The sequence below is a fragment of the Coregonus lavaretus genome (genome assembly GCF_964263955.1).
Source record: "Coregonus lavaretus genome assembly, chromosome: 31".
NCBI lineage: Eukaryota > Metazoa > Chordata > Actinopteri > Salmoniformes > Salmonidae > Coregonus > Coregonus lavaretus.
The window spans coordinates 6,441,911-6,577,078 of record NC_140018.1 but is presented as its reverse complement, the minus strand read 5'-3'; the positions used below and the strand labels follow the sequence as shown (position 1 = coordinate 6,577,078).

At 44.3% G+C, this 135,168-nt stretch overlaps 5 protein-coding genes across 5 annotated transcripts; 3 read left to right on the top strand and 2 right to left on the bottom strand.

Moving 5' to 3' along the window:
- The first annotated feature begins 5,704 nt into the window (after positions 1 to 5,704).
- LOC311107037 (ribosomal oxygenase 1-like) lies at positions 5,705 to 14,863 on the top strand. Its single transcript, XM_084149491.1, has 15 exons — positions 5,705 to 5,815; positions 6,093 to 6,236; positions 6,349 to 6,488; positions 6,589 to 6,688; positions 6,783 to 6,896; positions 7,225 to 7,331; positions 8,729 to 8,836; positions 9,004 to 9,038; positions 9,161 to 9,339; positions 11,382 to 11,486; positions 13,365 to 13,506; positions 13,806 to 13,926; positions 14,025 to 14,124; positions 14,239 to 14,325; positions 14,503 to 14,863. The coding sequence occupies exons 1-15, from the start codon at positions 5,729 to 5,731 to the stop codon at positions 14,569 to 14,571; spliced, it is 1,638 nt and encodes a 545-aa protein (XP_084005617.1). The 5' UTR covers positions 5,705 to 5,728; the 3' UTR covers positions 14,572 to 14,863.
- A 106-nt stretch (positions 14,864 to 14,969) lies between these two features.
- LOC311107038 (NADH dehydrogenase [ubiquinone] 1 beta subcomplex subunit 1-like) lies at positions 14,970 to 16,173 on the bottom strand. The gene is made up of 3 exons (XM_084149492.1): positions 16,123 to 16,173; positions 15,414 to 15,558; positions 14,970 to 15,158 (listed from the first exon to the last, which is right to left on the bottom strand). The coding sequence occupies exons 2-3, from the start codon at positions 15,551 to 15,553 to the stop codon at positions 15,122 to 15,124; spliced, it is 177 nt and encodes a 58-aa protein (XP_084005618.1). The 5' UTR covers positions 15,554 to 15,558; positions 16,123 to 16,173; the 3' UTR covers positions 14,970 to 15,121.
- A 206-nt stretch (positions 16,174 to 16,379) lies between these two features.
- Positions 16,380 to 34,905, top strand: LOC311106877 (cleavage and polyadenylation specificity factor subunit 2). Its single transcript, XM_084149265.1, has 15 exons — positions 16,380 to 16,530; positions 16,876 to 17,041; positions 17,315 to 17,474; positions 17,800 to 17,905; positions 18,148 to 18,277; positions 20,425 to 20,540; positions 20,759 to 20,946; positions 25,955 to 26,245; positions 26,441 to 26,541; positions 26,861 to 27,064; positions 27,419 to 27,574; positions 27,880 to 28,102; positions 28,584 to 28,907; positions 31,204 to 31,338; positions 33,654 to 34,905. The coding sequence occupies exons 2-15, from the start codon at positions 16,893 to 16,895 to the stop codon at positions 33,744 to 33,746; spliced, it is 2,376 nt and encodes a 791-aa protein (XP_084005391.1). The 5' UTR covers positions 16,380 to 16,530; positions 16,876 to 16,892; the 3' UTR covers positions 33,747 to 34,905.
- Positions 34,906 to 50,989: 16,084 nt separating this feature from the next.
- LOC311106512 (sodium/potassium/calcium exchanger 4-like) lies at positions 50,990 to 89,961 on the top strand (the record flags this gene model as incomplete). The annotated part of the gene is made up of 17 exons (XM_084148864.1): positions 50,990 to 51,146; positions 54,824 to 54,940; positions 70,190 to 70,266; positions 72,318 to 72,392; positions 72,713 to 72,797; positions 73,297 to 73,400; positions 74,898 to 74,972; positions 75,091 to 75,116; positions 75,320 to 75,373; positions 77,770 to 77,927; positions 84,498 to 84,667; positions 85,181 to 85,325; positions 85,876 to 86,042; positions 86,183 to 86,297; positions 86,525 to 86,637; positions 87,160 to 87,225; positions 89,812 to 89,961. 17 exons carry the CDS (start codon positions 50,990 to 50,992, stop codon positions 89,959 to 89,961), a joined length of 1,854 nt encoding a protein of 617 aa, XP_084004990.1.
- Positions 89,962 to 105,012: 15,051 nt separating this feature from the next.
- LOC311106515 (transmembrane protein 121-like) lies at positions 105,013 to 105,978 on the bottom strand (the record flags this gene model as incomplete). Its single annotated transcript, XM_084148867.1, has 1 exon — positions 105,013 to 105,978. One exon carries the CDS (start codon positions 105,976 to 105,978, stop codon positions 105,013 to 105,015), a length of 966 nt encoding a protein of 321 aa, XP_084004993.1.
- Positions 105,979 to 135,168: the final 29,190 nt, after the last annotated feature.

Genomic DNA, 135,168 nt, shown 5'->3' with positions numbered 1-135,168 from the left:
ATTTAATCTAATATTAAAATTCAATATTTATATATTCAGTTTCAATATGGTATATTCAACGTCTGTGTGTTAAATTTACAAACCATAATTTCAAGTTAATCAGAGTTTAAGATATTAAACTTCTCAGATGTATTCAGATTCATTTTTCAAATTCAGTTCTCAAAAAACAGATTCAAAACCAGAGACAAAATCATGGTACTTTGCCAGCAGTGGTGTAGTGGAGGGTATATGCAGGGACAGTATATGCCATATACCCATTTTTCAGTGTGCATTGCATAGACTCACTTCTCAATCCCTATGATGCCTATAAAAGTAGTGTAGTGGAGGTATACGCCATATCAATTAATAAGACTGATGGAACAGATCAGAATGTTTAGCTTAAAATGGTGATAAACTATTATTTATTCAAATTTTAGGGGCAGCAATGTGCACATCGTGGTAGGTCTACACTTGAATGTTCAAAAATGCAAATTGCTGGAAAACACCGTTCTAAAATGCGCACAGCACATGAGAGCAGTTTCATGGATATCTGTTAGAAATTTAGAAAGAGGGGAGATCTAAAGATACAACAACTATCATGGGTTGACTAGGATACTGCCTTTGGCTGCTAGACAATGAAAGACATTTGAAAGAAAACAAATAGAACAGGAGAATTCATATGTGGAAGTCTTTATAAACTAATTGCCTCCACGTTTCTATGGTGGGATTTTTGCTATACTTTGTAGCAAGGTAAGACATGCCTCATAATATGAAGTAAAATGTCCAGGTTTCAAACAATTAAGGAAGAGGAAAATATAGTGATGTTAATGATTGGCCTAACAAAGTATGCCTACCTGGCAGAATGATATCATGATTATTTGCATCAATATTGTGGCCATGCATCAATATTGTGGCCAAACTCCATCTCATGTTGCTACAGAAACACCACTACCCAAATAATAGTGTGCACTTGAATTAAAGGGCAACTACACTAAAAACTCTAAATTTCATAGATTTTTACCAGATGTCAAAAGTGGTCTCCTGATGTGGTTTAAGCATTGTTATGGACTTAGAACATGTCATTATGTTGTTTTTCTATTTTAAAAAGTGTGACTTTGAGAGTGAAAACCTGAAGAAAAAAAATCAGACTCAGTTGACAGCCTCCTGTATCTGTTTCAATAGTAGGCCTACTATTAGCCTACTGCACAGAACATCTTGGGTTGGCCTGATTGTGAAAGACCAATATGGGATTTATCATTTTACGTCATTCAGTGTGTATGTCACTGTTTCTCATAGAATTTTTCACACAGGGCACCTTTCCTTCGCTTGGCGGGCCATTTGGGAACTTTCTGGCAAAATTAGATTACACCCACTTCACAACTGTTTGCCAGCCACTGTTTCCCCCACCCTCCCTTCTGCAAATATGACCATAACTCTATCCTTCTGATTCCTGCTTACAAGCAAAAACTCAAACAGGAAATACCAGTGATGCGCTCATTACAGAAGGGCTCCGATGAAGCGGATGCTAAGCTACAGGACTGTTTCGCTAGCACCGACTGGAATATGTTCCAGGATTCATCCGATAACATTGAGGAGTTTACTACAATAGTCACAGGCTTCATTAATAAGTGCATCGACGGCACCATCCCCACAGTGACCGTACATACTGTACATATCCCAACCATAAGCCATGGATTACAGGCAACATCCGCACTGAACTATGGATTACAGGCTAGAGCTGCCACGTTCAAGGAGCGGGATACTAATCCAGCTGTTTATAAGAAATCCCGCTACGACCTCTGACGAGCCATCCAGCAGGCAAAGTCTCAATACAGAACTAAGATCGAATCCTACTACCTAACGCTTGTCGGATGTGGCAGGGCTTACAAACTATCATGGATTGCTCGCTTCGAGGCAAGCAACACTGAACCACGCATGAGAGCACCAGTTGTTCCGGACGACTGTGTGATCTTGCTCTCCATAGCCGATGTGACTAAGACCTTAAACAGGTTAACATTCACAAGGCCGCGGGGCCAGACGGATTACCAGGACGCGTACTCAGAGCATGTGCTGGCAAGATGGCAAGTGTCTTCACTGACATTTTCAACCTCTCCCTGACCCAGTCTGTAATACATAAATGTTTCAAGCAAACCACCATAGTCCCTGTGCCCAAGAACGCCAAGGTAACCTGTCTAAATGACTATCGCCCCGTAGCACTCACATCTGTAGACATGAAATGCTTTGAATGGCTGGTCATGGCTCACATCAACACCATCATCGCAGACACCCTGGACACACTCGAATTCGCATACCACCCCAACAGATCCACAGATGACGCTATCTCTATTGCACAACAACACCTCTACCCCCTCAGGAGGCTGAAAAAATTTGGTATGGGCCATCAGATACTCAAAAAGTTTTACAGCTGCACCATTGAGAGCATCTTGACTGGTTGCATCACAGCTTGGTATGGCAACTTCTTGGCATCTGACCGCAGGGTGCTACAGAGGGTGGTGCAGACAGCACAGTCATCCAGGACTTCTATACTTGGATGACTGGGCCTCTCCCTCTCTCCCTCCCCTCCCTCAGGACCTGAGCCCTAGGACCATGCCTCAGGACTACCTGGCCTGATGACTCCTTGCTGTCCCCAGTCCACCTGGTCGTGCTGCTGCTCCAGTATCAACTCTTCTGCCTGCGGCTATGGAACCCTGACCTGTTCACCGGACGTGATACCTTGTCCCAGACCTGCTGTTTTCAACTCTCTCTCTCTACCACACCTGCTATTTCAACCTCTTAATGCCCAGCTATGAAAAGACAAGTGACATTTACTCCTGATCAACTGACCTGTTGCAAACTCTACAACCACTGTGATTATTATTTGACCCTGCTGGTCATCTATGAATGTTTGGACATCTTGGAGTAAAATCTGGCCTTAATGGCCATGTACTGTTATAAATTCCACCTGGCACAGCCAGAAGGGGATTGGCCACCCCTCAGAGCCTGGTTCCTCTCTAGGTTTCTTCCTAGGTTTCAGCCTTTCTAGGGAGTTTTTCCTAGCCACCGTGCTTCTACATCTGCATTGCTTGCTGTTTGGGGTTTTAGGCTGGGTTTCTGTATAAGCACTTTGTGACATCTGCTGATGTAAAAAGGACTTTATAAATGCATTTGATTGATTGATATACCAGGCGTTGTCAGAGGAAGGGCCGGAAAATTGTCAAAGACCCCAGCCACCCAAGCCATAGACTGTTCACTATGCTACCGCATGGCAAGCATTACAGGAGCGCCAAATCTGGGACCAAAAGGATCCTGAACAGCTTCTACCCCAAAGCCATTAGACTGCTGAACAGTTAATGAAATGGCTATGCGGACTATTTGCATTGACACTTTTTTGCACTGACTCTATGCACACTCACGTCATTTAGCAGACGCTCTTATCCAGAGCGACTTACAGTTAGTGAGTGCATACATTTTTATATACTGGAATCGAACCCACAACCCTGGCGTTGCAAATGCCATGCTCTACCAACTGAACTACATCCCTGCCGGCCATTCCCTCCCCTACCCTGGACGACGCTGGGCCAATTGTGCGACGCCCCATCGGTCTCCCGGTCGCGGCCGGCTACGACAGAGCCTGGATTCGAACCAGGATCTCTAGTGGCACAGCTAGCACTGCGATGCAGTGCCTTAGACCACTGCGCCACTCGGGAGGACATACTTACAATGACACTCCAACACACACACACACACACACAAACAGTTTTGTATTGCCATCCTTGTGGGGACCAAACATTTTCCCTAACCCTAAATCTAACCCTAACCCTAACCCTTAACCTAAACATAACCCTATCCTTAACCCTAAACCTTAACCCCTAACCTGAAAACTATACCTAACCCAAGCTCCTAACCCTAACCCTAATCTTAATTCTAACCCTAACCCTAATTGTAACCCTAACCCTAAACCTAACCCCTAAGCCTAAAATAGCATCTTTCCTCGTGGGGACCGGCGAAATATCCCCACTTGTCCAAATTGGCCTTGTTTTACTATCTCTGTGAGGACATCTGGTACAAAAACACACACACAGACACACACACACTACATACGCTCACACACACACAAAACACACACACATGCTTATTGACACCACACACACTGTTACACTCTTCACAAACACTGCTGTTACTCTGTTTATTATCTATCCTGATTGAATAGTCACTTTTACCCCTACCTACATGTACATACTACCTCAACCACCTCGTACCCCTGCACATTGACTCGGTACCGGTACTCCTTGTGTATAGCCTCGTTATTGTGTTTCTACTTTCTACTTTTAAACTCTGCATTGTAGGGAAAGGGCTCGTAAGAAAGCATTTCACGGTAATGTCTACACCTGTTGTATTCAGCGCACGACCTTTGATCACATGGTTGTTGTAAAGGTCATGCAGTCAACATATAATAATCACTGGAGACTGCGTCCAAGATGTCTGACCGTTGTTTTCAAGGTAATCTACACACGTTCGCATGGACCGTTTATATCCTGGTTGCATCTTGTTTATACGGACCAACATCACATGCGCACTAGCACTCAGTGCACACAGAGACCAGTGAGAGCAGCGACAACTTCATTATGTTATCCAAAAACATTGCAGACATTATATAAATGTTAATATCTTCAGCTGTGAGTGATGGAAAAACAATTGGCCTCAGCTACAACTATTTGAATAATTAAATGGATGTTTTGTGCACAGTGATGACTAAAGAGTATTATTAGGAATTTTTAAATCAGACTTTTCTATGTGGCCATCTATGGAAATTATCTTTCTGGGCCGGGTGTCAGTTAAACTGCAGTACCGAAGCAAAACTGTAGGAGCACTTGAAACTGTCCTTCTAGACAAGAACCCTAGCCCATTGCAGTCGCGAGTTGTAAAATGTTTAAACCAATATTGCAACACACTTTGAATGGCTGTGACCAACTGTTGGTCAACGTCAAATATTTTGATAACTAACCCAAGATAGACCAGAGCCTGTCGTTTCAATGGGGGGAAAATTAATCATAGTGGGCAGAACAAGCAAGGAGGTGGGCAGAGCCAAGCACGAGCTAGTGAGATCATATTGATGCTTTTATTTAGCATATTTCCGTTTGGGAACGCCTGCTCTGTGATGTGCGGGTGTGCAATAACTCTATCCGCCCTTGCACTCCTTCTAAATATGTTTAAAAAACTTTGACAAAGGGTAAAGTCTACAAAACAGAAAACTGTATGGGGATCAAATGTTTCATCGATGAGAAAATTTGCAGAATGTCAGCCAAAATCCATCTTGCTCCATCTTCTCCCACTTCCTGCCACTTCCTGCCACTGGGCTTCCTCTCATCACCATATTTGGCAGTGAGTGGAAACGCTAACCGGAGGCTTCACATTTATCATCCGGTTAAATATCTGGCTCATTGTTTGATGTGTCAATGTCTTGACAAAAGTGATCCGCTAGAACCGCCCAATATTTCAGCCACGAGCAGATACCCATGGCTAAAGTTTGCCAGGAGGTCAGCACATTCTCACATCAAGTTACATTTTTATAAATGCCAACTTTTGCGTGAGGCCCCAGTATCTTTGGTAGAGATATGCGGCATCTCACTGCCTGCACAGTAGAGGGCGATAAAGTGTTTTCTGATTTACATACAGTAAAAAAAAAAAAAAAAAAGCAGTCCCCGTTGTCGCATGTTGATGACGTCAGGAATGAAAAATATTCGACAACATGGAGAAGAAACATGTGTCAGCTTTTGAATTGTACCAAAATGCGCTAATAGAATCGACTCCTGAAGTTAAACCATCATCTGTGCAGGTACTTGGGATTAAGTTATTACTGGTGTTTGCCCCTTGCAATTTCAGATAGTTTTTGTAAAAGTGACTTTACAGTGTCTTGTTTTGTTAGGCAGGCACACAAATCAACCTGGTTGACAAATCAACTGAAGAAAGCTAACTAACTGATGTATTGTTAAGTGGGCTTGTTGAATAATGTGCATTTAAAGACCATCTGTTGAATCTACTTTTGCAATGTGCATCTGATTGCCTGAAACTATTTCAAACTGACTGCCTCAGCCTACTGGATGATTTTCTAGGTTACAGCAAAGAAGAAGAAGAAGAAGCAGAAGGAAAATGGTATCCAGACCCCCAAATCCATCAAAAAGGTCAAAAGGAAACCGATGGTCAAGCAGGTCATCAAATCGGCACAGAGAGAGGAGAGGTTGGAGAGACTCGAAGAGGTTAGTTTGTACAATCAGGTCACTCCCTCTATATTGAAGCCACTTGTTCACATACTGTAACTGTTTGACTGTGGTTCTCTAGCCATACCTGTCATTGTCTTTCTGTATGCAGGAGGTGCAGTGTGAAGAGAAAAGTGGAGAGGCACTAGAGGCTCTGCTGAGTGACCTGGCTAAAGTCAGCAACAGCCGAGAGAGGGCCAGCAAACTGTTCCAGTGGCTCATCCACCCCATTCCTGCCAAGAGCTTCTTCAGGTACTGATGCCTGTGTAGTTTTTGTTTTCACAGTACAGTCATGTACTAGATTGCACAGGGAGATATCCTTTGTTACATTTATTGACTTCCTCCGTCTTAGGGATACATGGGAAAAGAAGCCAGTTTTGATCAAACGTCAGAATCCAGACTACTACAAGGGACTGTTCTCCACAGCAGAGTTTGATTGCATTTTAAAACAGGTAAGGTGTCATGTCTAGCTAGACATCTTCTGTTTTTGTGTTGGTGTCATTTTTGTTGATCAGATAAGGTTAATGTTGCTATGGACATTTCCAGGATGATGTTCAGTATGGAGTGAACCTGGATGTCACCAGCTACACAAACGGCAAAAGAGAGACACACAATCCTCCAGGGAGGGCTCTTCCTTTTACTGTATGGGCCTTCTATGAGGTAAAAGCCAAATGAAAGTCTCCTGATTCCCAGTTTTTATTTACTAAGTGTGAGCAAGTGTTGGTTAAAATCTAGATCATACTAATATCTGCGTAACATGTTGTAGTTGGAAGTTCTTAGTACCTCATAATATTGAAACCTAACCTGGTATGTTCCATGTCATCCATGTGTAGTGTGTCTAGCTCAGTTGGTAGAGCATGACGCCAGTATAGTGGGTTGGATTCCCGGGACTAAAATGTGTGCATGCGTGACTAAGTCGCTTTGGTAAAAGCGTCTGCTTAAAGGCTTATTATTATTATTATCATTATATATTCTATATTATCCACAGAGTGGTTGCTCCCTGCGTATGCTGAACCCCCAGGCCTTCTCCTCCACTGTGTGGACTGTGCTGTCTATCCTCCAGGAGCAGTTTGGTAGCATGGCAGGAGCCAACGTGTGAGCGACCCTCTCTGACAATCTCTGACCAGTGAGATGCTCTCACACAACATTGAGGGCTCTATTTTCGGCTTGCGTTAAGCCAGTGCAATTGTCAAACTCGCACTCGTTTGACATTTCGACCTGTTAAAGCTGTGTTCTTCTGTATTCAAACCCTAGCGCCAGGATTGGTAATGTATCTGTCTTATATGAGCTCGCTTATGGGAGGGGTGGCAATATCTGAGGTGTGTCCTTAAAAAATGTGCGCCAAGGTGCCAATTTCAGGCAATGCTGGGGATATTTAAGACCAACCAAAAGCTGGTCTTAGCGGTAAAACGTTAGGTTATGGTGTGGATTCTGACAGTGGAAGCGCAGCCTATCCAGCCGTGACGCACAGTGCCCATAAAAACCAATGAAGGCTGTTTTTTTGGTAATGCCCAATGCATTCACCAAGTAGTCAAGACTATCATGAAGGGTTTGGCTCATGAGACCGCTTTGAAGTGAACCTTTATCACCAAAGCTTTATTAAAAGATCAAGTTTGGGAGCATCCACTTTTTATCTATGTAGGCTATATTACATTATTTTAGCCAGCTCCTGTTATTATTTTGGAACGAGAGATGAGATGATCCGGTGACACTCGTATTTAGAAAAATGTAAGTTATTTTCCTGTAACAGTTGCTTGTTTTCTGTTTCGTTTGATTAAAAAAACAATCCCATATAGTCTACCCTTACCCTACTATAATGACCCCTTACCCTGCTATAATGAAAGCTGGTACAACAGCAATGTGTCTGGAGTCTTTGTTATCCTGGCCATGCATTAGCCAAGGAGCCTATCCATAAAACGTTTCTAAATGGTCTACTCGTGAGGCTTTTGCCGTCAAGCTTTTTCATTATTCACATAGGCCTACCGGCAGTGCATACTCCATTCGGCTTGTATCCATCCCCATTTCCACAGAGTGCCTCTTGTCCGCTTACCAAAGACTCTCCTCATTTTCCAGCCCTATAACGCCATATCAACGGTAGGCCTAGGCTGTATCTTGCTTATTGAGAACGTGCCTCACACATAAAATACAATTTACGGGAGCCTAGCAAAGGCCTATACTCATTGAAGCCAATTACAACAATGTTGGCTGTCAACACTCAACATACTGAGCAAACACTGGATGTATTTTACTGTTGCTATCACTTGTTACTGTAGCCTATGCTATTTAATAAACTGTATCAATCCACAATGGACTAGGAAGAGAATATTCAGTGCCCTCAGCCGGATTGGAGTTGATGACAATGCAAAGACCGTCAATAACAACCAGAACTTAAGACAACAGCATGCACTATTCTGTTGTATTCTTACCACATGCTGAATGCTGATGCACCTCCTCATATGACATATCAGTAAAAAGTAGTTTTTTATCCCCAGGTATCTGACACCTCCAGGAACACAGGGCTTTGCTCCACATTATGATGACATCGAGGCCTTTGTGGTTCAGCTGGAAGGGAAGAAGCACTGGAGAGTTTACAACCCCAGGTGACTGAGTTATTAACAGTCTAAATCTAGTTTATAAAATTCCCCAAAAGGTGATCAGCACCTAGTGCATGCATCAAACCATTTTGAACAACATTCATATCACTAAACTCTGCTGAGAAACTAATTCTGTATATTTTGTGGGACGTTTGTTTCCTGTCACCTTTTAGGTCACAAGATGAGGTCTTGCCTGTCGTTTCCAGTCGTAAGTATTCCTTTGTCCACCCTTTTGCCTATAAATAGACTATAAGCACGACAGATCACTTCCCAGTCCCCTGTGCCTCAGCCTCATCCCTTACAGATGGTTTGGTATTCCTCCTCCTCCAGCTAACTTCAGCCAGTCAGAGATTGGGAAGCCCATCCTGGAGGTGGTCCTGGAGGCTGGGGATCTCCTCTACTTCCCCCGAGGGTTTATCCACCAGGGGGACTGCCTGCCGGATGCTCACTCCCTCCACATCACTGTCTCATCTTACCAGAGGAACAGCTGGGGAAACCTACTGGCAAAGGTTTGTTATCAATCCTCTGCTTTCCTTGTATGTGACACTGTCTAGTTCTTTGTCTCATTTTGTATCAACTTTGTGATGTACACTACCGGTCAAAAGTTTTAGAACACCTACTCATTCAAGGGTTTTTCTTATTTAAAAAAAAAACTATTTTCTACATTGTAGAATAATAGTGAAGACATCAAAACTATGAAATAACACATATGGAATCATGTAGTAACAAAAAAGTGTTAAACAAATTCTTCAAATAGCACACTTTTGGCATTCTCTCAACCAGCTTCATGAGGTAGTCACCTGGAATGCATTTCAATTAACAGGTGTGCCTTCTTAAAGGTTAATTTGTGGAATTTATTTCCTTCTTAATGTGTTTGAGCCAATCAGTTGTGTTGTGACAAGGTAGGGGTGGTATACAGAAGATAGCCCTATTTGGTAAAAGACCATGTCCATATTATGGCAAGAACAGCTTAAATAAGCAAAGAGAAACAACAGTCCATCATTACTTTAAGAAATGAAGGTCAGTCAATACGGAACATTTCAAGAACTTTGAAAGTTAAGTGCAGTCGCAAAAAACATAAAGCGCTATGATGAAACTGGCTCTCATGAGGACCGCCACAGGAATGGAAGACCCAGAGTTACCTCTGCTGCAGAGGATAAGTTCATTAGAGTTACCAGCCTCAGAAATTGCAGCCCAAATAAATGCTTCACAGAGTTAAAGTAACAGACACATCTCAACATCAACTGTTCACTGTTCAGAGGAGACTGTGTGAATCAGGCCTTCATGGTCGAATTGCTGCAAAGAAACAACTACTAAAGGACACCAATAATAAGAAGAGACCTGCTTGGGCCAAGAAACACGAGCAATGGACATTAGACCGGTGGAAATGTGTCCTTTGGTCTGGAGTCCAAATTTGAGATTTTTGGTTCCAACCTCCGTGTCTTTGTGAGACGCGGTATGGGTGAACGGATGATCTCATGTGTATTTCCCACCGTAAAGCATGGAGGAGGAGGTGTTATGGTGTGGGGGTGCTTTGCTGGTGACACTGTCTGTGAATTATTTAGATTTCAAGGCACACTTAACCAGCCTGGCTACCACAGCATTGTGCAGGGATACGCCATCACATCTGGTTTGGGCTTAGTGGGACTATCATTTGTTTTTCAACAGGACAATGACCCAACACACCGCCAGGCTGTGTAAGGGCTATTTTACCAAGAAGGAGAGTGATGGAGTGCTGCATCAGATGATTTGGCCTCCACAATCCCCTGACCTCAACCAAATTGAGATGCTTTGGGAAGAGTCGGAACGCAGAGTGAAGGAAAAGCAGCCAACAAGTGCTCAGCACATGTGGGAACTCCTTCAAGACTGTTGGAAAAGCATTCCAGGTGAAGCTGGTTGAGAGAATGCCAAGAGTGTGCAAAGCTTTCATCAAGGCAAAGGTGGCTATTTGAAGAATAGCACCCCAATGGTGGAACAAGCTCCCTCACGACGCCAGGACAGCGGAGTCACTCACCACCTTCCGGAGACACTTGAAACCCCACCTCTTTTAAGGAATACCTGGGATAGGATAAAGTAATCCTTCTACCCCCCCGTACCCCACCCCAAAGAGGAAGAAACATTTTTTTAAATATATATTTGTAAAGTGGTTGTCCCACTGGCTATCATAAGGTGAATGCACCAATTTGTAAGTCGCTCTGGATAAGAGCGTCTGCTAAATGACGAAAATGTAAATGTAAAATGTAATCTCAAATATAAAATATATTTTGATTTGATTTTTGGTTACTACATGATTCCATATGTGTTATTTCATAGTTTTGACGTCTTCACTATTATTCTACAATGTAGAAAATAGTAAAAATAAAGAAAAACACTTAAATGAGTAGGTGTTCCAAAACTTTTGACCGGTAGTGTAGATTGGGCATGGATCAATTTACACTTGAGTAAAAGGTACAGTATTGAATGATATACAATGTCATGTCTATACAACATGCATGTACTTGGAAGTATAGGCTTGTGTTGTGTTTGATGCAGAACATGATCTCTTTGACAGGTGGTCCCAGCAGCCCTAGAGATGGCCATGGAGGAGGATGTGGACTTCAGACGAGGCCTGCCTGTGGATTACCTGACCTACATGGGGGTGCAGAACTCAGACAAGGTACTTCAGACACTACCGTTTACTTTCTCTGGTGTCCAATTGACCTCTGAGCACCCACTCTCAACAGGGGTGTGTCAGAAGGGTGAAACATTCAGAACGTTGAAGATGTAACGGATAGAGCTGACACCATTGCCTATTCCCCATGGCAAGGAAGAATGTCTGTTCTACACTATATACAGTGGGGAGAACAAGTATTTGATACACTGCCGATTTTGCAGGTTTTCCTACTTACAAAGCATGTAGAGGTCTGTAATTGTTATCATAGGTACACTTCAACTGTGAGAGACGGAATCTAAAATAAAAATCCAGAAAATCACATTGTATGATTTTTTAGTAATTACATTTTTTTTTTATTGCAAGACATAAGTATTTGATCACCTACCAACCATTAAGAAATCCGGCTCTCACAGACCTGTTAGTTTTTCGTTAAGAAGCCCTCCTGTTCTCCACTCATTACCTGTATTAACTGCACCTGTTTGAACTCGTTACCTGTATAAAAGACACCTGTCCACACACTCAATCAAACAGACTCCAACCTCTCCACAATGGCCAAGACCAGAGAGCTGTGTAAGGACATCAGGGATAAAATTGTAGACCTGCACAAGGCTGGGATGGGCTACAGGACAATAGGCAAGCAGCTTGGTGAGAAGGCAACAACTGTTGGCGCAATTATTAGAAAATGGAAGAAGTTCAAGATGACGTCAATCACCCTCGGTCTGGGGCTCCATGCAAGATCTCACCTCGTGAGGCATCAATGATCATGAGGAAGGTGAGGGATCAGCCCAGAACTACACGGCAGGACCTGGTCAATGACCTGAAGAGAGCTGGGACCACAGTCTCAAAGAAAACCATTAGTAACACACTACGCCGTCATGGATTAAAATCCTGCAGCGCACGCAAGGTCCCCCTGCTCAAGCCAGCGCATGTCCAGGCCCGTCTGAAGTTTGCCAATGACCATCTGGATGATCCAGAGGAGGAATGGGAGAAGGTCATGTGGTCTGATGAGACAAAAATATAGCTTTTTGGTCTAAACTCCACTCGCCGTGTTTGGAGGAAGAAGAAGGATGAGTACAACCCCAAGAACACCATCCCAACCGTGAAGCATGGAGGTGGAAACATCATTCTTTGGGGATGCTTTTCTGCAAAGGGGACAGGACGACTGCACCGTATTGAGGGGAGGATGGATGGGGCCATGTATCGCGAGATCTTGGCCAACAACCTCCTTCCCTCAGTAAGAGCATTGAAGATGGGTCGTGGCTGGGTCTTCCAGCATGACAACGACCCAAAACACACAGCCAGGGCAACTAAGGAGTGGCTCCGTAAGAAGTATCACAAGGTCCTGGAGTGGCCTAGCCAGTCTCCAGACCTGAACCCAATAGAACATCTTTGGAGGGAGCTGAAAGTCCGTATTGCCCAGCGACAGCCCCGAAACCTGAAGGATCTGGAGAAGGTCTGTATGGAGGAGTGGGCCAAAATCCCTGCTGCAGTGTGTGCAAACCTGGTCAAGACCTACAGGAAACGTATGATCTCTGTAATTGCAAACAAAGGTTTCTGTACCAAATATTAAATTCTGCTTTTCTGATGTATCAAATACTTATGTCATGCAAAAAAATGCAAATTAATTACTTAAAAATCATACAATGTGATTTTCTGGATTTTTGTTTTAGATTCTGTCTCTCACAGTTGAAGTGTACCTATGATAAAAATTACAGACCTCTACATGCTTTGTAAGTAGGAAAACCTGCAAAATCGGCAGTGTATCAAATACTTGTTCTCCCCACTGTGTGTGTGTGTATATATATATATATATATATGAATGAACATTCTCTGTAACGTTGCACCATCTTGAAAGCCCTTGGTCTACCTGTGTGTGTATAGGAGGATCCACGCAGGGCGCAGTTCCTATCCAGAATAGAAGGGCTGATGAAGAAGCTAGTAACCTTTGCCCCTGTGGATGCTGCTGTTGATCAGAAAGCTAGGGACTTCTTCCACGACTGTCTACCCCCAATGCTCACCGCAGGTACCACATATCTTCTCCGCCCCCCCCCCCAAACAAAAAGGAACTCAGTCCGGCTTTGAAGTTACTCTTGAAAGTTGTAATAGTAGAATGCACAAGGTGCAATTTTGAAATTGGGTAGTGCATCATCAGTTTCTCCTGTCATGATTCAAATAACCAACTCATCATAATGCTTTGATTTTTTTGAATCAGCTGTGTAGTGCTAGGGCAAAAACCAAAATGTGGCCCCAGGGCCAAGTAGGGGAAACCCTGCTCTAGACCGCCATGTGGTCAGTGTAACTGATTCTAGTGATCATCCACAGAGGAGCGGGCCAGCAGTGTCCAGGGAGCTCATTCCAGGTGGGAGGACGGAGAGGCTGTGGATGTTGGTGTGACCATCAGGGGCCAGACCAGAGTCAGACTCATCCGTTCTGGAATCGCCAGGTAGATCTCAGACATGCAATAGCCCATGACTTACAAAAGCATAGCTCTTACAAAAACGTTTCCAGAAATGACCTTGACTTTTCTTTGTGCTGCTGCAGGTTATGCAGTGATGGAGAAGCAGTTTGGCTTTACTACACTGCAGACAACTCCAGAGTCTACCACAAAGAGGAGCCCAAGAGCATTGAAATAAAAACAGAGGTATGAATGATTGGGATCTGTAATTGCCTTGCTACTATAGCAGTGACGTGTGCCTGCCTGAGATGCTGCACTGCAGTGATGGCCTTTGTGTTCAACATGATGTAACTCTTTCAGCAAACAGACGGCATGGAGTTTCTGATCCATGCGTATCCAAAGTTTGTGACAGTGGGCAGCTTGCCATGCGAGTCGGCTGAGGACAAGGTATGTTTATAAACATGTTATGCAACATTGCTAAAACACGTACGCTGTCTTCTGCATAAAGTCCAGCCACATCTGTATGCCAGTAGTGTAGATATTTGGATGGTCGAGTTTTTATGCTATTCAGTGCTTGGGTCTGCACTGCAGTTTTCTTAGATGTAATTCTGTGCTCTCTTCCAGGTGTCCTTGGCCGAGCTGCTGTTTGAGAAAGGGCTTATTCACACTGCAGAACCTCTGCAGCGATCCTGAATCATGAAGGGACTCTAATACAAGTTTCACAAGAAATATCTGCTGCACCAGCATCATTCACCTCGCACTACGTGTAGGAATAATTGTTATCTGATTTTAGGACAGCAGTCGAATTAACTTGAGTAGTGCATCAGCATTGCCCTCTACAACTAACTCATCTAGACTCTTCAGAAACAATGGTGCAATGCTGGAACGCAATGATCAATCAAAAGTAATAGGTCTGTAATGTTACCCTTTACTTGTTCAGTAAGTATTGAATTAAAACCGTCTTGCATATTGGTGTGTAAATCAATCCTAGTGTGTGTGTGTTGCTAATGGAAGTACATTGTAATAGAAATGTCCAACTTCACATTATCGCTACAATTGTGTATACTTCATCACACAAATGATTGACTGGATGACAAAGGGACATATTTATTGGTCGATACAACCCTTAAAGATACAGAAACTTCTTATCGGCATACTTGATTTGAAGACCATCCAGAAAACATCATTCACACAACAGAAGATGTGACTTGGGCACAATAAATATTCCAGGTGATGGGTGGGTCTACTCCCAGGTGACTTCCTCACCTGGCTTCAGCTCCCTATACAGAAGGAAGAATATTCAGAGGACCGTTAGTACCCACTTAGATTATTGCTAAGAATGTATCCTTTCATATGAAGGCTAGATGCTGATGCCTGATTCACACCACAAGACCAAGCTGTACTGGGCCGGCCTGGTCTTGCATCTGCCATAGTTTCTGAAAAGGACAATGTGAAAAGAGAATATCCATGCAGGTATGGCTCGCCTCTATATTGTGAATCTGGTATTGGTGTGTGGGTGCAGATTTATAACTCACCTGCTGTACAATGCGCTTTTGTTCCTGAAAGCGGTCAGCTTCTGGTCCTGTGCTCTGTCCATGTAGATCCCGATCACAAAGCCAAGGGGAACAAATATGTTCACCCAATGGTCACGCATCAGGGCAGCAAAGTTCACCATGTTTCCTGTTGGGTGCAAAACACACAATAGGAGTTTACAGTATACTGTATGCAGCCACAACTCGTATATAATAAATATTTGGTGCAGCTATAACTGTGAGAGCATAATAAACTAGTATGTATGCCAGTCTGTTTCTGCTGTTAATTAGAACAGGTAGTCTCCTCTGTCTTCCGTAAACAAGCACTGTAACATGGCCATGTGGGAACCCTAACCATATAGAAAGGTGTGTATCAATGTAACCTTTCGTTTTTTGAAAATTATTTGCCATTATGAAAGATAAGGTCCTTATGCTTCCAAAACCGTACCGCAAGCGATGAGTGTTCATGTTCAGACCGAACATTGCGGCTCTTAACAACTACCCCCTCCAGAAGACGCCTTTCTCTATTTAATGACTCTGGACTCCAGCTGTTTATCTAGCAAGCAATTAAGCCTCGGTTCTTCCCACAATAATTCTACAGTATGTTGCGATTGCAAGATATACATTTGAAGTATTGCACGCACGGCTATATAAATACATATAGCAAACTAAGAATTAACCTATAAAAAAGCATACAAAAGTGGCATTTTACCTAGCCTTCAGCTTCTCTCGCTCATTGGGCTTCAGAGGACATTGGACCCTACCAACTGCTCTAAAATGGTGGTGTTAACTTGTAACGGTAAGTAATGAAGAATGCTTTTTCATTCAATATGGCTTGAACTTCAGAATATAAGAATTAGTCTGGAAGATCCTTTTCATTTGAATGCTAAAACGAGTGCATTTCTTCTTTGACAGTAAAATTATTTATATTTACGCCGCCATAAATCTGATTATATGGTATCTCCCAGTGACCTTTGACATTTCAGCGGCAAACATGTCTGCTTCGATGAAAGAAGTGTGGACAATCGTTGCTAAAAATGTCATAATATTATAACGTTAGACTCTTCATGTTATTGAATTTTTTGCTCAGTTGAAGTTAAAACGTATATGGCACTTGATGGTATGTTACTCGTTAGTCTATTGCCCATTGTAATAGTAACATTTGCCTGCTAGCAAACTTAGCATGCTAGCTAACGTTAGCTAGCTGGGACTGCTAACAATGACTTTAGCTTGGGATCTCTTAACTAGTTAACGTTAGTCCTGTATGATAAATAGTGTTAATATGGCTAGTAAATCTTGAAACTGCTGTGAAGTTGTATCATGTCCGTACCATTTAGGGACCATGGCTGTTTAAAATTTTCTGTTTACAATACATGCATGCCTCAGTCATATTGCTGCATGTGAAAGTGGTTCAAAATATAATCTTGTTAATAGCTTGTTAACTAATGGTTCTATGTCTCTGCAGTATGATAACTGAGGAAAATGACGTCTATTATCAAACTGACTGCTGTGTCAGGGGTGCAGGAGGAGTCTGCCCTCTGCTACCTGCTGCAGGTGGATGAGTTCCGCTTCCTCCTGGACTGTGGCTGGGATGAGAGCTTTTCCATGGACATCATTGATGCCATGAAAAGGTAGAAAGTCCCATCATAATCTAAGCCAGTAGTTCTCAATGGTGTATTTGGCATATCAAAAGGGAGTACTTGGGAAGACTCAGAACATAGGCCTAATGATTGGGTACACATCGGGCAGGGCAAAATGTTATTGGAGTTACGAATTGAGAATCTCTGATGTAAGCTATCTAGAAATCCCCACCACAGTCTTAATTGAATGGACTCCTAAAGTCAACAACTAGAACTTTCCCCAGTCAATCAGATCTCTAACGGGCCATTCCTTCTCCTCTCCAGGTATGTCCACCAGGTCGACGCGGTGCTCCTCTCCCATCCCGACCCCCTGCACCTGGGGGCCCTGCCCTACGCTGTGGGCAAGCTGGGCCTCAACTGCCCCATATACGCCACCATCCCCGTCTACAAGATGGGTCAGATGTTCATGTATGACCTGTATCAGGTGAGACAGAGGTGTGTTAACCTGGTCCCAGATCAGTTTGTGCTGTCTTGCCAACGCTGCAAGACAGCACAAACAGAACTGGGACCAGGCTAGGGGATGTATGCAATGTCCTATGCCAGCTCTCCCAAACTCGGTCCTGGGGACCCCAAGGGGTGCACGTTGTGTTTTTTGTCCTAGCACTAGACAGCTGATTAAAATAATCTAAGCTTGATGATTATTTCAATCAGCTGTGTAGTGCTAGGGCAAAAACCAAAAGGGGGGAAGTACAAGAGGTAACAATGCACTGTAAAACTATTCTCACTATTGTGATATGTTGTTTTGGTAGTCACGCAACAACACTGAGGACTTCAACCTGTTCACCCTGGATGATGTGGACTGCGCTTTCGACAAAATCCAGCAGTTGAAGTACTCCCAGATTGTCAATCTGAAAGGTCAGTAATCCATGTATCAGTGTTACATAATGACTCAATTATAATATATAATTTCTATTGACTCCTGCTGAGTAATGTACTGTATCTGTTCAAACCATAACACTGGGCTACAGTAATCCATATTTCCTATTTGACAGGGAAAGGACATGGTCTGTCCAATTTCTATTGACTCCTGTTTTATTCATCTCTTTGTTCTAGCAAAAAACACTGGTTCAATTGACCTTTCTACTTTTTGTTGACAGGGAAAGGACATGGTCTGTCCATCACTCCACTTCCTGCTGGTCACATGATTGGAGGGACCATCTGGAAGATTGTGAAGGATGGGGAGGAGGAGATTGTTTACGCTGTGGACTTCAACCACAAAAGAGAGATGTGAGTAGAGAGAGGGAGAGAGATGTGAGTAGAGAGAGGGAGAGAGATGTGAGTAGAGGGGGAGAGAGATGTGAGTAGAGGGGAAGAGAGATGTGAGTAGAGGGGAAGAGAGATGTGAGTAGAGGGGGAAGAGAGATGTGAGTAGAGGGGGAAGAGAGATGTGAGTAGAGGGGGAAGAGAGGTGTGAGTAGAGGGGGAAGAGAGGTGTGAGTAGAGGGGGAAGAGAGGTGTGAGTAGAGGGGGAAGAGAGGTGTGAGTAGAGGGGGAAGAGAGGTGTGAGTAGAGGGGGAAGAGAGGTGTGAGTAGAGGGGAAGAGGTAGATGTGAGTAGAAGGGAAAGAGAGTAGGGCCGTCCCCGACCTAAAAAAACAAGATATTGGTCGACCGAGAGTCGTCTGTTCTTTCGACCAATCAATTGGTCTAAATGTGATTTTACATTTACTTATACATCATTTAGCAGACGCTCTTATCCAGAGCGACTTACAATCATGTGTATATATATTTTTCCATATATAGACACATCCTATGTGTTTTAATCAAATCAACTATATGCACTGAGCTTGTCTGATGCTTTAAGTGCACAGATGACTAGAGGGAGTCCGACTGCAATTTATTTGATTGTGCTGGGCTCAGACTTGCTGTGCTGTGTTAAAAAAAAAAGACAGCGAGTGACTGTGTGACTAGCACCCGTTGTCTCTCTCCTCCCTGCTGCAGTGACCACCACAGCATATCAACATGTTTATCATGCTGTCCGTGTTGCTGAACCTGCAAAATAATTACAGCCATTTCTGACTGAACAGTTCTGTTAACGAAATCCCTCATTTGTTTAGGAAAAACATTCCCTATTTCCTCAATCCTTGCTCTCTTTACGTGACACATGTATGCATCGCATGCACGTGACCAATAGGGCCTGAGCTAATAGCATATCATAATCACATTAATAAATTGGTTATAACAAACTCTGAACACCGGAACGTATGTGACAGCAAAATGGATGCAGATGACGTGACAAACTGGAAACGGGGGAATGTTTACTGGTTGCTCAGGAGGTAAAGGGGAAGTCAGATGTGTGGAATAAATTTGACTAGTTGTGGAAAATACTGGCGATCAAGAAAAAGAAGGTAAGGATCAAGCGATGCGTGCATATTATGTGTGCCAAACAGGTGCTGTTAGATTACAATATAATTTTTCTGACCTTTTGGAACAACACTAAATAAATAATAAGCGTACCGTAGAGTCTGTACGTTTTATTACTTTTTTGGAAAGCCTTTATTACAGCAAAGACTAAAAACAGTCGCATGCATTCGTGAATGCAGTTACCAACATGGAATGGTTTATTTACTAATTATTCAAGGGTCGCTTTGTTATTTTAAAACTAAAATGCTTGATTGCATTTAAAGTCATGAATGACTCATGCTGTGTGATGACATGAATTATTGATTGATACAGTAGTAGCCTATATACATATTGGAATATAGGCCTAAGTTACAGTATTAAGTCTAAACAGGATGCGCTCTTAAACCTACAGCTCGATGGTGGTTATACAAGGCTGGTATACTAAGTCTACTAATGATAATGACAATGATGTAATGATGATCACAATAATAATAGTAATAATAACAATAAGAAGGAGAAGGAGGATTATTATTAATAATATTATTTTTCTAACAATCTGGAACAGTGTAAACAACACAAAATAAATCATAAATAATACCAGAGAGGCTGTTCTAACGAAAAGAAAAGTGTAAAGCCTTTATTACAGCATAGCAAAGATTAATAACAGCCAAATTCGTGAAATTGTTTATCAGACATGTTGTGGTTGCGTGAGGCTTGGTCCGCAAGGAATCAGTAGGCTATTAAACAAACACTCGAGATGTGAGAGGAGAGATGTGAGTAGAGGGGATAGAAAGAGAGAGATGTGAGTAGAGAGAAGGAGAGAGTTGTGAAAAGTGATAGAGATGAGTAGAGTGAGAGAGATGTGTGAGAGAGAGATGAGAGAGGGAAAGAGCATGTATTGTAGCTGCTGAAATGTATTTTTAAACTTTCTTAATGTTACCTCGTCACCAATTTGTTGGCCGTATTTTGTATGTTCTATTGGCTAGAGGAGAGGGGGAAAGATGGTTAGTGTTTTCTGTTTCTTTTCTCCAGCCACCTGAATGGGTGTACGTTGGAGTCGGTGAGTCGTCCCTCCCTCCTCATCACAGACTCCTTCAATGCTACATACGTGCAGCCGCGTCGCAAGCAAAGGGACGAGCAGCTCCTTAGTAAGTTAATCAACACTCAATCATCTGCAATCCTAGCCTGGTCACAGATATGTTTGTGCTGTCTTACCAACTCTTGTGGTCACTGGCACGTCATGACCAGCGGAGTTGGCCAGACAACACAAAGAGATCTGGGACCAGGCTACAGTAATACCTATCGGTTGAATCTTTAAAAAAATACTGATTGGCCAATCGTCCGTCCGCCCCCCCCCCCCCTTCAGCCAATGTGATGGAGACCCTACGCGGCGACGGCAACGTGCTGATCGCGGTGGATACGGCAGGCCGTGTGCTGGAACTGGCTCAGCTGCTGGACCAGATCTGGAGGACGAAGGACGCTGGGCTGGGGGTCTACTCTCTGGCCCTGCTCAACAACGTCAGCTACAACGTGGTGGAGTTCTCCAAGTCTCAGGTCTGAGCAACACACATACCCTTTCATGACATTTACGTCATTTAGCAGACGCTCTTATCCAGAGCGACTTACAAACTGGTGCATTCACCTTATAGCCAGTGGGATAACCACTTTACAATGTTTTTTTTTTTTTGGGGGGGGTTGGGGTAAGAGGGGGGTAGAAGGATTACTTTATCCTATCCCAGGTATTCCTTAAAGAGGTGGGGTTTCAAGTGTCTCCGGAAGGTGGTGAGTGACTCCGCTGTCCTGGCGTCGTGAGGGAGCTTGTTCCACCATTGGGGTGCCAGAGCAGCGAACAGTTTTGACTGGGCTGAGCAGGAACTGTGCTTCCGCAGAGGTAGGGGGGCCAGCAGGCCAGAGGTGGATGAAAGCAATGCCCTCGTTTGGGTGTAGGGACTGATCAGAGCCTGAAGGTACTGAGGTGCCGTTCCCCTCACAGCTCCGTAGGCAAGCACCATGGTCTTGTAGCAGATGCAAGCTTCAACTGGAAGCCAGTGGAGTGTGCGGAGGAGCGGGGTGACGTGAGAGAACTTGGGAAGGTTGAACACCAGACGGGCTGCGTCATTCTGGATGAGTTGTAGGGGTTTAATGGCACAGGCAGGGAGCCCAGCCAACAGCGAGTTGCAGTAATCCAGATGGGAGATGACAAGTGCCTGGATTAGGACCTGTGCCGCTTCCTGTGTAAGGCAGGGTCGTACTCTCCGAATGTTGTAGAGCATGAACCTACAGGATCGGGTCACCGCCTTGATGTTAGCGGAGAACGACAGGGTGTTGTCCAGGGTCACGCCAAGGCTCTTCGCACTCTGGGAGGAGGACACAACAGAGTTGTCAACTGTGATGGCGAGATCATGGAACGGGCAGTCCTTCCCCGGGAGGAAGAGCAGCTCCGTCTTGCCAAGGTTCAGCTTGAGGTGGTGATCCGTCATCCACACTGATATGTCTGCCAGACATGCAGAGATGCGATTCGCCACCTGGTTATCAGAAGGGGGAAAGGAGAAGATTAGTTGTGTGTCGTCTGCGTAGCAATGATAGGAGAGGCCATGTGAGGATATGACAGCCAAGTGACTTGGTGTATAGCGAGAATAGGAGAGGGCCTAGAACTGAGCCCTGGGGGACACCAGTGGTGAGAGCACGTGGTGCGGAGACAGCTTCTCGCCACGCCACTTGGTAGGAGCGACCGGTCAGGTAGGACGCAATCCAAGAGTGAGCCGCGCCGGAGATGCCCAGCTCGGAGAGGGTGGAGAGGAGGATCTGATGGTTCACAGTATCAAAGGCAGCAGACCGGTCTAGAATGACAAGAGCAGAGGAGAGAGAGTTAGCTTTAGCAGTGCGGAGAGCCTCCGTGACACAGAGAAGAGCAGTCTCAGTTGAATGACCAGTCTTGAAACCTGACTGGTTGGGATCAAGAAGGTCATTCTGAGAGAGATAGCAAGAGAGTTGGCAAAGACGGCACGCTCAAGAGTTTTAGAGAGAAAAGAAAGAAGGGATACTGGTCTGTAGTTGTTGACATCAGAGGGATCGAGTGTTGGTTTTTTGAGAAGGGGTGCAACTCTCGCTCTCTTGAAGACGGAAGGGACATAGCCAGCGGTCAAGGATGAGTTGATGAGCGAGGTGAGGTAAGGAAGAAGGTCACCGGAGATGGTCTGGAGAAGAGAGGATGGGATAGGGTCAAGCGGGCAGGTTGTTGGGCGGCCGGCCGTCACAAGTCGCAAGATTTTATCTGGAGAGAGAGGGGAGAAAGAAGTCAAAGCATAGGGTAGGGCAGTGTGAGCAGGACCAGCAGTGTCATTTGACTTAACAAACGAGGATCGGATGTCGTCAACCTTCTTTTCAAAATGGTTGACGAAGTCATCCACAGAGAGGGAGGAGGGGGGGGGATTCAGCAGGGAGGAGAAGGTGGAAAAGAGCTTCCTAGGGTTAAAGGCAGATGCTTGGAATTTAGAGTGGTAGAAAGTGGCTTTAGCAGCAGAAACAGAATAATAAAATGTAGAGAGGAGTGAGTGAAAAGATGCCAGGTCTGCAGGGAGTCTAGTTTTCCTCCATTTCCGCTCGGCTGCCCGGAGCCCTGTTCTGTGAGCTCGCAATGAGTCATCAAGCCACGGAGCTGGAGGGGAGGACCGAGCCGGCCGGGAGGATGGGGGACATAGAGAGTCAAAGGATGCAGAAAGGGAGGAGAGGAGGGTTGAGGAGGCAGAATCAGGAGATTGGAGGGAGAAGGATTGAGCAGAGGGAAGAGATGATAGGATGGAAGAGGAGAGAGTAGCGGGAGAGAGAGAGCGAAGGTTGCGACGGCGCATTACCATCTGAGTAGAGGCAGAGTGAGTAGTGTTGGAGGAGAGCGAGAGAGAAAAGGATACAAAGTAGTGGTCGGAGACATGGAGGGGAGTTGCAGTGAGATTAGTAGAAGAACAGCATCTAGTAAAGATGAGGTCAAGCGTATTGCCTGCCTTGTGAGTAGGGGGGGACGGAGGCTGCCTGAGACCTGGAACTCCACGTGGGTGGTGCGTGCAGGGACCACCAGGTTAGAGAGGCAGCAGCCACGCGGTGTGAGGCGTTTGTATAGCCTGTGCGGAGAGGAGAGAACAGGGTTAGACAGAGGCATAGTTGACAGGCTACAGAAAATGGCTACAATAATGCAAAGGAGATCGGAATGAAATTAACTAAACATCTGGGAAAGGAGAGAGCGGGGCCTCCCTCACCAGCGGGGCCTCCCTCACCACAACATCCAAATATAACTCTCCCAACTTCCACCTCAGAAACTATAATTTTTGTAAACTACAGCAGTTCAATGTTTTGTAGGAATAGACTAACTTAGTTTATTCAGCTAGCTAACTTGGTACAGTATTCTTCCGTGAAAATCGTCCAGGGCACCTAGTCATAAGACGCCACAGCCAGCTAGCATGCCGGACTCCAACAACACGGTTTAGCACCAATACTCGGCCACAACAAACCACCAGTGTGTCAACACGCCAAGCAGATCATTCGTGTCCGTGTCTAACGTTGTGGGTTAGTCCCGACAGCTTGAGCGAGTCCGTCGTCAACATGACCATACAGTACCAGACAAATCTGAGTGTGTGCTTCAGCTGCCTGGAGTGCCAGATGGGTGGGATTTGCATTGGTTCAGTTGCATCATGCGAGCACAGCTAAAAAGTATTTGAAAGATCTCAAATGTTTTTACCCAGGTCCAGTACCATATACACTTCTGTTCAAAAGTTTTGGGTCACTTAGAAATGTCCTTGTTTTCGAAAGAAAAGCAATTTTTTTGTAGATTAAAATAACATCAAATTGATCCGAAATACAGTGTAGACACTGTTAATGTTGTAAATGGCTATTGTAGCTGGAAACCGCTGATTTAATGGAATATCTACATAGGCGTACAGAGGCCCATTATCAGCAACCATCAGTCCTGTGTTCCAATGGCACGTTGTGTTTGCTAATCCAAGTTTATCATTTTAAAAGGCTAATTGATCATTAGAAAACCCTTTTGCAATTCTGTTAGCACAGCTGAAAACTGTTGTGCTGATTAAAGAAGCAATAAAACTGGCCTTCTTGAGACTAGTTGAGTATCTGGAACATCAGCAATTGTGGGTTCGATTACAGGCTCAAAATGGCCAGAAACAAAGAACTTTCTTCTGAAACTCGTCAGTCTATTCTTGTTCTGAGAAATGAAGGCTATTCCATGCGAGAAATTGCCAAGAAACTGAAGATCTCGTACAACGCTGTGTACTACTCCCTTTACAGAACAGCGCAAACTGGCTCTAACCAGAATAGAAAGAGGAGTGGGAAGCCCCTGTGCACAACTGAGCAAGAGGACAAATACAATAGTGTCTAGTTTGAGAAACAGACGCCTCACAGGTCCTCAACTGGCAGCTTCATTAAATAGTACCCGCAAAAAACCAGTCTCAACATCAACAGTGAAGAGGCGACTCCGGGATGCTGACCTTCTAGGCAGAGTTGCAAAGAAAAAGCCATATCTCAGACTGGCCAATAAAAAGAAAAGATTAAGATGGGCCAAAGAACATAGACACTGGACAGAGGAAGATTGGAAGAAAGTGTTATGGACAGACGAATCGAAGTTTGAGGTGTTCGGATAACAAAGAAGAACATTTGTGAGACGCAGACCAAATGAAAAGATGCTGGAGAGTGCTTGATGCCATCTGTCAAGCATGGTGGAGGCAATGTGATGGTCTGGGGGTGCTTTGGTGGTGGTAAAGTGGGAGATTTGTACAGGGTAAAAGGGATCTTGAAGAAGGAAGGCTATCACTCCAGCCAATTTCCTCCTACAACAGGACAATGACCCAAAGCACAGCTCCAAACTATTCAATAACTATTTAGTCAGCTTGTATTCTGTCCATAATGGAGTGGCCAGCACAGTCACCGGATCTCAACCCTATTGAGCTGTTGTGGGAGCAGCTTGACCGTGTGGTACGTAAGAAGTGCCCATCAAGCCAATCCAACTTGTGGGAGGTGCTTCAGGAAGCATGGGGTGAAATCTCTTCAGATTACGTCAACAAATTGACAACTAGAATGCCAAAGGTCTGCAAGGCTGTAATTGCTGCAAATGGAGGATTCTTTGACGAAAGCTTGAAGGACACAATTATTATTTATATTTAAAAATCATTATTTCTAACCTTGTCAATGACTACATTTTCCTATGCATTTTGCTATATTTCCTATTCAAACTCATTTAATGTATGTTTTCATGGAAAACAAGGACATTTCTAAGTGACCCCAAACTTTTGAGCGGTAGTGAACATATGTGTGCTTATATTCACTTTTCAATTGTGCTCACTACTCATTCATGTGGGGTTTCATTTGTAACACGTTTGTAACATGCTGTGTCTTTTGAAAGATAGTAAAATGTTTGCATTTTGTGGCATGGAATTAATCTTTTTCCCAAAATGTAGCATGTCACAAACGGTAGCCCATACAGTCTGTGTCGCATCACTCTGTCATTGTAATAGGCATGGTAACAGTATTCGTGACTCTGTTATATTCTCCCCTACAGGTGGAGTGGATGAGTGACAAGCTGATGCGCTGCTTCGAAGACAAGCGCAACAACCCCTTCCAGTTCCGCCACCTGTCCCTCTGCCACAGCCTGGCCGACCTGGCCCGCGTGCCCAGCCCCAAGGTGGTGCTCTGCAGCCAGCCCGACCTGGAGTCTGGCTTCTCCCGCGAGCTCTTCATCCAATGGTGTCAGGACGCCAAGAACTCTGTGATCCTTACCTACCGTACCACGCCTGGCACCCTGGGCCGCTACCTCATCGACAACCCCGGGGAGAAGATGCTGGACCTGGAGGTGAAACTATAAGAGAAGGCTTTAGGGAAGAAGAGCGGCCATGTTGGCTCAGAGTTTTGGATTGATCTGTTTTAGTGCAGCGTGTCCATATGGCTCTTCCTGTCTCAACTCAAGCGTGGAAACAGCTTGATGTGTCACACTGGCTTTCTCAACGCCCCCCTTCCCCTTCATTTATTTTTCTTGTCATGTTGACAGATTAGGAAACGGGTGAAGCTGGAAGGCAGGGAGCTGGAAGAATACCTGGAGAAAGAGAGAATGAAGAAGGAAGCTGCCAAAAAACTTGAAGAAGAAAAAGAGTGAGTCACTGACACTTTCTTTATTTCTGGCCTGTTCATATTTACAATACTACAGCACTGTGAATAATATTCTTCCAGGTGGGTTAGTGGTATTGTTTAGCTGTTTTCTGTGTGTTTGTATGTGTGCGCACAAATTTAATTTCAGTCATTTAGTAGACGCTCTTATACAGAGCAACTAACAGTGCATCCATTTTAAGGTAACTAGGTGAGACCACCACATAACAGCACAGTTGGTGTCCATGAATGAAGATGTGTTTGTCTTTGTGGTGACAAAACACAGCGAGATTGTGCGTGTCTAATATATTTGTGTCTATCTCAGGGTGGACTTGGACTCGAGTGACGAGAGCGACATGGAGGATGACCTGGAGCTGCCAGCGGTAGTGAAGACCAAACACCACGACCTCATGATGAAGGGAGACGGCGTCCGCAAGGGCAGCTTCTTCAAACAGGCCAAGAAGTCCTACCCCATGTTCCCCACCCACGAGGAGAGGGTCAAATGGGACGAGTACGGGGAGATCATCAGGTACTGGAGTCAGTGAAGTAGTATTATGGAGCGATCATCAGGTTCTGGAGTCAGTGAACTAGTATTATGGAGCGATCATCAGGTTCTGGAGTCAGTGAACTAGTATTATGGAGCGATCATCAGGTTCTGGAGTCAGTGAACTAGTATTATGGAGCGATCATCAGGTTCTGGAGTCAGTGAACTAGTATTATGGAGAGATCAGGTACTGTAGTCAGTGTACTAGTATTATGGAGAGATCAGGTAACGTAGAAACCTTTTGGATAATGAGCTCTAGCTATGCATTGGATTTGTTGTTGTAGCAGCTCCAGATGAGGTCACACAATAAGGTACTAATGAATGACTGTCTGTCTCCAGACCGGAGGACTTCCTGGTACCAGAGCTCCAGGCCACAGAGGAGGAGAAGAACAAGCTGGAGTCGGGCATGGCCAACGGGGACGAACCCATGGACCAAGACTCCTCATCCAAAGTACCCACCAAGTGTACCTCCACTACAGAGAACCTAGAGATCAAGTAAGTGGGCTCCACCCACCTAAATGTAGAGCAGACGTATTCAGAGCCTCTCACTGCACAAATCATTCTGATATATATTCTAATGACTTACAAGGAAGGAAAAATGTACGTTTGTGATTTTAATTATACTTGTGGACATGCCAAGACTATAAAGTAATTTTTTATTTGCGCAAAATATGAATAGTGCCTTATTATCTTTTTCTAATATGATCCTATAAATAATTGTTTTGACACACGTTTGATCTTAATAATGCATATTTGAAATATTGAGAAATGATCAATTCTGGTCTGATCTTCCTGTGCAGAGCTAGAGTGACGTACATCGACTACGAGGGCCGCTCGGACGGCGACTCCATCAAGAAGATCATTAACCAGATGAAGCCGCGGCAGCTGGTGATCGTGCACGGGCCCCCCGAGGCCAGCCTGGACCTGGCCGAGTCCTGCAAGGCCTTCACCAAGGACATCAAGGTCTACACGCCGAAGCTGCAGGAGACTGTAGACGCCACCAGTGAGACACACATCTACCAGGTAGAATGTCATACATAAGTCCATGCTCATGCAGGATATTTTTTGACAGATTTTTTTTTTACTAATGCCCTGTGAATAATTGAACCATTGATATATATTTTTATGTTATCACAATTCACCAGTCAGAAAGTTGATGTGCTTTAGTAACTGTTACTGTAACTAATCAAACCCAGGTCAAGCCATCTTAGAATTCTGGACCAGACAATGGATCAATTGTGTATAAGGTTTATAATAATATTATAATATATGCCATTTAGCAGACGCTTTTATCCAAAGTGACTTCCAGTCAGGCGTGCATAAATATTACGTATGGGTGGTCCCGGGAATCAAACCCACTATCTTGGCGTTGCAAGCACCATGGTTTACCAACTGAGCTACAGGAGCAGTTTATTTGTGTGCAGAAACGTATAGAAACATGTAAACGTTGAGCTTAACCACTTTCTGTCGTATGTACATAAGATGTTGTATTCTTCTTCCCCAGGTGCGATTGAAAGACTCACTGGTGAGCTCGCTGCAGTTCTGCCGCGCCAAGGACACAGAGCTGGCGTGGATCGACGGTGTACTTGACATGCGTGTGGTCAAGGTGGACACAGGCGTGCTGCCCGAGGAGGGCGTAGTGAAAGGCGAGGAGGTTGTGGAAGACAGCGAGCTGGCCATGGACGTGACCCCTGCTGACCACGCCACAACGGACCATAGCGTGGTTGCGCAGCAGCGCGCCATGAAGACGTTGTTTGGCGAGGACGTGCGCGAGCCGTCAGAGGAGAGTGATGTCATCCCCACCCTGGAGCCCCTGCCCGCCCACGAGGTGAGAGAGAGCAAGCGAGAGAGAGCGCTGGCCCCATGGGGAGAGGGAGAGAGAGCGCTGGCCCCATGGGGAGAGGGAGAGAGAGCGCTGGCCCCATGGGGAGAGGGAGAGAGAGCGCTGGCCCCATGGGGAGAGGGAGAGAGAGCGCTGGCCCCATGGGGAGAGGGAGAGAGAGCGCTGGCCCCATGGGGAGAGGGAGAGAGAGCGCTGGCCCCATGGGGAGAGGGAGAGAGAGCGCTGGCCCCATGGGGAGAGGGAGAGAGAGCGCTGGCCCCATGGGGAGAGGGAGAGAGAGCGCTGGCCCCATGGGGAGAGGGAGAGAGAGCGCTGGCCCCATGGGGAGAGGGAGAGAGAGCGCTGGCCCCATGGGGAGAGGGAGAGAGAGCGCTGGCCCCATGGGGAGAGGGAGAGAGAGCGCTGGCCCCGGGGGAGAGGGAGAGAGAGCGCTGGCCCTGGGGGAGAGGGAGGGGGAGCACTGGCCCCGAGGGAGAGGGAGCGAGAGCGCTGGCCCCGGGGGAGAGGGAGAGGGAGCGCTGGCCCCGGGGGAGAGGGAGAGAGAGCGCTGGCCCCGGGGGAGAGGGAGAGAGAGCGCTGGCCCCAGAGGGAGAGCTGGCCCCCAGGGGGAGAGAGAGACAACAGAGTTGATCCCAGGACTTTTTTATTCAGAGGGGGAAATGATGGGTTCACCTTGTTGGTAAACAGAGAACAATAGGAGAATAGACACAGAGAGCAGCAGAATGGACAGGAAGGAAGCTAGCCTGTGGTTAATTCAGCAAGAGAGAGAAGGGAGTGCACAGATGTCAATACATCTTCAGCATCTTAATCTTTACCAAAACTAAGGTGAAAATGTTATGGTAAACATTGATCAACCAAATTTAGATTTCCATATTTCAAAATGAATTAATTATAATATGGTCAAAACTAATGAGATCAGAAGCTGTGTAGTTGTGGTTGCACTTATCCACAGAGAGTCAAACTGATGTGAGATCAGATTTACCAGTATATTAACTGTATGTTTGTTGTTCCACAGAGTGCATTCAGTCCAACTGATCTAAGATCAGAGGTGCATTCAACAAGGGAAATAGTTTGCAAACGTTAGCTAACATATTCCATTTACACTGAGCAAAAATATAAACGCAACATGTAAAGTGTTGGGCCCATGTTTCATGAGCTGAAATAAAAGATTCCAGAAATATTCCATACGCACAAAAAGCTTATTCCTCTCAAATGTTGTGCACAAATTTGTTTACATCCCTCTTAGTGAGCATTTCTCCTTTGCCAAGATAATACATCCACCTGACAGGTGTGACATATCAAGACGCTGATTAAACAGCATGATCATTACACAGGTGGACCCTGTGCTGGGGACAATAAAAGGCCACTCTAAAATGTGCAGTTTTGTTACAACACAATGCCACAGATTTCTCAAGTTTTGAGGGAGTGTGCAAGTGGCATGCTGACTGCAGGATGATTGTCCACCAGAGCTGTTGCCAGAGAATTGAATGTAAATTTCTCTACCATAAGCCGCCTCCAACAATGTTTACCATAAGCTACCTTCAATGTCCAACCGGCCTCACAACCACAGACCACGTTTATGGCGTTGTGAGGGCGAGCGGTTTGCTGATGTCAACGTTGTGAAGAGTGCCGCATGGTGGCGGTGGGGTTATGGTATGGGCAGGCATAAGCTACGAACAACGAACACAATTGCATTGTATCGATGGCAATTTGAATGCACAGGAATACCGTGACAAAATCCTGAGGCCCATTTTTTTTTTTACATATCTGTGACCAACAGATTCATATCTGTATTCCCAGTCGTGAAATCCATAGATTAGGGCCTAATTAATTTATTTCAATTGACTGATTTCCTCATATAAACTGTAACTCAGTAAAATCTTTGAAATTGTTGCATGTTGCGTTTTATTTTTTGAGACGGTAGTGTGCGACAAACGTGTCTGTTTCTGGTCTAAACTGCCGTTACAAATAATCATGTAGTCATGTATAAGTAATAGCAAAGTGATTTACAGTTTGATTATTGCCTGTAAAATGCCACAGTAATCCTTACAAAAAATGTGCTGTTCAATGTTTTACCATAACATTTTGGAATATCCATTCAAATCGTTCAACTGAAATTGTTACTAAGTAACATGTTCGCCGCAAACAGAAGCCTTGTTAAACTCACCTCTGATGTATAGCGACTGTATGGTTTTAGTTCCACAGAGTCCCAATGGTCTGGGATCAGGTGTATAGAAAGAAGATGTGGTTCTAAACCATGCACACCCTGTCTAACTCACAGATCCCAGGCCACCAGTCAGTGTTCATCAACGAGCCGCGCCTGTCCGACTTCAAGCAGGTGCTGCTGAGGGAGGGCATTCAGGCTGAGTTTGTGGGAGGAGTGCTGGTGTGTAACAACATGGTGGCTGTCCGCAGGGTGAGTTTTCCATCCGTCTGTCACCTCCCCCCCCCAACACACAGTATGGTTATTCATTCAGCTCTGTGTTCATTCTGCACCAACTCAGTGGCCTTGTGGTTAGTGTCTGCCCTGAGGTTGGGAGTTCGATCCTCGGCCGAGTCATACCAAAGTCTCTGCTTGGCACTCAGCATTAAGGAGATAGATTGGGGGTAAGGCCCTGTGATAGACTAGCGTCCTGTCCAGGGGGTGTACATGAACATCAAGCTGCCACGCTACACAAATAGGAGATCGGCTCCTGCTCACTAGCCAAGGCTCCTTCCATTCAGCTCTCTTGACAGCATAAGCCAACCCCTTCCCTGACCTGCTACATGAGAAAGGGTAAATAAACCCAAAGGGTGCATGGGGTGGCCTGTTTGTCAACAAAATGACCTATTGTATGTGTACAGTGGGGAGAACAAGTATTTGACACACTGCCGATTTTGCAGGTTTTCCTACTTACAAAGCATGTAGAGGTCTGTAATTTTTATCATAGGTACACTTCAACTGTGAGAGACGGAATCTAAAACAAAAATCCAGAAAATCACATTGTATGATTTTTAAATAATGAATTTGCATTTTATTGCATGACATAAGTATTTGATCACCTACCAACCAGTAAGAATTCCGGCTCTCACAGACCTGTTAGTTTTTCTTTAAGAAGCCCTCCTGTTCTCCACTCATTACCTGTATTAACTGCACCTGTTTGAACTCGTTACCTGTATAAAAGACACCTGTCCACACACTCCATCAAAGAGACTCCAACCTCTCCACAATGGCCAAGACCAGAGAGCTGTGTAAGGACATCAGGGATAAAATTGTAGACCTGCACAAGGCTGGGATGGGCTAAAGGACAATAGGCAAGCAGCTTGGTGAGAAGGCAACAACTGTTGGCGCAATTATTAGAAAATGGAAGAAGTTCAAGATGACGGTCAATCACCCTCGGTCTGGGGCTCCATGCAAGATCTCACCTCGTGGGACATCAATGATCATGAGGAAGGTGACGGATCAGCCCAGAACTACACGGCAGGACCTGGTCAATGACCTGAAGAGAGCTGGGACCACAGTCTCAAAGAAAACCATTAGTAACACACTACGCCGTCATGGATTAAAATCCTGCAGCGCACGCAAGGTCCCCCTGCTCAAGCCAGCGCATGTCCAGGCTGTCTGAAATTTGCCAATAACCATCTGGATGATCCAGAGGATGAATGGGAGAAGGTCATGTGATCTGATGAGACAAAAATATAGCTTTTTGGTCTAAACTCCACTCGCCGTGTTTGGAGGAAGAAGAAGAAGGATGAGTACAACCCCAAGAACACCATCCCAACCGTGAAGCATGGAGGTGGAAACATTCTTTGGGGATGCTTTTCTGCAAAGGGGACAGGACGACTGCACCGTATTGAGGGGAGGATGGATGGGGCCATGTATCGCGAGATCTTGGCCAACAACCTCCTTCCCTCAGTAAGAGCATTGAAGATGGGTCGTGGCTGGGTCTTCCAGCATGACAACGACCCGAAACACACAGCCAGGGCAACTAAGGAGTGGCTCCGTAAGAAGCATCTCAAGGTCCTGGAGTGGCCTAGCCAGTCTCCAGACCTGAACCCAATAGAAAATCTTTGGAGGGAGCTGAAAGTCCGTATTGCCCAGCGACAGCCCCGAAACCTGAAGGATCTGGAGAAGGTCTGTATGGAGGAGTGGGCCAAAATCCCTGCTGCAGTGTGTGCAAACCTGGTCAAGACCTACAGGAAACGTATGATCTCTGTAATTGCAAACAAAGGTTTCTGTACCAAATATTAAGTTCTGCTTTTCTGATGTATCAAATACTTATGTCATGCAATAAAATGCAAATTAATTACTTAAAAATCATACAATGTGATTTTCTGGATTTTTGTTTTAAATTCCGTCTCTCACAGTTGAAGTGTACCTATGATAAAAATTACAGACCTCTACATGCTTTGTAAGTAGGAAAACCTGCAAAATCGGCAGTGTATCAAATACTTGTTCTCCCCACTGTATCTAACTTGAATTTAATTGAAAAGCAATTCTTATTTATTTACAAGAATGCTCTGGGGAAGGAACGATGACGCGGAAACGACACCATCAATTTTATTCAGAGTTGGCGATTAGCAGTATGCAGTCTGAAGAGCCAAGACTTTAACCTATGTGCCAACAAACCATTTCTGTTTGTGTACAAAAGTCAGCACCACTCAATCTCCATTTCGCATCTACTTGTGAAAGTAAACTTTTTTTGTGACCCCCTCTAACCCTAGTCTCCTCTCCTCTCCTCTCCTGTACAGACGGAGGCTGGGCGCATCGGCCTGGAGGGATGCCTATGTGATGACTACTATAAGATACGTGAGCTGCTCTATCAGCAGTATGCTGTGCTGTAGGAGAGAGGAGGAGCAGAGATGGTGTCAGCCATGACAGTATCACACAGACATTCCGTTAGGAGGAGAAGGGATGGAGAGGAGAGAGGACTATTACCCAGAGGACCACAGGGTTCTAGGTGTTCTCCACACACAGGCTACCTGAGCTCCCCTCCGGAGTCTCTCCAGCTGTTTGACTTCCAACCGCAATGTTGATTTGTCCTTTTTTCCCCCCTTTAAAAATCTGTTTACTGTTATGTTTGTTGTGCGTCTTTCCCCCCCCGCAGTGAGAGACAGATGGGCTCTTCTGGAGTGACCTCTTGATGCGAACACATGATGTGCGAACGAACGATAACCCTTAGGGTCATTTTTACCTCTCCTCAAGCCCCCTCGGCTCTGGACTAGACTGGCTGGCGAGGCGAAAGCTCACCACTGGAGAGTCCCAACATCGTTCTTACGTTTTGTTTTTGCATCTTTTACTTTCGGATTCGTACACCAGCTTTAAAGATATTTCACAGTGGTTTAAATGGTACAATGATTCTCTACACTATACATTGCTTGTTTGGTCACATAAACTGAAATTAGGAAAACGATTAGAATTTATGCAACCAGCAAAGGGTGGAGCGATTACTGCATATTGCACCTTTTTAAATTCCCTGTTCTGAACAAATAAATTGGTTTGTTTCCTATATGTTTTGCCGTGGGTTGAGAGAGGGGAACGAGACATGTATATTCTGCACGCAGGGTTGGGGTCCATTTAAATTCAGTCAATTCAGGAAGTAAACTGTGTTTCAATGAGGTCCGTATATATATATATATATTTTTTTTTTCAGTTTAATTCCTGAATTGATTAAATGGAAATGGAATTGCCTGTATGTAGGCTAGTCTCATTACAGGGGCTTTGTTATACTGTACTGCTGCAGTGACGGTGGGGTAACACCAGATGGAGACATTTTTCAGCCATTCTGTCCACCTCACATTCCCTTAATAAAATGTGTTCACACAGTGGCAATTCCAGGTTAGAGATGACATTGTCCCTGCAGTGATATCTTGATAAATTAGTATAATTCACTGTCATGTCAATAACACGCTAGAATAGTCCATTCTCTCATGCTTGTATTTCAGGTAACTGAAATCGGGTTTCTTATGAGACAGAGGAAAGTTAAAATGGATTTTAAAATGGCTCGCTGGTTTGTGTTGTTTTCTAATCCACATATAAGGTCGATGTTGTTATCCCTGTGAAGTTTAAATGAACCATTGTATCAGGAGGCTTGGTGTGTGTGTGTGTGTGTGTGTGTGTACAGTAGACCTATGTGTCCTAGATGGCACCCTAATTCCTTTAAAGTGCACTACTTTTAGCCCTATGGTGAAAAGTAGTGCACTATAAAGGGAGTAGGGTGCCTGTGTGTGTGGGGCTGTATGGGGGTGTTAGTGTTGTGACAGGGATGATTCTAGGGAGGGAGCTTTTTTCTGCTAGGGCGTGGCTTGTCACTGGCTGATATCCGCTGCTGCAGCAGTGGGGGGCACATCGTATCGGCTGATTTGCGTTCGCAGGCAGGCAGCGTTGTGCTAATCCCCAGGGTGGGCCCTAGACCAGCCGTCCCTTCCACATGGTCACTGCCGTGGCTCTACCCACCACAACAAAGCACCGCCCTACCTCACACACACACTCTCTCACGCTCAATGACGTCACACCAACCTCCGTCCTGTCGGCTAGTAGACCACCGAACTCCGCCCCCACGTATGACCCCGCAGCCAATCAGAGGACGGTGGGCGATAAACACACTAGCCAGGGTGGGCCGAGAGAGATAGATAGAGGGGTCATGGATGGAGGGAGTTATAGGCATATGCAGCATGGACGGCTGGCCCACTGACATGCGGCTGGGACAGTTTTATACAGGACAGTTATGTAACATACAGTTTTGCACTTTAGAAACATTAAAATTTAAATGCCCTTTTTTATAATCCATGGCACAGGCACACACACACACAAAAAACTTGTGAACGTCAGTAACCCCTTCTGTGACAGTGAGATGGAGAGAGAGGTAAACAGAGAAAAGGAGACGGATGAACAGAGAGAGCGAGAGAGATAGAGGCTCCTCTGTGCCACAGGGCATGCCAGGCCTGCCCAGTCACTGCTTTTCATTTTGATAATTGACGGCGGGAACGCCAGAAATGTCCATCAGCGTAATCCTCTTAGATTTCATAATGCTGACTCTGTCACAGAAGCCCCTGTTTTAATGTAACGAGCAGCTAAGCCTGCCTATCGTGTCCATGGGACATCATGAGTCGCTCTGCCACCTCGGTCCACTAAGACCCCGGAGCCAGGGAGGAGACATGCGGGTTCTGCGCCCTGACTGCATCCAAAATGGCACCGTATTTCCTATATAGTGCACCAGAGCCTTATTGGCCCTTGTAAAAGTAGGAAATAGGCTGCCATATGGGACGAAGGCCCTTTCTCCCCTACTCACTCAACAAGTGCCCTTATAATCTATCCTGAGATCAGGTTAAATTAGTCAAGTCACTGTTGTTGTGTTCCTGATTTATGTGCACCATGGGGTGGAAGGACAAGAGAGGATATTAGGACAAACGCAAAGTCCCATCTACTGTATGTATATCTATTCATAGCTTCTCTCTCTCTCTCTCTCTCTCTCTCTCTCTCTCTCTCTCTCTCTCTCTCTCTGTACTAGGCTGACCACTTAATGCTGCCAGTGACATCAATGGAATAATGTGAAAGAGGAGTGGTTTTCTAGGAAACAGAATGTTCTAAGCATAACATATGGCACAGACATACAAAGCAAAATCCCATTCCAGCTTTCATTGGGCTCCAGAAGGTATGAACAGTTTCATGTGGGTGTGAAACATCCCTGGTTTCCTGCATGCGGGTAGGAGGAGGAGGGATCCACTCCCTTTCTCTCTCCTCCCCTCCCTCTCCCCTCCCTTCTCTCTCCATCCCCTCCCTCTCACCTCTCTCTCCCTCTGTCTCTAGATCTTTAATTCCCCCTCGACTCCATGAGGCTGGGTAATCCCCCTATGCCAGCGTCTTCCTGCGGTAATGGCCCTCTGCAGGGGAGCTAGTCATGCCCACTCACTTGTAAAACAAACATGGAGGGGCTGGGCTGGCTCGGGGCTGCATGGCTGGGGGAGCTGGGGATGCAATGGGCTGAGCATCCTCTGAATTACACCATTACTGAGGTGATCCTCTTACGCAACCTGCTCCTCACACTGGCCTACAATGCAAGGCAGGCGATCCCTGTGAGCACAAATCCATCCACAAAGGCAGGCAGCTCGCTGCCAGATTATCCCAGGGGCCAATCATACAGACAGCTGCCATGTTGCCTTTGTGATAAGACAATGGTGCTTTTTGTTGTTTGTTTGCATTTGTGAATGGAGGACAAAGGGCTGGGTGATCGAGATGATGGAGCTATGGATGAGATACAGCTGATCGTTTGTGTGTGTGTGTGTGTGACTGTCTGGATGTTACCCTAGCCTAGCTCCCACTGTCATGTAGTTACAGCTAAAGTCAGCAGAATGAGACCTGGCTCTCCGGCTCATCTTAATCAGCCTACGTCAGTGGGAAAGAGCATTATCTGATTTGACATGCCTGACAATGCCGTGAAAATAGCTATGATGCTGGTGATGATGGTCATGATTAATTGAATTTCGGTGACAAGAGGAGTGGGGCTGTAAGGGTTCAGTGTGCGTCCCCAATGGCACCCTATCCCCTATATAGTACACTACTTTTGACCAGGGCCCATTGGGCTCTGAACAAAAGTAGTGCACTATGTACAGTTGAAGTCGGAGGTTTACATACACCTTAGCCAAATACATTTAAACTCAGTTTTTCACAATACCTGACATTTAATCCTAGTAAAAATTCCCTGTCTTAGGTCAGTTAGGATCACAACTTTATTTTAAGAATGTGAAATGTCAGAATAATAGTAGAGAGAATTATTTCTTTCAGCTTATATTTCTTTCATCACATACCCAGTCGGTCAGAAGTTTACATACACTCAATTAGTATTTGGTAGCATTGCCTTTAAATTGTTTAACTTGGGTCAAACATTTTGTGTTGCCTTCCACAAGTTTCCCACAATAAGTTGGGTGTATTTTGTCCCATTCCTCCTGACAGCGCTGGTATAACTGAGTCAGGTTTGTAGACCTCCTTGCTCGCACACGCTTTTTCAGTTCTGCCCACAAATGTTCTATAGGATTGAGGTGAGGGCTTTGTGATGGCCACTCCAATACCTTGACTTTGTTGTCCTTAAGCCATTTTGCCACAGCTTTGGAAGTATGCTTGGGGTCATTGTCCATTTGGAAGATCCATTTGTGACCAAGCTTTAACTTCCTGACTGATGTCTTGAAATGTTGCTTCAATATATCCACATCATTTTCCTTCCTCATGTTGCCATCTATTTTGTGAAGTGCACCAGTCCCTCCTGCAGCAAAGCACCCCCAGAGCATGATGCTGCCATCGCCATGCTTCACGGTTGGGATGGTGTTCATTGGCTTGCAAGCAACCCCCTTTTTCCTCCAAACATAACGATGGTCATTATAGCCAAACAGTTATATTTTTGTTTTCTCCAAAAAGTACGATCTTTGTCCCCATGTGTAGTTGCAAACCGTAGTCTGGTTTTTTATGGTGGTTTTGGAGCAGTGGCTTCTTCCTTGCTGAGCAGCCTTTCAGGTTATGTCAATATAGGACTCGTTTTAGTGTGGATATAGATACTTTTGTATCTGTTTCCTCCAGCATCTTCACAAGGTCCTTTGCTGTTGTTATGGGATTGATTTGCACTTTTCACACTAAAGTACGTTCATCTCTAGGAGACAGAACGCATCTCCTTCCTGAGCGGTATGATGGCTGCGTGGTCCCATGGTGTTTATACTTGCGTATTATTGTTTGTACAGATGAATGTGGTACCTTCAGGCGTTTGGAAATTGCTCCCAATGATGAACCAGACTTGTGGAGGTCTACAATTTCTTTTCTGAGGTCTTGGCTGATTTCTTTTGATTTTCCCATGGTGTCAAGCAAAGAGGCACTGCGTTTGAAGGTAGGCCTTGAAATACAACCACAGGTACACCTCCAATTGACTCAAATGATGTCAATTAGCCTTTCAGAAGCTTCTAAAGCCATGACATCATTTTCTGGAATTTTCCAAGCTGTTTAAAGGCACAGTCAACTTAGTGTATGTAAACTTCTGACCCACTGGAATTGTGATATACAGTGAGGGAAAAAAGTATTTGATCCCCTGCTGATTTTGTACGTTTGCCCACTGACAAAGAAATGATCAGTCTATAATTGTAATGGTAGGTTTATTTGAACAGTGAGAGACAGAATAACAACAAAAAAATCCAGAAAAACGCATGTCAAAAATGTTATAAATTGAGTTGCATTTTAATGAGGGAAATAAGTATTTGACCCCCTCTCAATCAGAAAGATTTCTGGCTCCCAGGTGTCTTTTATACAGGTAACGAGCTGAAATTAGGAGCATACTCTTAAAGGGAGTGCTCCAAATCTCAGCTTGTTACCTGTATAAAAGACACCTGTCCACAGAAGCAATCAATCAATCAGATTCCAAACTCTCCACCATGGCCAAGACATTTTACATTTTTGTCATTTAGCAGACGCTCTTATCCAGAGCGACTTACAGGAGCAATTAGGGTTAAGTGCCTTGCTTAAGGGCACATTGACAGATTTTTCACCTAGTCAGCTTGGGGATTAGAACCAGCGACCTTTCGGTTACTGGCACAACGCTCTTACCCACTAAGCTACCTGCCGCCCCCGGCAAAGAGACCAAAGAGCTCTCCAAGGATGTCAGGGAAAAGGTGACAACAGTTGGTGCGATTATTCGCAAATAGAAGAAACACAACAGAACTGTCAATCTCCCTCGGCCTGGGGCTCCATGCAAGATCTCACCTCGTGGAGTTGCAATGATCATGAGAACGGTGAGGAATCAGCCCAGAACTACATGGGAGGATCTTGTTAATGATCTCAAGGCAGCTGGGACCATAGTCACCAAGAACAATTGGTAACACACTACGTCGTGAAGGACTGAAATCCTGCAGCGCCCGCAAGGTCCCCCTGCTAAAGAAAGCACATATACAGGCCCGTCTGAAGTTTGCCAATGAACATCTGAATGATTCAGAGGAGAACTGGGTGAAACTGTTGTGGTCAGATGAGATCAAAATCGAGCTCTTTGGCATCAACTCAACTCGCCGTGTTTGGAGGAGGAGGAATGCTGCCTATGACCCCAAGAACACCATCCCCACCGTCAAACATGGAGGTGGAAACATTATGCTTTGGGGGTGTTTTTCTCCTAAGGGGACAGGACAACTTCACCGCATCAAAGGGACGATGGACGGGGCCATGTACCGTCAAATCTTGGGTGAGAACCTCCTTCCCTCAGCCAGGGCATTAAAAATGGGTCGTGGATGGGTATTCCAGCATGACAATGACCCAAAACACACAGCCAAGGCAACAAAGGAGTGGCTCAAGAAGAAGCACATCAAGGTCCTGGAGTGGCCTAGCCAGTCTCCAAACCTTAATCCCATAGAAAATCTGTGGAGGGAGCTGAAGGTTTCAGTTGCCAAACGTCAGCCTCGAAACCTTAATGACTTGGAGAAGATCTGCAAAGAGGAGTGGGACAAAATCCCTCCTGAGATGTGTGCAAACCTGGTGGCCAACTACAAGAAACGTCTGACCTCTGTGATTGCCAACAAGGGTTTTGCCACCAAGTACTAAGTCATGTTTTGCAGAGGGGTCAAATACTTATTTCCCTCATTCAAATGCAAATCAATTTATAACATTTTTGACACGAGTTCTTCTGGATTTTCGTTGTTGTTATTCTGTCTCTCACTGTTCAAATAAACCTACCACTAAAATTATAGACTGATCATGTCTTTGTCAGTGGGCAAACATACAAAATCAGCAGGGGATCAAATACTTTTTTCCCTCACTGTATGAAAAAAGGGTGCCTTTTGGGACAACTCCAGTGTTTATTTGAAAGCTGTCCAGATGTACAGGAAACCTGTACACAGTAGTAGGCTACAGCCAGGGGTCGAAATGTAAAAGGTCACTCTGGAAACGCACCAATTTAAAGTATTTGAATTCACCTTAAAACACAAATTTTTACATGTCAAAATGATTTCCCATTTTAACCCCCTGGGTAAATGTGGTACTTTACTGCTATGAATTAGCCTGCGTGGCTGATGTTTGAAATTAGTGAGAGCTTGTTTGCAGGTAGAGAATGATGTAATAAATGAATTGTGCTGTCAGGTGTTTTGTCACGTAAGGGCATCATAATAATATTAACAAGCCATTTAGCAGACACTTTTATCCAAAGCGACTAACAGTCATGTGTGCATACATTTTTACGTATGGGTGGTCCAGGGGATCGAACCCACTACCCTGGCGTTACAAGCGCCATGCTCTACCAATTGAGCTACAGAGGACCACATTAGGAAGCAGCAACTGCTCAAATCGTATTTTAAAAAGTCTGTGGCTCATTGGCTTTATTGCATCATCCCAGCCCTTATATAAAAAGAACAAAAAAACATATACCTGGTCTGCCACTGTGGCATCATTTTCAATAATTTTCCACTCCTCTTTGGACTGTTGTAAAGCAGCATTATTTTATTAAATTTTAGGAGGGGAAAAAAAACAAAAAAACAACCCTAAGCAAGATCGTAAAGTAGGTGGATGTGGCTGAACTGAAGTGAACTGACGTTTTTTCATTCTGAAAGTTTAGAACAATCTGTTCTACATGACGAGGAAAGCATGGAATATCAATAGCATTTGGATGGATTTCACAGTTGTATATTTTAGAGAAATATATATTTGCAATAAATTGTGAATGGGCAAAAACTGGTTTCCACATCATTTCAACCCAAAAAATCTATGCGATAACGTTTAATCAATGTGGAAAACTGACTGGATTTGCAAGTCATCAATGTAAGGGCATTTCGACTTTTTTTCACCACATTTTTAATCTAAATCCAATGACATTGTTGATTTCACATTGAATTCACATTACTTGACAACTCAACCAAATGAAAATCAAAACTAGACGTTGCCCAGTGGGGAGCTTCAAACTAGTGATGCAACTGTTCTTTAAGAACTCAAGACACAAACTTATAGAAAAACACATTGCCAGCCATTACCATAAAAAAAATAATGTTGTATTGTCTCATACACCAGATAAGGTGTAGTGAGATGTGTTGTATGGCACCCTGGAGCGAGTTGGGGTTTAGTACAACTGCTGAAATCGTATTTTTAAAAGCCTGTGGCTCATTGGCTTTATTGCATCACCCCAGCCCTTATAGAGTGGTCCTACTTCAGTGAACCTCTCTATTGCCTCATTTGTCGAATCAGTTTCCCAGTCGAGCCGCATCATATTTTGGATCCTGTCTCTGCAACTCTGATGTTATCTTCCCAGAATAAATGGGCTTGGCTGACTGCAGGAATAACATTTGTGGACTGTCTCAATGTGATTCTTTGCTGTGCTTTGCAAGGGGGGAAATGTTTCTCTTTCCTTTGCCTGCCTTCCTTTCTGCTCGGCAGACAGAAGAGTAATGAAGTTATTTATGTGACGCTCATTACAAATACCCCGTGCCCTCGCCGAGATAGCCCACTCTCCGCTCGTCCATCCATCGTATGAATCCTCTGACCTAAGGACGGAACTTGAATGTGAATCATGGAAACATTGCCCCATTTTACAGAAAAAATACAAAAAAAAATACGTAATTCAATTTGGTCAAGTACTGCTAGGGCTTTTGTCCAAATGAATAAGATCATTTGAAACAGCAAAATGACTGGAGTGTCATTGGGCCTGAAGGACCAAGGTGATATTTTGTAAGGACTGTAAAGTGCTGCAGTGGTATAAAGGATGAGTTCTTTAACTGGACACAATGTGGGCAGGTCAGGAAGTGAACTCTTATAGAATGTAGACCAGAGTTTAAAGGGACACTTCACTCCGAAATCAACGCTGGTCAGATGTTTTCAGACCTCAAAATGTGTCTAATGTCAAGATGAATCCACATTCTACGCCATCGGATGTTAAGTTCCAGCCGTAGATAAGCACAGGAAATCAGGGAATTATACGCTGCTTATCTTTTCCTTCCATTTCAAGGATATTCTTCGTAGTCGAACAGGTGATGTTTACCAATATGTCATAGCGGTAGCCAGCAGACAATATCTACCTGTATTTGGGAAGACATTAAACTCTTATGGGAAAATTGTGTTTGCCTGGCCTGGCTGTATCAGAGGTAACACTCAATGGATGATTGTGTCCACTTGTTATGGAGATGACATCAGTCAGTCAGTCAGTCAGTCATAGTGCTGTGGAGATGAGTGTTGGCTCCAGAATGCATATATTACTCGGCTCTCTGCCACTTCTCTCTCTGCTGTTTACTCTTCACACCCGACCAGGCATACAAACAAACCTGCGGTGGTGCTGCTGCCACAGAACCAACGTTCCACCTCGATGATGAATATTTGATTTTTCTTGCAGCTGACTAAGGTTTTTGCGAGGAGTAAATTCTGCGCTTCCCCAGGGACTCTCCTTGTACACGACAATGCTGTACTGTGCTATTTGTGGCATCCGTTCAGGTGGGGAAAGTTGGGAGAACGTTAGCACATGGGAAACCGTCAGTAAAAAAGGTCAGTCCTGGCCTCTGCATTGCGTTGTGCTATTAATACAGAACCGGAGACTAGTGGATTAGCGTCCCTCGGACTCCCCTCCCTCTCTCCTCTACCAGCTCCTGAACAATTAGCGAAACATTAGTTACAATGCCAGCATGGCATTAATGCAAGGTGTCAGACTTCCTCCTGCAGATCTCACTGTCACCCAGGCCCAGACCTCCTCTCCCCCGTCATCCTCTCCTCTTCCCTCCTCTCCTGTTCTCTCTAGACAGACAGACACGTATGCTCGTGTTGCTGGTGGACTCAGCATAATCTGCCACTGTCATGTACAGTGAGGGAAAAAAGTATTTGATCCCCTGCTGATTTTGTATGTTTGCCCACTGACAAAGAAATGATGAGTCTATTATTTTAATGGTAGGTTTATTTGAACAGTGAGATACAGAATAACAACAAAAAAATCCAGAAAAATGCATGTCAAAAATGTTATAAATTGATTTGCATTTTAATGAGGGAAATAAGTATTTGATCCCCTCTCAATCAGAAAGATTTCTGGCTCCCAGGTGTCTTTTATACAGGTAATGAGCTGAGATTAGGAGCACACTCTTAAAGGGAGTGCTCCTAATCTCAGCTTGTTACCTGTATAAAAGACACCTGTCCACAGAAGCAATCAATCAATCAGATTCCAAACTCTCCACCATGGCCAAGACCAAAGAGCTCTCCAAGGATGTCAGGGACAAGATTGTAGACCTACACAAGGCTGGAATGGGCTACAAGACCATCGCCAAGCAGCTTGGTGAGAAGGTGACAACAGTTGGTGCGATTATTCGCAAATGGAAGAAACACAAAATAACTGTCAATCTCCCTCAGCCTGGAGCTCCATGCAAGATCTCACCTCGTGGAGCAATGATCATGAGAACGGTGAGGAATCAGCCCAGAACTACACGGGAGGATCTTGTCAATGATCTCAAGGCAGCTGGGACCATAGTCACCAAGAAAACAATTGGTAACACACTACGCAGTGAAGGACTGAAATCCTGCAGTGCCCGCAAGGTCACCCTGTTCAAGAGAGCATATATACAGGCCCGTCTGAAGTGTGCCAATGAACATCTGAATGATTCAAAGGAGAACTAGGTGAAAGTGTTGTGGTCAGATGAGACCAAAATCGAGCTCTTTGGCATCAACTCAACTCGCCGTGTTTGGAGGAGGAGGAATGCTGCCTATGACCCCAAGAACACCATCCCCACCGTCAAACATGGAGGTGAAAACATTATGCTTTGGGGGTGTTTTTCTGCTAAGGGGACAGGACAACTTCACTGCATCAAAGGGACGATGGACGGGGCCATGTACTGTCAAATCTTGGGTGAGAACCTCCTTCCCTCAGCCAGGGCATTGAAAATGGGTCGTAGATGGGTATTCCAGCATGACAATGACCCAAACCACACGGCCAAAGCAACAAAGGAGTGGCTCAAGAAGAAGCACATTAAGGTCCTGGAGTGGCCTAGCCAGTCTCCAGACCTTAATCCCATAGAAAATCTGTGGAGGGAGCTGAAGGTTCGGGTTGCCAAACTTCAGCCTCGAAACCTTAATGACTTGGAGAAGATCTGCAAAGACAAGTGGAAGAAAATCCCTCCTGAGATGTGTGCAAACCTGGTGGCCAACTACAAGAAACGTCTGACCTCTGTGATTGCCAACAAGGGTTTTGCCACCAAGTACTAAGTCATGTTTTGCAGAGGGGTCAAATACTTATTTCCCTCATTCAAATGCAAATACATTTATAACATTTTTGACATGCGTTTTTCTGGATTTTTTTGTTGTTATTCTGTCTCTCACTGTTCAAATAAACCTACCATTAAAATTATAGACTGATCATGTCTTTGTCAGTGGGCAAACATACAAAATCAGCAGGGGATCAAATACTTTTTTCCCTCACGGTATAGTATTGGATATCCCAGCTCAGCCTAGCAACTGATTGGATATCCCAGCTCAGCCTAGCAACTGATTGGATATCCCAGCTCAGCCTAGCAACTGATTGGATATCCCAGCTCAGCCTAGCAACTGCACATCTGAACCCATTCAAAAGTCCCCCTCAAAGTCCCCGCCACTTACATAATGCCTGCTAACAACTTCAGAATAAAATCAAGTTCTGTAGCATGACAATGCAGAGATGCAGACATTGTTCATTTTAATTGTGAATAGCGGGGCATGAATCACCCCAGTGCTGATGGACACAGCGGGAGAAAGGTTGAACACACCAATTGTTATGTGTCAAGTGGTCCATTGTTAAAGCCCTCGATACTTGTCTTCGCTGGAGAAGGACATAACACATGCTTGCCATTTTATTCCCAGCAACAGGCAATCACACTAGACATTAGAGGCTGCTGCTGCCTATTGAAATCACTGGCCACTTTAAGAAATGGAACACTAGTCACTTTAATAATGTTTACATATCTTGCATTACTCATCTCATATGTACAGTGGGGGAAAAAAAGTATTTAGTCAGCCACCAATTGTGCAAGTTCTCCCACTTAAAAATATGAGAGAGGCCTGTAATTTTCATCATAGGTACACGTCAACTATGACAGACAAAATGAGAAAATAATTTCCAGAAAATCACATTGTAGGATTTTTAATGAATTTATAAGTATAAGTATTTGGTCACCTACAAACAAGCAAGATTTCTGGCTCTCACAGACCTGTAACTTCTTCTTTAAGAGGCTCCTCTGTCCTCCACTCATTACCTGTATTAATGGCACCTGTTTGAACTTGTTATCAGTATAAAAGACACCTGTCCACAACCTCAAACAGTCACACTCCAAACTCCACTATGGCCAAGACCAAAGAGCTGTCAAATGACACCAGAATCAAAATGGTAGACCTGCACCAGGCTGGGAAGACTGAATCTGCAATAGGTAAGCAGCTTGGTTTGAAGAAATCAACTGTGGGAGCAATTATTAGGAAATGGAAGACATACAAGACCACTGATAATCTCCCTCGATCTGGGGCTCCACGCAAGATCTCACCCCGTGGGGTCAAAATGATCACAAGAACGGTGAGCAAAAATCCCAGAACCACACGGGGGGACCTAGTGAATGACCTGCAGAGAGCTGGGACCAAAGTAACAAAGCCTACCATCAGTAACACACTACGCCGCCAGGGACTCAAATCCTGCAGTGCCAGACGTGTCTCCCTGCTTAAGCCAGTACATGTCCAGGCCTGTCTGAAGTTTGCTAGAGTGCATTTGGATGATCCAGAAGAGGATTGGGAGAATGTCATATGGTCAGATGAAACCAAAATAGAACTTTTTGGTAAAAACTCAACTCGTCGTGTTTGGAGGACAAAGAATGCTGAGTTGCATCCAAAGAACACCATACCTACTGTGAAGCATGGGGGTGGAAACATCATGCTTTGGGGCTGTTTTTCTGCAAAGGGACCAGGACGACTGATCCGTGTAAAGGAAAGAATGAATGGGGCCATGTATCGTGAGATTTTGAGTGAAAACCTCCTTCCATCAGCAAGGGCATTGAAGATGAAACGTGGCTGGGTCTTTCAGCATGACAATGATCCCAAACACACCGCCCGGGCAACGAAGGAGTGGCTTCGTAAGAAGCATTTCAAGGTCCTGGAGTGGCCTAGCCAGTCTCCAGATCTCAACCCCATAGAAAATCTTTGGAGGGAGTTGAAAGTCCGTGTTGCCCAGCGACAACCCCAAAACATCACTGCTCTAGAGGAGATCTGCATGGAGGAATGGGCCAAAATACCAGCAACAGTGTGTGAAAACCTTGTGAAGACTTACAGAAAACGTTTGACCTGTGTCATTGCCAACAAAGGGTATATAACAAAGTATTGAGAAACTTTTGTTATTGACCAAATACTTATTTTCCACCATAATTTGCAAATAAATTCATTAAAAATCCTACAATGTGATTTTCTGGATTTTTTTTCCTCATTTTGTCTGTCATAGTTGACGTGTACCTATGATGAAAATTACAGTTCTCTCTCATCTTTTTAAGTGCGAGAACTTGCACAATTGGTGGCTGACTAAATACTTTTTTTCCCCACTGTATATACTGTATTCTATAATATTCTACTGTATCTTAGTCCATGCTGCTCTGTCATTGCTTGTCCATATATGTATATATTCTTAAATTCCATTCCTTACTTAGATTTGTGTGTATTGGGTATATGTTGTGAAATTGTTAGATATTACTTGTTAGATATTACTGCACTGTCGGAGCTAGAAGCACAAGCATATCGCTACACCCATAAAAACATCTGCTAAACACGTGTATGTGACAAATAAAATGTGATTTGATTTGACTGATTGTTTACTCTGACAGGCTGCTTGTCCCTGTTAAAAACCTTTCCTCCAATGAGGTTGGTGCTTTTTTGCTTTTGCATCGTAAGTTGTTTGGCCACAGCAGTCCACGTACTGCTCTCTTTCTCTCTCTCTCTCTCTCTCTCTCTCTCTCTCTCTCTCTCTCTCTCCCTCTCTCACTGTTTCTCTGCTGCAGGTCTGTGGCACTGCGATGGCTCCCACAGAAGGAGCAGTAGGGAGCAGGCAGGCAGGCAATGTGTGTATAGCTTTGAAATGACCAGGGAGTGTAGAACAGTGGATAAAACCCTGTAAGCAGGCCCTGGCACGGCTCCCCGATTGCCTGCCTTCCGTGTGGGCCGCGGCCTGGGGGGACTAATCCTTTGGCATGGGCGCGTGCGGGTCACACATGTTGAGTGTGTGTTTGTTTGTGTGTGTGTGTGTGTGTGTGTGGCTGGAGATCCAAGCTGCAGCCTGCAGGATGAAGACGACCTGGGGCCAGATTAAAAGCCCTCCCTAATGACAAAGACGCCTTCTATCCACATGACCAGCCGGCACACAGACACAGTCCCCTCAGAAAGCATCAATGATACAGCAGTACATCCCTAACTGCACAGTGAGTGTGGTTTGGAGGTTGATTTGAATAAACTGGTGACCTGTCCTGACATAATGTAAGTCCACTGGAGATTGTGAGGCTAGTTCCTTGACCTCTATATCCTCCTTGGTATTTTGCTGTTTTCGCTAAGTGGGCGGTAGGTAGGTCGTGGCGGAAGATGACTGGCTGGTTTTCTGAAACTGTTTTCTCATAGGCTGGTTTCTCACAGGCTACTTTCTAACAGGCTGGTTTCTGACAGGCTGGTTTCTGACAAGCTGGTTTTCTGACAGGCTGCTTTTTGACAGGCTACTTTCTAACAGGCTGGTTTCTGACAGGCTGGTTTCTGACAAGCTGGTTTTCTGACAGGCTGCTTTTTGACAGCCTGCTTACTGACTTGTCAACCTGCACCCTGCAGATTTGTGCGTGGCTGCATGCGGCGTCTCCTCTCCTGCATGTTATCTTGTCAGTTAAGGTGACCTGAGGGGCCCATGGGGAGTGGAGCAATCTCTGTCCCACAGCAACTTCTCAGGGCTACGGTCTACAGCGGTCTACCCTTATGAAACAGGTATGATTTGTAGGTGTGTTACATTGGTGGCACTCAAGTATGTAATTCTTCATTAGTGGGAATATCATCAACATTTAATTGAATGAGGCAAGCTATTGAAAGTTCAACAATGGGAATTGAGTTAATTATTGCAGGAGAAGTCTATAAATATAACTGGTTAATAGGGGTGGCCTCTGCACACTGCTGCTGCAGTGGGGATCTGGAGAGACGGCCCCATAGAGCGAACAAGCAGCAGAGCTGAGGGACTATGCAGCAGAGCCGAGGGGCCATGCAGCGGAGCCGAGGGGCCATGCAGCGGAGCCGAGGGACCATGCAGCGGAGCTGAGGGGCCATGCAGCGGAGCCGAGGGACCATGCAGCGGAGCCGAGGGGCCATGCAGCGGAGCTGAGGGGCCATGCAGTAGAGTTGAGGGACCATGCAGCAGTCCCACTGACACCACTGTATACTCTGTGACACACACAGGTGCAAGGAAGTAGAGCCACAGACACACACACACATACACTCATACACACATGGACACATACACACATGGACACACAACCCTTTACATAGACTTTCTTCAAATTATTAAATGTCATACATATTGACACCATATATCCACATGGGAAGTAGTTGCACTCGGGCCACCTCTCACACAAGGTGACAGCATAAGGTGATGAAAGCTCACATGTCCACTGATGGATACCGCATAATGACACTTGACTTGTCCTTACCTCAACCATCACAAAGGCACATAGCTAACCATACTTCAAATTCGTCATACATCACTGGTACAGGACTATATACGCAACACTGTATGCAATAGGCTGCTTGACACTATTATTAAGCCTATTGAAAGGTCAGTGTTAACGTTTTCCTCCAGGCACACAATTGTGCATTCTGATTTGCGTGCATTCTTGCTCCGCAGTATAGAGCCATGGAGAAGCCCCGAAGTCTAGACCAAACCTTGGGGTTGTGAGAATATAATTCAAGGTGAGCACACAAACAGGTATATTGGTACCTCGGAGCTATGGGATCTTTCACCTCAATTTCATACTGGTATATCAAACTGTGAATATCCCAGTGGCCAGGGTCAGTCAGTTATTAAAGGGTGGATGCTCAGGAAGGATGCAGACCGATATTAGATTGCGTTTCTCCAATACTGCAGCACTCTAAAGTCGGTACCTCTTGGGTAGCATGATAGGGCTTGCCTCATCCGCACTGAGCCAAACCTATTTTGCCTCAGCGGCAACCAGCGAATAATGTGTGGTCAAAGAAAGCGACGTTGTAGTTCAGAGTGATCGATGACCGGCTGTCATGACGGTCCAGTTGTTTTCAGTTCAGTTGTAACCGAGCTCTCTACGAGAGAATTATCTATTGTTGCAAACTATCACGTGTACGCGCATGACACCCTCGGAAAAGTTGCAGTTGGCGGAATCCGGCGAAGTGTTTTATCATATGGACCAAAGACTGTACATGAAGACTGCACCTGGAACGACGGAGTTAATGATTGTTTCATCATCTGCGCACCTATTCTTCTGCACTAGGAATTTAAGGGGAGGGGGTGGTGCCAGACCGAGGTGACATGACTTTGCTACCCGAATGTAACAATTAGGCGAACCTTGATGAAATCAGATTGGTTTCAATTAATATGCGGCGGCAGAGCGCAGTCGGGTGCTTGTAGCCTAGTTCTGCGGCCACATCCAGTTTAATCATTTCACTGAAGAGGATGATTTTATATTGATATGCAGTAGTAGATTTAGTGCTACTTTGAAGGCAACCAGTGATATAATTCATTTCAAATGCAATGGAAGCTTATTTTCTGAAATTTAAAGGGCAGAATCTGGGATTTGCGAGGGAATGCTGAATTGATTGGAGACCATCGGAATTGCCCGCCCTGTGTCATTCATTGCCTCTTGTGCAGGCACGGAAATTTCACGCGCTGTTCTAGCAATCCAACAGCTGAACAGCGTTGTCTCGGCGGCACATGCAAACTGTCCGCTCCACCACTTCCCATCTCCGCTCCACCACTTCCCATCTCCGCTCCGGCCACAAGAAATGAGGACGGCGTCCCGAGCCTATTCTGTGTGAAGCTGCGAAAACGGGCAATTCCTTCGGTCTCTCCCGTCTGCAGTGAGGCAAGAACGAAAAGTCGCCGTTTGGCCGAGCTGCAGCCATGGACCAGGACGAGAACAAGAGCGTCTCTAAAAAGACCATAATCGCAAAGATTTTCAAAGTTCGCAAGAGGAGAGAGATGCTTTTCGTGCAAGTGTGTTTTCTCTGCAGTGTCCTCTTCATGGCGTGGAGCATGTCAGCACTTCTGACAAAGACAGGTGAGTGTGAGCGGTGGAAACTGCTGATAAACGCGGGGCAGGGAGGACGAAACAGCTGAGAATTCTGCAGTGTAATCGTGCACTCTATAACCAGCAAGCCATTAACTACATAGTCTACAGATAATTGTCTTTCGCCACGGTCATGAACATACATTTTCAAGGACATGCAAGCGGAGCATTCAGTCCAAATCATTTATGGTGCCCCCCCCCCCCCCCCCCCAGCATTTCTGGATATTTATCTGCATTAAACCGATGGAGAGATAAGATGGAACCACCGATAGCGTGCAGGGTTATTACTCTTAATTATTCAGGGAAAAAAGCGTAACGAATGTTTTATACCAGTGTCGAGAGAAACTGCATTTAGTCTCAATGTCGACGCAGTGGCTGTAGCCTGGCCTGTTTGCCTCTGCATGCTGTTATTACAGAACTCTCATGTACCTGTTAATTGTGAGGAAACCTTCTCGGCAATATGGATCACACTGATATCATATTTCTCTTCCTCGTTTTCGAGTATGAGTCGGTCTGTCCATATGCCGCAGTGTGCGCAGCGGCAACGACACGTTTCTAAGAGAAGCGGGCACGGTGGCTAACACACATTGACAAGCATGTAGCAGCCTACATCACCGCGGATGAATCATGGAACCCCACAAATATTTTAAAGTTGCTTATGTGTTTGTTGGTCGACATTTGGTTTGAGCGTTGACATCCTACGGCAAAACGTGCCTGTGCCAGGCGCATCATCAGTCACCCAGCGGTTGAGAGAAAGGGAGCGAGTGAGCGTAGGCTTGTGGTAATGCTGGCATCATTGCGTCTCGCCCGGGGCTTTGCACACTGGAACACCTTAATCACTCTCCAGCATCATGCTCCCTGGTTGCGCAAGGAGTTGGAGAGATACGATTACGCAGAGGCCGTAGAAGATTAGACACTCATTTGGGACATTACCTAAACATGAGGAGGAGTGCTCTCTCTCTGGCTAATAAATAATTCACAGCTGCTCAGAGGTGTGCTCTGTGTAAACTTGTACGTTTCAGATGGCTTACCATGCATGATGTGTGTGTGAGAGAGAGACATGCCCAAGAACCAAAGGACCCCCATGCACTTGTTGTAAGACTCACCTCAGGCGTGTGTGAACATTTACATGCTCACATAATCAGATTTTCCCACACATTAGGATGATGTAATCACACATTAGGATGATGTTGGTATACCCCAGCCGTCAAGGTGAAAAATCTGTATATGTGCCCTTGAGCAAGGCACTTAACCCTAATTTGCTCCAGGGGCACCGTACTACTAAGACTGACCCTGTAAAACAACAGATTTCACTGCATCTATCCAGTGTATGTGACAATAAAACATTTGTTATTTATTTTTATCACACAGACAAGTAGCCCTGTAAGTTGGCTTTTGAACAGAACATCATATGTATGACTGACAAGTCCCACTGATAAGCACTCTGTCACTCAGACTGCCTTAATCTCGTTCTGACACAAATGGAGATTTCACCAGAGATCAATTACAAATGACCAATGGCTGTCAAAACCAGCCTACTTTGTTTAGACAGCCATGTTTAGGATGGACGCAATAAGCTTGGAGAGCACACACCAGGTAACGCTCCAATTTCAACATTAATATATTCACCTGACATGTTTGGATTCAGAGTAATAGTAGTGTACATAGGGGATTTGCTGCCGGAGACTAGCATAGGCCGTCCTCTCTGCCTGCGGTGATCACGCAGGTAAGGGATGAGCAAAATCTGATTTGTTCTCAAAATGCTTTTAACCCTGGCCCTCCACCTCTCCTACCCAGTAGTAGAACATGTCCATCTGATGTCAATCACTCCGACCCTTGAACTCAGAAACTAATAAATCACCACACTATGTTGTGTAGGCCTATATCAGCGTGCACGGATATATTGGAGTTTTTATTAATTACATTACAAACAACAAGAGGCTTAAAAGATTATTCTGGAATGATATCATGCAGACAAGCTCATCTCCAAAAGGCTCTCTGGGGACCAAAGTAAAGGCTTTGGTCAGTAATGGCTTGCCTTTATTTTGCGTTTAATCAAGGTTGCTGACGTGTGTGCCGTGATTGTCGGCCATAAGAGGGGTATTTGATAAGAGGGCGTGCTGTGTGAACGCCAACCATGATGGGACATGTAACATGTTTGACCGTCACCTTTTGTGAGGTGAGGCAGGTGTTTGATCAGAGAGAAATATAACCCCTCACCTCCCCTGTACTCATCCCTCACCTCCCCTGTACTCATCCCTCACCTCCCCTGTACTCATCCCCCCCCCCCTCATCTGACTGCTCTCATTCCTGAACCACCATAAGACTAGTAACCAGGCATTCATCATTGCATACTATGCCTCTGTCCCTTCTCTGACTCTGATGGGAGTACTCCAGGGTTGGTTATGTCTGTGACAAATGTAGTGCCAAGCTGAATGGGCCAGATTAATGGGAATTGAGTGATGGACTACTTAAGGGTTATGCCCCTCTGTTCTATCAAGGATGGCATCTCCATCGTCTCTCACCCTCCATTTTGAGGGTGTATGTCTCCATGATGGAGATGGAGAAGGTAGAGTACGGTTGACAGTGGTTACAGAGCTAGGGCCAGGCCCCGGTCTGACAGGTGTGTGTGTGTTGTAGGGTGATGTTGATTGGGGGAGAGGTGGCTGGGACATCAGGGCAGGGAGGCGGAGAGGAGCTGTGTTCGTGCGGGAGCCGCTCGTGGCACAGGAAGGTGGCAGAGATTTATAGGCATCCTTGGTCCGTCTCCCTCGCCAGCTGATTGGACCGAGTTGCAGGATGATTTCGCCCTCTGTTTCTCTCCCTCTCCGTCTCTCCCTCTCTCTCTTGCAGCATATTGCAGTCAAAGGTAGCTAGATGCTCCTCTGTTTGGCTAATGTCTTTGCGTTCTGCCTCAAGGCAGCACATTAGTTTGGGTTTTTAAGACTCTTTCTCTGTAACCTAGCTTGTTTTGCCTTGCAATTGCCATGGTTTCATCCTGAGGCTTTTATCTCCTATTGAATTCAGACGTTGTAACGCATCTTAATTGTCTTACCTCAAAGCTCAAGTCTGGTTGGTCTGTTCTGTTCTTTTCAATGACTTGACCAAAAATCTATATCCAAAGGGAAAGGTTAGTTAGTCATTCGGTTAAGACTGTAATCATTTTCTGTTGGTGGTTGAAATCAGTGAGCCTATAATCTAACTGCGGTCCAACACTGAGAGCCTGCAAATCTGGGTTATTTGCTCATTAAAATTTCATTAAAAAGCTCCTGAAAACCTTTGAGAAATGACTGAACAAAAGCCACAAACGTCAGAAGTTGGCTGTGTATGGGTGATTTGCATCCAGTAATCAGGAATTAAACATTCTCATTTTGTATTCATCCCACTAAAAACCCTTGAAACATTCAAACCTGAATGGAAGGGGGAAATGTAATTAAATCCACTCCATCGTACAATACGATTTATTATCCATTGTGGTAGAAATGCATATCTATCAGTTAAGCATCGTAATGATTAACATTAAGATGGTTGACATGATTTGTGAATGCATCAGTGATTTTTGAGCAGCTTTTTCAGATACATTGGTTATGTCTGGTTCAGTGTTTACTCAGCCTCTTTGTAACGTGTGTTTTTTGATGAGCAAGGATGCCTCTTTTTCTTTCTTACAGGGCATGGAATGATCCTGGAGAACGGACACGAGAAGCACGAACATTGGGGAAGGAGGCTCATGGGACATGAACCCGACAACGACAATGAGACTGAGTCGAAGAACTGCACAGAGCCAGGTATGCTCCATCACTGGAGAAAACGACTGTCGTCATTGTTCTTAATGGGTTGGTCTTCTATTGGGTGACATTGGCCTTAGTTTTGTATTTATTATTTGAAAACTGATCAGTGTTTATATTTTCACACTAATCAATCAATCAAATGTATTTTATATCAGCAGTACTTTACAGATACCCAGCCTAAACCCCAAAAGAGGAACTGATCAGTGTTCTATTTAAACACTGATCAGGGTTTATTGGTCAATGCAGAGGTTTTCCTCTGGTCAATTGACCTGTAGTCTGCGTTGTTTAGTGTTGCTCCAAATCCATTTAAATCAGTTGCATTGCAATGCACATTAAAATACCTATTAGAAGTTCAGGTGTTGATTATGTTAGAGCACTCTTGGTCCTCCTAGGTGTAGAAACCCAATCTAGAATTAGGTCAGAGGGCGTGTGGTATATGGCCAATATACCACAGCTAAGGGCTGTTCTTGTGCACGACGCAACGTGGAGTGCCTGGATACAGCCCTTAGCCGTGGTATATTGGCCATATACCACAAACCCCTGAGGTGCCTTATTGCTATTATAAACTGGTTACCAATGTAATTAGAGCAGTAAAAATTAAAGTTTTGTCATTGCTGTGGTATATGGTCTGATATACCACGGCTGTCATCCAATCAGCATTTAGGGCTTGAACCACCCAGTTTATAATTTTGTGTAGTACACAGAAGAAACCACTGACATTGGTGAAAGGGTTTTCCACATTTGGCTTGATAAATTGTGATGAATGCTCGGGTGTGCATGAATTCTCATTGATTTAACAGTACACCGGTAACGACAGCTGTGTATATAATTTAAATGGATACCATTTATGTATGAGTAGACTCAAGCTTCCGTTCCACCGTGAATTATTGGTGTGATTCCGATCATTAGAACTTCTAAACATGTTATATGACTATAGGAAGTTGTCCCTTAAACACTCGGAGGGTGACACAATGTAACCGACACTTTGGAAGGTAATGGCTGGCTATATATAGCTCCTTTGTGACACCATGTTTGACTCAATGGAGATTGACTGTTTCTCATTACTGTCCACATAGAGCACAATCTTTTGAGGGCCTCACTGGAAGTGTTGAGGGTTGAAGCATCCTGTTATTATAAGAGGAAGTGTTGAGGGTTGAAGCATCCTGTTATTATAAGAGGAAGTGTTGAGGGTTGAAGCATCCTGTTATTATAAGAGGACGTTTTGTCGGTGTTGAAGTATTCAAGCAATGCCTCCATGAAAAGAATGAGTTAACACTACAAATGTATTTTGTAGAGTTAATTTTTGTTGTTGTATTACTCTCAAAGTATATTGGATTTATATTGTCAAGCGCGTTAATTTTTTTTTTTTGTGTTCACTTTATTTAAACGCAGTAGGTTCCTTTTGAGACGAGTGCCAGTTGACAAGATTAATGGCTGGAAATCGTACTACTTCTAATCCCGAAGGGGATTACCTTTATTCCCTTAATACGCCTTCTTGCCCACTGCAGACAGACTGCACCATTCATTCCCCCCCCCCTCTTTTGTTCTACCTTCTCCTGGCCGACCATATCTCTTTATAATATAAAAACATGCTCATTTGAGAGTCTGGTTGTGTTTCCAGAAATCGTCTCAGTGTGACCGAGACGCCCACATAGCATCCTGGCATCTCCCCCTCAGCCCACTGTGACAGAGCAGGGAGAGTTGGACTGGGGACGGCACCAGGGTAGACTGGATGGATGGATGAGAATGATTATTATCCAAGGCCTTTTTCTTTTTTTAATGCTGAGTGTGTACCACATCTGAAGCAGTGTGTAATTAGGCCAGTGTTTGGGAAGCATAGATGATCTTCCTCCTGCTTTGGTCTTCTCTCTCTTCATCATCATCACCTCAGTAGGAGAAAGTCCTTTCCTGGGTTCACCAGAGGTGCTAATGTTGATCAGAGGCGGAGGATGCTTGATGATGACCATTATCGTAAATTAGGTTTATTGGCCGTTTAGCAATATTACACTCTTAGAAATAAAGAAGTTATAAAAATGTATTATTATAAAAAAAAAAGCAAAGATTTATGTTGCTGGTACACTAGACTATGAAGTACAGGCAAATTAAAACAATGTATGATGTTTGACTTCATTCACAGGATCATTATATGTACTGGAATGCTTCTGTATTCTTTTTTTTTTTTTTTTTTTTTTTTTTTTTTTTACCCTTCACTTGAGTCATCATTACCCTCTCATCTAATTAAAACGTGTGTTTAGAGATCTCAATTCCCCTTTGACTGTCCCAATGATGAATGGGAACTGTAGTTCTGCTGTAACTGGAGCTATGGCTAATTTGACAACATATAATAATTCTGAGTGAAATCAGTTCTGTTTTATTGCAAAACTCAAATGTTTTATTAGCCCCTATAAGGGGAAGTGAACCAAATTGGCGAGTGAACGACTTGCTTTTGACTTCTACTTTGATACAGGCACTTACTCCAATGGTTTTCTTTCAAACCGTTAAATTTCTTTCAGGCCCCTAATGCTAATTTAAAGCCGCGGACGGGACACTGCATTGGGAAGGGAAAGGGCGATACCTAGTCAGTCAACTGACTGTTTGGATTACAGTGGTTTTAGATACTGCATCACACTAATCTGCAAGAGGGAGGGAGAGAGGTGGAGGGATGTGTGTGTGTGTGTGTGTGTATATGTTGCGTGATTTGGCAGGGGTGATGTGGGAGGGAGAGGGGAAGGTGAGTCACACTGCCCGCAAAACTGAAATGTCATGGCTCTGGCAGCCTTGAAACTGCAGTGTTTGTGTGTGTGTATATATGCGTGTCTGTGAGGGAGAGAGGGCTGGAGAAAATGCGGTACATTAGCGGCTGTAGTGTTGGGATAATTGATTTAAGGGGTGAGTGTGAGTGCCTGGATTGTGCAGATGTGGAGCGAGCGGGTGGCGGTTAGAAACGGTAGCCTGCCGGTGGCTGCAGCCCTCCCTGCTCTCCAGCCCTCCATCCCTGCTCTCCAGCCAGCCCTCCCTGCTCTCCAGCCCTCCATCCCTGCTCTCCAGCCAGCCCTCCCTGCTCTCCAGCCAGCCCTCCCTGCTCTCCAGCCAGCCCTCCCTGCTCTCCAGCCAGCCCTCCCTGCTCTCCAGCCAGCCCTCCCTGCTCTCCAGCCAGCCCTCCTTGCCCTCCATCCCTGCTCTCCAGCCCTCCATCCCTGCTCTCCAGCCAGCCCTCCCTGCTCTCCAGCCAGCCCTCCCTGCTTTCCAGCCCTCCCTCCCTGCTTTCCAGCCAGCCAGCCCTCCATCCCTGCTCTCCAGCCAGCCAGCCCTCCATCCCTGCTCTCCCTCCAGCCATCTATCCCTGCTCTCCAGCCAGCCCTCTATCCCTGCTCTCCAGCCAGCCCTCCATCCCTGCTCTCCAGCCAGCCAGCCCTCCAGCCCTGCTCTCCAGCCAGCCAGCCCTCCAGCCCTGCTCTCCAGCCAGCCAGCCCTCCATCCCTGCTCTCCAGCCAGCCAGCCCTCCATCCCTGCTCTCCAGCCAGCCAGCCCTCCATCCCTGCTCTCCAGCCAGCCAGCCCTCCATCCCTGCTCTCCAGCCAGCCAGCCCTCCATCCCTGCTCTCCAGCCAGCCAGCCCTCCATCCCTGCTCTCCAGCCAGCCAGCCCTGCTCTCCAGCCAGCCCTCCCTGCTCTCCAGCCAGCCCTCCCTGCTCTCCAGCCAGCCCTCCCTGCTTGCCGTCCTTCGGTGACGAGGCAAGCAGGTTAGTCAACTCTGGGGAATCACCAGAAGGAGGCATTTTAAAAGGGGAATTACACAAGCAGGGGATTCTGCTGCTGCTACTGCTACCACATAATGGAACATGACCTTGCTTCCGCTTTCTCTTCAGCATGCCAACAGGAAGAACTATACAGGGCCCTGTTCATTTGGCACCAAATGGATGAAAGCGGACTGAAACGGGTCTAACAGGAAATGGCCATTTCTGTTTTCCATTGCAAAACGTTTTAAAACGTTGCAGGCCCTAAATGAACAGAACCCAGTGGAATGGGTGAGCGACTGTACTAGGCTGCATGCGGCACCTTCTCTCACTCAGATCTATATGGTCCAACGCCACCTTCTCTCACTCAGATCTATATGGTCCAACGCCACCTTCTCTCACTCATATCTATATGGTCCAACGCCCACATCAGACCTATACTAGGCTGCATGCAGCACCTTCTCTCACTCAGATCTATATGGTCCAACACCCACATCAGACTTGTATTTATTCATGTACTTGAATTCAAGTCCCCTTCTCTCTCACCATTGAGAGGTTCGACTCAACACTTTGTATATTATTCATGAGTTTATGGTTTTTACTTCAATTAGCTGTTTCGAGTAATTCAGTCATGCATTAAATTGGCCACTAAGTGCATTCTGAATAGGCCCCACCGCTATAAGCTTTTGTTGCATGGCCATGGCGTGGTCCTTTAGGGGGAGTTGTGTTTTACCTATTGCCCGTTACACAGCTGAATGCTTACATTCCACAGCGGTACCCCCTTTAGGTTATTGAAGCAGCAATCTTCTGGTCCAACAAGTCTGCTTCCCCTCCCGCCACTACAACTAGCCTGCCCTGGCACTCTATTGCCCTGTACACGACGCTCACACGTCTGAAGTGACTCGTGCGTCGTCAATCTACTTGAGCAGAAGCGGTGTGTGTGTGCGCCTGTTGTGTAGTGGGTTTACCCAGCCATGTGGTGGGGAGGTTGAGGGAAGGTTGGAATGTGATGGGGAGGCACAGCTTGGACTGATACGTCAACTGCCACCTGCCAACCGTGGGAGTTGCAGTGTTGACATGGTTTCTAGGTGCCACGGCAACATGCTCAGATGTGCAGCCTGACCTTGACCAGCTCCCCAGAGAGTGGACTGAATGATGTGGGCCTCCATTGATGATGTCACATAATTATTGTTTACCTATGATGTCATTCGTCATGCCTGCCAATGATGTCTATCTGGTCACGCAAATGAGTCATTATCTACAAATAATGAGTCGCGATCGGTTACTTGCAACTTTCATCATTTATTTTTCCAGTTGAATATTATGTTTTGCAGTGTGTATTTCAGAAAATAATCAACACCCTCTTGACCAATCAGAATGTAATATTCTGCAATGCTGTGGTATGAATTTCAATAATGGCATTTCTTGTGGGGGACCTTATTGATTTGGTTTGGTCATTGGCAGAATGGTATCAGAACTGGCTAGTGTGATGAGTGGTCTGTCTGTGTGTCTGTCTGTCCTGACATGGGTCTGGGACAACAGACAGACGGACCCCTATACTGAGCCTTGTTATGTAAGGCCTCAGCATACATCTATCAATCAGATTACAGACTAATTGCATTAAATTACAGCATAGTTAGTGTGTTCTGTTTGATTATGGCTGATAAGTGAATGGACATTTGAAAGGTGCAACTAGGGCTGTTGTGGTGACCGTATTACCGCCACACCGGCGGTCAAGAGTCATGAAAGCAGTCAAATTCCACATGACCGTTTAGTCACGGTAATTAGGCTTCTCCAAGCTCTGATGCTGCTGATGGTCATTAGTAGCCTACCAAACTTGCTAACTGCCTGGTACTCAGCACTCTATTGTCCCTCTAATCACTCTGACATCAATGCAAATATAATCGAAAATCTAATCAAACACTTCATGAGAGCCCATGAGCTCATGTTGCACAACATTTCTATAGGCTATGCAATTGCATGAGAAAACAGAGTGATGGCCTCTATTAAAAAGAGGAGGATCCCATCAGCTTTCTATAGGCTAGGCCTACTATATTTATTTCTCAACTTTCCTAATATTAAGCACATTGCTTATCTTTACAACAGGAGTATAGCCTACCTGGCTGGCATGAAAATGAATCACGGGAAAAGCGTCCTCCATTTGCTATTTAAGTGCATAGATTACATGTATTTTTTCCCCTGCCCCTGTTTCGATACAGGTGCATGATAATGGTCAATTCTAAATCAAAACAAATTTCACATATATTATTTAGTATATGTGAAGACAATTAAATCAAGAATAGTCTGATGGGTGACAATATTAGCCTATCACTTGTGAATGATATATTATCACTTTGTGACTTTTTCTAAGCTTAGTCGCACACCTCATGTAGCCTAGCCCATAGGCCTATATGTTTTGATAAGGTTTGTATCACAACTAAAGTGGCCAAATAACTTATTTAAAATTAAGCACATTAATCTGCTTTACAAAGAGTGTAGAGCCTAACTGGCATACATAAGCAGCGTGTGAGTTTCAAGTTTGGGGAAGATATTTTCACCATAAAAATGCACCTTTTATAATAAAAGCATTACATGCATGATCGCATTTGCGGTCACTTTTGATAATGGTGTTTTCCCACTAATGGCATATTCGTGCTTATAGCCTACTCATTGCTGTACTTATAATTTGAAGAAATAGCCTAATAGTTGATCAACATTTTAAGCTAAACGTTCTGATCTGTTGCGTCAGCCACATTGCGTAAAAAAAGTTTTTTTGATGCTAGTGATTGTATTAATTTGAGATCTATCGCATCCCACAACTGTCCCAGACTATGTTTGGAATATTTATTTCTCGCACAGAATAGAATAGGTCAACTTTTGTACTATGGGGGATAGTAGATTGACATAGGCTAGTGCTTTGGCTGTTCGTTAGGCCTACTCATCTTGTTGGCTGTGGACAGTTTTTCCAATATCTTCAATATGCACCTCGGAATTGGATAAGGACGCGCGCAGTTGCGTCCCCAATGTGTCAGTTTTCACATGTAGCCTGTGAGAAAGACCCAATCACGTGATGGAGAGCCATGTGAGTAAGAGGTGCTCAGGGAGAAGGGCACAACGCAGCACTACGGGCCAAGGGCACAATGGCCACTGGCCGCAAAAGGCACACAGGGGATGCCGCCGGGAAATTCGAGGCATTATCAAGTGCTTGTCAAATTGTGAATGAGAGACTGATGAAGTGTGTGCAGCCTGCGCAAGAAACAAAGCAGAGCTCATGCCTTTCATTATCCTTTTTTCAAGTCATCATTAGTCGCATCATGCAGCCTTAGAATGTATTAAAAATCCAAACATATAGCCCAATGTTTGTAGAACAACTAAAGTTACATTAATAACTCTAAATTAAACATATAGGAGGACCTATTTTCTTTGTTAACCGCTCAACACAGAATAGCCGCATGTGCGCACTCCCTCAAATCCTTTGGAGAAAATATGATTTTTATTTAATTCAGCGTTGTTCAATTGTATTCTTCATACTATAAAACAATATAAAATAATGCCACGGAATTCTAAGCAAATCTTGTCTGCTAAATGAACTAGTGTAGCCCACAGCCATATGGCATAGCCAGGACCTAACACAACTCAGCATATGCTATTCTGTGCTTCTGAAATAGACAACATTTTCATCATCATGTTTCTTTAGACCTGTCTAAAATAAATAATGGATTTATTGTGAAGGTGTAGGCTATATTACATGGATTTATTAGACTTTTTTTAATGTAGATGTTCCAATGGTCTGCATCAGTGGCTTGTTGGCTATGTGTGGAAGCCAGGAGATGCTAAATGTGTTTGTTAATGAACAGTCAATTACCGTGAGAACGACAGTTATTTGCTTGACAATCACCGGCTGACTAAATTTCATGACCGCCACAGCCCTAGGTGCACCCGGATAAAACATGAAATACATGCATTAAATTTGGCAGAGATGGCAGACCATATCCAACTACTATATACACACACACAGCCTATTCAGTCATGTTGATGTACTAATACATATGGAGATCTGTATGTCAAGTCCAAGCTTAACACATGTAGTTATTTTGTGTGTGTGAGAAAGAGCGACGTGGTGAGGAGAGCATTATCACTACTTATGACCACAGGCCTAATGTCCAGACAGTTGTGGCCTATAGGATCTAGTATGCGGCGGAAGATGATTGGATAAGAATTTTCGTTGACCAACCAGTGCTTTAGTGGTTAGCACTAGCAGGGTAAAGAATTGTGCTGGTAAACCCTCCAACAGAGCTCTGGGGACTTGGCTTACTCCTGGGGCTGTGTGTGTGTGTGGAGAGGAGACGGATGATAAGTGTTGCCAGCATTTTCTTGCATAAGCAGCTGCCACTCATCAGGTGGCCAAACAGAGAATCCAGTGATTTATTAATAGATGTGGATGATTTGGTTGTTTTCAAGCAAATTCAACAACAATGTGACAAAGGAGGAGTGACTTTTGTTTAATTTTTTAAGTTATTCTGCTGTTGTCCTTTTCACAAGGTCCTTTTGAGCATAGTATGTATTTAGTTGGTACAAAATGTAGCTTGTTAATGCCACACGTGTTGACGCTGACTGCAGTTGTGGAAAAAAATATCAATAGAATGCACATTTTGTAGACTTACTTTTAATACTAATTGGTCGTTTTTTTAAAAAGGTAATCATCTGAGGAAATAAAAACATTTTAAACGTTTATTTTGCTGAGTCAGATGGTTCTTTCACTGCTATTATTGTTGGTACTGAAACTAATATGATACAAGTTAACATGTTATTTAAGGGCGCCACACTATTTTAACCTTGCATGTGTGCAATATGTCACTCAGACGTTCTCGTAGCCAACTACTTTGTAGTTGTTATGACAAAACGACGCAAAGGTCTTCTAGCTTAAATGGATTCACATTGGTATGACCTGGGCCCTATACACACTGAAGTTGTACAACTGATGTGCAACACATTTTTGGCACAAGAGTTCATGATTCATAACACAAAGGAGAGTTTTTCTAAACAGTAATAAATAAACAGACTTTGTGGAAACTCTCCGTTGTATCACAAAGATATCAGTTGGATCACAACCATTGTGTCAAATGCATCATACATCAGTTGTACAACTTGAGTGTGTGTATAGGGGGCCAAGGTGTCTCACTGCATGTGATTTTGAAGTTACATTATGGCAATACACGAATGTATGGTGTGCCACTTGAGATTCATATCAAACTAAATTATACATAGCCGACTCCAAGGGATCCCAAAAGGTTTCCACACACTGACACATTGTTTCACACTGACAAACTTCAACAACATGCAGAACGCAGCAGCAGGTTGCCAGTGCAAATACTGTCACCTCTGGATCCACTTGTCAAGTGTGCCACCCTTTTTAAAGGGTAAATCTGCATATCGAACAATAAAGCAGGTACCCCACCACTGATTTGGTAAACAGCTGAGGGATGGGGCTGGATAAATGTAACCATTCTCAAACTGTTGGACAGTGCTATGGATGCAAGGACTGACTATCCATGACATCAACATGATAGTTTTAACCATGCTTATAGGCTATGCAGTGTTTGTTTACAATTACATTGTAAACAAAAGTAATGTCACGAGGCATCTAAGTTGTATTATTCAACAAAGGGTATATATAATTAATTTAAACGTCTACAAATGGATGTAGAAATCACAGATTGCCCCTTTAAACATCAACACTGGCAGAAAACGTACCAAATACCGATGCATGATGACGTTCTTCCAATTAATAGCGAGACATTTGGCAGAAAGCGAGCATATAAATCATCTTGGCCCATGTGAGGGTATTAATCTAGCTAGTCTAGATGATGCTATTCTTGGGCCAGGTTTGAGACGCGTCATTTAATCAAGCAGCACGCTCCCTCCAAGGGCTGCACCCTCCCTGTCTGCTGTAGCAGTAGCCTAGCGAACTCCTCGCATATCCCCGTGTGGCAAACGGCTGTTGAAGCATGTTCGTGTCCGGACTGACCTCCGCAGGGAAGGACATGGGCAAACCCTGCGCAGACCGTGTCTGGTTCACTGTTTACAACGCAGTGAGCGAGACGCGACCCCCTCCGTCCGCCCAACTGTGCGCTAGCTCCCGGTGGCGTCCTCTAAGTACCTTTGCTATCGTACCTATTTATACCACGAGCACAGCCAGACCTGATTGTATCGTGGCACCAAAGGATTGTTCCATTAACTACAAAGAGGGAGAGATGGTGATGGCGGGTAGAGCTATTAAATTATTGATTGACTCACAGAACACCCCAGTCGATATTGGAAGACGTGTCGGACAAGGACAGGCAAATGTGGACTATAGGGTACAGAGAGCGGGTTAAAGCGCACTATCGGGGGAAAAGGATGTTGTTTACTTGGTTGGCAGGTCTATTTGATTCCTCTAAGCTTTGTAGTCGTCATTGCCAAATGAGTCAAGTTAATGATACCTATGGTATTTCCCGAATTGGGCTATTAGTGTTATTGTTATGTTACTCAAGTACAAACCCTCCTCGTGCGCAGCTGTCATATTCTAATTTATTGCACCTGTGATCTCCGGAGCAGTAGCCTACACGAAGCTTTCGCCACATTGCCTGCCTTCATAAATAAAATGGGCAAAATCTAATCAATGGTGTAATCTTTTTCCGCACTGAATTCCACATATTGCCTTTGTTGCCTATATCTGTTGTGACATGCAGCATCCGACCTTGGGAGGACTCTCACAGAGATGTACAGTGGGGGAAAAAAGTATTTAGTCAGCCACCAATTGTGCAAGTTCTCCCACTTAAAAAGATGAGAGAGGCCTGTAATTTTCATCATAGGTACACGTCAACTATGACAGACAAATTGAGAAAAGAAAATCCAGAAAATCACATTGTAGGATTTTTAATGAATTTATTTGCAAATTATGGTGGAAAATAAGTATTTGGTCACCTACAAACAAGCAAGATTTCTGGCTCTAACATACCTGTAACTTCTTCTTTAAGAGGCTCCTCTGTCCTCCACCCGTTACCTGTATTAATGGCACCTGTTTGAACTTGTTATCAGTATAAAAGACACCTGTCCACAACCTCAAACAGTCACTCTCCAAACTCCACTATGGCCAAGACCAAAGAGCTGTCAAAGGGCACCAGAAACAAAATTGTAGACCTGCACCAGGCTGGGAAGACTGAATCTGCAATAGGTAAGCAGCTTGGTTTGAAGAAATCAACTGTGGGAGTGATTTATTAGGAAATGGAAGACATACAAGACCACTGATAATCTCCCTCGATCTGGGGCTCCACGCAAGATCTCACCCCGTGGGGTCAAAATGATCACAAGAACGGTGAGCAAAAATCCCAGAACCACACGGGGGGACCTAGTGAATGACCTGCAGAGAGCTGGGACCAAAGTAACAAAGCCTACCATCAGTAACACACTACGCCGCCAGGGACTCAAATCCTGCAGTGCCAGACGTGTCCCCCTGCTTAAGCCAGTACATGTCCAGGCCCGTCTGAAGTTTGCTAGAGTGCATTTGGATGATCCAGAAGAGGATTGGGAGAATGTCATATGGTCAGATGAAACCAAAATATAACTTTTTGGTAAAAACTCAACTCGTCGTGTTTGGAGGACAAAGAATGCTGAGTTGCATCCAAAGAACACCATACCTACTGTGAAGCTTGGGGGTGGAAACATCATGCTTTGGGGCTGTTTTTCTGCAAAGGGACCAGGACGACTGATCCGTGTAAAGGAAAGAATGAATGGGGCCATGTATCGTGAGATTTTGAGTGAAAACCTCCTTCCATCAGCAAGGGCATTGAAGATTAAACGTGGCTGGGTCTTTCAGCATGACAATGATCCCAAACACACCGCCCAGGCAACGAAGGAGTGGCTTCGTAAGAAGCATTTCAAGGTCCTGGAGTGGCCTAGCCAGTCTCCAGATCTCAACCCCATAGAAAATCTTTGGAGGGAGTTGAAAGTCCGTGTTGCCCAGCGACAGCCCCAAAACATCACTGCTCTAGAGGAGATCTGCATGGAGGAATGGGCCAAAATACCAGCAACATTGTGTGAAAACCTTGTGAAGACTTACAGAAAACGTTTGACCTGTGTCATTGCCAACAAAGGGTATATAACAAAGTATTGAGAAACTTTTGTTATTGACCAAATACTTATTTTCCACCATAATTTGCAAATAAATTCATTAAAAATCCTACAATGTGATTTCCTGGATTTTTTTTCCTCATTTTGTCTGTCATAGTTGACGTGTACCTATGATGAAAATTACAGGCCTCTCTCATCTTTTTAAGTGGGAGGAAATTGCACAATTGGTGGCTGACTAAATACTTTTTTCCCCCACTGTATGTGTGTGGACTTTGTCACGTGGCAAAGGTCCGATATTGCACTAATATAAACAATTCATGCTGCTAGCACCATGGACAGCGACCACCAGAATCCCCCGAGCTGACATTTTAAACTCCCTTTTTTCTTTCCTCTTCCATCTCTTTACCTGCATGCCTACTGGGGGAAGGGATGTCATAGGCTACTGTAATATTATATGATATCCCTTGGAAGAGTTGGGCCAAAGCAGTGTTGCCAAGGAGGTTTTACAACTTGGGTTAGTGAATCAGTCATGAGCACCATCTGATGTAGATAGAAGGTGGATTGCATTAAGTGTGTAGCTCAGCTGGTAGAGCACGGCGCTTGTAACGCTAAGGTAGTGGGTTCGATCCCCGGGACCACCCATACACAAAAAACGAATAATGTATGCACGCATGACTGTAAGTCGCTTTGGATAAAAGCGTCTGCTAAATGGCATATTATTATTATAAGTGTGGGACAGGTGCACTGGTATAGGGTCTCAAGTGATCACTTTCATTTCATGAGTCCATATGCCACAGAAGATCAAATGTAGGTTATTGGTGCATACTGTCTATGAAACTGTGCTTAGTACTTCTACTGGCTATGTGAACGGTAATGCATGATTGTTTCGGTTTGTGTTAAAAGCTTTCCACAGACTATTGTATCAAGCCACATGCAAATGCACGAGAGCTGATCTACATGTAGATTATGGTGGATTTGGACAATCTAGGATTCTATAACTTCATGGTCTGGTATCCTGATTGCCTGGGACATTATTCTACAGTGGGGAAAAAATGTATTTAGTCAGCCACCAATTGTGCAAGTTCTCCCACTTAAAAAGATGAGAGAGGCCTGTAATTTTCATCATAGGTACACGTCAACTATGACAGACAAATTGAGATTTTTTTCTCCAGAAAATCACATTGTAGGATTTTTAATAAATGTATTAGCAAATTATGGTGGAAAATAAGTATTTGGTCAATAACAAAAGTTTCTCAATACTTTGTTATATACCCTTTATTGGCAATGACTCAGGTCAAACGTTTTCTGTAAGTCTTCACAAGGTTTTCACACACTGTTGCTGGTATTTTGGCCCATTCCTCCATGCAGATCTCCTCTAGAGCAGTGATGTTTTGGGGCTGTCGCTGGGCAACACAGACTTTCAACTCCCTCCAAAGATTTCCTATGGGGTTGAGATCTGGAGACTGGCTAGGCCACTCCAGGACCTTGAAATGCTTCTTACGAAGCCACTCCTTCGTTGCCCGGGCGGTGTGTTTGGGATCATTGTCATGCTGAAAGACCCAGCCACGTTTCATCTTCAATGCCCTTGCTGATGGAAGGAGGTTTTCACTCAAAATCTCACGATACATGGCCCCATTCATTCTTTCCTTTACACGGATCAGTCGTCCTGGTCCCTTTGCAGAAAAACAGCCCCAAAGCATGATGTCTCCACCCCCATGCTTCACAGTAGGTATGGTGTTCTTTGGATGCAACTCAGCATTCTTTGTCCTCCAAACATGACGAGTTGAGTTTTTACCAAAAAGTTCTATTTTGGTTTCATCTGACCATATGACATTCTCCCAATCCTCTTCTGGATCATCCAAATGCACTCTAGCAAACTTCAGACGGGCCTGGACATGTACTGGCTTAAGCAAGGGGACACGTCTGGCACTGCAGGATTTGAGTCCCTGGCGGCGTAGTGTGTTACTGATGGTAGGCTTTGTTACTTTGGTCCCAGCTCTCTGCAGGTCATTCACTAGGTCCCCCCGTGTGGTTCTGGGATTTTTGCTCACCGTTCTTGTGATCATTTTGACCCCACGGGGTGAGATCTTGCGTGGAGCCCCAGATCGAGGGAGATTATCAGTGGTCTTGTATGTCTTCCATTTCCTAATAATTGCTCCCACAGTTGATTTCTTCAAACCAAGCTGCTTACCTATTGCAGATTCAGTCTTCCCAGCCTGGTGCAGGTCTACAATTTTGTTTCTGGTGCCCTTTGACAGCTCTTTGGTCTTGGCCATAGTGGAGTTTGGAGTGTGACTGTTTGAGGTTGTGGACAGGTGTCTTTTATACTGATAACAAGTTCAAACAGGTGCCATTAATACAGGTAACGAGTGGAGGACAGAGGAGCCTCTTAAAGAAGAAGTTACAGGTCTGTGAGAGCCAGAAATCTTGCTTGTTTGTAGGTGACCAAATACTTATACTTATAAATTCATAAAAAATCCTACAATGTGATTTTCTGGATTTTTTTCTTCTCAATTTGTCTGTCATAGTTGATGTGTACCTATGATGAAAATTACAGGCCTCTCTCATATTTTTAAGGGGGAGAACTTGCACAATTGGTGGCTGACTAAATACTATATTCCCCCACTGTACATGATGGAAGTAATAGGAAGAGAAGGCACATGCAGGTGGGTGTACATCTGGCCTCTGGTGGACCCAAAATCATTCCTACTCCAGACACTAGCTGGCTCCCATGGAGGGCCAGTGTGTTTCTCACTGCTGCGGCCAGATGCTCAGCGGAGTGACCACGTTCTTGGGCAGTACAGGGGACAGTAGAGTCAGGGGTCAACCTGTGTTTTGGCCAGGTTTAAAGGGCTTCTGGCCAGGTTTAAAGGGGTGCTGAATTAGCCTTATGTGTCTGTGTTGCCACCTAGCTTCCTTGCACTCTATCAGGGCCATGTTCAGTAGGGCACACTGTAAAGAAGCTCTTTGAAATATTTGCAATGGAAAACAAGTGTTTCTTATTGGACAAGTTCAGGTATTACATCCCTGTTTAACTCTGTTTCGAAACAGTTTCTCCCTACTGAACACACAAACCATGCTCTTGCTCTTTGAGTATTACCGCATTGTCATTTCTTTTAGGGGATGAGGAGGATGGGTCCATTGGTGACATAATGCAAATAGAAATGAAGTCATTGGTTTCGCAGTTGACATGTATTATACACGCATTGTGTCTTACAAACCTCTTTGTCTCTCCCGTCACTGCAAAAAATAAGTAATGTGTTTCGGAGTTGACTCGAACATTTCAAAGTCTTACCAACTTCTTGGTCAGTGCCGCCACCACCTCACAAGGTGACCTCATCCTTGGTGTGGGGACATCAGTCACATTACTGACATGCGGTGATGTTTTCTCTCCTCAGCGATCAAGGAGTTCCCTGAAGACCTTTTCACCAACAACGAGCGCAAGAGTGGGGCCGTCCTGCTGCACATAGCGGCGGTAAGGCAGCTCTTTCAATGCTTCTATCACTAATTATGACGCTTTTATCACTGGTCCAGTCCAAAATCAACCTCTAGTCCCTAACCCTAGTTAGTAGACTTCTTGGTTGCCCCCGATAGGTATGAAAGGTGTAAGTAATACGGGAATGACTTGACCGTGGTCTTAGAATGATGGCTGGAGTTTTCACCACAAATATTTGAGGGGGCAATGATGGCTTAATTCAATATCTTCACATTTAATTCTGTTTATATCTTGTATTTTGTTATCCTGAAAATAGAAATGTGACCCCCTCGGTTTCAGTGGGCATGAAACGTCTGGTAGTATTATCACGAGATGTCTCGGGGTAGGGCACGAAGGTTAGGGTGTCCACTCACTCTGCTCATAGTGGGTGAAAACGCACTTTGGTGATGACATTTCACTTATGTTATAAAATACATTTTACCAAGACAAATATCAAGTTCTGAATCGTTCAGTGGGGTCTTTCTCTAACACATCATTAACATTTATATCAAAAAAGTCGGATTTCGTAACCTAATACATCCGATAATACGCAACAAGCTCTGTTGACAGAGCGGTGCGCTTTCTCGCAGAGACTTTTGAGGATTTTACGTGTGGTGGTCGCAAAAAGCCAAATGAACATGACACAAACTGAATTAAATGTAAAAGGTTTTGAAATTAAAAAGCTTGCGGTACACTCAGTGCTCTGTTGACATTTCACAGAGCTATGCTTGTTTTTGTGAGACATCTTTGAAAATGAACAGGAATTTCGTATTAATATGTAAAAGCGTATACTAAAATATGAAATACTACAAGTCATTTCTCAAAATCTATATCTATCTATATCTATTACCCATTGGTCAAAATATGTGTTTTTGATTGGACACCCTTTTAAGGATTGAATGGACTGGCTATGTCTCCTTTCTCTACCACACCAGCTTGATCTCACACTATTCTGACCCAAAGCAGGGGCTCCTGCCCGCTCCTATATATTCACTAACAGCGAACCCTGTCCTGCTGGGTTCTGTCCTGCTGGGTTCAGCCCTGCTGGGTTCAGCCCTGGTCTAGGGGTTTGCCCAGCTGTGTTCAGCACTGGTCTAGGGGTTTTCCCTTCCGGGTTCAGTACTGGTCTAGGGGTTTTCCATTCCGGGTTCAGCACTGGTCTAGGAACCATTTCTCAATTTGACAGGTCTTCATTGTAAATATGAATTTGTTCTTAACTGTATAAATAAAGATTTTAAAATACATCTCACATGTAATAGGTGTGAAACTAAGAGGAATCTTGATTCATTTAATGTAACGCTATGAGGGTGAGATGAGCGGATGAATGGTAAATTGGAGCCAATTATTTGCTGGTCCTACAGTGCCCCCTGTGGATGGGTTGGAGCACATCAACCTCTCTGCAGCCCCGTGATGACAGTCTTGATCTATAATTTATATATCTATCACGTCAGCTGTACTGAAATATAATTGGGGGGGTTTTCTCACTCACACAATGCTAAGGAACAATTGCCTGGTCACAGATCTCTTTGTGATGTCTTGCCAACTGCTATGGTTATTTGACAAGACAATGATCATAGGAGAAGGCTATACAGCGCAAACTGATATCTGGGACCAGGCTAGGGGGATATTATGCAGTACGCACTGCAGTTAATGTCTAAGCAATGACATACAATTTTCAAAATGATTGGATCAATCCCAAATCAGAGGATCAGATGGGTGTTATTCTACCTAGTAGTAGCTGTTACATCCTTCACATATGTTAGGTAGAATCTTCACCACATTTCTTACCTTATGTATGGGATCCTAGATGTTTCTAATCCTCTCAGATCTACATCATACCTAGCAGGTATGTGCTAGGGGTCGATTTGGGATTGGTCGATAGTGTTCTCTAGGGTCATCCTTCACCTCTCCTACATTCCTCCTTCAGTAAAAATCCTTGATCTGCCAAGTTTCCTATCAGTTCAGCCAATTAATGCTGAGTTAACGTTTCACACACACACACAGACACACACACACAGACACCCTGACTATTGTCTCCCGTCTCTCCACAGGCCCTCTATATGTTCCTGGCCCTGGCTATAATCTGTGACGACTACTTTGTGACATCGCTGGAGAAGATCTGTGAGGTGAGACAGTTTTCCCCCACCCTTGTTAGAACACAATCTGGTGAAACTGGCCAGAGATATTAGGTCCTTGTGACCCTAGCCTTATGTAGCTAGGGTGGCACTTTACTTCTCAAGTAATAATTTAGATAATCAATATTCTTTGTGAGAACTGAATGAAATATTCCTAATGAAGTACTTCGCTATTCTATGATTGGTTTGGGTGTGGAGATAAATGAAGTGCCACATTTAACTACAAAGCTTTTGGGAAGCTCACCCTGAATAAGCACTCTGGTCTCCTCTCTTTCTCTCCTCTCTTTCTCTCCTCTCTTTCTGTCCGTCAGAAACTAGATCTAAGTGAGGATGTTGCCGGAGCCACTTTTATGGCAGCTGGGAGTTCTGCTCCAGAGCTGTTTGCCTCCGTCATTGGTAAGATATGACACACCACCGCACGCACACACCGGCACACACAGGCTCACTCACACACTCACTTACATCGACACATAATCTCTGAAACCCAGAAGTAAAATCGTGTATAATTGCGTCAGATGCTGGATTATGTTCTGGGGAGAGATGTATGAGATAAGATATTAACCAGACTAGAGAAGTCTCCACCCCCCCCTAAACGGAAACTCTCAGACAAAGCATGGACCAAATGTCCCCTCTCCCTTCTGAAATTCAAAAGATGTGAACACCTGCAAAATTGTGCTTTGTCCAAATGTTCAGTGCCAAAAACAATCTACGCACCGGAAAATGTTCCTTGTTAATCATCGCATCCCACAGTCTGTTGACAGGCTCTACGTGCATCTGTTCACCAGAGTTTAACACACCAATATATCCAAATAAAAAAAAACACACACACACACACCACATCTCCCAGATGGCTGTTGTCAGGGCTGATTGTGGTTGGCTGCCTCCCTCTGTGCAGGTGTCTTCATCACCCACGGTGACGTGGGGGTGGGGACAATCGTTGGCTCAGCCGTCTTCAATATCCTGTGCATCATCGGTGTGTGCGGAATCTTCGCCGGACAGGTGTGTGGGTGTTTGTGTTTCTGTGTTTTGTGTTTCTGTGTGCGTATGCATGTGTGCATGCAGGTCTCGTATAGTGCAGCATTTGCGTTTGGATCACTTTAGGACTGAGAAGTAGGGGAACCATGTCCAGATGTCTGGTAGTTTAACAATTTCTCACAGCCATCGTTAGTCTTGGAAAGCATATTTCTGGGCCAGTATTCACAAAGAGCAGGAGTGCTGAACTAGGTCGAAGGAATTGTCCGCAGAGCTCTGAGACAGGGTTGTGTCGAGGCACAGATCTGGGGAAGGGTACCAAAAAAATTCTGTAGCATTGAAGGTCCCCAAGAACACAGTGGCCTCCATCATTCTTAAATGGAAGAAGTTTGGATTCACCAAGACTCTTCCTAGAGCTGGCCGCCCGGCCAAACTGAGCAATCGGGGGAGAAGGGTCCGATGGTCACTCTGACAGAGCTCCAGAGTTCCTCTGTGGAGATGGGAGAACCTTCCAGAAGGACAACCATCTCTGCAGCACTCCACCAATCAGGCCTTTATGGTAGAGTGGCCAGATGGAAGCCACTCCTCAGTAAAAGGCATGTGACCGCCTGCTTGGAGTTTGCCAAAAGGCACCTAAAGACTCTCAGACCATGAGGAACAATATTCTCTGGTCTGATGAAACCAAGATTGAACTCTTTGGCCTGAATGCCAATCGTCACATCTGGAGGAAACCTGGTACCATCCCTACGGTGAAGCATGGTGGTGGCAGCATCATGCTGTGACGATGTCTTTCAGTGGCAGGGACTGGGAGACTGCTCCGTTAATCTTTGCCTCGATCCTAACTAAAGTACAAAGTGATCCTTGATGAAAACCTGCTCCAGAGCGCTCAGGACCTCAGACTAGGGTGGTTCACCATCCAACAGGACAACGACCCTAAGCACACAGCCAAGACAAGGCAGCAGTGGCTTCGGGACAAGTCTCTGAACGTCCTTAAGTGGCCCAGCCAGAGCCCGGACTTGAACCCGATCGAACATCTCTGAAGAAACCTGAAAATAGCTGTGCAGCAACGCTCCCAATCCAATCTGACAGAGCTTGAGAGGATCTGCAGAGAAGAATGGGAGAAACTCCCCAAATACAGGTGTGCCAAGCTTGAAGTGTCATACCCAGGAAGACTCGAGGCTGTAATCGCTGCCAAAGGTGCTTCAACAACGTACTGAGGAAAGGGTCTGAATACTTATGTAAAGCTGATATTTTCGTTAATTTTATTCTATACATTTGTAAAACATTTCTAAAAACCTGTTTTTGCTTTGTCATTATGGGGTATTGTGTGTAAATTGATGAGGGGGAAAAAAACAATTTTAATCAATTTTATGATAAGGCTGTAATGTAACAAAATGTTGGAAAAGTCAAGGGGTCTGAATACTTTCCGAATGCACTGTACGTAGACAAGGGGACCTGATCCTAGATCAGCACTTCTAGTCTGAGACACTTCAGGTTGTATACAGGGACTGTTTCTCTTTCTAGGTCGTAATGTTGGGTTGGTGGTCTGTTTTCCGAGATTCATTCTACTACATCTTGTCTATCCTCGCGCTTATTGCGGTAAGTCTGACAATTCAAATGCATGTAACATGTACTGACTGCGACCATAAACACTGTATTTATTGAATAATCCCTAACTGGCATTGTTTTAATTTCTGCCTATGCTCTTGTTCCCCAGTTCATTTACGATGAGAAGGTGGTGTGGTAAGTGATCAGCCCTTTTGAAATATTACCTTGATATGATGGGATTTCATTGGTTGTGCACCTGAACTTTGCTCCTTATTGGGTGCTATGAAGTGATTTTATTGGGTTACTGTGATGTGATTTCATCGGTCTATATTGGGTGATTTGGAGATAACGGGATTTCATTGGTTGTGTCTGGCCCTGTGCTCCTCTGTCCGTCTCAGGTGGGAGAGCCTGGTGTTGGTGCTCATGTACTGTGGATACATCCTCATCATGAAGTAAGTGATGCACTACTAAGTCTGTGACACAACAAAACTCAGGGCGGCCAATGAAACTGAGGGGGGATATCTTGAAGAAATTATCCGGTACTTTTGTTTAATTTTTAGCCAGTAGTTCTGAAAGTAGAGCAAATGATCCAAAAGTGGTCCCCCCAAAAATGGTGTACTTCTTCACATATGTGCAGATACACTACATGGCCAGATACCTGCTCGTCGAACATCTTATTCCAAAATCATGGGCATTAATATGGAGTTGGTCCCCCCTTGGCTGCTATAACAGCCTCCACTCTTCTGGGAAGGCTTTCCACTAGATGTTGCAACATTGCTGCGGGGACTTGCTTCCATTCAGCCACGAGCATTAGTGAGGTCAGGCACTGATGTTGGGCGATTAGGCCTGGCTCGCAGTCGGTGTGCCAATTCATCCCAAAGGTGTTCGATGGGGTTGAGATCAGGGCTCTGTGCAGGCCAGTCAAGTTCTTCCACACCGATCACGACAAACCATTTCTGTATGGACTTCGCTTTGTGCACGGGGGTATTGTCATGCTGAAACAGGAAAGGGCCTTCCCCAAGCTGTTGCCACAAAGTTGGAAGCACAGAATAATCTAGAATGTAATTGTATGCTGTAGCATAAACATTTCCCTTCACTGGAACTAAGGGGCCTAGCCCGAACCATGAAAAACAGCCCCATTATTCCTCCTCCACCAAACTTTACAGTTGGCACTATGCATTCGGGCAGGTAGCGTTCTCCTGGCATCTGCCAAACCCAGATTCGTCTGTCAGACTGCCAGATGGTAAAGCGTGATTCATAATTCCAGAGAACATGTTTCCAGTGCTCCAGAGTCCAATGGCGGCGAGCTTTACACCACTCCAGCCGACACTTGGCATTGCGCATGGTGATCTTAAACTTGTGTGCGACTTCTCGGACATGGAAACCCATTTCATGAAGCTCCCGACGAACAGGTCTTGTGCTGACGTTGCTTCCAGAGGCAGTTTGGAACTCGGTAGTGGGTGTTGCAACCGAGGACATACGATTTTTACGCACTACACGCTTCAGCACTCAGCGGTCTCGTTCTGTGAGCTTATGTGGCCTACCACTTCACGGCTGAGCCGTTGTTGCTCCTAGACGTTTCCACTTCACAATAACAGCACTTACAGTTGACCGGGGCAGCTCTAGCAGGGCAGAAATTTTACAAACTGACTTGTTGGAAAGGTGGCATCCTATGATGGTGCCACGTTGAAAGTCACTGAGCTCTTCAGTACGAGCCATTCTACTGCCAGTGTTTGTCTATGGAGATGTCATGGCTGTGTGCTCAGTTTTATACACCTGTCAGCAATGGGTGTGACTGAAATAGCCAAATTCACTAACTTGAAGGCGTGTCCACATGCTTTTGCACCACGTCATTGCTTTCTCGCTCTGCTGTGTGTTAATCTTGCTAGCTGTCACTCAAATGGCGAGGGGGTGATGCTCATTGGCTAGAACTTGAATTGCTAGGGGGCTGGCCCATGTTGGGGAAAATGTAGGGAAAATGGCAAAGCACAGCTTCCAGTAAACACACAAGTGATTTGGTGGCTAATTGAGGTAAGACAGTAATTCTGGTGATATATTGTACATGTATGAACTACACCTTGAAACATCCAGCCCAAAGCGGGAGGTTTACATTTCTGTAATATCTCTTTAAGATATCTTATATATTTCTAAGAAATATACAAAGACTCAATGCAAAGAAATGAATTTGAGTCCCCCCTGATTTTCTGGGGGCCGGAAGGGTTTGGTCTGTCTGTTTTTGCCTTGGTTCATCCAGGTCACTTCTGCCGCCAGTAATCTGTCTCTCAGCCCCAGCCTGCTCACTCCCAGCCCAGCCATAAGTCTTTAATCCTCCCTCTGCCGTGGCTAAAGAGAACCAGGCTTAACTGGATATCACTTGTCTCCTGTCTAGTTAGGAGGAAAGGAGTTCTCAGACTGCCCTTCTATGACCCATTATGAATGCCACTCGGAAAATAGCCTACTCACTGACTATTTCAGACTATTCTGTCCATAGGGGTTGCTGTATATCCTATCAAAATAAGTGTGAATACACAGGATGTAAAATATAGAACATGGTTTCACGTTCCCCAGAAGTTGCAGGACCTGAGTTTGTCACAGTTATTGTACACATGAACAGTTGTAACAATTTTGCTGCAGTTTACTGTATACATAGGGCCAGGTTACCGGACCCAGATTAGACCTAGTCCTGGACTAAAACACCTTTTTAAAATGGAGAATTAAGTCAATGTATTAATCTGTGTCCAGGAAACTGGTCCCTAGAATTCACACACGACTGCATACAGTTCAGTTATTGGCTGTTGATGAACAAGGGAGCCAATGACCAGTGTCCCTCTCTCCCCTCTTCTCCCAGGTTTAACCAGAGCTTGCAAAAGTTGTTCACAGGGAAAGGGGGTAAAGACAAGAACCAGGCCAACGGTAACGCGGCGGCCAGCAGCGAGATGGAGGACGGTAAAACAGCCTGTTATGGGGATGACGACCCCTCATTACCTATACTCAGCACAGCAGCAGGTAAGGCTGATCAGACAGGCTATAGTACACGCCAAGGCTTCTCCAAGACATTCTCTACTGGTCTTCTTTCAAATTCCCAAAATGGACTCGGGCTAAGATGAACTATTGGTTGTTTTTTGATCAAATGCGTTTGAGGGAATGGCTGTTTTGGTTCAATCGCAAAGAGCTTGGCTGAGTTGGGTTGGGTTGGGTTGTGGAAGTGAAGGTGGGTTGGAATATGGACTTGTGGGTTCATGGGATTTGGGTAGGACTTCCTCTGTCAGTGTGGTGAAGATGTTGCAGTTCTACAGTCCCCCATCTACTACGCTGACTAATACTGGATAAGAGGTACCTACCACAGTACTCTGCTCTCTCTATCTGCCTCTTTCTAGCTCCCTGTCTCGCTCTCAACCTAGCCATCTAGGTATTAATGTCATAAGCGGGATGTAACTTGTGTAGATGAGACCCATATCTTCCGCTTTCTTTCCACTAATGTCAAAGCGCCTGTCTGTTTAGCCTTACTAAACCTTCTGTTGCTTATTGTATGTAGTGAGTGTTTCTGCATGCTAGATTTCAGTGTGTTTCTCTGCAGTATGTTTTTCTGCTTGTCTCTTGAGGTATCAACCCACTGACTTATGGTAATACATATCCAAATATAGGGAATGCTTCTGTCAGCTTTGTTTACTTAGTTAATGTATGCATGTCAATTTCTATATACAGTGCCTTTGGAAAGTATTCAGACCCCTTGACTTTTTCCACGTTTTGTTACGTTACAGCCTTATTCTAAAATTGATTGAATAAAAAAATTCCTCAGCAATCTACACACAATACCCCATAAAGACAAAGCGAAAACAGGTTTTTATAATTTTTTTTGCAAATGTATTAAACATAATAAAACAAACCTTACTTACATAAGTATTCAGACCCTTTGCTATGAGATTAGAAATTGAGCTCTGGTGTATCCTGTTTCCACTGATCATCCTTGAGACGTTTCTACAACTTGATTGGAGTCCAACTGTGGTAAATTCAATTGATTGGACATGACTTGGAAAGGCACACACCTGTCTATATAAGGTTCCACAGTTGACAGTGCATGTCAGAGCAAAAACCAAGCAATGAGGTCGATGGAATTGTCTGTAGAGCTCTGCAACAGAATTGTGTGGAGGCACAGATCTGGGGAAGGATACTAAAAAATATATGCAGCATTGAAGGTCCCCAAGAACACAGTGGCCTCCATCATTCTTAAAAGGAAGAAGTTTGGAAACACCAAGACTCTTCCTAGAGCTGGTCGCCCGGCCAAACTGAGCAATCAGGGGAGAAGGGCCTTGGTCAGGGAGGTGACCAAGAACCCAATGGTTATTCTGACAGAGCTCTAGAGTTCCTCTGTGGAGATGGGAGAACCTTCCAGAAGGACAACCATCTCTGCAGCACTCCATCAATTAGGCCTTTATGGTAGTGGCCAGACGGAAGCCACTCCTCAGTAAAAGGCACATGACAGCCCACTTGGAGTTTGCCAAAAGGCACCTAAAGGACTCTCAGACCATGAGAAACAAGATTCTCTGGTCTGATGAAACCAAGATTGAACTCTTTGGCCTGAATGCCAATCGTCACTTCTGGAGCAAACCTGGCAGCATCCTGCTGTGGGGTTGTTTTTCAGCGGCAGGGACTGGGAGACTAGTCAGGATCGAGGCAAAGATGAATGGAGCAAAGTACAGCGAGATCCTTGATGAAAACCTGCTCCAGATTGCTCAGGTCCTCAGACTGGGGCGAAGGTTCACCTTCCAACAGGACAACGACCCTAAGCACACAGCCAAGACAACGCAGGAGTGGCTTCAGGACAAGTCTCTGAATGTCCTTGAGTGGCCCAGCCAGAGCTCGGACTTGAACCTGATCGAACATCTCTGGAGAGACCTGAAAATAGCTGTGCAGCAACGCTCCCCATCCAACCTGACAGAGCTTGAGAGGATCTGCAGAGAAGAATGGGAGGAACTACCCAAATAAAGGTGTGCCAAGCTTGTAGCATGATACCCAAGAAGACTTGAGGCTGTAATCCCTGCCAAAGGTCCTTCAACAAAGTACTGAGTAAAGGGTCTGAATACTTATGTAAATGTGATATTTCAGTTATTTTTGTTGTAAAAACCTGTTTTTGCTTTGTCATTATGGGGTATTGTGTGTAGATTGATGAAGGGGGTGAAAAAATACAATTTAATCAATTTTAGAATAAGGCTGTAACGTAAATTTTTTTGGAAGAAGTCAAGGGTCTGAATACTTTCCAAAGGCACTAATTAATAAACTCTTAAGAATTGAATATAGAACCCTTATCAGACCCTGCATCCAGGCATTTTACTAGGAGTATGTGTAAACACAAAAAGGCATTTTTACACATTAAAGTAACTGTCCAGTGTTTCCAGATTTCAATTAGATATTACCAATATTTCATTACAGTATGAGTGAAAATAGTTTTCCTTCCAATTTTTTTTAAATTATGTTAAAAAGCCTATTTTCTGGGTTGGAACAGTGTTTTCCATTAGCACCGGCCGTCCTCTAATCAGCCGGGTACCTTTTCAACTTCATATTAACTAGGCTATGTTTCATTTAAAAGTTTCAATTCGCTAGTCCGTCGAGCCCTCTCCCGCTAGAATGACCGATTTTATGCATCTTCTAGCGATCTTTTGATAGGATAGGTGCCTGTCAGTCACAAAGCAAGCGATGACAGGGAAACGCAGTCTGCTGTCTGTCTCGCCTCCCGTTACAATTTGTGTGCACTGTGGTTGGTTGCAGTCAGATTTCTTTACACAGAGGAGAGAGAGGGCATGATGCTCGTTAATTTCCGTGTCCCATGTAATGTAAGTGGTAACGATGAGTCGAAATCAAATTAGCCGAATTGTTTTATGGCACATTCATTTATTTTCTTTCACATAGCCAGCCACGCGGAGTCGTGGAACATAGGCTATTTACTGTGCTTTGATTGACAACTGAACAGCAATTGTTGACTAGTTTTTATAAAAGGTGTCAAACTGACTGAATAAAGTCGATGCAATGCAAATAGTCTGGGTAGCCATTTGATTAGATTTTCAGGAGTCTTATGGCTTGGGGGTAGAAACTGTTTAGAAGCCTCTTGGACTTAGACTTGGCGCTCCGGTACCGCTTGCTGTGCGGTAGCAGAGAGAACAGTCTATGACTAAGGTGGCTGGAGTCTTTGACAATTTTTAGGGCTTTCCTCTGACACCGCCTGGTATAGAGGTCCTGGATGGCAGGAAGCTTGGCCCCAGTGATGTACTGGGCCGTACTCACTACCCTCTGTAGCGCCTTACGGTTGGAGGCGGAGCAGTTGCCATACCAGGCAGTGATGCAACCAGTCAGGATGCTCTCAAGGGTGCAGCTGTAGAACCTGTGGACGATCTGAGGACCCATGCCAAATCTTTTCAGTCTCCTGAGGGGGAATAGGTTTTGTCGTGCCCTCTTCACGACTGTCTTGGTGTGCTTGGACCATGTTAGTTTGTTGGTGATGTGGACACCAAGGAACTTGAAGCTCTCAACCTGCTCCACTACAGCCCCGTCATTGAGAATGAGGGCGTGCTCGGTCCTCCTTTTCCTGTAGTCCACAATCATCTCCTTTGTCTTGATCACGTTGAGGGAGAGCTTGTTGTCCTGGAACCACACTGCCAGGTCTCTGACCTCCTCCCTATAGGCTGTCTAGTTGTTGTCTGTGATCAGGCTTACCACTGTTGTGTCGTCGGCAAACTTAATGATGGTGTTGGAGTCGTGCTTGGCCACGCATTGGAGTGGGTCTAGGGTTTTTGGGATAATGGTGTTGTGAGCCATGACCAGCCTTTCAAAGCACTTCATGGCTACAGACGTGAGTGCTACAGGTCGGTAGTCATTTAGTCAGGTTACCTTAGTGTTCTTGGGCACGGGGACTTTGGTGGTCTGCTTGAAACATGTTGGTATTACAGACTCAGACAGGGAGAGGTTGAAGATGTCATTGAAGACACTTGCCAGTTGGTCAGCACATGCTCGGAGTACACGTCCTGGTTATCCGTCTGTGCCTGCGGTCTTGTGAATGTTGACATGTTTAAAGGTCTTACTCACATCGGCTACGGAGAGCGTGATCACACAGTCGTCCGGAACAGCTGATGCTCTCATGCATGTTTCAGTGTTACTTGCCTCGAAGCGAGCATAGAAGTAATTTAGCTCATCTGGTAGGCTCGTGTCACTGGGCAGCTCACGGCTGTGCTTCCCTTTTGTAGGCTTCTCACAGAATTAGGCCTCTCACAGAATCTAGGCATTAAAATGGAATTCAACAATATTAAAATGTTTTATTGGCCTTACTAGGGAATCCACTAAATGTATTGAAAATTAAACTTGGAAAAATGAATTAACATAGGACATGAACAGAATGCATCAATGATTCGTATTTCGTGCAACTTTCTGAAGAGGCAATGAGAATGCCCGTTTGTGTGCGCATATACCACTTTGTGTAGCCGTTAGCGATGATGCTAATGAAACATCTTCCAGTAGATGGAAAGGCTTTCCCAAAAAACTTCTCAATTAAATGGTAACTACAAAGTATCGGGCCAGAATATCATGATTATTTTCAACAATCCAGTGGGTATTTGTTTAGCAAACTCTACCATCATGTGTGCTACAAAAACACCACTAAACAACAGCCTTTTGCACACTGGAAAACTACACCCAAATCTCAACATTTCTCAGATTTTTCACAGACCTCAAAAGTTGTCTCCTGATGTGGTTTAAGCATTGTTGTGGACTTCGAACATCAAATTGTGTTTTTCTATTTATAAAAAAAGTTTTTTTTTGATTTTGAGAGTGAAAAACAGAAACCTGGAAAAACAAAATGGAGAACTGAATTTGGGAAAGAACAACAAACAAATGGTGAACTCCAAAAGTTTTGGGACAGTGACACATTTGTTGTTGTTCTGGCTCTGTACTCCTGCACTTTGCATTTGAAATGATCCAAGACTGAGGTTAAAGTGCAGACTGTCAGCTTTAATTTGAGGGTATTTTAATCCATTTAGGGTGAACCGTTTAGAAATTACAGCACTTTTTGTACACAGTCTTAAAGTAGTCATACGTTTAGTATTTGGTCCCCTATTCCTAGCATGCAAAGATTACATCAAGCGTGTGACTCTACAAACTTGTTGAATGCATTTGCTGTTTGTTTTGGTTGTGTTTCAGAGTCCTATGTGCCCAATAGAAATTAATGGTGAATAATGTATTGGCATTTTGGAGTCACTTTTATTGTAAATAAGAATAAACACTTTCTAAACACTTTTACATTGATTACTCCATGATTACAGATAGTCCTGATGGAATCATGAATAATGATGAGTGATTAATATCATACCCCCCCCCCCAAAAAAAAAAGTAACCTCCCCTGTTATTGTAATGGTGAGAGGTTAGCATGTCTTGGGGGTATGATATTTGTGCGTCTAACTTTCAAACTCATCATTCAGGACTATATCCATGGAGTAATCAATGTAAAAATGTTTAGAAACATATTCTATTCTTATTTGCAATTAAAGTGACTCCAAAATGACACAATACATTATTTACCATTCATTTCTATTGGGCACAGAATTATCTGAAACACAACCAAAACAAATAGCAAATGCATCCAACTAATTTGTAGAGTCACAAGCTTGTAATCATTGCATGCTAGGAATAGGGGACCAGATACTAAACTTTTGACTACTTTAATATACATGCGTGAATTTGTCCCAATACTGTTGGTCCCCTAAAATGTGGGGACTATGTACAAATGGTGCTGCAATTTCTGAAGGGTTCACCCGATTTATGGATGAAAATACCCTCAAATTAAAGCTGACAGTCTGCAGTTTAACCCCAGTCAATTTGTCACTGTCCCAATACTTTAGGAGCTCACTGTATATTTTACAGGGCCCTATCTAATCATTTTAAAATAATTTAGGCTATGTAAAATCTGAAAGATATACTTAAGACTGATATTCATATTTTTTCAATGTAGCATTTTTATTTCCTTTTCAAGATTATGTGGGCTATTTACTTCATTTCATTTTTCTGTTTTAATAAAATACATCATTTTAAGAACAAACATCATTGTGGCAATTCATATCTTGCAGTAAAACTGTAAACAAGACTTTAATCTCATGAGAAGATGAGTTAAATGTTAAAGGTTAAATATTCTCTTACTTAAAAAATTGTCCTGCTCATATTGGCCTAGATATAGATGATATCCAAACAACTAACAATGCACTGAATACAAACATTTTCAGTCATTTGAAATTGTAAAGTCATGTCTTTCTACAAAAGAGTTTACCCCAAAAAAATTACTAAGAGAATGACGACATCCCCTGAGGAAATGGCAAGCAGAGATAGTTTTTAATAGTTTTTTTTCTCCAATTTATGCTTTGGCCACAAATACGAGTATAGGATGAGTCAACAACATTATTTGGGTATGAGTTAACAGAATATGAACTTTTAAAAGGGAGATTTTCACTGGACAGTTACTTCAATGGATGTTTGGCGTTTTTTGCTAGCATGATTGTGTGTATGTCAGTTTGAAGGACTAACGTGTCCGTCCATCTCCAGTTAAGCCCAGTAAGGCTTACAGTCGTGGCTCTGTGGTCATGGTTGATGAGATTATGCACGACAGCCCTCCCAAGTTACGCTTCCCAGAGGCCGGCCTCCGCGTCATGGTCACCAGCCATTTTGGACCCAAGACCCGGCTGCGCATGGCCAGTCGCCTTATCATCACTGAGGTACGGATAGATAGGGATGCAACTATAGGAAATAGATGAGGAGCGAATAGTTTCCATGTTAGAGAATCCAATGGTCTCAGATATAGATTTTTATAGTGCTTTCATTGTGGTACTGTTGACTACCTGGGTTGTGTTCATTAGACACCAAACAGAACAAATCTGACTGAAACAGGGGGGTCTACCTAGGGTGTATTCACTAGTCGCAGACAGTAGCAAAACGTTTGGTCTGATGCAAAAAGTTTTGCAACGGAAACTGTTTACTTCAAACGGAATATGTTTTGCAACCAAGAATTGAGTTTCTATTGGACAAATTCTTGTAGGTCCCTCCCTGTTTCGTTCTGCTTCCTTCTGTTTCCATTTGGTTCCTAGAGTAAACTGTAAACTGTTTCAGTTGAAAAACGTTTTGCAACAGGCCAAAAGTTGTGCTACGGTCTGCCACTAATGAATTCACCCCTGGAAGTTTTCCGATGTGTGCCGTAATGAACAGCGCCCTGTTTTGCCTCTTCCTGACAGCGTCAGAAGCTGGTCCAGGGTGCCAACGGGGTGGAGACCCAGGTTCTGGAGGGGAAGGTGGACATTGAGAACGGCAACGTGCCCGAAGACAAACCGGCAGTAGAGGAGCAGGAGAACGAAACCATCTCCCCCTTTCATATCCCGGGTGTGTGTGTGTTTGTGTGTATTAGTGTGATGTTTATCCAGACAGAGTTTGACGTTACTGAGGAAATGTTTTGTCGTCAAGACAAGATTGGTCTCATTTGCTTCCTCTTCAGTGTTGCCCAAATTACCCCTGTGACTTTATCATATCATGACAAACTCTAATGATCTGACAGACTGTTATGTGCATGGAAAACACTGCACAAGTTTGTGTATGAAACACACTTGTTTCAACTGTCAAGTGCTTGATGATTAAAGTAGCTGATGACTTAAATTTGTTGTATACGTGCTGGGCTGGAACAAATACCTGCAGACCTCTGTGGGTCACCAGAACACTGTTCTAGAGTTGTAGGTCCATCTAGTTCCTTTTTTTCGTTGCCACTGTGCTTCTGCTTGCTCTTCGAGACTAGGCAGGCTGTGTTACTGTAAAGCACTTTGACTGGATATAAAAACTAGGCAGGCTGGGTTACTGTAAAGCACGTTGACTGGATATAAAAAGGGCTTTATAAATACATACATTTGATAGATTTTTACCTGCCACTTCTGTTCCGCAGATGGCATCGGCAGCAAGTGCAAGTGGCTGATCTCCTGGCCTCTGCTGCTCCTCCTGTTCTTCACCATCCCCAACTGTGCCAAGCCTCGCTGGGAGAAGTTCTTCATGATCTCCTTCTTCCTCTCCACTGTCTGGATCGCTGTCTTCTCCTACTTCATGGTCTGGATGGTGAGTCTCAGGGTCGAGGGTGGAGGAGTGTGTGTGGGGGGGTGAGGGGGGTGTGTGAGTGTGTGTAGGGGGGTGTGTGGGGGGGGGGGCTGTTCTGGTCACTTATCGGTTGTAACGTGTGTGTGTGTGTGTGATCACAGGTCACCATCATCGGCTACACTCTTGGCATCCCAGACGTCATTATGGGAATCACCTTCCTGGCAGCGGGCACCAGCGTTCCAGACTGCATCGCCAGTCTCATTGTTGCTCGGCAAGGTACAGCTCTACTTTCTGTCATTTCCCTTAACTGTTTGACAGGAGGGAAATCCAGGACATCTACTCATTGGCTTTTTTCAATTGGGGGGGGGGGGGGTCCTAGAGACTGAGGTATCTTCAGACTGTACCATCTTTAGCAATACTCTTGTTTTAAGGCTTTTCCAAGTTAATTCTGGAGGTTGTTTTTATGTAATGCTTATATTTGAACGACAACAATTTGTGTTTAGGATTGGGTGACATGGCAGTGTCCAACACCATTGGCAGTAATGTGTTTGATATCCTGGTTGGGCTGGGCGTTCCCTGGGCACTGCAGACCATGGCGGTCAACTACGGCTCAGAGGTAAGAACAGCTGTAGGGAACGGCATAGGGTGAGGTTGCCCCTGGACACTGATCTTGGATGACTTTAGCATTTTCCCCCACTAATGGTTTAAGGTTAGGATAGGGGGAGCTGTACAACTTTAACTCAATATGCACTGTAAATACTTGTTATTTCTGGAAGTGAATACACTCAAATTAAATCACGTGTTCATCACTCATGTTTTGGAGAGGGAATAAAACATTTCTAAGAACTAAGTAAAGATGTGTTTCAGTACTGTGTGAGTCCTTGACCTTATTGTCGCTCCAGCTCTCTCCCACGCGTCTACTAGGAGTGTATCTCAATAGTATAAAACGTCCTCTGCTCATGGCAGCCACTTAAGACTATTGAGATGCACCCCTTGAGTTAACTATGACTAGAGCCGTGCATTTAGAGAGTTGGGACAACTTTTAGAATTTTGAATATTGTTCTAATTCTAAACATTCAGTTACAAAGCATTATTTAAATATTCCCCATGTAACGTTAACTATGACTTCCCCCTCTAGGTCATGATCAACAGTCGAGGACTGGTCTACTCTGTGGTGTTGCTACTGGGATCTGTGGCTTTAACGGTGAGCAGATAGCCTTCTGTAGCTCAGTTGGCAGAGCATGACGCTTGTAATGCCAGGATAGTGGTTTCGATTCCCGGGACCACCCAATACGTAAAACATTGTTTTGTTTCCTAAAATTATGAATTTAGCCAATGGTTTTTCAATGGAGTCATCCGTTGACTGATGTACGACGGAGAAGATTGTCCAACGACAAACGTCTTTTTACATAATGCAACGGGGGGCCAGTAAGAAAAATGAATGCACTCACTAATTGTAAGTCGCTCTGGATAAGAGCGTCTGCTAAATGACTAAAATGTCAATTGGATCACTAAAAAAATACAACTTTGTAGGGCCTCCTGTAGCTCAGTTGGTAGAGCATGGCGCTAGTAACGCCAGGGTTGTGGGTTCGATTCCCACGGGGGGGCAGTATGAAAAATGTATGCACTCACTAACTGTAAGTCGCTCTGGATAAGAGCGTCTGCTAAATGACTAAAATGTAATGAATGCATATACTATTTGCACGTGTTCATGTGTCTCTGAGTGGCCGTAGCTTTATGCAACCAGATTTTACTGGTATGGTTCTGTTTTCTGGATAGGAATAATGCTGTAAGGCTACTGTGTAAACTTTTGCTGTGTATGTGTGTGTGTGTGTGTGTGTGTGTGTGTGCTAGATTTGAGTGATTAGTTGGTGTTATTGAAAAAAGTGTGCAATAAGCTCAGTTACACTAATGGAAAGCATAATTAGATTAATTAATGAATTTGCTAATAAGGTACTCATAACATGCGTGCTGTTGCACTGTAGTAGTAGTAGTAGTTTGTTTAAAGGGACCATGTGCAATTAAAAACATAATTTAGGTACTGTATCTTAAATCACAGCTAATTGGAAAATGTAATTGCTTACATACAGTTGAAGTCGGAAGTTTACATAGACATTGTTTGGAGTCATTAAAACTCGTTTTTCAACCACTCCACAAATGTATTGTTAACAAACTATAGTTTTGGCAAGTCAGTTAGGACATCTACTTTGTGCATGACAACAAGTAATTTTTCCAACAATTGTTTACAGACGGATTATTTCACTTATAATTCACTGTATCACAATTCCAGTGGGTCAGAAGTTTACATACACTAAGTTGAAGGTGCCTTTAAACAGCTTGGAAAATTCCAGAAAATGATGTCATGGCTTTAGAAGCTTCTGGTAGGCTAATTGACATAATTTGAGTCAATTGGAGGTGTACCTGTGGATGTATTTCAAGGCCTACCTTCAAACTCGGTGCCTCTTTGCTTGACATCATGGGAAAATCAAAAGAAATCAGCCAAGACCTCAGAAAAATAATTGTAGACCTCCACAAGTCTGGTTCATCCTTGGGAGCAATTTCCAAACGCCTGAAGGTACCACGTTCATCTGTAACAATAGTACGCAAGTATAAACACCATGGGACCATGCAGCCGTCATACCGCTCAGGAAGGAGACGGGTTCTGTCTCCTAGAGATGAACGTACTTTGGTGCGAAAAGTGCAAATCAATCCCAGAACAACAGCAAAGGACCTTGTGAAGATGCTGGAGGAAACAGGTACAAAAGTATCTATATCCACAGTAAAACGAGTCCTATATCGACATAACCTGAAAGGCCGCTCAGCAAGGAAGAAGCCACTGCTCCAAAACCACCATAAACAATCCAGACTACGGTTTGCAACTGCACATGGGGACAAAGATCATACTTTTTGGATAAATGATGGTATAAATTCAATGTGAACATTTCTGTCCCATTCTTAACTGTGTGTGTGTGTGTAAAATAGTCAGATGATCAGTGTTCCTTGCATAAGCCTAGTCAGGTGTCTAGAGGTCTGATTGTTCGGCTGACTATGTAGGATGTACTGTGTTCCTCTCTGCAGAGTGACTATGTAGGATGTACTGTGTTCCCCTCTGCAGAGTGACTATGTAGGATGTACTGTGTTCCCCTCTGCAGAGTGACTATGTAGGATGTACTGTGTTCCCCTCTGCAGAGTGACTATGTATGATGTACTGTGTTCCTCTCTGCAGAGTGACAATGTAGGATGTACTGTGTTCCTCTCTGCAGAGTGACTATGTAGGATGTACTGTGTTCCTCTCTGCAGAGTGACAATGTAGGATGTATTGTGTTCCTCTCTGCAGAGTGACAATGTAGGATGTATTGTGTTCCTCTCTGCAGAGTGACGATGTAGGATGTACTGTGTTCCTCTCTGCAGAGTGACAATGTAGGATGTACTGTGTTCCTCTCTGCAGAGTGACTATGTAGGATGTACTGTGTTCCCCTCTGCAGAGTGACTATGTAGGATGTACTGTGTTCCCCTCTGCAGAGTGACTATGTAGGATGTACTGTGTTCCCCTCTGCAGAGTGACTATGTATGATGTACTGTGTTCCTCTCTGCAGAGTGACAATGTAGGATGTACTGTGTTCCTCTCTGCAGAGTGACTATGTAGGATGTACTGTGTTCCTCTCTGCAGAGTGACGATGTAGGATGTACTGTGTTCCTCTCTGCAGAGTGACAATGTAGGATGTACTGTGTTCCTCTCTGCAGAGTGACTATGTATGATGTGTATGTGTGTGTGTGTTCCCCTCTGCAGGTGGGGGGAATCCACGTGAACCACTGGAAGTTGGACCTGAAGCTGGGTATCTACACCCTGGTCCTGTACGCTGTCTTCCTGTGTTTCTCCATTATGATTGAGTACAACGTGTTTACCTTCGTCAACCTGCCCATGTGCATGGAGGAGTAGCTAGACCACGCCCACCCACGCTGACCTCTGAACTAGGAAGCTCCACTCCCTCAACCCCAAACAGCAACCAATCACAATCGACCTTCCCCATCCTCCACCACGTTACTAAACCTGGTTACCTGGATATCTCCTGTCTGTCTGACCCACCTTTCATTGTCATAACTGACCTGTTGACCTCTTGATCTGATCCTGGTCTTTAAATCTTTCTTTCCCTGTGCTTGGACTCACTTTCCAATGAGGCTTTGTTCTGTGGAGTGGACAGACGCATTAAACAAACTGGACCCATTTTCAGACAAGTCCATTTTCCATTCCCCCCCCTCCACACTATCTGTAGTCTCACTGTGCTTTTATTAGCATTCACCCACAGGCTCTAGAATCAACCCTACAGTAGCTACAATAGTCTCCCTCTCACAACAACCCACACATATCTCCGTCCAGGTTAGGGTTAGTCCTGACCCTCAGCATTGACCCTCACCCCTTCTACTCTTCTCCATCCAAACTTCTCCTCTTATCCCAACCCCACCCCACCCATCCACCCAAAGACCCTATGGAGAATACACAACCTCGCCCTAAACCTCTACCTCTCCCCCTGATTCCTGCTTGTACCCCCAACCTTTGGAGGAGGAACTCTCCTCCTCCCCTTTCAGACCTGGACCCCTCTGACATGGTCCGAACTGTGACTTTATCCATATCACTACATCCCACCCCTCTGCACCAGACACTCACTTTCACTCCTCAATCTCTCTTTCTACTCTTTAACTTTTCCCTTCTCTCAATCACCTCTTAAGAAAGACATTTTGTCAGGAATCTTTGTGTCTAACGAGTCTGCAGTCCAACTCAAAGCTGAGACTGCCAGAAGAGAGTATCATGTATATTTGCAGCACTGCACAATGGGGAAACTTGTAAAAGTATTTTTTTCTTCTCGTTTTTGTATTGTGGATTTTTGTTTTTTTTAGAGTTAAAAAATGACTAGTATGAAATACTTTGAGGAGAGCTTGTTGCAATCATAAAGGACATTGCCTGTTTCACAGTAATGAATTGCGCACAGAGAAAATGCTTTTATTGTAAGGAGAATTGGCTGCCCCTAGAAGGGGGGAGTCTGGCTGAAGGCGGCGACTCCAAAACCCGTGGTGCTGAAAGTTCAGCTGTTGTTTTTTTTCTTGTTCTGAGACCGATATCTCTCACACACCCCCTCTGACTGCACAACACCTGAAGAGAAGAAACACTTGCTCCAGAGATGCGCTGGATATGTCACTGAGTTGGGGGATATCTTAGGGACGGTGTCCATATTCGGACGTCTTTGGACAGTAGCATGGCGAAATGTGTATAGTATCACAGATGGTAGAATTGGTCTGTTCTTCTCTCCTTCTCCTGTCTGCTCTATCCCCCCTTTGACCACCAGGGGGCAATGCTCCCTCACTGATCTATCTGCATGGCAGGGGTCTCAAGCAACCACAGCCGTTTGGTTATCAGGGAATATCTGGAGCCTTGCAGCTCCAGTAGGGGGCGACATAGGTGGTGTTTTCTCTGTGAATTACATGTAGATATTGCACTTTAAAACAAGCAAAGCCGTCCTCTCATTCTGAATCAACTAGTGCTTCCTTTGTGTGTGTGTGTGTGGTTGTATGTACAGTGTGTGTGAGAGAATGACGAGGGTGTGTGCTGACTTGCAGGCCCGCGCCCAGGTCGGTCTCACCACCTCTAATCCCTTGAACTTGAACCTCCAACACCGTGAGCACACACCCGTTTCTGTCTGCAGTGCAATGCATGTTGGGACAATAAATGCAGGCTCCTCCATGGCACGAACCCCCCCCCCCCTTCCTGCGCCCACTTTATAAAAAACGGCAGCTACAGGCTACTGCAATCTAAGACATTTGACATCATGCAAAAACACCTGCAGGAACGGAGTCTACAATAAGCTGGAGAGACTTGCATTAATAGGGGAGTGTTAATGATGATAACTTGTCTTTCCTTTTTGTGTTGGCAGCAGGTACTTGTATATGCAATCTCAATGTAATGTGTGTTGGACTCTGGAGGACCTCCATGGGGGTTGCCATAATGTTAGTGGAACATTTGAGCTCGTTGGTCTGAATGACAGCTAAAGGACCGAGCCAGAGGACATTGAGGAAATGTTCTGGAACGGGGGATTCTGTGTGTTCGGTGGAGTCCGACCCTCTGGTACAAGGGCATTACTCAACCACCAACTCTACCTGAGGAGAGGAGGGGAAGGACTCCAGCTGGGAAACACCCCCCAGGCTGGCTACAGATGGTTTAGTCTAGCGTACTCTGAACTTCTCCTTCTCCAGGAAAGAGATCTCCTCTCTGTGTGAAGGACCTGAGGAGCAGACATTTTAGTAGCAGGACCTAAATGCTACTCTTGGGCGGGGGGGGGGGGGGGGGGGGGGGGGGGGGGGGGGGTTGGACTTGCTGTGTTCTCTTGAAAGAAAGTGACCACACAGGTCCTCAAGACTCTATTGCCCCCCCTTCCTCACCCCTCCTTATCACACCCCAATGCTCTCTCTGACCACCCCCATCCCGTGTCATGTCCCCCTCACCCCGCTCGACCATCAACTTATAGCAGTTACCCCTACTGCACTGTATATACCCCAGTGGGTCTTTTCCCCATAGAACAGTGAAAGAGTATTCTCTGCTAGTGCCATTCTGATTCTCATTGTAGTCTTCTTTGTAACGACCACTGCATTCTCAATCTTTTCACTGGTTCTTATTAACTGTACATACATAGATATTTTTTGAACATATGATGCTCGCTTTTTGGGTCAAGCGTATACCTGAGTTGATTAAGAATGTCTCATGTCTTTTTGGGGGGGGGGGGTTGTTGATTTTGTGCATTTCCCTTTGTCTGTCTGTCTGTCTGTTGGTTTGAGCGGTGGGTTTGGGTCTGTGTACAACACCTGTGTGGTTGTGTCCTTGGTCCAATCCCAAATGGACCCCTAGGCCCTAGGTACTTGTGGAGAGATGAGAGGGTTTGACAGCTGTAAGTAATAGCTCCACATAGCCACCTAACGTCCAGGCTCGGTGGAAGTTTCACCATATTGCGCTAATACCAATCAAATCGTCTATGATCTCCACAAGTGTATAGCGCATAGGGTCTAGGGGTTACTTTAAAATTGGGCCCTCGTTGCCAGGTCCTGAGAGTGTCAACGGGTGTACTCATTAGTCCAGACCGCTGCAAAATGTTTGGTCTGTTGCAAAACGTTTTGCAACTGAAACTGTTTACTCTAAACGGAAAATGTTTTGCAACGAAAACGAGAGTTTCTATTGGACAAATTCAGGTAGGTCCCTCCCTGTTTGGTTTCTAAAGTAAACGGTTACCATTGCAAAATGTTTTGCAACAGGCAAAATGATTTGTAACGGTCTGCGACTAATGAATACACCTCAGCACAGCAGGTCACACTGCTCCTACTGTTTGACTGTCCTAACTCTTCCAACACCCACACACACCACCGTTTAATAATTCACCAGGCAATCTGCCTCATAACTTTACTTTCACTTTTTAAAAAGAAGTAGTATTCAGATGCCGTAAATGTCATAGCTCTGCATCAAAAATACAGATTGTATGGAAACCATGTTGTACAAAATAAAAGTGCACGTATCTACACACACCTAGGGCAAAAATGACCATAAAACTAATTTATAATCTAGTAGTGTGATTTAATTTAAAACTTTTCTTCAATGTGTGTTAAAAAGCTCAGTTTACTAAACTGTAGTTACATCACCTCTTTATAGCACACATTGTTGAAGAAAAGTTAATTGTCAAACTAACAGATTATAGTGGTTTACTGTATTTTTTGCACTCAGCAACAATTTGTTTGCACTATGAAAATGTAGGCCACACACACGTTCAATAACTGTGACTTCTCAACACCGGAGTGGAGCCGTATGTAATTCTCTTGAATGAATGCGACCTGATGCACTGTGAGCTCAATGTGATGTGGGAGTCATTTGTCAACCAATAAAAATGAGAAATAAAACATAATGATAATATATTTAATTTAAAGTTAGTTACTATGAAACATTATCGAAAACATCTGTATAACTTATATGAATGTATTGTCTCTATATTGGACATATTCAACGATGCATTTTACTGTAAAGCAATAACGTGAAAAAATAAAATGGCAAAATAATTCCTGTACATTTGTCTCAACGGCCTTGAATACAATATTTTTTTAAAGTCACATATTAAATGTAGCAATTAATACAGATGTTGACAGCTGTGCTTTGACTTGAATTTCTCAGCTGTAGTGTTTGTCTACATACACCACATGACCAAAAGTATGTGGACACCTGCTCATCGAACATCTCATTCCAAAATCATGGGCATTAATATGGAGTTGGTCCCCCCTTTGCTTCTATAACAGCCTCCACTCTTCTGGGAATGATTTCCACTACATGTTGGAACATTGCTGCGGGGACTTGCTTCCATTCAGCCACGAGCATTATTGAGGTCAGGCACTGATGTTGGGCGATTAGGCCTGGCTCGCAGTCGGCATTCCATTTCATCCCAAAGGTGTTCGATGGGGTTAAGATCAGGGCTCTGTGCAGGCCAGTCAAGTTCGTCCACACCGATCTTGACAAACAATTTCTGTATGGACCTCACTTTGTGCACAGGGGCATTGTCGTGCTGAAACAGGAAAGGGCCTTCCCCAAGCTGTTGCCACAAAGTTGGAATGTCATTGTATGCTGTAGCGTTAAGATTTCCCTTCGCTGGAACTAAGGGGCTTAGCCCGAACCATGAAAAACAGCCCCAGACCATTATTTCTCCTCCACCAAACTTTCCAGTTGGCACTATGCAGTGGGGCAGGTAGCGTTCTCCTGGCATCGCCAAACCCACAGTGAAAACTGTAATGCCAAAGCATGGTTCCATTTCCATCACAACTGCCTTTCGATTTCAATATTAACTTTGTTAATCTACACATTTCTCCAAGATGGGTGACCATCTCGTGGTCCATTCACGCACATCACGTCGGGGATCTGGCCATCTGGATCTAGCAGCATGTTTGGCCCCATGTAGCCAATGATGCGTCTTCCTCTAATGAGACAGCTTCTTGGCTAGCATATTACTGTTAACAAGCTTCTCCCGCTCTCTCTCTCTCTCTCTTCTCTCCCCGCTTCTCTCAAGCGTGATCTTGTGCTCTGAAGATCCTCTTCTTCTCAATGGCCCCTAACAAGCGTTCCGTTTGGACTGCTTTATCTCATGAATATCTCACTCTCTGCTCTCTCTCTCCTGTTTCTCTCCCATCCAAATCCTGAGAGAATGGCATAGACAGTTTAGAAGTTTGGCCTATATACAGCTAGTAGTCCAACTGCTCTTCTGGAGATCTGGAGAAAAATGTTTTTCCAGTCATCTCTGTGGTAGTATTTTGGGGACATTTTGTTTGTGTTTGTTCTCTGTTCTTTTTTTACATGGTCCTGCTGTTTTTGCAAATCGCTCTGCTCAAAGTGATGGATGGTGAGCATTCCGGGCTGCTGTTGCCTATTGTCGTTTCTCTGACGCACTCAAAGTACACCATGTACAAAAAGTTAATGTCAATGTTACCTAATTCCTTGGTTTTACCTTGTGATGATGACACCAAAATAAAGGGAATGTGTAACATAACCTCCAGGTATCTGTTTAACAAAATGAAATCTATATAAATATATGTATAATTTGTACTTTCTCACAGCACATGGTTTGAATCTTTCCTCAATCCTGATTTTTCTTTTTTAAAGGACACCTTGTGTTAGATATATTTATGGTTTTATATAAGTCTGAAGCGCAATATGGATTCGTCAGGAACAGATTGTAAATGTCAGCCCAAAAAATGATTTTACAGAACAGACTTTGAACTATCTATTATTTTCGGACATTCAAATAGTGTTCCTCCAATATCTGTTCCTCCAATATCTTACTGAGTATTCTGAAAAGTACTCTTTCTGGCTACCTTCAAGGTCCCGGCAGGTAGCCTAGCAATTGAGTGTTGGGCCAGTAACTGAAAGGTCACTGGTTCGAATCCCTGAACTGACTAGGTGAAACATTTCGATATGCCCTTGAGCAAGGCACTTAACCCTAATTGCTCCTTTAATTCGCTCTGGATAAGAGTGTCTGCTAAATGAATAAAATGGAAATGTCCCTCGAATACCCCCAAAAAATCCTAAGTGTCTCTGGGTCTGAATTTTCCTGACGACTCCTACTGAATTTAATTCCCCTGCTCTATCTATTGGTACATACATTGTCAGACTGCCACGCTAGAAGTCCTTTCTGACGATCCATTCGGTCAGACTGCCATCCTAGATGTCCTTTCTGCTGATGCCAAAGTGAGGGGCGTTGTACAAAACAAGTCATTAGCGATTGGATTGTCTCTAACCAATCAGAGTATCAAAGCCAATTACTATTTCCGAAACGCCGCTTTACCCACGTGTGTTCTGGCTCTGGTCAAACCCATCGGTTTCTGAGACCAATCAGAATGGCTTGAATGTGTTCGCGTTCGAGAAGCAGTCGGGAGGTGATCATATTCAGGTCGTGTTCCCCTGCTCAGACGTTTCTGACGCATGACAGATCTTACAACACCTGAATATGTATTTTACATATCAGCTAACAACATACAGTATGTTACAGCAATCTGGTGCCCGACTGCACAGTTGATGACGTGGCAGCAACCATTGGTTGTAGCAATGCAACGTCTGAGCAACGATTGATTGATGCAATGCAATGTCAGGGGAACGCGACACCCAGACTCATCGTGAAGAAGAAACGTTAGTGGGGGCGTGGCGTTTGGTAGGAGTGATGTGTCTGGTTAGCCAGGCAGGTCTGAATACTGTTCCATTTAATGTGTCTTCTAAAACTGTCTGGGAACCTTGCAATTAGATTACATTTACATTTACATCATTTAGCAGACGCTCTTATCCAGAGCGACTTACAAATTGGTGCATTCAGCAAAAAAGTTTAGGTCAGCCATTGTGTCATCCATTTTGTAAAGCAGATTTATTAAAGAGATTTCCAGAGACACACACCTCCATATTATTTCTTATTTGTGTTTATGACATTCCAATTTTAGCATTTAGATCCCACATGCAGGGAGAAATGGACATATCACTGAATGAATAGACTTTCAGAGACTGCAGTGTGACTCTCCAGGGTCGTTTATATTAGGGCATGGAACAGAAAATGTTTTATAACGTTTTGCAACAAAAAACATGTTCCATGGTTTCTTGAGATGTGCACAGGCTCTGGGCTCCACCCCAGTCACTCCCTAGCGGTTTTGACTAGATAGAATACAATTTATGTCTAAATTGACTTTTTGTAACAGGTTAGGAGAACTTAAGCAGCAGGTTAGGATAATTAGGTTAAGGTTAGGGAAAGGGTTAGGGTTAGCTAAAATGCAAACATTTAAAACTTTTGATGTCAATTTGACATAAACTGGCATACTTATAGTGTCATTGTCTCGATGGACTATTTACTTCCTGGATTATTACACAGACTACACTAGTAAATCACTCTGTCCTTTAAAGGGTGGAGACATTATTGCTAAACTAAAACGGAGACTTGATTTTGCATTTCCATTTGTGTTTCAGAGAGTGTGCCTTTTGAGTTGAGTTTGGAAGATTTTGATTTGATTCTGTATGCCATCTGATTCATTTGTGATGATATATAAATATTTTTTTTTACATGACATTCGTTCCCTCCCATGTTTTTCTAATGGGTTTAGTGCTGACTGACCATTATAAACAAATCAGCGTTTCTTGTTGACTAGTCCTGGTTGGGTCAGGAAGACTTTACAATGAGCTGTAGAGGTGAGGATTGATGAGTCTCGCTGCTACAGGACCACAGCACTCCACTAAGACAGTGGGTACAAGAAGAAACAAAGGAACCCATCTTAAACCGTGAACACCAACGGTTAGACGGGATGTCCGGGCAGGATGCTGGTAGTACGCTTCGTGTTTAGTTCGGTTTAACAGGGCCAGACACATCAGTCATGAGTCATGACCAAGCACACCGGCGCATTTGTTGCTGAAATATAGATGAATTAATTGTGTGCTCAGAGCTTTGTGTCTTTGAAACGGCAAGGCAAAGCAAAAACTGAGTTTGGGAGAGAGAGGGGCCTAAATGGATGGCGTAGGTCTCAATTAAGCAATAAGGCCAGAGGAGGTGTGGTATATGGCCAATATACCACGGCTAAGGGCTGTTCTTAGGCACGACGCAATGCGCCCTTATCCGTGGAATATAAGCCATATATCACAAACCCCAGAGGTGCCTTATTGCTATTATAAACTGGTTACCAACGGAATTAGAGCAGTAAAAATAAATGTTTTGTCATACCCCTGATATACCACGGCTGTCAGTCAATCAGCATTCAGGGCTCGAACCACCCAGTTTATAATGGATATTTTGGCACTGTCATGATATGATCCATAATTTAGACAAAGTGTTTGACTGCTTTAGAGATAGACCTATATACACTGTTTTATTAGTTTCATTTTTTTATTGAGAGACCTGTTGCTGGGTTGTGTCTAGCGCTTGAGAATCCAATGGGCCATCCCCAGTCATTCTCATTCCAACTACTGACCACAGTGCAGCCAATGTGTAGGCCTACAACAGTCCCAATGCTCTGTCTAACTGTTAATAATCCTTGCGTGAAAATACGATTTTAGAAACCACCGAAACTCTGCTTTCATATCACCCCAAAATAGTTTAAAAATACAAAAGATACACCTACTGTGCAGCGTTTTAACACAGATTCCCACTGAGGTGTTTAGTGTTGCACATTTACCTGAACAAGGCTACAGCACTTCCTGAGCTAATGGAAACTCGGGAGGGAACCCCCACCCACCCACCCCCCCCCATTGAAAAAAAAAAACTGCTGAAAGCTGTTAGACAAAAAACCTCTGTAGAAATCTGTGGTAAAACGGGGCACAGTAAGTGTATATTTTGTATTTGTAAAAGGATAATAATTAAGTTGTGTTCAAGCCCTATGGGCCCTGGTCATAGTAGTGTACGATAAAGGAATAGGGTGCCATTTGGGACAGAGCTCCAGTACCTGTATGTCCATATAGATGGGACTCCTGCTCACATTGGGAAGTGGTATTGTGCTCAGGGCAGCTAGAGTGGCTAGCTAAGTGATTAGAGGGTTTGGGGCGTAGTAGAGCAGACAATTACCTCAACTAACATTGACTCTGTGCCGGTACCCCCTGTATATAGCCTCCCTACTGTTATTTTACTATTGTTATTTTACTGCTGCTCTTTAATAATTTGTTACTTTTTTTTGGAGGGGGGGGGGGGGGTATTCTTTCTTAAAACTGTATTGTTGGTTAAGGGCTTGTAAGTAAGCATTTCACTGTAAGGTCTACACCTGTTGTAATCGGTGCATGTGACAAATACAATTTGATTTGATTTGACAGAGCAGCCACGTGGAGATCAGAGAAAGCGTTGAGTTAGCAGTCCCTTAGGTTGGTCAACACCCACACTTGCTCACTCTCCTGAGGCTTCTCCCTCGCCTCTATGCACGCCGTCCTGAATTAATGTTGTCGAAAATTGAATATTTCACAAAAGTTAGAGATGCAAAATAAATCACAGGTTGGTGGAGAGAGGAAAGCGTTTTCACGACCCCCATTGCGTATGGAGGGAGCACAATGAACTTCCTGATGATGATGATGATGATGAAGCTCTGGTTGATTTATGAATGTGTCTGGCGCTGCGAAGGGGTCTTGCTAAGGTGAGCTCATGCTGAGGCGGCTACAGGTCATTTATTCCTATCCCCAAGTTGTCCATTTACTTTCTCTCTCCTTTATCCAAGATTTATTCAAACAAAAGTGTTCATCTAACACTGTGTGGTGTCTTTTTGGGACAGCTGGGTCGTGAGATAGAGACCCACTGAGAGCAAGGCTTAGATGTAACAAATCCATATTTGTGCGATCTAGTAAGGCCAGTGATCTTCACAATGGTAGTCTGGCATGTTTCCTCTCTAATCCTAAAGCAAAAGTCTACATTTGAAAGGGCACTGCTAAAAAGAGAATTGGCATTCTTGCATTTGCTGTAATCAGGTGCTCTCCCTCTTCTCATCTGTCTCTCTCTCTCTCTCTTCCCCCCTCTCTCTCTCGCTCTCTCTCTCTCTCTCTCTCTCTCTCTCTCTCTCTCTCTCTCTCTCTCTCTCTCTCATCTGTCTCTCTCTCTCTCTCATCTGTCTCTCTCTCTCTCTCATCTGTCTTTCTCTCTTTCTCTCTCTCTTTCTCTCTCTCTCTCTCTCTCTCTCTCTCTCTCTCTCTCTCTCTTTCTCATCTGTCTCTCTCTCTCTCTCATCTGTCTTTCTCTCTCTCTCTCATCTGTCTTTCTCTCTCTCTCGCTCTCTCATCCTCTCATCTGTCTTTCTCTCTCTCTCACCTTCTCGCCCTCTCTCTCTCTTTCTCGCCCTCTCTCTCTTTCTCTCTCTCTCCCTCTCTCTCTCTTTCTCGCCCTCTCTCTCTTTCTCTCTCTCTCTCTCTCTCTCTCTCTCTCTCTCTCTCTCTCTCTCTCTCTCTCTCTCTCTCTCTGTCTCTGTGTTTTATTATGGTAGGTTAAAGGGTACTGTCACTTTCAGGCCAGTCAGTTGTTGTTGATGGGGTCAAAGGCCACTGATGATTCTCCAGTGTGTCTCAGAGTGCTGGTACCTGTGGTTGATCTTTGCATGTGTCATTCTGGGTACACAATAGTACATTGTTCACGTGGCTGAACTTTTCTCCTCTGTCCATAATGCCAGGGTTGGCCAATGAAACAATGTTTCCAAGGCAACAGCAAATAGCTCACCAACCATAGAAGAGTTCAGACAAGAGAAAATCGAGAAATCAAAAATAGTGCCTTTGGAAAAATACAGAAAATATAAAAGGGCTCGTTGGAAAAATTTAATTCAATTGAGTTGGCCTGCAAATAAATTAATGTGTTTTCTTTTGAAAAAGAGAAACGAGAGTGAAGTCATTTTCTTGTAGACAGAAGTATATTCTGGAACCTGCTCAGAATGGATAAATAGTCTGTCAACCTTTGAACTTGGGTTTTTTAAGGTTACATTCCTCTTCTGTATAATGCTGAGTACAACACCACGACATGTTGTGGGGTAAGAGTAAGACAACGCCTTCACATTCTTTGAATACTTTTATTAAAACATCACTGGCCTCCAACATACACATTTAGTAAAGAATGTACACGTAGTAATAACGATAATAATAATACTTTAATACTCACTTCATCAATTAAGTAGAAATAGTTTGCAGTTTTCAGGTTGGATTGTAAATGTATATTTTAACGTTTGTTAATGAGGCTGTCTGCACTCCGCATTCTCTGACTTCAAGGATTACTTGTGGAGGAAAATACAGTAAGGTTTCTTTCACACCCGCGTTTCAGCCACACACGCTACAGTACATCCAAATCACGCCTACACTGTCATACTTGCATTCACACTCACACACTCACACTAACACCCACATCCCTTACTTACATACACACTCACGACGCATGCGCACACCCACCAACTCACCCACCCACCCACCCACACACCCACCTACTTACCCACACACCCACCTACTTACCCACCCACACACCCACCACTCCTGCCATACTGTTTACTATTATTGTTATTATTATGGATCCTGCTACCAGTCACTTTATCCTAAACCCTGCCTACATGTACATATCTAGCTCAAATACTTCAGTATCCCTGCACATTGTACATTTAGTATTAGCACTGACCCTGTATATACAGTTGAAGTCAGAAGTTTACATAAATTTAGGTTGGAGTCATTAAAACTCGTTTTTCAACCACTCCACAAATTTCTTGTTTAGCTATAGTTACGGCAAGTCGGTTAGGAGATCTACTTTGTGCATGACATAAGTCATTTTTCCAACAATTGTTTACAGACAGATTATTTCACTTATAATTCACTGTATCACAATTCCAGTGGGTCAGAAGTTTACATACACTAAGTTGAAGGTGCCTTTAAACAGCTTGGAAAATTCCAGAAAATGACGTCATGGCTTTAGAAGCTTCTGATAGGCTAATTGACATAATTTGAGTCAATTGGAGGTGTACCTGTGGATGTATTTCAAGGCCTACCTTCAAACTCAGTGCCTATTTGCTTGACATCATAGGAAAATCAAAAGAAATCAGCCAAGAACTCAGAAAAAAAATAGTAGACCTCCACAAGTCTGGTTCATCCTTGGGAGCAATTTCCAAACGCCTGAAGGTACCACGTTCATACAAACAATAGTACGCAAGTATAAACACCATGGGACCACGCAGCCGTCATACCGCTCAGGAAGGAGACGCGTTCTGTCTCCTATAGATGAACGTACTTTGGTGCGAAAAGTGCAAATCAATCCCAGAACAACAGCAAAGGACCTTGTAAATATGCTGGAGGAAACAGGTACAAAAGTATCTATATCCACAGTAAAACGAGTCCTATATCGACATAACCTGAATGGCCGCTCAGCAAGGAACTGCTCCAAAACCGCCATAAAAAAGCCAGACTACGGTTTGCAACTGCACATGGGGACAAAGATCGTACATTTTGGAGAAATGTCCTCTGGTCTGATGAAACAAAAATATAACTGTTTGGCCATAATGACCATCGTTATGTTTGAAGGAAAAAGGGGGTTGCTTGCAAGCCGAAGAACACCATCCCAACCGTGAAGCACGGGGGTGGCAGCATCATGCTGTGGGGGTACTTTGCTGCAGGAGGGACTGGTGCACTTCACAACATAGATGGCATCATGAGGAAGGAAAATGTTGTGGATATATTGAAGCAACATCTCAAGACATCAGTCAGGAAGTTAAAGCTTGGTCGAAAATGGGTCTTCCAAATTGACATTGACCCCAAGCATATATACACAGTTGTGGCAAATTGGCTTAAGGACAACAAGTCAAGGTATTGGAGTGGCCATCCTCAATCCTATAGAAAATGTGTGGGCAGAACTGAAAAAGCGTGTGCGAGCAAGGAGGCCTACAAACCTGACTCAGTTACACCAGCTCTGTCAGGAGGAATGGGCCAAAATTCACCCAACTTATTGTGGGAAGCTTGTGGAAGGCTACCCAAAACGTTTGACCCAAGTTAAACAATTTAAAGGCAATGCTACCAAATACTAATTGAGTGTATGTAAACTTCTGACCCACTGGGAATGTGATAAAATAAATAAAAGCTGAAATAAATCATTATCTCTACTATTATTCTGACATTTCACATTCTTAAAATAAAGTGGTGATCCTAACTGACCTAAGACAGGGAAGTTTTACTAGGATTAAATGTCAGGAATTGTGAAAAACAGAGTTTAAATGTATTTGACTAAGGTGTATGTAAACTTCCGACTTCAACTGTAGCTTCCTCTCTTATTTATATTTATAATTTATTTTAAATTTTTTATTAGTTATACTATTTTGATATTGATTACAGCACTGCTGGGTAAAGCTTGCAAGTGAAGCGTTTCACTGTACTTGTGCATTTGACAATAAAACTTGAACTTGAAATTCAGTTTCACATGAGCACCCCTCTGCCCCTCAAACGTGTACGCACACGCACACAGACACGCACACACACATGCAGAATAACACACATGGTTGGCTGCCTCATGCAGAGTGTATAGTGCTGAGCGCTGATGCTTTTAGCAGACATTTGGTCGTAACGCGTCACACTGACCAAGGCAGCAGACCATTTGGTCGTAACGCGTCACACTGACCGAAAGCACCAGACCATTTGGTCGTAACGCATCACACTGACCAAGGCAGAAGAACCGTTTGGTCGTAACGCATCACACTGACCGAGGCAGCAGAACCATTTGGTCGTAACGCGTCACACTGACCGAGGCAGCAGAACCATTTGGTCGTAACGCGTCACACTGACCGAGGCAGCAGAACCATTTGGTCGTAACGCATCACACTGACCGAGGCAGCAGAACCATTTGGTCGTAACGCATCACACTGACCGAGGCAGCAGAACCGTTTGGTCGTAACGCATCACACTGACCGAGGCAGCAGAACCATTTGGTCGTAACGTGTCACACTGACCGAGGCAGCAGAACCATTTGGTCGTAACGCGTCAAAATTGACCGAGGCAGCAGAACCATTTGGTCGTAACGTGTCACACTGACCGAGGCAGCAGAACCATTTGGTCGTAACGCATCACACTGACCGAGGCAGCAGAACCATTTGGTCGTAACGCGTCACATTGACCGAGGCAGCAGATCCATTTGGTCGTAACACGTCACACTGACCGAGGCAACAGAACCATTTGGTCGTAACACGTCACGCTCACCGAGGCAACAGAACCATTTGGTCGTAACGCGTCACACTGACCGAGGCAGCAGAACCATTTGGTCGTAACGTGTCACACTGACCGATGCAGCAGAACCAAGCAGAGGCTGAATTCCTCTTCTACTGCCACCCTTCCCCACAGCTCCAACACACCCTTCTTATTGACCCTTTCTCCTTCCCTTCTTCTCCTCTCCATCCTCTCTTTCTCCACTTCAACTGAGTGCTTCTGTAGGGCAAGTGGTATGCCTCCTTTTTAAGGACTACAAATAAAAAAAGCCACTCAATGGATGGTCGAAAAGGGGCCTTTCGAAAATCACAGATATTCAGGGAAGTACATATTGTCAAATTTACTGTTACAGAACATACATTACTCAATTGCAGAATAAAACTGTTCATTTAAAAACAATTCAATAAAAACCACATCAGTTCCCTCCTGTCAGAATCAAGAAGGTGAATCTTTATCCTTCTCCAACAGGCAGACAGAGGCTGAAAATATCCCTCTAGTTGTTACATCCTCTGTTGTTCAAGTGGGCTTGACAGAAATAAGAAAACCATCCTGTCATGGAACCCACATATTTCTTAACACCAAACTCTCAGAGACTGGATAGATAGAGAGAGAGAGAGAGAGGGAGAGAGAGAGGGAGAGAGAGAGTGGGATGGATGGATGGATGGATAGAGAGAGAGAGAGAGAACCAGTCACACCAGAAGTTCTGTTTTAGTTAGTCACTGAAGGCAGCGGTGGAGAGGCTCCGCTGGTGTCTAGACAGTCCAGTGCTGGCGGTCATGTGTCGATGTCACACGCTGGCGAGGGTTCGTGGGGCTGGTTGGTGGAGTTGGCCAGGGGCTGCGAGTGCGACGTGTGGGGCATATGTCTGTGGCCCACAGAGTTCTGCTGCAGCTCCAACGCCATGGCGTTCTGCGGGTGAGGGAACTCCTTCACCTGACGCCGGTACTCCAGGAAGGTGGACGCCTTCGTGGCGATCGCCACCACGTTCTTGCCGACGAAGATAGTGGAGACTCTACTGTCCTGGAACAGCACCATGTTGACCCCGCGGATCAAGATGGTGACCACGTTGATGGTGATCAGGCTGAGGACAGGGTAAAGCATCATTTTCTGGGGTGATACGTGCTCCCCTTGCGTGGAGATCTCGCTGAGGGAGACGCAGGGCAGGGTGAGGAGGAGGACGTAGCAGTAGAAGAACATCAGTCCCTCGGCCCAGATGGGCAGGCCGGTCCGCTGAGGCTCCCACAGGTTGGCCTGAATGTCCAGAAGATCCAGAAGATCTAGAGCCACCCAGAAGAGCCTCCCCCGCATGTCCTCCTTCTTCCTGAAGGTCCTCACGTACTCCATGCTGTCCAGAGCCACCAGAACCAAGTACAGCCCCGGGACGCACACAGACAGCAGCAGAGTCAAGGCTTTCCGGGCCACCGTCTCCAGGGACTTCCTATCGGCCTTGCAGTTCTGGAAGACGAAGTAGAGCTTGATCTCCAGCACAAAGATGTAGAGGAACCAGAGGATCATGGCGTAGCCGCGGCGGGCCGTGCGCACCTCGGCGCCCACCCACACGGCCACGTAGCGCAGCACGATGAGGAAGCAGATGTCCCCGACCAGCACAATGATGCACACGCCGATCTTCCTGGGCCCCTGGTTCTGCTCCACCAGGTAGGCGTCCATGAAGGCCATGCTGGTCATGATGACGATGGTGGTCAGGCACACGTGGCGTTTGTCCGGGGGCGGCAACACCATGGTGAGGACCGGACCGCCCGCTGGCTCTCACCTCCAGTCCACGGCTTCCGAGTTTAGAAAAATAACAGGTTCAGAAAAAGGGACACGGCCGTGTCGAAAATGTAAATGTCAAAGGGTGATAACGGGCATCCCTGGGGGACACCAGTGAGTCATTGTCAGTCCATTGAGAGTCAGTCCAGGGAGAGTCAGTCCAGTGAGAGTCAGTCCAGTGAGAGTCAGTCCAGTGAGAGTCAGTCCAGGGAGAGTGAGTCCAGGGAGAGTCCGTCCAGGAAGAGTCCGTCCAAGGAGAGTCAGTCTAGGCAGAGTCAGTCCAGGGAGAGTCAGTCCAGCGAGAGTCAGTCCAAGGAGAGTCCGTCCAGGGAGAGTCTGTCCAGTGAGTCAGCCCAAGGAAAGTCAGTCTAGGGAGAGTCAGTCCCGGAAGAGTCAGTCCAGGAAGAGTCAGTCCAGGGAGAGTCAGTCTAGGGAGAGTCAGTCCAGGGAGAGTCCATCCAGGGAGAGTCCGTCTAGGGAGAGTCAGTCCAGTGAGTAAAAACAATGAAGTCAGGGGGGGTCAGTCTTTGCAGGGCTGCTGTCAGGTGATTTTTATCAAGCCATGCGAACTCAGGAACATCATCTCATCACTCAGCGCAGTTCCATTGATCCACCTCTGCTAGTAAAGCAGGCGCCTCTTAGGCTGACGGTCCATGACTCATACTGGGATGCTAATCCACACACTGAGGGGGAGTGGAGGATACACATAGGGGTGTGTGAGGGCATGTATAGGACACAGTGGTGCAATGGGAGGTTGTATGGGGCAGAGAAAAGCAGTGTGGCTCAGTCCCTCAGTGAGTGTGGCTCAGTCCCTCAGTATGTGTGGAGGCTGAGAGAGATTATTTTGCTCAGTGTGTGGTGGAATCACTCTGTGGTGCAGCACTGAGCACTGGGGTGCAGCATGTGTGTATTTGTGAATGTGAACGCGAGAGAGGAGTCTGCAGTGGCCAGATCCCTAGTAGCCATAAATCACAGAGACACAGGAGAGGGATCAGCGGCCCGTAGGGCCCTGCGTCCAACGTCGGCTTCCCCAGGGGGAGGTTCTCACACTGGGCCAGAGACGCAGCATCCTCTCCCCCCTCTGCCACGTACTGGCATCACCACTGCCTGGGGGAGAAAACAAGGGGAGAGAGAAGGCAGGGAGAGAGAGAGAGAAGGCAGGGAGAGAGAGAGAGGGGGAGAAGGCAGGGAGAGAGAGGGAGAAGGGAGAGAGAGAGAAGAGAGAGAGAGAGAGCAGGGAGAGAGAGGAAGAGAACTGTCAGCATAACTGGACTATATAACTCTGCGCTCATTGCCAAAGGCAACAGGCCGTCCTCATGCCAGGAGCCAGGCAATGTGTCAGTGTGGTAAAGCTGTAGTCTTGTCTGTTACACTTTAGGGAAGGAGGAATATATTGCACCACTCAGGACCATTTTAGACCATCTGTCATCACTATCTCACTGTGTAACAGGGAGTAGCGGAAGACTTGGTCCATGTTAACCTAGAATGCCAGGTATCATATTGCGGTAAAAGATGATGGCTCGTACTGGAATAACTTCAGCTGTTTGGACATTTGCCCCATTTACTCCTACATTCACTCCTAGATCAATCACAGGATCTGGATTAACCCCAAAAGTGATCAGAAGTGGGTACAAAATATAGATAATAGAATAGACTTCTCAATACACACATTCTCACAAGTGAAATAGATAAGATATGTCTAATATGTCTCCATAGATGGGAGAAAACATCTATTCTCAATAAATACGGAAGTCTCAATGTCAGTCAATAAAGATGGAACATTCACCCACCCTGCAGAGAACGTTAGTTCATTTACAGTAGACACACTATCAATTAGGTATCAGGTTTCCTCTCTGACTCTGTTGAATGATGTTTCAAGGTGCGAATACTGCTTAGTATTCATATTGATGTGCACGTTGAGCGCTTTGACAGGTGAGTTCACGGGTGCACTCATCAAGCGTCTGCTCCAACATTTCCTGCACTTTGTAAAAGCTAATGGATGCTGGGTGCTAAACAGTACCAGCATGCGCCAGCCACACGTCTCTCGCTCGTGTCATCTATAAATAACACACCAACGTCTAAATATTACCACAGTGAAGGAACAGAACGGGGGGGAAGTGAAAGGAGTTAATTGAGCAGAAATGCCTCCTTCAATTGTAATTGGAGCGTCAGTCATCACAATGTCAAGTTGTCACATTTGACAGCCATGAGGGTTAACTTTCTGTCATACATTCTGTCATAATAAGTCGGCCTATTTGTCACTATAGACAGTCGTTGGGATCAGTCGTATAGAACGAGAATGAATCGCGCATTAACCCTTTCGTTTTATCTACATTCTAAAATCAATATATCAATTTATGTAGCATTGACATGTTATGCAGCATGCAGGATTTAAAATATACCTTAAATACTAAAGAAATACATTGTTTACCATTGAAGTGTCAGCATATCAATTTATGTAGTCAATCAACGTATCAAGTTGTGTAGCATTTTAATTTCATGTACCATGGAGCATTTCAAATGTACCTGAACTACTCTTGCACAAAGGTGTCAGCCCACTAGTGACCGTCCTAAATCATTTGGTTTTTAAACTATCAAGAAAATCAATAAAGTGAATATAGTGACTATATGTACTATGTGCTGTAAATACATTATTAATCCATCAACAACCAAGCATAGTCCAACTATACCACTAATCATGAGAGCGCATACTGCATACCCTTTTTTGCTACATATATGTTGAGATGTATGCCGAGGCAACTGAGACTCAGAGCTACATATACAGTGCATTCGGAAAGTATTCAGACCCCTTGACTTTTTCCACATTCTGTTATGTTACAGCCTTATTCTAAAATGTATTTCAAAAATAAATAATCCTGGCATTAAATCTTCATATGAGTTAGTCCAAGACCTCTATTTTTATAGAATGAGTGAAACAGTCAATTTGACTCTTGAGGTCTTTCCATTCCAAATAAAGGAAATGATATTTAAGGTGAGGGATGAGGCAGATGGTTAGAGTGGTAGATGTAGATCCTTGCTCTACATTGAGGCGGGAGGCTTTGTTTACAGTCTCTGGGTCAGTCGGGTCTTTGTTATTAAATATTCAATTTCTGGCTTTCTCTTGTTCTCTTGGCTCTCTCACAAACACACTCTCTCTCTTTTTCCACATTTTGTTACGTTACAGCTTTATTCTAAAATGGATTAAATAAAAAAATGTCCTCATCAATCTACACACAATACCCCATAATGACAAAGCGAAAACAAGTTTTTAGAAATGTTTGCAAATTTATAAAAAATTTAAAACTGAAATATTTTTATGAGAATCCAGTAGGACTACCATCTCTGCAGCACTCCACCAATCAGGCCTTTATGGTAGAGTGGCCAGACGGAAGCCACTCCTCAGAAAATGCACATGACAGCCCACTTGGAGTTTGCCAAAAGGCAGCTAAAGGACTCTCAGACCATGAGATACAAGATTCTCTGGTCTGATGAATCCAAGATTGAACACTTTGGCCTGAATGCCAAGCGTCACCTCTGGCGGAAACCAGGCACCGCTCATCACCTGGCCAATAACATCCATACGGCAAAGCATGCTGTGGGGATGTTTTTCAGTGGCAGGGACTGGGAGACTAGTCAGGATCGAGGGAAAGATGAACAGAGAAAAGTACAGAGAGATCCTTGATGAAAACCTGCTCCAGAGCGCTCAGGACCTCAGACAGGGGCAAAGGTTCACCTTCAAACAGGACAACAACCCTAAGCACACAGCCAAGACAACGCAGGAGTCTCTGAATGTCCTTGAGTGGCTCAGCCAGAGTACAGACTTGAACCCGATCTAACATCTCTGAAGAGACCTGAAAATAGCTGTGCAACGACGCTCCCCATCCAACCTGACAGAGCTTGAGAGGATCTGCAGAGAAGAACGGGAGAAACTCCCCAAATACAGGTGTGACAAGCTTGTAGCGTCATACTCGGGGCTGTAATCATTGCCAAAGGTGCTTCAACAAAGTACTGAGTAAAGGGTCTGAATACTTATGTAAATGTGATATTTCATTATTTTATTTTATTTTAATTTGCAAAAAAATCTAAAAACCAGTTTTTGCTTTGTCATTATGTGGTATTGTGTTTAGATTGATCAGGGGGAAAAAACAATTTAATCAATTTTAGAATAAGGCTGTAACGTAACAAAATGTGGGAAAAATGAAGTGGTCTGAATACTTTCCAAATCCACTGTATGTTGAGATGTATGCCAAGGCCACTGAGACACACACATAGTTTACCACATGACAACCTGGTGATACACACCGTACATTCTGTAGTTTCACTTCTGAGGGAACACAAGACCACACTGCCATGTGCCTTTTGAATAGCCTGATGTGTTAATGCTGAAGGGATTTGGTACAAATGAACAGCATTAACCAACATTGATCTGCAAATCATGAGGGACACATTCAGTCAGACATATTTGTGCCACTGCTTTATGGAGCTGACTCTGCAACATGTTGCCATGAAAGCATAAAGTAAAAAAAAGGAAATGAGTCAATTCATCTTTTTTTTAAAGGACTTTTCATTGGACTTGGACTTACATTCCAAGACCCAAAGACTCAACCAGAGGTTCTGGTAGGACCATTTACCTTGTGGATTTGCTCTTTGGATAGTTGGCTCTGACAGGACTATTCACAAGGGCCCGATTCCGACCCGAGTAAAGCGTGCGTAAATGGAGCGTAATTCAATTTTCTCTATGCGTATTCTGACCTTGCACTTAAGCATGAGAATATCATGCTATTCACCAGCTATTCCTTTGGGGTGGAGATCAAATAAATGAAGGAGGATTGTCTACAGATACTCCATATTCTGACCTTGACTTCATTCCCTCTTAAGTTCACCACCTTTATGCGTGAGGAAACCATGATTAAGGTTGAGCGAACCTACCGGTTCCAAATGGAAAAAAGCATCTACTTATTTTTTTCTGATAGAATAACACCATTCTCCATGCACTGTAATTTACAACTTGATAAGAGCTATTGATAAGAGCTATTGATAAGAGCTGTTGATAAGAGCTATTGATAAGAGCTAGCTAAATGAGTAATCCGTTTGGATAAGGGAATTGAAAATGTAAGTGACATTTTACCTTATAATCGCTGGAGACAAAAATGTGAAACCAGTAATTTGGCAGCAAACCTGAAGCATGTCAACATATCAACTTCCACACAGTAAAGTTTATGAAATGATGTGCCATTATGTAGAATTTAAATTGTACGGCCTTTAAAACTTGCAGGGATGTGTAAGGGTTGGGGTGAGGTGTGACCCAGGTGCGGTGCAGGATAGACAGTTGGCAGTAGGCAGAGATGGTGAAACAAGGATCTTTACTGGTGGTCCCGAAGCCAGAATACAAAATAACGGACTTATCACTGTAAAAGAAATGCGGAGCAAATAAGTCTCCAAAAACCGTCTGACAGCCAAAATAAGAAATTCTACCTAAGATAGAAACAAATAACGAAACAGGGAGAACACTTCTCAAATCCCTGTACATACAGTTGAAGTCGGAAGTTTACATACACTTAGGTTGGAGTCATTAAAAGTCGTTTTTCAACCACTCCACAAATGTCTTGTTAACAAACTATAGTTTTGCAAGTCGGTTAGGACATCTACTTTGTGCATGACACACGTCATTTTTCCAACAATTGTTTACAGACAGATTATTTCACTTATAATTCACTGTATCACAATTCCAGTGGGTCAGAAGTTTACATACACTAAGTTGACGGGGCCTTTAAACAGCTTGGAAATTTCCAGAAAATGATGTCATGGCTTTAGAAGCTTCTGATAGGCTAATTGACATAATTTGAGTCAATTGGAGGTGTACCTGTGGATGTATTTCAAGGCCTACCTTCAAACTCAGTGCCTCTTTGCTTGACATCATTTGAAAATCAAAAGAAATCAGCCAAGACCTCAGAAAAAAACTGTAGACCTCCACAAGTCTGGTTCACCCTTGGGAGCAATTTCCAAATGCCTGAAGGTACCACGTTCATCTGTACAAACAATAGTACGCAAGTATAAACACCATGGGACCACGCATCCGTCATACCGCTCAGGAAGGAGACGCGTTCTGTCTCCTAGAGATGAACGTACTTTGGTGTGAAAAGTGCAAATCAATCCCAGAACAACAGCAAAGGACCTTGTGAAGATGCTGGAGGAAACAGGTACAAAAGTATCTATATCCACAGTAAAACGAGTCCTATATCGACATAACCTGAAAGGCCGCTCAGCAAGGAAGAAGCCACTGCTCCAAAACCACCATTAAAAAATCCAGACTACGGTTTGCAACTGCACATGGTGACAAAGATCGTACATTTGGAGAAATGTCCTGTGGTCTGATGAAACAAAAATATAACTCTTTGCCATAATGACCATCGTTATATTTGGAGGAAAAAGGGGGGAGGGTGGCTTGCAAGCCGAAGAACACCATCCCAACCGTGAAGCACGTGGGTGGCAGCATCATGCTGTGGGGGTGCTTTGCTGCAGGAGGGACTGGTGCACTTCACAAAATAGAATAGAAAATTATGTGGATATATTGAAGCAACATCTCAAGACATCAGTCAGGAAGTTAAAGCTTGGTCGCAAATGGGTCTTCCAAATGGACAATGACCCCAAGCATACTTCCAAAGTTGTGGCAAAATGGCTTAAGGACAACAAAGTCAAGGTATTGGAGTGGCCATCACAAAGCCCTGACCTCAATCCTATAGAAAATGTGTGGGCAGAACTGAAAAAGCGTGTGCGAGCAAGGAGGCCTACAAACCTGACTCAGTTACACCAGCTCTGTCAGGAGGAATGGGCCAAAATTCACCCAACTTATTGTGGGAAGCTTGTGGAAGGCTACCCGAAACGTTTGACCCAAGTTAAACAATTTAAAGGCAATGCTACCAAATACTAATTGAGTGTATGTAAACTTCTGACCCAATTGTAGTCATAGCAGATCATATTCTAATTTTTGGTGATTTTAATATTCACATGGAGAAGTCCACAGACCCACTCCAAAAGTCTTTCGGAGCCATTATCGACTCAGTGGGTTTTGTCCAACATGTCTCTGGACCTACTCACTGCCACAGTCATACTCTGGACCTAGTTTTGTCCCATGGAATAAATGTTGTAGATCTTAATGTTTTTCCACAAAATCCTGGACTATCGGACCACCATTTTATTACGTTTGCAATCGCAACAAATAATCTGCTCAGACCCCAACCAAGGAGCATCAAAAGTCGTGCTATAAATTCTCAGACAACACAAAAATTCATTGATGCCCTTCCAGACTCCTTCTGCCTACCCAAGGACGTCAGAGGACAAAAATCAGTTAACCACTTAACTGAGGAACTCAATTTAACCTTGCGCAATACCCTAGATGCAGTTGCACCCCTAAAAACGAAAAACATTTGTCATAAGAAACTAGCTCCCTGGTATACAGAAAATACCCGAGCTTTGAAGCAAGCTTCCAGGAAATTGGAACGGAAATGGCGCCACACCAAACTGGAAGTCTTCCGACTAGCTTGGAAAGACAGTACCGTGCAGTACCGAAGAGCCCTCACTGCTGCTCGATCATCCTACTTTTCCAACTTAATCGAGGAAAATAAGAACAATCCAAAATTTCTTTTTGATACTGTTGCAAAGCTAACTAAAAAGCAGCATTCCCCAAGAGAGGATGGCTTTCACTTCAGCAGTGATAAATTCATGAACTTCTTTGAGGAAAAGATCATGACCATTAGAAAGCAAATTACGGACTCCTCTTTGAATCTGCGTATTCCTCCAGGGCTTAGCTGTCCTGGATCTGCACAGCTCTGCGAGGGCCTGGGATCGGGAGAGACACTTAAGTGTTTTAGTACTATATCTCTTGACACAATGATGAAAATAATCATGGCCTCTAAACCTTCAAGCTGCATACTGGATCCTATTCCTACTAAACTGCTGAAGGAGCTGCTTCCTGTGCTTGGCCCTCCTATGTTGAACATAATAAACAGCTCTCTATCCACCGGATGTGTACCAAACTCACTAAAAGTGGCAGTGATAAAGCCTCTCTTGAAAAAGCCAAACCTTGACCCGGAAAATATAAAAAACTATCGGCCTATATCGAATCTTCCATTCCTCTCAAAAATTTTAGAAAAAGCTGTTGCGCAGCAACTCACTGCCTTTCTGAAGACAAACAATGTATACGAAATGCTTCAGTCTGGTTTTAGACCCCATCATAGCACTGAGACTGCACTTGTGAAGGTGGTAAATGACCTTTTATTGGCGTCAGACCGAGGCTCTGCATCTGTCCTCGTGCTACTAGACCTTAGTGCTGCCTTTGACACCATCGATCACCACATTCTTTTGGAGAGACTGGAAACCCAAATTGGTCTACACGGACAAGTTCTGGCCTGGTTTAGATCCTACCTGTCGGAAAGATATCAGTTTGTCTCTGTGAATGGTCTGTCCTCCGACAAATCAACTGTACATTTCGGTGTTCCTCAAGGTTCCGTTTTAGGACCACTATTGTTTTCACTATATATTTTACCTCTTGGGGATGTTATTCGAAAACATAATGTTAACTTTCACTGCTATGCGGATGACACACAGCTGTACATTTCAATGAAGCATGGTGAAGCCCCAAAATTGCCCTCGCTAGAAGCCTGTGTTTCAGACATAAGGAAGTGGATGGCTGAAAACTTTTTACTTTTAAACTCGGACAAAACAGAGATGCTTGTTCTAGGTCCCAAGAAACAAAGAGATCTTCTGTTAAATCTGACAATTAATCTTGATGGTTGTAAAGTCGTCTCAAATAAAACTGTGAAGGACCTAGGCGTTACTCTTGACCCTGATCTCTCTTTTGACGAACATATCAAGACTGTTTCAAGGACAGCTTTTTTCCATCTACGTAACATTGCAAAAATCAGAAATTTTCTGTCCAAAAATGATGCAGAAAAATTAATCCATGCATTTGTTACTTCTAGGTTAGACTACTGCAATGCTCTATTTTCCGGCTACCCGGATAAAGCACTAAATAAACTTCAGTTAGTGCTAAATACGGCTGCTAGAATCCTGACTAGAACCAAGAAATTTGATCATATTACTCCAGTGCTAGCTTCCCTACACTGGCTTCCTGTTAAGGCAAGGGCTGATTTCAAGGTTTTACTGTTAACCTATAAAGCGTTACATGGGCTTGCTCCTACCTATCTTTCCGAGTTGGTCCTGCCGTACATACCAATACGTACGCTACGGTCACAAGACGCAGGCCTCCTAATTGTCCCTAGAATTTCTAAGCAAACAGCGGGAGGCAGGGCTTTCTCCTATAGATCTCCATTTTTATGGAACAGTCTGCCTACCCATGTGAGAGACGCAGACTCGGTCTCAACCTTTAAGTCTTTACTGAAGACTTATCTCTTCAGTAGGTCATATGATTGAGTGTAGTCTGGCCCAGGAGTGTGAAGGTGAACGGAAAGGCTGGAGCAACGAACAGCCCTTGCTGTCTCTGCCAGGCCGGTTCCCCTCTCCACTGGGGTTCTCTGCCTCTAACCCTGTTGCAGGGGCTGAGTCACTGGCTTGCTGGTGCTCTTTCATGCCGTCCCTGGGAGGGGTGCGTCACTTGAGTGGGTTGAGTTACTGACGTGATCTTCCTGTCTGGGTTGGCGCCCCCCCCTTGGTTTGTGCTGTGGTGGAGACCTCTGTGGGCTATACTCGGCCTTGTCTCAGGATTGTAAGTTGGTGGTTGGGGATATCCCTCTAGTGGTGCGGGGGCTGTGCTTTGGCGGAGTGGGTGGGGTTATATCCTTCCTGTTTGGCCCTGTCCGGGGGTTTCTTCGGATGGGGCCACAGTGTCTCCGGACCGCTCCTGTCTCAGCCTCCAGTATTTATGCTGCAGTAGTTTATGTGTCGGGGGGCTGGGGTTAGTTGGTTATACCTGGAGTACTTCTCCTGTCTTATCCAGTGTCCTGTGTGAATTTAAGTATGCTCTCTCTAATTCTCTCGTTCTCTCTTTCTCTCTGAGAACCTGAGCCCTAGGACCATACGTCAGGACTACCGGGCATGATGACACCTTGCTGTCCCCAGTCCGCCTGGCCTTGCTGCTATTCCAGTTTCAACTGTTCTGCCTGCGGCTACGAAACCCCTACCTGTCCCAGACCTGCTGTTTTCAACTCTTAATGATCGGCTATGAAAAGCCAACTGAGAGACCTGAGCCCTAGGACCATACGCCGGGACTACCGGCCGTGGTGACTCCTTGCTGTCCCCAGTCCGCCTGGCCTTGCTGCTATTCCAGTTTCAACTGTTCTGCCTGCGGTTATGGAACCCCTACCTGTCCCAGACCTGCTGTTTTCAACTCTTAATGATCGGCTATGAAAAGCCAACTGAGATTTATTCCTGATTATTATTTGACCATGCTTGTCACTTATGAACATTTTTGAACATCTTGGCATGGTTCTGTTATAATCTCCACCCGGCACAGCCAGAAGAGGACTGGCCACCCCTCATAGCCTGGTTCCTCTCTAGGTTTCTTCCTAGGTTTTGCCTTTCTAGGGAGTTTTTCCTAGCCACCGTGCTTCTACACCTGCATTACTAGCTGTTTGGGGTTTTAGGCTGGGTTTCTGTACAGCACTTCGAGATATTAGCTGATGTAAGAAGGGCTATATAAAATAAAATTGATTGATTGATTGAAAGAAATAAAAGCTGAAATAAATCATTCTCTCTACTATTATTCTGACATTTCACATTCTTAAAATAAAGTGGTGATCCTAACTGACCTAAGACAGGGAATATTTACTAGGATTAAATGTCAGGAATTGTGAAAAACAGAGTTTAAATGTTTTTGGCTAAGGTGTATGTAAACTTCCGACTTCAACTGTAGTCTGTCGACAAAATTCAAACTAGAAGGTACAACGTATTTAAAGGGATGGCTTAAGATAAACGTGCGTAAGAAAGGCGTAATTAAAGTCGGAATCGGGCCCTTGTTGAACCCTCAAGTTCCCCAATCAAGTTTGTTCCAGCTGTTCCAGTAATGTTTTGTTCAGACACTAGCTTTGTTTTTACTTTGCCTTTTGTCTATCTCCGTTTCTTGTTTATTTCTTGTTTTTGGGAAGAAAATAAATCGAGACTAAACTAAATACTAAACTTTTGACTACTTTAATACACATATAAGTGAATTGGTCCCAATACTTTTGGTCCCCTAAAATGTGGGAACTATGTACAAAAAGCTTAGTTAATTTCTAAACGGTTCACCTGATATGAAGAAAATACCCTCAAATTAAAGCTGACAGTCTGCCCTTTAACCTCACAGTCATTGTACCATTTCAAATCCAAAGTGCTGGAGTACAGAACCAAAACAACAACAACAAATGTAGGGCGGCAGGTAGCTTAGTGGGTAAGAGCGTTGTGCCAGTAACCGAAAGGTCGCTGGTTCTAATCCCCGAGCCGACTAGGTGAAAAATCTGTCGATGTGCCCTTAAGCATGGCACTTAACCCTAGTTGCTCTGGATAAGAGCGTCTGCTAAATGACTAAAATGTAAATGTCACTGTCCCAATACTTTTGGAGCTCACTGTATACACAAGGAAATAAACGTGGTAAGAGAAGGAAAGGAACGTGGTAAGAGAAGGAAAGGAACGTGGTAAGAGAAGGAAAGGAACGTGGTAAGAGAAGGAAAGGAACGTGGTAAGAGAAGGAAAGGAACGTGGTAAGAGAAGGAAAGGAACGTGGTAAGAGAAGGAATGGAACGTGGTAAGAAAAGGAAAGGAACGTGGTAAGAGAAGGAAAGGAACGTGGTAAGAGAAGGAAAGGAACGTGGTAAGAGAAGGAAAGGAACGTGGTAAGAGAAGGAATGGAACGTGGTAGATTTTGGACAACACAATGGATAGCAAAAGCCTTCTAGGAGTTTTAAGAGTTGGCACCATGAGCCTCTTTTATAATCCCATTTAATATTTGAATGTTTAAAACCTATTATGTAGAACAGGGCCACATGAGAGATTAAATTCATGAGATGGTGATTAATTGACTGATTAGCTGAAGGCTGTGGATCATTAGCGTGCTATAAAGAACAACGCACCCACATATACATCACATCATCATTTAACTGACATGAATTATAAATGTCGTCAGAGATGGTTTCCCTAATGAATGGATTAGTGTCTTTACACCCGTGATAACATGAACCCAGTAAATTGGACAGCTTGGACCTCTTAATTAAGACTTTAGCCGTAAAATGGGGAATCGTGAGATGTCATTGATGTTTCAGTGCTACGTAGTATGTGGTGAAGTGAAGACCGAAAGATGTGATTCATTTTGCCAGTAATGGATGATTGTTAATCCGCTCTGTCACGTTGCCTGTGAAATCGCCTTAGTAAGCGGAAACGTGGAGTGAAGTGCATTGCAGCGCTTTGCATATCAATTCTATTAGCAGATCCGTATTGTGTAGCTCATCCTCTGTAGATCCACATTGGGGTTTAGCATAGAGTTAGACGAAGTATAATGGAGATTCCAGGACAATGATCCATTAAGTGGATTGGCAGCCATATTGGATGTACTGTTTACAGTGTTTGATGAATTATCTCTTGTCACCTTAGGAATTGATATGCAATCAAGTATCTCTATGCTTATCACGTCATATCTCAGAATGACACGTTCTACATGCAACAACAATACTATGGACCACAATATCTATTCTTCCTATTCTATTTATATGGCAGCCTTGTTATCTTGTTGTTCTAGATGTACAGGGTCCTATCCAGACTCTCCGTCAGACCCAGCCATGAATCACACCAAAGACAGAGGTCGGGGCACACAGTGGCAGTAATGCACCAATTTGTTGCTTTGCCAACTGCTATAAACCACCTCTGCCTAGACAAGGGAAGAGAGGACAGGTATAACACCACTGCCTAGACAAGGGAAGAGAGGACAGGTGTAACACCACTGCCTAGAGAAGGGAAGAGAGGACAGGTATAACAGGCGATAAGGGAAAAGATAACACATAAAGGTCACTCAGAGCTCTAATAGTTAGCTATCTATGTTTAAGAAAACACTGAACTTCAGGGGTCTTAGAAAAGGATTTACAGCTACAGCTAGCCTATTTGAGGTGCTCTGACATTTTTCTTTCAGGTTTCTGCTTTCATGTTGGATTAGTGTGCTCTCTCAGTTCCTACTTTTCAAATGACTGTTGGTTGTTTGACAGATATGTTAGCTTTGTGCCCAAGGGCATTGAAGTAATTAAAAACGAAATAAGTTTCCACAGAACTCAATGTTCTTTCGGAAAGTTTGTTTGGTGAGCTGTTGCCTTGAGATAGATGTGTTTGTGGCAACAGCGCCTTAGAAACTCCATCCCTCATATAAAGAGTTGGCCATCTGCCTCTTTACTTCTATGTCTTCAAAAGCGGTTTACTCATTTCTCGGAGTTGAGATGTTTATGCCTTTGGGAAGACGCATTATACATTAAATAACTTTACCACAGTACGCGGCTTGGCTACACCCATAAACCAGCTTCCTTCTCCCACTCAAAATACCTTAGGTGGATTAAATACTGTGTGTTCTCTTCGGTGTTGGATTTAGTTCCGTGGTTTACTACTTTACTTCAATGTCAAATCCACTGCAGTGGGGGACAGCTTGGATCTGCTGTGACTGCGGAGGTGCAGTCCGTTTTGTCAGATATTTATGTCTGGCTGTCTTCATTAGTCTCCAGAATGAGATCCATATGTCGGCCTGGCTCTCCGCCATTGCTATCCTTCCCAGCAGGTGCTTTCTGATTCTGACGTCCTTTTGTGTTGGGGCTGAGCAGGACGCAACGCTCTGCCAGTTTTGCTGATAGGTGGCAGATTGCCTCAGACCCTCCCTGTAGAACACAGAGGAACTCTGCACACATCTCTCTCTCTCTCTACCCTGTTAACATTTCAATGAAGGGGAGGAGGATGCTGACAGCATGGTTATCGTTGGGTCATGTCTTTTTCAAATCCACGCCCATCACTTCCCAATCACATGCTGGAACCGAACCGAACCACATGCTGTTGCACTGATCACATGCACCACATGTTGTTTTAATACCACAGTAAAGCATCTCAGCCCAACAATCTGAGTAGCTAGGTCTGTTATGCCACCTGCTGGGGCCAATCATAACAGGCCTGTGTATCAGACCTGGGTTCAAATAATATTTGAGCGTTTGATTGAGCATATCTGTAATACCAGATGGGGCAGGGTTGGCACCTTTCCCACTGGTCATACATTGGTTGAATCAACATTGTAATTTCAATGAAAATTACGTTGAACCAACGTGGAATAGACGTGAATTGACATCTGTGCCCAGTGGGTTGTGACTCTTCCATTGGTTCCATTGTATCAGGCAAGCTCAGTGGAGAGCAGCTATATTAAATCAGAGAAAACAAACTATCTGGTGACTGTGATTAGCAGGTTAGTGTTTTTCCTCATGAATCTTGCCCTGGAGGCAGCTCTGCAGAGTGGTCACTAGCTAGCACAGCCACAAAGTCATAACATAAACCTAACCCTAACCTTAACCCTAACCTTAACCTTAACCACACTGCTAACCCTAATGCTTAACGCTAACCTAACCCTAATGCTTAACGCTAACCTTAACCCTAACCTTAACCCTAACCTTAACCACACTGCTAACCCTAATGCTTAACGCTAACCTTAACCCTAACCTTAACCCTAACCTTAACCACACTGCTAACCCTAATGCTTAACGCTAACCTTAACCCTAACCTTAACCCTAACCTTAACCCTAGCCTTAACCACACTGCTAACCCTAATGCTTAACGCTAACCTTAACCCTAACCTTAACCCTAACCTTAACCACACTTCTAACCCTAATGCTTAACGCTAACCTTAAAATAAGCACATTTTTGTTTTCATTAATTTTATCGCTCAGTTCTGCCTCTAGGACAAGGCTCATGACTAAACGTCAACCTGCATGTGGTTACTCCTAATGGTTTACTGTGTGGCACTCTGTATGTTTTTAATTGATTTCATCAATGTATTGACTTAACATATGCAATCCGAAGGACTAGGTTTCCCTCATGGGGCTTGCTCCCAATGCATAATAATTCCAAATGTATATTCATTTAATGGCTGGAGGTAGGTGTGGAAATGGCCTACTCTTTTGTTTCCTGTCATTTTGTTATCATTATTTCAGCCTTATTTTTATTCAGTCATTTTATGAAAAAAATATTCAGAAGTCACCTTATGCAATTTAATGAGAGGCTTGGGTGTTCCGCATGAAAACAACACTGTGTTCAGCTATTGTGGCACATCTTAAAACCCCATTCTTCTCTCAGTTGCCTTACATTATTAGTGTGGTATCACGGTATAATTTGGCTATAATTGCTTGTGAGGTTGCAGTGGGGCGGAATACTGAGTAGGACAACCTTTGAGTAAAAAGGCTTGTAGTGTCTTTAGCTGTGGCTAAGCTTATTTTACCATCCATTACAGTTGATAAAGGTTGATGCTCCCTCTCTGTCATATTGTATATTTAAAGAATTTGAGCGTTTCAATGCACTCTCCTGTGATCAGGATTCCTGAAGCGTGTTCAAGTGCTTTCGCGTTTTTAATGATTAACGTGATCCAAATCAAATATCTATATTGAACATGACACTGGTTGGAGGCACCAAAAAGATTCCCCTTACACTCGCCTAGGTTACATCATGTCTAAAGGCCCTCAACAGTCTCTCACTCAAACTCAGTCTCAAATGTAAAAGACAGGATGGTTTTTAAACTTGACAGACGTGTCTTTTTCTCCCTTGTTTTCATCAAAAGGCTATAAATGTGAGAAACGTCAATCATGGCGCATTTTTATTCACAAAGCTAGGGGAAAGGCTCAAAGAGAACCATGCCAATGTGAGTCATCATCAAATGGGAGCCACAGCCCTCTGACATCACATTCCTCCTGACAGTATAATGCAGGGGATACTGCTCATTGGGGCCACGCTCCTCACACAGGGAAAGACCCTGTCTTAAAGTCCTTCAAGGGAGAGCAGAATTTCAGCATTGATATATCACCTGTAAAGACAAGAGGGAACTTGCACCCCTCAGCCTAGCAAATCATAAAAGAGAGGAAGGATAGGTGCTTCATTCAGCAACAGCAAGGACTGCATGGAATTGGTTAGAAATATATTGTAGTTATTCCTGTAACAGTTCCCATCTATCCTTCATGCCTTAAACTGGTAACGAGCTATGTAATAAAACAGCCTACCTCTTAAGTGGAATTCTCCCTCAGTGAGAGTTAGAAACATATTGATTTTTCCTGTGCAAAACATGGCATATTTCTCTAATGATGATTTGGAGCTCTGATCACCATGGGCCAATAGTGATTTTTATCCACTGGTTATGCAGGGGAGATCCACTTAATCTTTCTGTCAATATTTCTCCCTAACTTCCTCTTTTGCTGTGCCTTGCAATCTCTCTCTCTCTCTCTCTCTCTCTCTCTCTCTCTCTCTCTCTCTCTCTCTCTCTCGTCTCTCTCTCTCTCTGTCTCTCTCTCTCTCTCTCTCTCTCTCTCTCTCTCTCTCTCTCTCTCTCTCTCTCTCTCTCTCTCTCTCTCTCTCTCTCTCTCTCTCTCTCTCTCTCTCTCTCTCTCTCTCTCTCTCTCTCTCTCTCTCTCTCTCTCTCTCTCTCTCTCTCTCTCCCTCTCTCTCTCTCTCCTCTCTCTCTCTCTCTCTTCTCTCTCTCTCTCTCTCTCTCTCTCTCTCTCTCTCTCTCTCTCTCTTTCTCTCCCTCTCTCTCTCTCTCTCTTTCAGACTGTTGCCATTTTTGCTCTCACCCCCCTGAGGAAGTGGCATCTAACTTCATTCTAATCACATTACGTGGCATTCTGGGTATCATCGCTGGCTTGCGGTATCGACGAAAATGACTCTCAAAAGACAGACACAAACCCGGGACCTAGCACACTATCAAATAAAGCAGTAATGAGGATTGTGAATTTAAATGCTGTAATCATTATCTCTTTAAAAATGTCCTTTGAAACTTGTGAGTTTTGTTAGGGGGCTGGCCGACATGGGGGAAAATGTAAGGAAAATGGCTGCTGCACAGCTTCCAGTAAACAGTCTCTTTCAAACTAGGGATTTCGTGGCTAATTGAGGTAAGACAGTAATTCTGCTAATAGATTATACATGTATGAACTACACATTGACACATCCAGCCCAAATCAGGATCGCTAGTGATAGGGGAGAAAATAAATATAGTTACATATCGCAATATTATTTTTGGACGATATTATATCTATATTTGACCCAAGTATCAATTTTTTTTGTAATTTTTTATTGCTACTGTAGGTAGCGTTAGCTAGCGCTAGTCGGCTGGACCTGCGCCAAAACTCCGCTATTTTTCAACCTACACTCTTAGAAAAAAAGGTGCAATCTAGAACTTAAAATAGTTATTTAGAGAACCCTTTGAAGAACCCTTTTTGGTTCCAGGTAGAACCCTTTTGGTTTCAGGTATAGATCCCTTGCCACAGAGGGTTCTACATGGAACCTAAATAGTTCTACCTGGAACCAAAAAGGGTTATCCTATGGGGACAGCCTACCCTTTTTCTAAGAGTTTATAGCTTGTTTTCCATTTTATTTTTTCTCCCTTACTGATCAAAACTCATTTTCTCATGCTCTCTCTTGTCTCTCTGCAGCAGATATATAGTGAGCAATATGTTTGAAACATAAAATCGCAATAAAATCACAGTATGGAATATAGAATTCTATAAAGATTCTATACATATAGAATCAGGAGAATTCGAAGAAACGCAATACATATCGGATCAGCACCTAAGTATCTTGTTAATATCATATCGTGAGGTCCTTGGCAATTCCCAACGCCACTAGTCACCAAAGTTTCAGAGCATCTCTTTAAGACCGATGACTAGTGGAGGGTGAAAGGGAGAGGAGTCAATTTCATGTACAGTGGAGGGAAAGTGGAGGAGGAGTGGAGAGGAAGATACGGAAGGAGAGATAAGGGAGATAACATTTAGAGAGAGAGAGAGAGAGAGAGAGAGAGAGAGAGAGAGAGAGAGAGAGAGAGAGAGAGAGAGAGAGAGAGAGAGAGAGAGAGAGAGAGAGAGAGAGAGAGAGAGAGAGAGAGAGAGAGAGAATGAAAAGGAGAGGTACAGAAAAAGTAGAGGAAGCCAATATAGAGAAAACGAGACTCTCTCAAACTGAATGAGTGAATGAAAGATAAGGAGACCCCCTGAAGCTAGCCAGACACACAGGAAGAATCTAAAGCACCGCTATAATGAACCAGCCTCAGTGGCAGTCCCTGGAAGCTTCCTAAAAGGAAACAGAATGAATATAAATATTCACAGAGATTTCCGCAGTGACCGAAGGAGGCAGACGCGTGTGGATGTGTGGATATGTTTCCAACCCCTTTGTGTGATTCTTAATAATATTTTGGATGGCGTATTGCGAAAAAACTCCATAACAAGAGTTTTGACAAAATGGGGCGCACCCTTTGAATGACACTCAACCGTGGCACTCTCGCTCCCCACGACGACACCTGCTCTGTATGATAATGACATGGAAAACAATATTTCACTCAACATTAGAGACTCCTGTTTGAACGACGACGAGACATCACCGCCCGCTGTTGAGTTCCATAGCAACCGGTTTCCGGCGAGGAATGAGAGGAATAAATAAATAAAAGTTAGGGGGCTGTCTCTAGTCAGTGAGTCAGGTTGTGTGTCATCCAAGTCAAGAGCACCCATAGGAGCTGCATCTCCAAACATGCTATTTAAAGACCAAGGCCAGTCTAGCTAGACACAACTTCCATCTTGATACTCTATGGCTGCGTTTACACAGGCAACCTAATCTGGATATTTTTTCCCCTAATTGGTCTGAAAAAGATCTGATGTGAAAAGATCTGATGTGATTGGTCAAAAGACCAATTAGTGGAAAAATTATCAGAATTGGGCTACTTGTGTAAACGCAGCCTATGTGCACTATTCAACAAAATACATCCATATCAATCTATCTCATTCCCCTAAGAGACAATTATCTACTGTTGACGCCAAACGAGACAACAGAAGCCGTGTTTGGCATCGGCTTGAAAATAACATACCTCCCCTGCCACTCTACTACACACACAGATGGTTATCAAAGGGACCTCCAAAAGCAAAGCAATCCCCACACAGACAGACACCATTCACCATCCACAGCTAGGTAGATCCAGCCAGGCTGTCTGTCTGGTCTCAATCCCCCCCAGAGGGCACCTACCAGTGGAGGCTGGTGGGAGGAGCTATAGGAGGACGGGCTCATTGTAATGGCTGGAATGGAATTTATGATACGGAGTCAAACGTGTGGTTTCCATGTTTGATGTGTTTGACACCATTCCATGTATTCCATTCCAGCCATTACAATTAGCCCGTCCTCCTATAGCTCCTCCCACCAGCCTTCACTGGCACCTACCTGGGGGAAGGATCCCCCCAACCTCACCAGATGGTTGATTGATGTCTGTACTCTGTGCCTGATAGGCTAGTCAGTGTGTAGTCGGTTAAAAGCCAAAGCGATCAATCAGCCACCTGCTAACAGCTTCTCCAGAATGAGGACAGCTCCCCCGGCGAGCCAGAGACTCTCCTCCTTTCCTCCTCCTGTCCAGTACATTATACTGATCTATACCTGACCACCCGCACACCACACAGGCTAATCAAAGGCTTATTGTGATCGACCGGTGTTCGAACCCAGGTCTCCTGTGCACCTCACGATTCGCTTAGCCTCCTGAGCAAAAGGCCATTAGGTTGAGCCAATGCAATTATTCAGGTCTAATGAAAGGTTAGTCATCACACAAATAGAAAGCAGATGCCTATTTTAATATGAACAACAGTTTTTCACAGCTCTCACTCTTCCGCTATCCCAACATGTTCACCATTCATTCTCAACAGTATCTCCATAGTCTTCACTCTCATCCCAATATGTTCACTATTTCCCAATGTGATAGGGGTTATGAAGTGGGCCAGTCTAATGAACCGATTAAAAGCCAAAGGTTAATTGAGAATTTGGGCGTTCATCAAAAGAGAGTTGGCTGTCGAGTCCTGCCGAAACGGGACTAAATCACTCTCAAAGTGGTTAGCTCTCGTTTTAGCCGGCGTATTATTAAGACAGCTAATAATTTCAAGAAGGAGAGGCAGTAGAAAGACTGCAGCATACTAGTTCAGTTTGAGGGCTTTGTAATGGCCTTTGACAGAAACAGGCCTCTATTTAATTGTCTTCCACATTGACACGCAATTTAATTTTTGCTAATTATAGGGTGCGGCACTCATACATTATTCCCTGCTCCTTAGCTATTTCCCCCCACCTCTCTCTCTCTCTCTCTCTCTCTCTCTCTCTCTCTCTCTCTCTCTCTCTCTCTCTCTCTCTCTCTCTTTCTCTCTCTCTCTCTCTCTCTCTCTCTCTCTCTCTCTCTCTCTCTCTCTCTCTCTCTGTCTGTTTCTCTCTCTCGCTCTCTTTCTTTCTCTCTCTTTCTCTCTCTGAGACATACACACACTAATTCACAGTCTCCCTCTGAATGTCACACACACAATGAGTTGTCCCAGACAGACAGACTGTCATGGGCGGCTGAGGAGGAATGTGGATAGCAGTTAATCTCTGCTGATGTAAAAGGCCGTTCATAAATAAATTGTCTTCACATCTCTCTCTCTCTCTCTCTCTCTCTCTCTCTCTCTCTCTCTCTCTCTCTCTCGCTCTCTCTCTCTCTATCTCTCTCTCTCTCTATCTCTCTCTCCCCCTTCTCTCTCTCTCTGCATTCACTCTGACTCCATCATCAGCCCATGCCCTTTGCATATAAATACCAAGGCCTGCTGTTTCATGTTATGCATCACTGACACGATTGAAACTGCTCTCTCAAATCAGTAGACAACCAACTCAGAGAAGTTCTCTCTCAAATCAGTAGACAACCAACTCAGAGAAGTTGAAGATAAAACAAAAGCCACACAAAAACAGCTAGAGAAGAAGAACATGACGAGAGAAAGTAGGAACAGATGGAGAAGTCCAACTACTGTGACACCTTGACACGACTCCGCCATGCACGTTGTGTTGCTTCTTAGTATACGAACGCATCATCACGACAGATAGCGTAAGCTTTTTTTAGGTAAAGGGAATTCCGTACTCCTGACATATTTTTTGATTTTTTTTATGACAGCCGCAGAAGCAGGTAGACAGAGTAGAGAGTGTTACCCACTCGACTAGACTCTGGTCTGCGTCCAGCATTTCTAATGGGATAAGATGGAGCTGTCAATCTAATGGGATAACATGGACCTGTCAATCTAATGGGATAACATGGAGCTGTCAATCTAATGGGATAACATGGAGCTGTCAATCTAATGGGATAACATGGAGTTGTCAATCTAATGGGATAACATGGAGCTGTCAATCTAATGGGATGACATTGAGCTGTCAATCTAATGGAATAACATGGAGCTGTCAATCTAATGGGATAACATGGAGCTGTCATTCTAATGGGATAAGATGGAGCTGTCAATCTAATGGGATAACATGGACCTGTCAATCTAATGGGATAACATGGAGCTGTGAATCTAATGGGATAACATGGAGCTGTCAATCTAATGGGACAACATGGAGCTGTCAATCTAATGGGATAACATGGAGCTGTCAATCTAATGGGATAACATGGAGCTGTCAATCTAATGGGATAACATGGACCTGTCAATCTAATGGGATGACATTGAGCTGTCAATCTAATGGGATAACATGGAGCTGTCAATCTAATGGGATAACATGGACCTGTCAATCTAATGGGATGACATTGAGCTGTCAATGTACACCAGATATACTTGGATTGCTATTTATTACAGTTAGTGGAACTTTGTTCATTTAGTGTTATCGTGTGTGTGTGTGTGTATGTGCACATTCGTGCGCGCGTGTGTGTGTGCATGTGCGTGCAGTGAATATGTGTGTACACTGAGTATACAAAACATTAAGAACACCTGCTATTTCCATGACATAGACTGACCAGGTGAATCCAGGTGAAAGGTATGATCCCTTATTGATGTAAATTGTTAAATCCACTTAAATTAGTGTAGATTAAGGGGAGGAGACAGGTTATAGAAGGATTTTTAAACCTTGAGACAATTGAGACATGGTTTATGCATGTGTACCTTTCAGAGGGTGAATGGGCAAGACAAAATATTTAAGTGTCTTTGAACGGGGTATGGTAGTAGGTGCCAGGCACACAGGTTTGTGTCAAGAACTGCAACACTGCTGGGTTTTTCACGCTCAACAGTTTCCTGTGTGTATCAAGAATGGTCCACCACCCAAAGGACATCCAGCCAACTTGACACAACTGTGGGAAGCATTGGAGTCAACATGGGCCAGCATCCATGTGGAACGCTTTCAACACCTTGTAGAGTCCATGCCCTGATGAATTGAGGCTGTTTTGAGGGCAAAAGGGGGAGCAACTAAATATTAGGAAGGTGTTTCTAATGTTTTGTATACTCAGTATATGTGTGTCTTTATGTGTGTGTGCGTGCACCCATGTGTTTATTGCGTGTGTGCTAAGACCTCTCCTGCTGTGTCAGGACTGAGTTCTGGAGCGAGAAAGAAGGATGTTAAAGACAGAAACCTTAAAGCTGTAACGGATAAAAGGAATCAATAAATGTACTGTATTGACACACACCTGAGCTTCAGTGATGAGCATCCACCAGGGGAAAATGCTCCAATTGTTCCATTTCTGCCCTTGACTGAACCCCCCCCCATTTTCCCCACCCCTTTGCAGTTCTCCTCTAATCTCAAAGAATAAAAGATAGATCTGCCTTCCTCACCTCACAGAGGGAGTTCACACTTATTTTCATGAAAATGTAGACTACTGAATGTTTACTGAACGTCCATATGATGAAGAGCCATTATTCCGCAAGACCAAAAATCTGACTGAGATCAAAAGAATGCTTCCTCCTGATTGGGCAAATGTTCACTTAGTCTGCCATTGACTTCAGTGCATGACTAAGTGAAATTCACTTAAGTGGACGTTAGGATTCGCCCCATATACAAGATGTCTTATAAAAATGGTGGTGTGATATAGTGTATATACAGTATATACAGTGCATTCTGGAAGTATTCAGGCCCCTTTACTTTTTCCACATTTTGTTACGTTACAGCTTTATTCTAAAATCGATTAAATTGTTTTTTTTTCACCCTCATCAGTCTACACACAATACCCAACAATGACAAAGCAAAAACAGGTTTTTAGAAATGTTTGCAAATGTATATTAAAAATATAAACTGAAATATTAAATTTACATAAGTATTTAGACCCTTTACTCAGTACTTTGTTGAAACACCTTTGGCAGCGATTACAGCCTCAAGTCTTCTTGGGTTTGACCCTACAAGCTTGGCACACCTGTATTTGGGGAGTTTCTCCCGTTCTTCTCTGCAGATCCTCTCAAGCTCTGTCAGGTTGAATGTGGAGCATCGCTGCACAGCTATTTTCAGGTCTCTCCAGAGATGTTCGATCGGGTTCAAGTCCGGGCTCTGGCTGGGCAACTCAAGGACATTCAGAGACTTGTCCCGAAGCCACTCCTTCATTGTCTTGGCTGTGTGCTTAGCATTGTCCTGTTGGAAGGGGAACCTTCGCCCAGGTCTGAGGTCCTGAGCGCTCTGGAGCAGGTTTTCATCAAAGATCTCTTTGTACTTTGCTCCGTTCATCTTTCCCTCGATCCTGACTAGTCTCCCAGTCCCTGCCACTGAAAAACATCCCCACAGCATGATGCTGCCACCACCATTCTTCACCATAGGGATGGTGCCAGGTTTCCTCCAGATGTGACGCTTGGCATTCAGGCCAAAGAGTTCAATCTTGGTTTCATCAGACCAGAGAATCTTGTTTCTCATGGTCTGAGAGTCCTTTAGGTGCCTTTTGGCAAAATCCAAGCGGGCTGTCATGTGCCTTTTACTGAGGAGTGGCTTCCGTCTGGCCACTCTACCATAAATGTCTGATTGGTGGAGTGCTGCAGAGATGTTTCTCCTTCTGGAAGGTTCTCCCATCTTCACAGAGGAACTCTGGAGCTCTGTCAGAGTGACCATCGGGATCTGGGACCTCCCTGACCAAGGCCCTTCTCCCCCGATTGCTCAGTTTGGCTGGGCGGCCAGCTCTAGGAAGAGTCTTGGTGGTTCCAAACTTCTTCCATTTAAGAATGATGGAGGCAACTGTGTTCTAGGGGACCTTCAATGCTGCAGAAATGTTTTGGTTCCCTGTCTCGGAGCTCTACGGACAATTCCTTTGACCTCATGGCTTGGTTTTTGCTCTGACATGCACTGTCAATTGTGGGACCTTATATGGACAGGTGTGTGCCTTTCCAAATCATGTCCAATCAATTGAATTTACCACAGGTGGACTCCAATGAAGTTGTAGAAACATCTCAAGGATGGAAACAGAATGCACCTGAGCTCAATTTCGAGTCTCATAGCAAAGGGTCTGAATACTTATGTAAATAATGTTTAATTAATGTGCAAACATTTCTGAAACTAGGTGCGTGTGTATGAAATAGGGAGAGAGAGAGTGTGTTTGTGAGAGAGCCAGGAGAACAAGAGAAAGCCAGAAAGAGAATATTTAATAACAAAGACCCGACTGACCCAGAGACTGTAAACAAAGCCTCCCGCCTCAACGCAGAGCAAGGATCTACATCTACCACTCTAACCATCTGCCTCATCCCTCACCTTAAATATAATTTCCTTTATTTGGAATGGAAAGACCTCAAGAGTCAAATTGACTGTTTTACACACCTTATAAAGATAGAGGTCTTGGACTAAGTCATATGAAGATTTATTATTAGGCTGCACAACTGCGTTCACTTAAGCAATGTACAGCAGACTATCCTTGTGCATGGAGGAGTATCGAAGCCAGAAGTGTAATATCATATTATCTAAAATATATTCTCTAATTCGGGTCCAAGGCGTTGAAGAAAAAAGCAGACAATCCAATGATTCTCAATTCCATGTGTGTTTGATAAAAATGTACATAAATTCATGAGGTGGAAAAAAACAATATCGCCAGGCGCCCCTATTTGTAATAACCCCACCTCCAGCGTTTAATGACAGCACCTTAAGTCCTGTTTCCAAAGTGGCATCATGAATGTTGAGCATGTGTACTATGATGGCTCTGAACTGCCATTCAACTAATTACAAGAAAGATTTGGATTATCCAAGGCCGGTTTTTTAAAAATGTGTACAACTCAAAAATCGTATTAAATCGCTTACATTTTACATTTACACTTAAGTCATTTAGCAGACACTCTTATCAAGAGCGACTTACAGTTAGTGCATTCGTCTTAACATACAGTAGCTTGGTGGGACAACCACATATCACAGGCAAAGAGGGCAAAGAGACCTGAGGTGGCAGAACGGAGTGCTCGGGTTGGGGTGTAGGGTTTGAGCATAGCCTGAAGGTAGGGAGGGGCAGTTCCTCTTGCTCTTCCGTAGGTAAGCACCATGGTCTTGTAGCTTCAACAGACTCTGGATAAACCTAAAGCATCTAGCATAGAAAAAATACTGAAAGAAGCTGCTACGCCAAAGAAGTGGATTGCCAAGTTATATCAAGGGTTGATTGAAACTCTACCTGATTGTTCAGAACCTATGAGGAAAAAATGGGAAATGAATCTAAAGGAATAAATTAAGGAGAACCATTGGTCACAGATATGTGAAAATGTTCATACCTGCTCCTGTACTGACCAAAAATATAAACCCAACATGCAACAATTCCAACGATTTTAATGAGTTACAGTTCATATAAGGAAATCAGTCAATTGAAATAAATTCATTAGGACCTAATGTATGGATTTCACATGACAGGGCAGGGGCACAGCCATAGGTGGGCCTGGGAGGGCATAGGCCCACACACTGGGGAGCCAGGCCCAGCCAATCAGAATAAGTTTTTCCCCACAAAAGGGCTTTATTACAGACATAAATAATCCTCAGTTTCATCAGCTGTCCGGATGGCTGGTCTCAGATGATCCCGCAGGTGAAGAAGCCAGATCTGGAGTTCCTGGGCTGGCATGGTTACACGTGGTCTTCGGTTGTGAGGCCAGTTGGATATACTGCCAAATTCTCTAAAACAACGTTGGAGGCGGTTTATGGTAGAGAAATTAATATTCAATTCTCTAGCAATAGCTCTGGTGGACATTCCTGTATGCCAATTGCACGCTCCCTCAAACATCAGTGGCATTGTGTTGTGTGACAAAACTGCACATTTTAGAGTGGCCTTTTATTGTCCCCAGCACAAGGTGCACCTGTGTAATGATAATGTTGTTTAATCAGCTTCTTGATATGCCACACCTGTCAGGTGGATGGATTATCTTGGCAAAAGGGACATGCTCACTAACAGGGATGTAAACAAATTTGTGTACAACATTTGAGAGAAATAATATTTTTGTGCGTCTGGAAAATTTCGGGGAACTTTTATTTCAGCTCATGAAACATGGGACCAACACTTTACATGTTGTGTTTATATTTTTGTTCAGTATAGAACCTAAGACATAAACTACTACTACTACAATTTATGATAATTCATAGGACTTACTACACTCCTGCCATAATGCATGTAATGCACCCAGAAATGTCTGTTAGAGATGCAAAAAGCATCAAATCAAATCAAATCAACTGTTATTTGTCACATGTGTTTAGCAGATGTTATAGTGGGTGTAGCAAAATGCTTGTGCTTCTAGCTCCGACAGTGCAGTAATATCTAACAAGTAATATCTAACAATTTCACAACAGATACCCAATATACACAAAACTAGTAAGGAATGGGATTTAATAATATATACATATATGGACAAGCAATGACAGAGCGGCATGGACTAAGATACAGTAGAATATTATAGAATAGAATGCAGTATATACATATGAGATGAGTAGTGCAAGATATGTAAACATTATTAAAGTGACTCGTGTTCCATTTCTTAAAGTAGCCAGTGATTTCAATAGGCAGCAGCAGCCTCTAATGTGCTAGTGATGGCTATTTAACAGTCTGATGGCCTTGAGATAGAAGCTGTTTTTCATTCTCTTGGTCCCAGCTTTGATGCACCTGTACTGACCTCGCCTTCTGGATGATAGTGGGGTGAACAGGCAGTGGCTCGGGTGGTTGATGTCCTTGATGATCTTTTTGGCCTTCCTGTGACATCGGGTGCTGTATGTGTCTTGGAGGGCGGGTAGTTTGCCCCCGGTAATGCGTTCGGCAGACCGCACCACCCTCTGGAGAGCCCTGCGGTTGCGGGTGGTGCAGTTGCCGTACCAGGCGGTGATACAGCCCGACAGGATGCTCTCAATTGTGCATCTGTAAAAGTTTGTGAGGGTTTTAGGTGCTAAGCTGAATTTCTTCAGCCTCCTGAGGTTGAAGAGGCTCTGTTGCGCCTTCTTCACCACACTGTCTGTGTGGGTGGACCATTTCAGTTTGTCGGTGATGTGTACGCCAAGGAACTTGAAGCTTTCCACCTTCTCCACTGCGGTCCCGTCGATGTGGATAGGGGGGTGTACCCTCTGCTGTTTCCTTTGTTTTGTTGATGTTGAGTGAGAGGTTATTTTCCTGGCACCACACTCCCCGAGCCCTAACCTCCCTGTAGGCTGTCTCGTCGTTGTTGGTAATCAAGCCTGCTACTGTTGTGTCGTCTGCAAACTTGATGATTGAGTTGAAGGCGTGCTTGGCCACGCAGTCATGGGTGAACAGGGAGTACAGGAGGAGGCTGTGCACGCACCCTTGTGGGGCCCCAGTGTTGAGGATCAGCGAAGTGGAGATGTTGTTTCCGACCTTCACCACCTGGAGGCAGCCCTTCAGGAAGTCCAGGACCCAGTTGCACAGGGCGGGGTTCAGACCCAGGGCCTCAAGCTTAATGATGAGCTTGGAGGGTACTATGGTGTTGAATGGTGAGCTATAGTCAATGAACAGCATTCTTATATAGGTATTCCTCTTGTCCAGATGGGATAGGGCAGTGTGCAGTGTGATGGCGATTGCATCGTCTGTGGATCTATTGGGGCGGTAAGCAAATTGAAGTGGGTCTAGGGTGACAGGTAAGGTAGAGGTGATGTGATCCTTGACTAGTCTCTCAAAGCACTTCATGATGACAGAGGTGAGTGCTACAGGGCGATAGTCATTTAGTCCAGTTACCTTTGCTTTCTTGGGTACAGGAACAATGGTGGTCATCTTGAAGCATGTGGGAACAGCAGACCTGGAAAGGGAGAGATTAAATATGTCCATAAACACACCAGCCAGCTGGTCTGCGCATGCTCTGAGGACGCGGCTAGGGATGCCGTCTGGGCCGGCAGCCCTGCGGGGGTTAACCTGCTTAAATGTCTTAATCACATCGGCCATGGAGAAGGAGAGGCCACAGTCCTTGGTAGTGGGCCTCGTCAGTGGCACTGTGTTATCCTCAAAGCGGGCGAAGAAGGTGTTTAGCTTGTCTGGAAGCGAGACGTCGGTGTCGGCGACGTGGCTGGTTTTCCTTTTGTAGTCCGTGATTGTCTGTAGACCCTGCCACGTACATCTCGTGTCTGAGCCGTTGAATTGCGACTCCACTTTGTCTCTATACTGATGTTTGCCAGTTTAATTGCCTTGCGGAGTGAGTAGCTACACTGTTTGTATTCTATGCTGTGGTCCTGTGGTAAACTGACACCATTTTGGGATAATGTACAGTATGTGCTATCATTTCATTATGTCTAGGAATTTATATCCATCCATCTCCACGATTATGTCTGTAGGGAAATGTAAATATTGGTGATCAATATCAGAGGAAGTTTTGTAATCTAGGTCTAATTGCTGCAACAAAAAACTTAGAGCCATCAATTGGAAAGGCACATATTCACCCTCAATAACAAACTGGAGGACTTAACTATCGAGTTACATCTCACTAGACTCTGTGTACCATGAGGTCAGGCAGGAGTTTGGAGGCCGTATGTGTGGTGCTTCAGTGGAAGTGCTGGTTGGGACCACCAGCTACTTGTGCTGCGTTTGTATGTTAAAAATAATTTAAAGAATCTCTCCGCCATCCACTCTCTGTTATAGATTATTCAAATGACTGATCCCTCATCTCAGGAATTAGGTGCTAGAGTGGTAGACGTGTGGTCCTATAAATTGGATTCATGGGATAACACATTCTAGCCCAGCGCATCTCTATGATATGCTGACACCTCATGTGTCATAATGCACTATTACTTCATTCTGAGCTAGGA

What these genes read in the sequence shown, in the direction of transcription:
- LOC311107037 (XM_084149491.1), top strand. Translation starts at nt 5,729, where the DNA reads ATGGAGAAGAAACATGTGTCAGCTTTTGAATTGTACCAAAATGCGCTA. An exon ending in CTGTATGGGCCTTCTATGAG is followed by an intron (nt 6,897 to 7,224) that starts GTAAAAGCCAAA and finishes TATTATCCACAG; the next exon opens with AGTGGTTGCTCCCTGCGTAT. An exon ending in GCATTGAAATAAAAACAGAG is followed by an intron (nt 14,125 to 14,238) that starts GTATGAATGATT and finishes TAACTCTTTCAG; the next exon opens with CAAACAGACGGCATGGAGTT.
- LOC311107038 (XM_084149492.1), bottom strand. Translation starts at nt 15,553, where the DNA reads ATGGTGAACTTTGCTGCCCTGATGCGTGACCATTGGGTGAACATATTT. An exon ending in AAAAGCGCATTGTACAGCAG is followed by an intron (nt 15,159 to 15,413) that starts GTGAGTTATAAA and finishes CCTTCTGTATAG; the next exon opens with GGAGCTGAAGCCAGGTGAGG.
- LOC311106877 (XM_084149265.1), top strand. Translation starts at nt 16,893, where the DNA reads ATGACGTCTATTATCAAACTGACTGCTGTGTCAGGGGTGCAGGAGGAG. An exon ending in TCATGTATGACCTGTATCAG is followed by an intron (nt 17,475 to 17,799) that starts GTGAGACAGAGG and finishes TTGTTTTGGTAG; the next exon opens with TCACGCAACAACACTGAGGA. An exon ending in CCAGATTGTCAATCTGAAAG is followed by an intron (nt 17,906 to 18,147) that starts GTCAGTAATCCA and finishes TTTTGTTGACAG; the next exon opens with GGAAAGGACATGGTCTGTCC.